Raw genomic sequence first — 123,321 nt, forward strand, 5'->3', positions numbered from 1 at the left:
TTTTAAATAGGAAAGACTTGAGATTTCCTTTTCCTAGGGAAAGAAGCTGGTAAGGTAGGAGAAGCTAAAGACACTAAAGAGATGGGATAATGAAGAGACAGATCAGCAGGGGTCAAGGGTACACATGGGAGAGTCAGCCCTGGGCAGGAAAAACACCCCTTCATCTGAGGATGATTCCAACAATGACAGCACCAATGGCTAGGGCTGGATGGCAACAGTGAACACAGCCACGTGGTCCCTGCAGTCATGGAGCTTTTAGTGTAGGAAAGAGGAGATGGATGGCAATGAGCACACTGAGTAGGTGGTGCTGGATTCAGAGGCATCTCTCTGTCCCTGCTGCTGCATTTATGACTGTGTCCTGCGTGAGGACATACTCTTGCCCATCAGGCTACCAGCAATTTTCTGGGGCAGGAGCCTATCCTCTCCTATTCCAGCTCTCTTGGGTAGGTGTGCCAGCACCCACAGGGACCCAGGATGGGATAGCTCCTCTTCCAGCTGTTCTTCCCTAACCTACTAAGATTCTACTGGGCCTTCCATGGACCTGCCCTGATTCTGTCACTCCAGAACACAAGAAATACTCGCTGTCTGCACAGTCTGCTGTTGTGGCTGGGGATCAACCCTGATTTAGATTTGGGTCTTCCTGATGCCTCTGCCATTTACTGGCTGTATTACCTTGAACAAGTTCTTTAACCTCCATGAGTCCTAGTTTCTCTGTCTGTGAAATGGGATTGATAACACCGACCAACCTTGCTTAGTTAATAGAGTTGTGGAAAGATTCCAGTGAGGTAGATGTGGAAGCCTGGACGTGCGTGTAAAGGGTGTACATGGCAGGGGATTAAGGTAGGCTTTTGATGATCTCCCTGGCTTAATTTGCAGTTCCTCGGAGGGTACCTCATGTACCATGGGGCATAGTCACTGGCACTCAGTATAAACCTGCAAAGACTGATTGACCTCTCCCACCCTAAAACGCTGTCTCCACCTGGAATTAACTGTTGCCCACCTGAAATTAACTGTTGACCTCCCTATGCTCCGGTGGCTATTGCAGTACCGGCTTGCTCTGTGAAGAGTGTATAACTGGATGGGCCCCGGGTGGCCCCAGCAGCCTGCCTTCCCTGCTAGTGAAGCCATGGGCTTGTGCATGACAGCCCTGTCCACTTGAAGGGGGAAGGGTCCATCGTAGGGAGCCAGTGCAGCTGGCAGGGTCCAGGCCTGTGGGCACCGCTGGGGACAAAGCCACTCTGAATGCCTCTCAATGAGTGCTTGTGTTCTGGGAATGGGGGCGGGGTGACATCCAGCCTCTTTCCCTCTCAGCCCCCCACAGGATGTCCCAGGCTGGACGCGGCAGAGGAGGTCCCCAACAAGGGAAGGTCCAGCCCTGCCCCTCCAGGGTTGGCCCATGTGTCTGGGCATTCGGAGGTGGCACCAGGATCAGGGCTTCTGGAGTCCAGCATACTGATTGGGCCCAGGCCGGGGGCGGGTCCAGGACACAGCCAGACTTCCCTGGCCGCAGTGCCCAACTGCCCGCGGTGCCCATGTTGGCTCGGACGGGAGGAACCACAGCGGAGCCGGGGACAGGGGGAGCAGGGCAGTGCTCTGCTGGGTGAGGGGCACCCAGCTCCAGAGGCTAGGTGGGCGTCGCTGGTGGGTGGACTCCTGGGCGCTGCGCGGAGCCGCGCCGGCTGGATTAGCGCGGGCGGGGCGCTTAGTCCCACCCCCAGAGGAGGCGGAAGAGGAGCCCCAGCCTGGCCGCGGGCTGGGCCCCGCCGCAGCTCCAGCTAGCCGGCTTGGTCCTGCGGTCCCTTCTCTGGGAGGCCCGACCCCGGCCGCGCCCAGCCCCCACCATGCCACCCGCGGGGCTCCGCCGGGCCGCGCCGCTCACTGCAATCGCTCTGTTGATGCTGGGGGCTCCCCTGGGTAAGGGGATGGGGAGTGATGCGGCCGGGGTGGGATGGGGTGGGATGGGGTGGGATGGGGGCGGAGGAAGGGGAGGGGCCGATCCGAGGGGCTTGGGGTCGAGGCTTATCCAAGGCTGCCACGGGAGACTTGGGTGTTGCTGGATCCTCAAGAAGCGGGAAGAGGGAGCGCCAGGATGCTGGACCATGGGAGGCTGACCCCGGGGTGCAGGGTCAGCTTCAGGCAGAGGCCTCTGGAGCTCCGGAGCTGAGACCCTCAGGTTGGAGACAAGGGGCAACCCTCAGTGTTCGGGAGCCAGCAGGCTGGGGACCACCGGGGCAGTGGGGCCGAGGGCGGCCGGGGATGAACTGGCCTGGTGGCCACTGGGCACCCCCAACCCCTGCCCGCAGCGCTGGCCGGCGAGGACTGCCTATGGTACTTGGACCGGAATGGCTCCTGGCATCCGGGGTTTAACTGCGAGTTCTTCACCTTCTGCTGCGGGACCTGCTACCATCGGTACTGCTGCAGGGACCTGACCTTGCTCATCACCGAGAGGCAGCAGAAGCACTGCCTGGCCTTCAGGTGGGTTCCTGCGTCCCCACTCTCACCCCCTCCTCCATCCTTTTCTCCAGAGGCCTCCCCTTCCTCCCTCCCAGACTCCTGCCTCCTCTCCATTTCGACCTCCACATTCTTAGCTGAATGGAGTCACCAGGACTCCAGCTTGGCGGCAGAGCTAGGTGCTTAGGTGCTGGTGCCTGGGAGTTCCAGAAAAGGCATGTTAGTTACCTTCATAGGCTTTGGCCGGGCCAGGGGTTTCCAGGTTCTTTCTGGAGCCCTCCCTTTGGTCCTGCTAGGTCCTGGGGAGGCAGGGTTCAGGGTTAACACCTGGACGACAGTGTGGCTTTGTGGAAGAAGCTCTGGCACAAAGGCGGAGACTTGGGTTTGATTCCCAGGTCCACTTCTTACTAGCTGTGTGATCTTGGGGAAGACACTTGCCTTCTATGGGTCATTGCTTGCCAAATTAGTGGTTGTCAAACTTTTTAAAATATATCATATATAAAATAGATACAGAGACTTCTGATTGAAGTGGGGTTTGGAAAAAATGGCTCTAGATTATTTATAAGGCTCCTTTCAGTGTTATGCTGTATGTCAAATCATTTAAGTTGTAGATATAAAAGCAATGGTTGGGGGCGCACTGCAAATCCCCGTATGCTTCACACTAGCCAGCCAGGCAGCATAGCCTTCTGGAAAGTGGAGGTCCTCTAAGATCTCCTTCACAGGGACTGGGCAGAGCCCCACAAGGAACCCCAAATCTCAGCATGCTGTGGCCCCCCTGCTGGCCAGGAGTTGGAGCCAGCATAATGAGGACTCCCTCCTGTGAGTGTTGGAAGGTGAGAGGACCTGTTCTTTGTCTAAAGTCCCAAGACCATAGCAGGCATCGCCTCAGCTGTGATCCTCTTTGTTGCTGTGGTTGCCACCACCATCTGCTGCTTCCTCTGTTCCTGTTGCTACCTGTACCGCCGGCGCCAGCAACTCCAGAGCCCATTTGAAGGTACACCCAGTACTGGGCAAGATGAGCCTCATATGGGCTGGGCTAAGTCCCATAATGGGCAGCGGAAAGTTCATGGATTGGGTAAATTCTGTAGTAGTACGTACTTCTGTATACACACACCTGCCAGCATGAAAACCCAGAAAAATGCTTGTAAACACCTGACTATTAGAATGTGCCCAGGGGTATATGGAACATCAGACTGTGTGTGCATTTCTGTGCATACACATGAAGATTCAAATGTATACAGGAGTGCAGTCTGTCAACAATAGTGGGTGAGTGGGTGTATGTGTGCACATGACTCTTAGTAAGTACATGGGGTCAGGTCTGTAGTGATGAACATTAATTGAGTGTGCTGCAGTGGATGGCAGAATATGTGCCTGAGTGTTGGCATGTGATGCACATATGCCACAACCTGATGGACATGGGGACGATGGTGCCATATGGGAGATCAGTGTGGGCGGAAAGGGCTAGGAGAAGACCCCCTTAGTGGCAGCTCTGCTGGATTACAGGATACCAGTCCGGAGCTGTCCTATCCTTGCCCAAGTGAGATATTCCCTGGGCTGTGCTCCCTGGTTCATAAGGTCTCTGAAACCTGCTGAGGGGAGCAAACTTGCTAAACACAGATTGACCAGCTGGGGCCACGTGCACAGCTCCCTGCTTAAATCTGCCAAGCAGGGTGTGGGAGGAAAAGATGGCCAGCCTGGAGCTTGCCAGAGGCCAGCACCATTTCCTGGGCAGGAGGAGGAGGCTTCCCATAGGAGATGGGTCTCTGAATGCTGATCCTTCTCCCCCACCTAGGCCAGGAGATTCCAATGACAGGCATCCCAGTGCAGCCAGTATACCCATACCCCCAGGACCCCAAAGCTGGCCCTGCACCCCCACAACCTGGCTTCATGTACCCACCTAGTGGTCCTGCTCCCCAATATCCACTCTACCCAGCTGGGCCCCCAGTCTACAACCCTGCAGGTAAGTAAGCAATCTGGGGCCCCTTGCTGCTGCCTTCCCCCACCCCTTGCCCTGCGACCCTCCTTGTGCCTCTCTCATTCTCAGATTGCCTCTCCCAGACTTTCTTCACCTCTAACCCGAAACCTCCAGGCCCACTCTTTCCTATGGGTCCTGTCTGCCCTGGGGGTAGGGGGGTTACTTTTCATCCACCTATGCCACCACTCACCCTCATCCTGTCTCTTTGGCTTTCAGCTCCTCCTCCCTATATGCCACCACAGCCCTCTTACCCGGGAGCCTGAGGAACCAGCCATGTCTCTGCTGCCCCTTCAGTGATGCCAACCTTGGGAGATGCCCTCATCCTGTACCTGCATCTGGTCCTGGGGGTGGGCAGGAGTCCTCTAGTCACCAGGCCCCAGACCAAGCCAAGCCCTGGGCGCTACTGGGGACAGAGCCTCAGGGAAGTGGAACAGGAGCTGAACTAGAACTATGAGGGGTTGGGGGGAGGGCTTGGGATTATTTTTACTGGGGGCAAGGGAGGGAGATGACGGCCTGGGTCACAGTGCCTGTTTTCAAATAGTCCCTCTGCTCCCAAGATCCCAGCCAGGAAGGCTGGGGCCCTACTGTTTGTCCCCTCTGGGCTGGGGTGGGGGCAGGGAGGAGGTTCCATCAGCAGCTGGCAGTAGCCCTCCTCTCTGGCTGCCCCACTGGCCAGATCTCTGGCCTGCTGGATTAAAGCTGTAAAGACGTAACTCATATCAGTCGCATCATTGGACCCATCCACACTTTCCAGGAACACCGCCTTCAGCTGGGCCCAGACTGTTGCCCACTCCATATACCAAAAGTAGGGGAGGGCCAGCACCAGCACTGGAGCACAGCACCATCCTCCCCCCCATCCACACGCAGACCAAGGCAGACTATTCCTGGGCTGCTTCCTAAAGACAATGAGGTAAATTTCGCCATGGCTCTGAAGAGATGCTCGTTTGCACTACAGATATTCCCTGCTAGGGATCAACAGCTCTACAGCAGCTGAGGCACTGCTAACTGTACAAAGGCAGTTCTCATTCAGGTACCCTTAGGTTCATTCTGGGCCCCACCACTTTCTGACCTTGGCCATGTCTCCCAAGGTTTCCAAGCCTCAGTGTCCCCATCTATAGAATGGGGATAGGACAGGCGCTGTAGTTCATGCCTGTAATCTCAGTACTTTGAGAGGCCGAGGCGGGCAGATCACCTGAAGTCAGGAGTTCAAGACTAACCTGGCCAGTAGGGTGAATCCCTGTCTCTGCTAATATTTAAAAAAAAAGCCGGGCGCGGTGGCTCAAGCCTGTAATCCCAGCACTTTGGGAGGCCGAGATGGGCGGATCACGAGGTCAGGAGATCGAGACCATCCTGGCTAACACAGTGAAACCCCGTCTCTACTAAAAAATACAAAAACTAGCCGGGCGAGGTGGCGGGCGCCTGTAGTCCCAGCTGCTCGGGAGGCTGAGGCAGGAGAATGGCGTAAACCCGGGAGGCGGAGCTTGCAGTGAGCTGAGATCCAGCCACTGCACTCCAGCCTGGGCGACAGAGCAAAACTCTGTCTCAAAAAAAAAAAAAAAAAAAAAATTAGCCAAGCATTGTGGCAGGCACCTGTAATCCCAGCTACTCGGGAGTCTGAGGCAGAAGAATCACTTGAACCTAGGAGGCGGAGGTTACAGTGAGCTGAAATTGTGCCACTGCACTCCAGCCTGGGCGACAGAACCAGGATCTGTCTCTAAATAAATAAATAAATAAATCGAATGGGTATAATACCCCATGGCTGTCAGGAGGGTGAAATATTATGTACATTAAACTGTTAGTCCTGTCCTTTCCTCCCTGATTAGAGGTCCTAGGACTAGGAGCCAGGTAGAGACACTGGGTGACCCAAGGACCTGGTGCAAGGTGCTTCTGTCAGCTGCTTGGATCCCAGTCCCCAGGCCCATGTCTGTGACCCCCGCTGAGCCACGCAGTGGGGGATGTGACCTTTTCTCCCTCTCCTCCCACAAATACTGCCTAGAAGAGCCTCCCACCTCTGGAGCTGCCTGGCTGTCTTCCATCTCCTTGTTCCCTGGGGTCATGGTCCTTGTGCTCTCAGGACTTGTCTGGTGACAGATCCAGGGAAGGAAGTTTTATTGTTTTTAATTCAAGTGGGAAAAGTGTAAGCTCAGCTTGGCAAAGCCCCACCAGTGAGGAGCCCCTCCCCTCCCCAAGCCCCTTATCCAAGTATCCTCTAAGCCCAGCCCTCCTTTTCTCCCCATGCACAGGTACTCCAGCCCCACAGCAGCCTCAGGCTCTGCTCTCCTGCCCTGCCCCCTCAGACCTCTGGGCTCCTGCAGCCCAGCTGGGTTCTGGGTAGGGCCATTGTGCTGACCATGCCCCCATGCAGGGTGCTGCCCCCTACTCTGTACCCTGCATGACCAGGCTGGGGCCCCCGACGTCTGAGTTTGGCCTGACTAGGGCCTGTGTTGCTGTGGTGCTAGGCTAGGCTGCTGGCCTAAGAGTGGCCAAGAGAGTGTGGCCCCCCTCAGCACCCTTCCCCCAGCACTTCTGGGGTGGCTTTCTGCCACCCACATAATCTTGAGGATTATCCCTTGTCATGCAGCCTGGAAGGCAAGAACTCCTGAGCCAGGGTTTTGGGGCCAGGGTCAGAAATTCCCCTGGCAGAGCCCTGCCCCTAGATTCACAGCTTTCCCCTTCCCAGTGAAATATCCATGGGGCCCATGTGTCTGCCCCTGGATCAGACCCAGACAGGGAGGGGCTGCTGATGCTGGTAGAGACAGGGCTGAGGCCACAGGTACAAATCCACTTTCTCTTTGAGGGTGGGGACAAGAGGTGGGGGCTGGAGCCCTGGAGTCCCTGGCTTCACAATTTAGGAAAGAGGGTCTCCAAGTCCTCTGAGGTTTGGAGTCCAGTCTCCTCTCTCCTGAAGCTGAGAGCTGGAAGAGATCGATATATTAAGGTTTTTGAGTTTCTCTGAGAAATGATGTGAAATGTATGCAAGGTGATGCCAGTCAGAATTAATTATCCTTGAATCAACAACCTGGTGTCAATGAAAAAATGCTTTGTAGTCTGGGATAGGAGGCAGGTTTACCCCAGCCATAACTGAGACTGGAAGAGTGGGGTTGCCCCATTTCCAGTCAATTCACTCCGCAAAACACTGAAGAGAATTCGAAGAAAAGGAGAAAACTGCAACAAAGTAGGACTGTCACGTGCTCTGAGCAGTGACGAGGTCTCTCACATATCCTAGAGTTCTTTAAATGGAGGCAATCAGCCCTGCATCTCTTCCCAAAGCACTGCAGTCTCCTCTGACCTCACCTCATCTGACTCATCATCTGGGAAACAAGGGGAGCCCAGCGGGGCCAGGGGAGTACAAAGCTGTAGTTGCCCCTCCAGATCACCTTGTTCCTCAACTAGCACCCCTGAAAGCCAATCAGGGACCCCATAAGGGCAGGCAGAAGTGAGGGTGGGAGGGGCAGTGTCCCTCAAGGATTGGGGGACCTCAGGACCTCTCTGGCTAAATCATGTTTAAAGTTTGGTAGAAAGGGCTTCCTAAGGTGACACCTTTTTAAGGTGTTGGAGCCTTAAGATTTAGAGGTAGGTTGTTTGGGTTCAGGTGAGCATCCAGTGCTTTCCTGCAGCACCGTCACAGCCTTATTTCAGTGAGGGAAGGAAGGAGAGCTGTTAATGAGAAGCAGTTCTATGGCCTGAAGACCTGGGCTCAAAACAAAACCAACAAACAAAAAAGACCTGAGCTCTGCCTTTTATTAGCTGTGTGATCATGGATATATTAGTTAACCTCTCTGGGCCAAACTCTATCTGCAAAATAGAATACTGGTATCCACCTCACAGAGTTGAAAGATCAGCTGAAGCAACCTAAAGCATCTAGCTAGTGCCCAGCACCCAGCAGGCACAGGGGGGTGCAGTGGGGCTGACAGTGGCGTCAGTCGAGTCCTGCCAGGCTGGGAGGGAATGGTGAATCCCGCAAGGGGCGGTCTGGAAGGCATAGGTGGAGAAGAGGGGCATTTTTAGACAAAAGCAAGACAAGTGCATTCTTAGGGCAGGAATCTTGCCAGGCTGGGCCTGCTCAGGAGGAAGCGGATCTCACAGGGGGATGGGAGGGGTCAGGTGCAGGGAAGGAGCTAGGGCAGGGACACATGGAAATACAATGGGCAGGGGGGAAAGGTTGGCAACAAAGGAGAGACACCTTGAGGGAGGGGAGAAGGGCCTCCCTCCTTCCCCCTAGGTGAACAGAAGGGCGGCACTTCAGGCAAGGAGTAAAGGAGGGAGGGGCAAGTAAGGGAAGGGCCCTAGAGGACTGGAGGAAAGAGGGAGGGAGAGGCAGGAGGGGCATAGGCAGGACGAGTGGGAGGTGCTGAGGGAAGGGTGCTGAGGGGGGCCACACTCTATTGGCCACTCTTAGGCCAGCAGCCTAGCCCAGCACCACAGCGACACAAGCCCTAGTCAGGCCAAACTCAGAAGTCAGGGGCCCCAGCCTGGCCATGCAGGGTGCAGAGTAGGGGGCAGCACATGGCAGTCCCGACTTGGTGGTCCAGAAGCTCATGGGTGACCTACATCCAGATCTCATGTTTCTTAAAGTGCCGTATGTGTGCTACAGTGCCCAGGCCTAGAGCCCCTTGCTCACCTGCAGGTTGAGCTTCTGTGAGGACAAGTGAGGCCAGCGCCTTGGCAGCTGCTGGTGCCTACCATCCCACCCACAGCCAGCACCAGGGCCTAGGTCCCAGTGTTGGCATCCCTTGGGGTGGCCCAGGGAAGGTGGAGGGAAATACACTTTTCCCATCTGGATAGGGCCAGGAGGCAAGAAGCTTGGGGTGCAACAGCTGGGCCCTGCGGGCCAGGAGAGCTGAGAGGTGAAGCCTCCCTTCCTTGTGGGTAGGAGCTAAGGAATGTGATTCCCCAGGAAGTGATGGAGGGTGGGGGGGCAGAGTGTACGATATGACAGTGGGGGCTGCAGGCAGAGACTGTGGAGGTCAGACCGTGGCTTCATCCAGGTTGCTAGATGAACCCAAAGGTAGGAGACTTGGGTTCAAATCCGGATTCATCAACTTGGACAAGTCATTTGCTGTCTTTGAACCTGTTTTTTTTGTCCCTGTACCGTACGGGCACCAGACAAGGATAGAGCCTTTCTGGATGTTCCCCCCTAAGTTTTAGGAAGCTGGATAGATGGGTGACTGCCAGTGCTGGTGGGGCAGGTGGGCAGCAGTGGGTGCATGGCCCAGCAGAAACGCAGCCTCTGGAGTTCGGGCCTCTTTTCCAAAGCTCACCAGGCTATCTACCCATCTTTTCCTCCTCCTCCCTTGAACTGCCTCCCTCCCCTGGTCCCTAGCACAGCTCCAGGGCGTCCCTGGAGCAGCTGGAGAATCTGGGTTGCGGTCCACCCCCAGGTGGCGCTGCGCTTCCGCACCAGGTTCAAGTGCACCAGAGGAATGATTACATCATCCAGGGCAGAAACAGCATCCCGCAGGAGCACTGCGGAGGGGCCGCTCACTTGTTGCTCGGGACAGTAGGGAGTGGTTTTTCTCTCTGGCTAAATCATGTTTGAAGTTTGGTAGAAAGGGCTTCCTAAGGTGACACCTTTTTAAGGTGTTGGAGCCTTAAGATTTGGAGGTAGGTTGTTTGGGTTCAGGTGAGCATCCAGTGCTTTCCTGCAGCACCGTCACAGCCTTATTTCAGTGAGGGAAGGAAGGAGAGCTGTTAATGAGAAGCGGTTCTATGGCCTGAAGACCTGGGCTCAAAACAAAACCAACAAACAAAAAAGACCTGAGCTCTGCCTTTTATTAGCTGTGTGATCATGGATATATTAGTTAACCTCTCTGGGCCAAACTCTATCTGCAAAATAGAATACTGGTATCCACCTCACAGAGTTGAAGGATCAGCTGAAGCAACCTAAAGCATCTAGCTAGTGCCCAGCACCCAGCAGGCCCGGGGGGTGCAGTGGGGCTGACAGTGGGGGCTGACAGTGGAAGCTCTAGCTGGCCTTAGCTCCAGCTCATACCCTTTAGGTCTAGGAGCCAGTGTGTGTCTGTCTCCTCTCCTCTGGGCCCAGTGATTGCTTAGGTGACTGGGGTGACAGGCAAGTGGGTGGAGGGAATGGGAAAGAGTGTGCCCTGGGATCTGAGGGCTTTACCCCAGGACTAGACTGCCCTCTGGTTTTGGGCAGACCTAGCACAGTGATCCTGCTTCCTAGCTGGGGTAGCCTACCCTCACCTCAACGATGGTGAAACTGCTGTGCCTCCTGCTGTTGAGGCAACCTGGAGGCAGAGAAACCTACAAGTGACACAGACCCAAGGTGGCAGTTCCACAGTGCCAAGGGGTGCCAGCACCTTCAAGAGAATGAAATTCAGAAAGATGCCTTTCATCTACACACGATGGTGGGCATGGCAGCATTGTCAGCATTCCTGCAGTTGGGGCAGGAAGCGGAATTGGTGAGTAGATGGGGAGGGCTGGGGAAGATGAGGCCCTTCTGAGCCCTAGGGTACACAGGTATGGGTGCTATTCTCCAAATAGTCACTCCACTTCTCTGCCTGCTGCCTTCCTGGGCCTGTGACTGCTGTGAGGACCTGGCCCTGAGCCTGTGGTTAGGCAGAGTCATGGAATGAGCATCCCTAAACATGCCTAATATAGCCATCCCAGCACCCTGCACTCCACTCTGCCCCAGCACCCCTGAGAACAGCTCTGGCTACTGACTCCAGGCAGCAGGACTGGTTCAGGAGCAGACCTAGTAGAGGCCTGGCCTTCTAGACCTGAACAACCAGGTCAGTGGAGAGTCCTCTGCTCAGAGTTCACATTTTCCTCCATGCTGCACTTTCTGAGGATGTGAATTTATTTCATGGCCAACTCAAATAGCATGGCAGGGAACCTCAGCTTCTAGAGTCCTCCAGGGAGCCCAGGGTTAGGATCAGGACTCACAGTTCAGGACAACAGGTGGGGCACAGCCATTCACAGCTAAAGGTTTGTATATATTATCAAAATCTTATGGAAAAACAGATACACAGCTATTTATACAGCAGCAGGTGGGTGTGAGGAAAATGTCTACTTTGGCATCAAACCTTCAAGTCCAGCTGCTGTCTGTCCCCCTCCTCCTGTCTGGAGTCTACTCCCACCAGGCACTGTCCATCCAGGCCACTGCCCCTGCCACATCCTCTGATTAGCCTGGACTTTGGGGTATCCTCAGCCCCTCCCCATGCTCCCCTTTGTGCCCCCGTGCCTCTCCATCTTTCTGCCATTGTCCCACACAGAATGCCACTGGCCCAGCAGCTTTGCCCCGTGGGCTCCTCAGAGGCCTGAATCCTGGCCCTAGAGGGCAGTGGGGCTGGGGTGGATGTGGTCCCTGTGGGACATCTTTCCTGGATCACAGGTCTTTTGCAGCTTGCCAGTTACATGGGCCCTGGACAGTGCCATCTTCTCAGCGATGTGCTAAAAGGACTCTTCTTGTCCGGAAACCTGAGCTCCAGGTATTAAAGCAAAATTTGGAGAGCCTCAGAGACAAGAAAAGGAAAGCGAGAAGAGATAAGGCATCCTTCCTTGAGCGTGACCCAGGCCTTGACTGTCCCATGGCAGAATAGGGACATCCACAGCAGGTCAGCCAGGGACGGGGTGGGCAGGGTCTGTGTAGCCCTGGGAGGTGAGGCCTGAGCAGTCATGGCATTGGCAGATGGTGCCTCGTAGCCTGGTCCTACTGAAGCAGTTTGGGCACTTCCACCTGTAGGGGCAAAGTAGAGACAGGTTAGAGAAGGGAGCTCGGCCACCTCACCTCCCTCCCTACTGGAAGGACACAGGAGACACTGCAATATGTTATGTCTGTGGAATGTGAATGAGGTGTTGACACTGAAGGAGCATTTTTCCTTGTCTGTAAAAATTGGATGTCATCGAGTGACCACTGGAATTACAATGGAAATTGTCCTTTATCTCATGATATCTTGTCCCAGATGATGTTGTGGGGGTTGGGTATCCAGCCAAATGGACAAACGATCATGGACTTTGTCACCCAGGCCAGACTTCCAGGGGAGGCAGAGCTTGGAGAAGTAGGGTGTCCAGGGATGGCTCCTCTGTCCATAGCACTGGCTAGGCAAAGGTAGACTCTCCTGAGAGGTGAGTCTCCCAGAGACCTTTCGGATGGACTGACCTGTAGGACTCGGCTTGTCCTGAGAGGAGGCTAAGTAAAACATGGATCATTTTTGTTTGGGGAAATGGAGAAGACTTAAAGGAAGGACCCGAGGCAAAACTACTCTGTAGAGGCCATTTCTCCATTTTAAGGAGAAACAGGCTTCACTGCAGGATGAAAGAGAAGCATGGAGTGAGGGGCTAAAGGAAGCTCCTTAAAGGAAGGGTAGAGTCTCAGCTCTAGGGAATGTACAAGTGTGACCTGCCTGCAGGCAGAAGGATGCATAAGATGACCTGAAGTTCCCTATGGGCCCTGGGAGTCTATTTCATCTGCAGCCGACAGGAGCTCCTCTGCATGCCTTCCCTTTTGCAGTCCTGCCCTCTCCTCCAGGCCCTAACCAGCCCCGCCCTGTTGGTTCACGCCAACAACTACTTAACTTCTTGAGCTGCTTGAGGTTGCTGGAGCGGATGGCGGCCAATAGCTGGTCACGGGAGTTCTTCTCCTGGGCAGGGAGGACTTTGTCTCCCATCTTCCTCTGGGTAGCTGGTGAGAGTGAATTCTTCAGGTTTTCCATGATAAGGGGTGGAGCCAAGGGAGGGGGAGGGGGAGGTGGGGCAGCTGGAGCACCCCCTTTTTTGGGTGAGTTCTTTGGAGAGGGCTTTGGAGATGGTTGAGGTGAAGGTTTTGGGGAGCCCTTGGCCAGAGCCCCGGCCTTGGGTACCTCCAGCAGATCCTTCTTCTCTCCCTTGGCTTCCTGTGCCTGCCTTTGCTCCTGCAGCCGCTTTTGTCTCTGCTTGTCCATGTTGCGGCTGAGCAGATTGGTGACGGTCATTCGGGGCCCGGCCAGCTCAAAATGGTAGCCCAGCTTGAGCAGGGTAGTATTCTCCTTCAGCAGCTTGGCGATCTCCATCTCTGTCTTGCCTCCACAGATGTGTCGCTGGTTGTGGAAGCGGAGCTCGGTCAGTGTGTTGTTCTGGAGGAGGGCCCGGAAGATGGCCAGGATGCCTTTGCCTGTGATGTGGTTGGAGTCCAGGTTGAGGCTGGTGATGGTCTTGTTGGCCTTGAGCATGATGGCAATGGCAAAGGCCACGTGGTCATCGGCTCGCGTGTTGGCCAAGGCAAACACCTTAACCACAGTGTTGAATTCCAGAGCCTCAGTAAACCGGACCAAGATCTCATTTGTGATGCAGTCTGAGTTGTTGACATTCACCTCAGTCATCTCAGGGTCATTGTTCTTCACTCTTTCCAGAGGCTCATCAAATATGCTGGGAGCTGCCTCCTCCTCCGCCTTGGCCGGCCCTTCAGAGGGCTTGGTGGGGCCACTGGGCATCTGTTTCTCGGGTGTTTTAGTCTTGCTGTCTTCCTTGGCTTCCTTTTCATGTAAGGGTTCATCCTTCTTGACTTTTTCATTCTCCTTTTTGGTGTCTGTGTTCCCAGTTCCTCTTTTTACCTTCTCATCCTCCTTTTTCATGTCTGTGTTCCCACCTGCTCTTTTCATCTTCTCACCCTCTTTTCTGGTGTCTGTGTTCCTACGTTCCCCTTTTACCTTCTCATCATCCTCTTTCTTGGCCACCTCCTTCATCTCTTCTCTCTTTTTATCCTTGTCCCTGCTCAAGCCTGTGTTCCTGTCACTCCCTTTCTTCTCCTCTTCCTTCTTGGTGGCCACTGCCCTCTCCTCTGCCCTTCCATCCTTCCCTGCCTCCTTCTTATCCACTGCAGCCCTGACCCGGCCCTTGTCAATGCCCCGGATGATCTTCTCTTCCTTGGGCTTCTCACCACTCTTGCCATCAGCTTCATCTCTGTCTCTAGAGAAGCTTTTCTTTAAACCACCCCTCTTTGGCTCCTTCCCCAGATCTGAGTCCCGTCTGGGGCCCAGGGCTTTTTTGCTGGCATCTCTGCCCCTTTCCTCTCCATTCTTGGCATCTGTCTTGGTCTCCACTTGCTTGCTTTCCTAAGAATTCAGAAAAGAAAAATAAACATGAAAAGCTGGCTACAGAGGGAGAGGAATGAGTATGGGGATGTGTGGGGGAGCGCTTACGTAACTGCCCTTGAGCCTCTGAAGGACAGTTGTGTTGTTTGGGAGAGTGGGGTGGATGTCTCCATTGAGGGCAGCAAAAGAGGGACTCAGGTTTAAGCTGCAGAAATGGAATGACATCAGACTCAAGGCCTCAGGGTCATGAGACAACCAAACACCTGCAAATGTTGTGGCAGTTCCTTTTATGGAGTATTCTCAGACCCAGAATTGCCCTTTCCTATCATGGGTGATTTAGAAGAACTGCTTCTAAGCAGTGCCATGCCAAGCACATTGGAACCTGAGGCAAAAGGTGAAATACTAATACTGATTCTGTCTTTAAAATTTTGCATTGCTGTTTATTGTGGACTTTTTGCATTAGTTTTATTTTTAAAAATATACATGAGGCCGGGCGCGGTGGCTCCAGTCTGTAATCCCAGCACTTTGGGAGGCCGAGATGGGCGGATCACGAGGTCAGGAGATCGAGACCATCCTGCCTAACACGGTGAAACCCCGTCTCTACTAAAAAATACAAAAAACTAGCCGGGCGAGGTGGCCGTCGCCTGTAGTCCCAGCTACTTGGGAGACTGAGGCAGGAGAATGGCGGGAACCCGGGAGGCGGAGCTTGTCGTGAGCCCAGGTCGCGCCACTGCACTCCAGCCTGGGCGACAGAGGGAGACTCTGTCTCAAAAAAAGAAAAATACATATATATATACATGAAGGCCGGGCGCTGTGGCTCATGCCTGTAATCCTAACACTATGGGAGGCTGAGGCAGGCGGATTACCTCAGGTCAGGAGTTCGGGAGTTTGGGACCAGCCTGGCCAACATGGAGAAACCCGTCTCTACTAAAATACAAAATTAGCCAGACATGGTTGTGCATGCCTATAATCCCAGCTACTCAGGAGGTTGAAGCAGGAGAATCACTTGAACCTGGGAGGTGGAGGTTGCGGTGAGCCGAGACTGCGCCATTGCACTCTAGCCTAAGCAACAAGAGCAAAACTCTGTCTCAAAAAAAAATATATATATATATATATATGTGTGTGTGTGTGTGTGTGTGTGTGTGGTGTGTGTATACACACACACACATACATGAAAACATCGGTTATCTTACTCACTGACTTTTTGGCATCCACTTGTATTCTGTGCCCAAAGTGAGTGCCTCCCATCCCCTCACCTTAGTCCTGGCCCCAGTTTTTAAGGAGTAGGTCAGTAGTTCTGAAATACAGGAATTTTATAAGCCAATACATTTCCAAAGGAAAAATAAAACTGGAGGGATCAACATATGCTAACATTTTATTTTACCAATTAAGGATATTTGTAATTTTTTTTTTTCTTAGAGATGGGGTCTCGTTATGTTGCCCAGGATGGACTCAAAATCCTATCCTCAAGCAGTCCTCCCACCTCAGCCTCCCAAAGTGCTGAGATTACAGGTGGGAGCCGCCATGCCCGTCCGGTATTTTAAAATTCTATCTACCATCATCGTCTCATCAAAATAAGAAGGAGCTAATTTTAAAGAAGGTAGGCATAACAGAGTAAAGAATATACCTTAACAACAAATATGTGTGTTTTTTAAAATTCACGGTATTGTCCTTATTTTTAGTAAAAACTTAGCTAAGGACAAGCACCTCTCTGTGGAGAGCCCTGGAATTCATTGGGTCAGCTGATCTCTGGAAGACTCTGCCAGATTCTGGATCTTGGATTCTATGACTCAATTTTGACCCCCGAGACACTGAGAAGTTTGTGAGAGAGGCCATGGGACCCTAGTCAGTTGAGCTGCGATGGGGGCTTGAGGTTTTTTTTTTTTGTTTTTTTTTTTGAGACAGAGTCTTGCTCTGTCACCCAGGCTGGAGTGTGATGGTGTGGTCTTGGCTCATGGCAACCTCTGCCTCCCAGGTTCAAGTGATTCTCCTGCCTCAGCCTCCTGAGTAGCTGGGATTACAGGCGCGCGCTACCACGCCCAACTAATTTTTGTATTTTTAGTAGAGACGGGGTTTCACCATGTTGGTCAGGCTGGTCTCTAACTCCTGACCTCCTGATCCACCCACCTTGGCCTCCCAAAGTGCTGGGATTACAGGCGTGAGCCACCGTGCCTGGCCAGGGGCTTGAGTTTTATACACAGCATAAGCCACCCACCCACACCTCCGTGGATCCCTGTTTCTTCCTCCATAAGGGTGCACCGAGCCTGAGCCCTGTTTTGAGAGCATTTGCTTCTCATCTTCATCAGAGAAGCAGAGGAAGTGGCAGGGTTAGACATTAGACTTAACTGTCCAACTGTGATGGAGACCCCAGAGCAACTGGGACTTAAAGGGAGGCTGTGATGTCCTCCCCTAAAGGTTTTTCAAGAGGAAGAGACTACGGTTTGAATATTTAAAAAGTTTTCTTTCAAGAGTGCCAGGTTGGGGTGTGGGGAGAAGGCAGGGAAGAAAGGAAAGCAGCTCTCTATCACACTCTCTGGCCCATGTTGCATTTCTTCAACCTCCACTCTTCGCCGAGGGAATGGAAAGAAAAGTGAGTCCTATGGAAACGGTTTGTACCTGCACCACAAACACATGCCATTGGGGACCAGCCCCTAGGTTTTTTTAGCAGTGAGAGTCCTTGGCTCCTCTGCTAGAATCACAATAAGCAGCCAAGGGGCACAGCGCCTAGTGAGACAGGGCCTTGGAATGTATCTGTTCTAGCCTTCTGCCCTGCAGGCCCCAAGGTCCGGCTGCGCTGGAGGCCCCACTGGGGCTGTGGTGATGGAGCAAGGGGCAGAGAGCTCCCCCTCACACTCACTCAGGCCCCCAGGGAACTGGGTTTGACCCTAAGATCAACTGGATTCTACCCCAGAGCAGAAGTGATGGTGACCTTACTGAACCTTGATTTGAAAGGGACCGAAGGAGAGGAGTATGCAAATAGAGTGGAAACGGAAACTCAATGGATCAGCCCTTTTAGGAAGCTCTTATAATGATCTGCCCATAGTTTGATCAGGGAATTCCATCTCCTATTCCCTGATCTCGTCAAGTTGAGAGCAGTTTCATCAGTGATTCTGTCCACTTTGGGAGCTTGGAGGTGAGAGCTGGAGGCACCAGCTTCTCTAGGCCCATGGTCTAGAGATCAGGCCCTAAGGCAGAGACTCCTGCCCTCCCCTCTTCCTTCCCTTCCCAAAATGTGCACACTTTGGAAGTTCTCAGAGCCCACTGTGCACTGCATAAACTTCCCTTTCCAGAGTTCCCACGCCACTTGTAGGCTTCACTCAGAGAGAAATTGGGGATCCATAGAGAACATGACTTAACTAACTTCACCTAGCAAGTTCAGGGAAAGCTGGGTTTCAGACCTGACTGTCTCACTAACAGCCACCAAGTCAGTGTAACCATCTCTGACCTTCCCCATCAGGGGCCAAAGCAGCTCCTCTCTGCCCACCCAGCATCCCTGGGGTGCCCAAGTGCCCAGCTACCACAGAGCTCACCCACTAGCCTCCTCTTTTCACACAGCCCCCTTCAGAGCTAGGACTCCCATTCAGACCCTTCCCTTTCGCCCCTAGCCAGGACTCAATTTAACCTTCTTTCTTTCCTTATTTTTTTATTCTTTTTTTTCTTTGAGACGGAGTTTCATTCTTGTTGCCCAGGCTGGAGTGCAATGGTGCAATCTCAGCTCATTGCAACCTCCACTTCCTGGGTTCAAGTGATTCTGCTGCCTCAGCCTCCTGAGTAGCTGGGATTACAGGCATGCGCCACCACGCCCAGCTAATTTTGTATTTTTAGTAGAGATGGGGTTTCTCCATGTTAATCAGGCTGGTCCTGAACTCCCAACCTCACGTGATCCGCCCGCCTCAGCCTCCCAAAGTGCTGGGATTACAGGAGTGAGCCACCATGCCCAGCCTCAATTTAACCTTCTTCCCTGACACCCCACATCCTGACTTCTCCCCTTTGTCCTAATCCAGGACTATTCCCCACTCCCTCCTAGTTACCTCCCCTACACTGGGGTCCTAGTTGGCAAGGATCTGCCAAGTGTCTGTTCTTGAGGAGGTGTGCCAACACTTTAAAAAGAACCTAATGAAAAACAGGCTGGGGGTGGGAGGGAAAGGGTTGATTAATCATCAGTTTCCTCCAAATAGCCAGGAATGAGAGGGGCTGGGGCTGGTTGCAGCTTGTGTAGCCCTGAGCACTCAGACGTTGCCTTAAAAGGAGAAGGAGCCCAGAGTCCTCCCAGGGCTGGGATTTCTGTTGAACTGAGCTCCTCAGAGCCGGCACATAGCAGAGCTGCTTCCTTTGTGCTAATCTGAAAGGGAGGCTAGAACAACTTCTTCTTGCTTCTAGAATTGATGGTGCATCCCGGTGACCTCGAGAGGTTATTTTTGCCTGTGTTTCTGTCTCTAGACCTTACTCAACTGCCTATCCCTTATAGCAGGAGTAGTTTAGGTTAGATATAACAAACAACTTCCATGCAGTAAAGGTCCACAGGCCTCTTGATGAGAAAACTAGGTAGCAACAGTTATTTTTTTCCCTTTGCGAAAAGCATTAGGGTTAGCGGAATCCCACGGGGTGGTTTGGGAGTCCTGGATGGAGGCAGGGGAATGGAAAGGATGACCTCTGAAAGCCTGTACTGACCTGTGACTCATTGAGGCACCTAGTGATCAGACTCAGAGGTAAGAAACGGTTCTTTGCCCCCATCTCCTCCAGGCCTTATGGCGACATGATGTTGCTCTGTGTCTGCCACGTGCGTTAGGATCCAAGTTTAATGCCCTTGATAGGTTCAGATGGGCAAAGCACAGCATTTTCTCCCTTACCTTGGCCCTTCTGATGCTGCTTCCTCTAGAAGTCTTATCTGATTAAACAGAGGAGAGAACATTTCACCACTTCCATTGGCAAAAGATGAGAGGAAGAGGATTGTTTGTCTATCCAGAAAGTTTAAAATGAGAACTTACTGAGGGCGAAGGCCAGAGCCTCTGTGTGCTGCATTCGGCAACCACAGCCCACTGATGCCTTGCTAGCCCACGCTGCTCCCCACTGAGGTCACCTCTTTCCTTCCTGTGACCCATCACCCGAGGAGAGGGCATCTCCCTCTCTGCAGAGTCATTTGGCCCCACGTGGCTGCAAGGGAGGAAGTCTGCAGACAGACTCTGGTGAGAACAGCTCCAACAGGAGGTTGGAAGATATGGGTCTGCCTGTGCTTGCAGAGGTCACTTTCCAGCCACTCGCCTAGGAGAGGGCAGAGCCAAAGAGGGCAGGACTGACTGGCAATGACCACACCCCTCACAGGTGATACCACTGCCATGAATTCAGAAGCGTTTGTTCCTTTCCCAAAGCAAGACCGAGGTGATGCCAATTCAGATGGTTTGATGCCACCCTTGCTACATCCCCTCAAGATGGTCAGTGATACCTATGCGGTCTTTTGATCAGGAGGCATCCGGAATGCCTCTACGAGCTCCAGGCTGAGGGTTGGATCTGTGGCGTCTCCCAACTCTGCTTCTAGGAGACTTTTTCTAGGCCTTGGCTAAAGTTCCCTAGGACATTAAAAGGTGCAGTTTGTGTGGATCTGGAGCTCATTAGAAGGCGGCATTTTTACCTTGGCCTAGGCTGTGGCCTACTGCTGGTTTCTCCTTGACCAAAGTTATATTTATCACGAAAGCCCCAGGGAAATATGTGACATCTCCCAGTCCCACTCCCATGCACAAACTCCTTACCACCTCTCCATCAGCATCCTGCATCAGTCCCCCTGACCCACCTCCACCATGTCTCAAAGCCCCCAAACATTCCCCTGCATTTCCCACAAAGCTGTCCCAGCAAGAGCTGGGGCTCTGGCCCCACTCCCTTCAGCCACCTGGGGACTTCCTGGTACCAGACACTACAGCTGCCAGTCTCATCTATCTTTACAAGGGAGGGCAGGGAAGAGCTGACCATGGGCTGGAGGGCCTGTCAAAGGTCCCCTGGGAGAGCAGATGCCTTACAGGGCTGGTGTGCTGGGCAGGGCAGGCAGCAGGGCCCAGGGCTGGAAGGGACCGGGGGAGTTCACCCCCTGCAGTCTCCTGCTGCATTCCATGTGGAGTGCCAAATCTTTTATTGTTTTCCACCAAAAAGAAAGATTCTAGAGTCTCCGGAAAGGAAGTTTAAGGAGAGGCAAGGCACGGTGGCTGACCCCTGTAATCCTGTCACTTTGGGAGGGTGAGGCAGGGGGATTGCTTGAGCCCACAAGTTCGGGACTAGCCTGGGCAACATAGTGAGTGAGACTCTGTCTCTATTGAAAATAAATAAATAAATAAATAAATAAATAAATAAATAGACAGGTTGAAGGGAGGTCCATTACCCTATGAGGAAAGTTGGGTTCCTGGCACCAGCTGTCCTGGGTAGGGGCCATAATGCCTGTTTCCCTGGGTGGTATATGGGGCAGGAGTCCTCTACTGAGGCTAGGGCTAGGTCATTAGACATGAAAGATTCAGATCTTGTAACAACTGATATTGCCCCTAGAAAGCTACAGGTTCCCTTTACGGCTGCCAGGAAAACTGGGGGCTGTTCTGGAAAAGTTCTGCCCATAGCGGTATATGAGCCCATTGGGTCTTTAGACAGTTGGCCCATGTGCAAATCCCAACTCTGCCCCCAACTAGCTCTATGACCTTGACTGAGTCACTTAGCACGTCTGAGCCTGTTGTCTCATATGCACAATGGGACTGATCCCCCTGGGGATCCTCACTGGGTTGTAAGTGGTAGAACCAGGCCTCAAACCTAGATCCTGATGACAAGAAAGCCTTGAATAGGAGATAGGCTGTAAAAATCTAGGTCCTTCTGACGAGCGATTAAGCCTTGAGGGCAAGCAGTACGGCCCCAACCTCCTCCTCTTTGAGCCCCTGCCCCCTTTGTTTAGTATCTTGGAATTGCTTAGCAGGGTGAAATTTGTTCTTACCCAGTAGCCAATGGAACTACATTGTGTGCTTTTCTATGGAAAATGAAATGACTATGTATTAAGCCCTGGAGACCTGCCTGGAGGGCTGCAAGGTGGGAAGGAATGAGGCTGCTTTGAGAAGCCTCCCCCAAACCCACCCCAGTCCTATGGTGACAGAGGCCAGGGTGGAGTGGGATAGGGACAGGCATTATCCCCACCAACAATAGCAACTAGCACTTGTAGGGAGCTATACTTGTGGCGCCCTGTGGGTACCAGGAGTCTGTCCTCTCGAGCCATTCCACCAAGAATCCTGCTGCGGGCCTTGCTCATACATCCATTCATGGCCCCATTCACCAAGAGGCTTCTGTCAACACTGTATGAGGGACACAGTGCTACATGAGAAACAGTCTTGCCCTCACAAATTAGGGGACATGACGAACCAGGGGACAAGTTCACATCAAAGTGTATACAGCAGAGGGTATTGAGGACATTCCCCCCCCCCCACAGAGCAGGCCTCCCCCTGCTGAAGAGTTACCGCTTCAGCCAACAGCATTCCTTCAGGCCAGCCACAGAATCACTGTAGCCTCCCCCAAAAGGCCAGCAGCCCCTTTCTTAGCCACTCTCAGACTGAAGTTCTTCAACTCCTGTTCTGGCAGTGGCTCGGGGACTAGGTCTCAGCATCTGCCAGCAACCCTCTTTTTTGGTTATCCCAGCTGTGACCCTTCCCAACCCATCCCATACCTGCTTCCGCAACTTCAAAGCCCCCACTCTGGGGAAACATTGGCTGTCTCCACAGGCCTTTACGGGATGAGTTCTGAGGGACCCTTCCATTCACTCTTCCTAGTTATAAGAGGCCTCTGGGGAAACTGTGACCCAGAAATGGGGTTGGAGAAGGGAGAAGAAAATGACAAGTGCGGATGGAGTGCAAGTAGAACCTCACCTCCTTAGGTTAACATCTCTGGAAACATACTTTTGGGAATGTTCAAGGGCTTATACAAAAAAACCCGCACAGACACTCAGCTTCTGCCCATACTGGAGCACAGTTAATCCCCTGCAAAACAGGGGCTCAACATAGAATTCCTAATTTGGGGTTGGGGGCTTTGGTGTATGATGGGGGGTGCTACAGGACAGCCTTCCTGTGTACTTTCCGAGACTACTGATAGCGCTGCAGAGCTGGAGCTCCCAGCCCCTGACCAAGGCAGGAGAGAGTAAGAACGCTCAGCAAGGGGGTTGACACAGCACAGGTGCTCTGGAAATGCTTGGTGATGACAGCAAAGTGCACCATCCCCAAATAACCCACATGGAAACTGTCAGAAATGGAAGGGAGTCAGGCTCTTCCAGCATGGCCCCAGCAGGGCTCCTCAACACCAGAGCCCACAGAGCTCTCAGCCATCCCCTGCTACCAACCTTAAGCCCTGTTGATAGACAGCATGCGGCCCAATCCGCACCCAATAAACCTGACAAGCAATGCTGGAGGCTTGTGCTCTCATTCCCCAGAAGAATGCTGGCCATGTGAGCACAGCCTCCCACATGCTCAGGGCTTCAGAAGGGTCATCAAGGGCACCCCCCAGGGGAACATGTGTACCTGGTAAAATGTGGGCTGAGAAGCCAAGGCCCATGCAGTCACGAAGCTAAGAAAAGCTGTGCTTCTGCAGGCATCCCAGACGCCCCTACTGCTCCATTCCCACCCTGCCTGACCTCTCGGTGGATTCTCACCGCACTCCAGGAGCCAACCCACTTGTGAGTGTGTGAAGAAACTCGTGGGGGTAGGGCACAGCCTGCAGCCCCCTGGCAAAATGTCTGCAGATGGTGGGGCCTCAGGTGTGAAAATGGCCCCCCCTTCCATCCAGTGAAGAAACTAGAGAAATTCTAACACTGGAGGAGCTCATTTCATTGCTTTGAGCCCATATTTCTTTCTTTCTTTTTCTTTTTTTGCGGGGAAGAGATGGAGTCTTATGTTGTAGGCTGGTCTCGAACTCCTGGCCTCAAGCACTCCTACCGCCTTGACCTCTCAAAGTGCCGGGATTACAGGTGTGAGCCTGGCCTTGAGCCCATAGTTCTGAAGGGCATGGTCCCCGCCCCTGGTTGCCAGTCCACCTGAGAAGTCAAGTTCCACAACCTGAGTTCAATCCTTTTCCCCAAATCCTTAGTCCAGGGAGTACCAAAGAGCTTCCTAACAGCTCACTTCTCCAGTGTAACAGTAGCTAACTGTGGTGAGTGCTGGCTGCCATGCTGCCCCAGGTGCCTCTCATCCAGTTATGCACTCATGCAGTCCTCAGATGACTCTACAACACATCCCCATTTTACAGAAGAAGAAAGTGAAGCCCAAGATTATGCAGCTATTACATGATAAAGCAAGGATTCAAGTTCAGGTTCTCAGGCTCTAGAGTCTGAACTTTCAACCTCTATATTATGCTCTTCGCATTAGTGGGGCTATGTGCTAAGCCGCTCTTTCACCTGAATGCCTGGTCCAGACACAGCCCTTCACCCCCAGCCACCCAACACTGAAATAAGAATGTTAATCACAACATCCACAGCCACCATTTAGTGTTTACAAGGTGCAAGATACCGTGCTAATAAGTGCTTTACTTAAGTCATCAATGTAATTGACTCCTCAGCACTGCCATCTGAAGTGGACAGAGCTTGGTGAGGCTCCAGTCTCAGCAAGAGGAGGCTTGAGGGACGAGACCTTTTGGGCTGCTGGGAGCCGGAGCCTTTCACATATGCCCACCTTCACCTTCTACCTTGAGGTCTTCCTTTCCCACTGTTTCCTATTTGCTTTTTTTTTTTTTTTTTTTTTTTTTGAGATGGAGTCTTGCTCTGTTGCCCAGGCTGGAGTGCAGTGGTGGGATCTCGGCTCACTGCAAGCTCTGCCTCCCGGGTTCACGCCATTCTCCTGCCTCAGCCTCCTGACTAGCTGGGACTACAGGCGCCCGCCGCCACGCCCAGCTAATTTTTTGTAATTTTAGTAGAGACGAGGTTTCACTGTGTTAGCCAGGATGGTCTCGATCTCCTGACCTCGTGATCCGCCCGCCTCAGCCTCACAAAGTTCTGGGATTACAGGCGTGAGCCACTGTGCCCAGCCGGTTTTTTTTTTTTTTTTTTTTTTTTGAGACAGGGTCTCACCCTGTCGCCTAGGTTGGAGTACAGTGGCGCAATCATGGTTCACTGCAGCCTCTGTCTCCCAGGCTCAAGCGATCCTCCCACTTCAGGCTCTGAGTAGCTGGGACTACAAGCGTGCATAACAACACTTGGCTAATTTTTGTTTTGTTTTTCAGAGATGCATTTCACCATGTTGCCCAGTCTGGTCTTGAACTCCTGTGCTCAAGAGATCCGCCTGCCTCAGCCTCCCAAAGTGCTGGGATTACAGGTGTGAGACACCATGCCCAGCCTATATGCTTTTTTCATTATGGTCTTAACAACCATCACATTACTGTGGTGCCTAAGAAATTAACTGCTGCAAATTCACTACCTCTGAACAGTGTGCTCAGGGGCAGTTACAGCTTCTGGAGTCCTGGGAGTCAGTGTTAATATGTTCCCCTTTTGCAGATGGTGTCATACTTTTTTTTTTTTTTTTTTTTTTTGAGACAGTCTTGCTGTGTCACCCAGGCTGGAGTGCAGTGGCACGATCTCAGCTCACTGTAACCTCCGCCTCCAGGGTTCAAGCGATCCTCCTGCCTCAGCCTCCCGAGTAGCTGGGATTACAGGTGCCCGCCACCTTGCATGGCTGATGGTGTCATTCTTAAACTATATCAGTAGTAAGTGGGAGGACTGGAGTTCACACTCACATCTCTTGGGTTCTAGCAGATATACTCTTAACTACTATGCTGTGCTCCCCACGGTCACAGTGATTCACTAAGGAATAAATGCCACACCCCTGGCAGGAGCTCCTGCAAAGCACACACCACAAACCCAGAGAGAGCCATCTGGGCGTGTGATCGTTTGGCCAGATGCACACAAGTGCTAAGCACTGGGCTTAGCTCTGGGGACACAGGGATGGATATAATCTCTGTAGAGAGATGGTAAATTGAATGTCACCCCCAAAGGTTCTCAAAGGGACATCCAGCATTCTCTTGGATTTCATGCCAGACTGAGAGGAGGGACCACCTGAAGGAAAGGGTCCCATGGCTTTTGCTAAGGCAGAGTTAGGGAGAAGGCAGCCTCAAAAGACTAAAACCCAAGGTCAGAAACCCACTGGGGGCTGGGTGCAGTGGCTCACGCCTGTAATCCCAGCACTTTGGGAGGCCAAGGTGGGCAGATCACTTGAGGTCAGGAGTTTGAGACCAGCCTGGCCAACACGGTGAAACCCCACCTCTACTAAAAATACAAAAATTAGCCGGGTGTGGTGGTGGGTGTCTGTAATCCCAGCTACTCAGGAGGCCGAGGCAGGAGAATCGCTTGAATCCGGGAGGTGGAAGTTGCAGTTAGCCAAGATCATGCCATTGCACTCCAGACTGGGCGACAGAGTGAGATCACCCTGTCTTGAAAAAAAACAAACCTATTGGGCTTCTAATTTTCACACCATCAGGAGTCAGGGTCTATGGCCCAGGGACCTCCACTGTATGCCACCTTACTCTGTCACTTCCCTGTGTTGCTTTTGCCAGTGCTTGGCAATGAGACTCAAATGAAAAGGCCTGTGCTTAACTTTGAGGCCAAAAAGGAAATAAATGGAAGTAAGAAAACTATGCCCCACACCATAATAAGGCTGGGAAGAGGCAACCCAAAGAATACATGAATGGCACTAACTACAGGGAGCTTGGGGCACAGAGCAGGGCCTGTGGAGGAGGCCTGGCTGAGCGCTAACAAGATCCACAGAAGCAAACAGTAAGCCTGAGAAAGGCTGCTTAATGTATGTGGAGCACAGAGCCGGAAGGTTGCACCTGGAAGGAGTGGAGGAAGGTTCCATGAAGGCAGAGACATTTGAGCTGGTTCCTGAAGAAGGAGTGGGAGTTTGGTAAATGGAAAGCAGAGTGTGTAGAGGAAGAGGCTTTCCTCTGCAGCCTCATCTACTTTCTTATTCCCAAGCCTCATCCTACAACGTTGTGCCTTCGCACAGGCATTGCTCCACCCCATTTTCACCCAGCCTCACTCTACTCATGGTCCAGGATCAACATCAGCATCAAGCACGGTGTGCTTTGGGAAGTGACCCCTGACCCCTGAGCCCTTCTCCTCCCCCTCCGCCACAGCTCCCTTCACTCCCTCCCTTGTCTTGGCCCCTATCACTCTGTTTCTTTGTCCATCTCCCCTGCAGGATCAGAGTCATGAAATATGGTTTATTACTGACTTGATGCCTAGCACACAGTATGATGCCTTGGCACATAGTAGATGCTGAGAGTTGCTGAATGAATGAATAAGAAAATGGTGTCAGCCAGGCGCTGTGGCTCACGCTTGTAATCCCAGCACTTTGGGAGGCCGAGGCGGGCGGATCACCTGAGGTCAGGAGTTTGAGACCAGCCTGGTCAACATGGTGAAACCCCATCTCTACTAAAACTAAAAATTAGCTGGGCATGGTGGTGGGCGCCTGTAGTCCCAGCTACTCGGGAGGCTGAGGCAGGAGAATGGCATGAACCCAGGAGGCGGAGCTTTCAGTGAGCTGAGATCCCACCACTGCACTCCAGCCTGGGCAAGAGAGTGAGACTCCGTTTCAAAAAAAAAAAAGGAAAAAGGAAAATGGTGTCCACCAAATAAAACCAAATACTAGTTTGGAATGATGAAGGTCAAGAAAGTTTGTAGAATAAGGAACTGGGCACAAATAAATGACTGATGAATAGAAACCACATGATTTGAGACTGTTGATGTTGGGGATCAGAGGAGTGCTCTCCCATGCTATTCACCACTGTCAGAGACCCATCCTGAGGCTGAAATGCCAGCGGGCTCAGTGTGGCCGGAGATATGAGAACCCTGGACCTCAGCTTTCTCAGCCTGGGCCAGGTTTCTTCCGCAGCCCCCAGAGTCATACTCCTGACCCCTCACCCTAGATCATTTAGGCCAGCAGGGGCTGGGTGAGCAGAGCTGGTGAAGACAGCCTGGTGCCAAGGCCCAGGGCAGGCCAAGACAGGGGTAAGATGAGTGGGCATTTGGTGTCAGGGGCCAGGGATGCAAGGCGAATGGATGCCTGTGACTCCATCCCATCTCTGGAAAGAGAACCCAGGGCTCTGCCTTTCAGCAAGACCCGCAGCAGAGCATTGCAAAGCAGCCCACATCCTTTCCCAAGGAGGCCAAGCCTGAGACAGCCTCCCTGAAGGGTCCAAGGTCACATGTGCACCTGTCTAGTTTGTGCCCTCTGCTAGTGGCTCTCCAGACTCTCTTTCCTCTCCCTCCGGGAGCTGGGTCCAGACCAGGGTGGTCCCACACCAGGTTTGACTGCAGGGCACATCCATATATATATTAAACTTCCGGCCAGGTACGGTGGCTCATGCCTGTAATCCCTGCACTTTGGGGAGGCCAATGGGGGCGGATCACCTGAGGTCAGGAGATTGAGACCAGCCTGACCAACATGGTGAAACCCCATCTCTGCTAAAAACACAAAAATTAGCCGGCGTGGTGGTAGGCGCTTGTAATCCCAGCTACTCGGGAGGCTGAGGCGGGAGAATCACTTGAACCCGGGAGGCGGAGGTTGCAGTGAGCTGAGATGGCTGTGTGCGTGACAGAGTGAGACTCCATCTCAGAAAAAATAAAAACAAAAACAAACTTCCCGGAGTCCACATTGAGAAGTACACCAGGGTCTTTGGCCACCTTCTAAGGCCTGCAACCTTGAGGATGTCCAGAGCTGTGAGGAAGGAGGTGGGAGCTGAGAGGCAGTGAGGCAAGGCAGGCCAGCTCCCGGAGCCTGCCCACCACTGACGTTCCTGAAAGGAATGTGATAAACAAGGAGAAGCCCAGCCCCACTGGGCCAGAGGTGGGAAGCTGGGACCAGGGCGGGGGAATGATAGCCATTTTATTCTCCATCTTCACTCTTTCTCCCAAAGGACTGAGCAGCTGGGAAGAAGTCGAGTTTGTTTTAGCAAACAAGAGACTTGTTAGCGTGAAGCTAAGACACAACTCCCAGATCTGTCCTCTGTTATCTACTTTCTTTAGTGGCTTTTCCTTGGACCACCACTCAAAAAGTGATGTTTCAGGCTGGGCACAGTGGCTTATGCATGTAATCCCAGCACTTTGGGAGGCCGAGGCAGGCGGATCACTTGAGGCTCGAGACCAGCCTGGGCAACATGGTGAAACCCCATCTCTACCAAAAATACAAAAAATTAGCCGGGCGCGGTGGTCAGTGCCTGTAATCTCAGCTACTCAGGAGGCTGAAGCAGGAGAATCACCTGAAGCCGGGAGGCAGAGGTTGCAGTGAGCTGAGATTGCATGACTGCACTCCAGCCTGAGTGACAGCCAGACTCTGTCTCAAGAGAAACAAAACAAAACAAAACAAAACAAAACAAAACAAAACCATGCTGTTTCAGGACAAGGCTTGTCTCCTTAATCCTCAATTCTCATCTAGATCATTGCCAGCCCTTTTGCTGCTGAGGAAGGTATGTGGGCAAGAGTGAGACTTAAGCCCTGCCAAATGGAGGCTGCTACTGTGAAATGGGGACACCTCCAACATTTGAATTCAGAGTTTCCTTCCTTTTTAAAGCTGAATAGTATTCCATTGTATGTATGTACCTTGATAATTTTACCATTTTATGTACATACACACCTTGTTTATCTATTCATCCATTGATAGACACGTGGGTTGTTTTTGGGATTGTGAATAATGTTGCTATGAACATGGGTGTACCCGTATCTGTGTAGGTCATTGCTTTCAACTCTTTGGGAGTGTAGATGGACCCAAAAGTGGAGCTGCTAGAATAAGACCCAAATTCTGACTTCTCTACACTACCCACCTTGACTGCTTCACCTCTTGTTCTATTCAGCACGTCAGTCACCATCTTGCCAGTATCCTCAACCCCGGTCACAAGCGCCAGCCAAAGCCCCAAGCCTACAGCCAAAGCACCGACCGCAGGTCTGTGTGGCTCCTCCTCCCAGGTGCTGGGCTGTCTGGGGAAAGTAGCTCACAGCCCATGTGGTGCCGTCCATTGTCTACAGCCCCTGTGAACCCTCATGCTCACAAATGGCGCCAATGCTGAGGACCGGCTTGAGAGTCAGAAGGCCAGGGTTCCACGCTTTGCTCTTGTGTCAACATGGACAGGTTAATTTGCCTTCCTCATCTGTAAAATGGGGATCACATCTGGTACGGGGTGGTAGTAAGGCTTCAGTGAGGTGAGTGGATAACACATTTACAATAGTGCCAAATGCACAGGAAGCTTTCAATAAAAGGTAACTGTCTTTATGGGTCTAACTCTCTCCTGGTTCTTCACAGCATCTATCCGAATTCTTCTCCCTTCTCTTAGTATCTCTTGTCCCACTCCACCCCTATTCTTGGCAAACAGTCTTCTCTCATTTCTTCCCAGGCAGAGAGAGGAAACAACCCATGGCAATTCTCCAACTTCCTGCCAGCTCTCCTACACACTCACCTCCAGGCTCAGCTGTCACGCTTCCCTCTCCTCCTGCCCAGGCTCACCCCTCCTCCCCACATTACACTCCCACGCCCTCTCCCACAGCCTTAGCCTCTCCCTCTTTCCTGGCCCCTTCCCACCACCCTTTAAACCTGCCCATCTCTCCCGGTTAATCAGATACTCTTTCTGCCCACGGTCCCTTCTAGCTGTAGCGTTAGCCTTCCCGTATACCCAAACTTCCCCAAAGAGATCTACTTTTTGATCCCTGTTCATTCCTCAATCCCACACACTCTTGCCTCACCCCCAACATTCCATGGAAATTAGTTTCATCCAAATCACTTCTGACCCTCCTGTTGCTAAGTCGCATTTATATTTTATTTCTTATGTTGCTCAAACTGCATGGGAAGCATCTGGCGCTGTTGGCCAGGCCCTCCCTTCAAAACGCTTCCCCACTGGTCTCCACCACAGTCTTCATGGCTTTCCTTCTAGCTTTCTGACAGCTCCTTTAGGCCTCCTTCAAGGTCCCTCTTCCTTGAGAAATGTGGGTGTTGGCAAGGTCTTGTTTGAGGCCTCCTTTGTTTTCACCTTTAGACCCTCTCCCTGGATTATCTCATCCATTCTGATGGCATCTGCTGCATTCTACGTACTGATGTCTCTCAAAGCTGGATCTCTGGGCCAGACACTACTGGGACGGTAGTACTGTCTAATGAATATCTTGGTTTATGTGCCCCAAAGTACCTTAAAGGAGGAATCTGTGGGGAGGCAACATGGACCGCTCTGTACTCACTCACCCTTCCCTACCAGTAGCCCAAGGGATTTTGGAGGAAGGCTGAGAAATCGACCCATTCTATACTCCCTCATTACCTGCACACAGATACTACAGCCTGAACACCACTCAAATCAATCCCTCTCCTCCATCCTCACTGATGTTCCCTTGGTCCAGGCCACTATCACCTCTCATGGGGTTATGGCAACAACCTTCTCCCTGACCTCCTCCAGGGCGATCCTTGCACTGCAGCCCCAGGGACCTTGCTGAAGGGCAGACCCATCCATGAAGCCTTTCAGTGGCTCTCCAGTAGCCTCAGCATGAAGTCCAGACTCACAGGCCCTTCATGACCTGGCCGCTGGCCTCCCTCTGTCAGTGCCTTCTCTTGGCCTTCCTCCCTACAGTCTCCATGCAGCTGCCCTCCTCTCTCAGGTGCTAGAAGGAGCCGGCCTCTGGGCCCTTGCAGTGATGGTCTCACCACTTGGAAAGCTCTACTTCCTCTTATCCTGATAAACTCTTACCCTGTATCTAGAGAAGTGTTAGCTTAGATCTTTAATTCTTCTGGATTTTACCCTGGAATATGATGCAAGGTGACAATTTTACTTTTTTTCCCAAACAGGTACCTAATGTCTGAACTTTTTTTTTTTTTTTTTTTGATACAAGGTCTCACTCTCTCCTCTGGGCTGGAGTGCAGTGGTGCGATCACGGCTCACTGCAGCCTTGACCTCCTCTGGCTTGTGGTCCTCCCACCTCAGCCCCCTAGGTAGCTGCTACTACAGGCATGCACCACCACACCCAGCGGATTTTTGTATTTTTTGTAGAGACAGGGTTTCGCCATGTTGCCCAGGCTGGTCTTAAACTTCTGTGCTCAAGCGATCCACACACCTTGGCCTCTCAGAGTGCTGGGATTACAGTGTGAGCCACCAGACCTGGCTTGAAATACTTTTATGATCAGAAAAATACCACAAAGGCACATCTATTCCAGCACTTTGGAAGATCAGGGTGAGGGGACTGCTGGAGCCCAGGAGTTCAAGACCATCCCGGGCAACATGGCGAAACTCCGTCTCTACAAAAAAATATAAACATTAGCCAGGCGTGGTGGCATGTGCCTGTAGTCCTAGCTACCTGGGAGGCTGAGGTGAGAGGATCCCCTGAGTTGAGGTTGCAGTGAGCTGTGATCATGCCACTGCACTCCAGCCTGAGCAGCAAGAGAGAGACCCTGTCTCAAAAAACAAAACGAAACAAAAACAAACAAAGACTGTTTTATGAAAAAGAAACAAAAAATTTTGTCTTTAAATAACTGGGTTCCACAGCAAAAAACAAAACAAAATTAAAAACCAAGAGGTATCAGGCTGTGGTGTGGGAAGGAGGGATGGATGGGGCCAGAGGTGGGAGGAGATTCCCTGTCACCGTACTCAGTCTTCAGCCCGGCTGTGCCGTGCCCTGGACCTGCCTCGCGGCATGGCCTTTGCCTAGCTCTGTTCCAGCAATTGCAAATCAGCCCCAATGATAAACATCAGTGCTGAGCAGAGGGCCAAAGGGTCTCAGGCACTGCCTTCAGCTCCAGCATAAACAGAAACGCCATGATTCCTTTTTACCTCCCAAGATGATCTCCAGGGGTCGGAGTGGTGCAATGGCAGCCAAGAAAAGGGCAGTGGTTTGTGAACCTGGGGAAAGAGGGCATTTTCTGATGCAGTCCTGCGGGAGACCAGGCTTTACAAGAGGAGCGAGTGCCACCATCTCAGGGCCTGCTCTGTCTTTGTAGGGAAGGGCAGCAAAGAAACCTTCTGGAAAAGACAAAGATAATGTGCAGAGGTGGATGGTTGGGCACTCGCACTGCAAGTGTCACCTGCCTTGAGTCTTTAAGGACCAGGGTTTCTAGTGAAAGGGATGGTAAATGGGGGAAGGTGGCCTGACCTCAAAAGCCTGCCAAGAGCTATCAAGAGGCACCAGAAAGGAAGGCAGGGTGAGCAGTGTCTGCATTTCACCTCGGCCTTTCCTCCTACCAGCAAGGCTTCTACATTGACTGCAAGTAGAGAAAGGCGTTTTGAGGTGAGGGCATGCATCACAGCCTGCAGTCGCAAGACTGCACAGGCAGCACCATTCCGGCTTCTGTTTGGGGGTCTTGAAGAACCCATCTCTAGGGGACTGAAGGTTCTTGTGGCAGATCTTCTCAGCCAATGAAGGGTCAACTCCATTGCTTTCAGCAGACCTAAATGCTTTGCCAACTGGTCTGGTGACTCATACTGGGAAGCTTGTAGCAAAACCCATTTTTGGAGAAACCAGGAAATCTCTTTGGGGAGATAAACAAGTCACTGCAGCACTCTGCTCTCTGGAGTGCCTGGCTAGTACTTTCTGCTTCTTCATTTTATCCCAGCACCAAGGAAAACCCAACCAAGTCTGGGAAATGTTGTAAAGATCTACACAAATGCAAGCTATTTGTCCCAGGCTTCTGGGTCCCACAGAGGTCCCGGAGGGTGGCAGAAGGAACATGCTGTTCTTTCGCTGCCTGGGGCTGTGAGCGGGAGGCCTGGCTTTTGTACAGCCCCCCTCCTGTTCCTTCTAAACAGAAAAGGGTATACTGGCTGAAGCAGGAGCAGCTTTATGATTTCTGACCTCTGCAGTCCTACAGGGCCCTAGGCTCAGAAGGACCCTACGCTTGGTTTAATTCTCTGCTGTCATCGTCTTGAAAGTCTTAGTAATTCTTGAACACATTTTCATTTTGCACTAGGTCCTACAAATTCTGTAGCCAGTCCTAGGCCTAATAGGTCAGGGGTCAGGGGTGGTGCAGCTCTCTGCCTTCCTGCCTTCTCCATCTTCAGGAATGGCACTCCCACCCCACAGACACTGGGACATCAACCTTGACTCTTCCTGTTCCCTTGCCACGTTCCCTTCATCCCACCTTCCTAATATAGCTCAGATTAGCTTCCTCACATCCCCTCACCATTGCTGTGGTTGGGGCCTCCATCATCTCTTGCCTCCTAACTGAACCCCCTGCCTCCTGTCTTCCTTCTCTTTGAGTACACTGTGTAGCCAGAAAGACCTTTCAAAATGTGATTCTGATCCATGGCTCCCCTGCTTTCAGGATGAAGTGCAGACTTCGTAGCATGGCAACAAAGCCCTCCATGACCTGGCCTGCGCCTGCCTCTGAGCGCCCTCCCCTTCATGCCTGCACTCTGGTTGCAGTCAGGAACAGCCACGCTGGGCTTTCTTGGGTCTTGCTGCCCTGCCCCATGCTGGACTCTCTTGGATCTTGCTGCCTATGCATGCTGCTCCTGCCACACAGGAGGTCCTCTCGCCTTCTTCTCTGCCTGGCTAACACTTCTTCTTTTGTTCCTCCTCCTTTTTTTAAACTTTATATATGGAAAAGCTCAATCGTACAACAAACTAGAGAGAACAGCACAATGAACCTCAAGGTACCCATTGCCCAGCTTTAGTGATTCTCCACATATGGCCAATCTTGTTTCAACTGATGCCCACGCATTTTTGTCACATCCTCAGATTATTTAAAAGCAAATTCCAGGTGTATCCTTTCATGCATACATAGTTCAGTGTGTACTCTATTTCTTTTTTAGGGACAGGATCTCTCTCTGTCATCCAGGCTGGAGTGTAGTGGTATGATCATAGCTCACTATAACCTCAAACTCCTGGGCTCAAGTGAATCTCCTGCCTCAGCTTCCCAAGTAGCTAGGACTACAGGCATGTGCCACTATGCCTGGCTAAATTTTATTTTTGTAGAGATGGGGTCTTGCTATGTTGCCAAGGCTGGTCTCAAACTCCTGGCCTCAAGCAATCCTTCTGCCTTGACCTCACATGTGCTGGGGTTACAGGTGTGAGACACCATGCCTGGCCTCAGTGAGTATCTCTAAAAGACAGAAACTTTTTTTTTTTTTTTGGTCAGAGTCTCAGTCCTTCACCCAGGCTGGACTGCAGTGGCACTCACTACAACCTCTGCCTCCTGGGTTCAAGCAATTTTCCTGCCTCAGACTCCCAAGTAACTGGGATTACAGGTGCCCACCACCACACCCAGCTGATTTTGTATTTTTAGTAGAGACGGGGTTTCACCATGTTGGCCAGGCTGATCCCAAACTCCTGACCTCAGGTGATCTGCCCGCCTTGGCCTCCCAAAGTGCTGGGATTACAGGCACAAGCAACACGCCTGGCCCCTTTTCTTCTGTTTTAACCTGACTGTGTGTCAGAAAGCCCTTCTGGTCCTGTTATTCCCAGGGGCTGTATAAAACAAGGTGACCCCTTCTCTTCTATGTGAGTGCTCTGTATGTATTTCAGATGTATTGGGTCCTCTCCCTGAGGTTGCTTTTCTGTGGGCTAGGAAAGTTCCTCTGTTAGACTAAGTCTGTCATTCCAGCCTGACTAGAATTTTCTAGATCCTGGTTCTGCTGTTTAAAAGCTCACTGTGACTCTCAGCTTCAGATAATCTGCCAATGTGGTACATATGCCTTCTAGATCTCCACTAACCAGGGCAGACTCCAGGGCAGAACTCTCTGGTAGCCTACTACAGGCCTCCAGGGAGCCACCAATCAGCATCCACCTGCACCACCCCCCAGTCCACATCTCTCCATCCTGGCCACTAAACCATCATGAACAGCCTTCTTCAATGTCTTCCCAAAGTCTCCAGAAGAGCCCAGGACTTCAAAGAGTAGAGGGAATATATTGGCTTCGATGCCATTTCCACCCACCACTGGCTTTTTTTTTTTTTTTTTGAGACTGAGTTTTGTTCCTGTCACCCAGGCAGCTGGGATGCAATGGCACAGTCTTGGCTCACTGCAACCTCAACCTCCTGGGTTCAAGTGATTCTCCTGCTTCAGCCTCCCGAGTAGCTGGGATTACAGGCACCCATCACCGCGCCCGGTTAATTTTTGTACTTTTAGCAAAGACAGGATTTCGTCATGTTGGCCAGGCTGGTCTTGAACTCCTGACCTCAGATGATCCGCCCACCTCGGCCTCCCACCCACCACTGACTCTTACTGGGGATTCTTACCCCAGTAAAATGACAAACTTTCTCCAGGCCTTGTGAATTGTTCTGGAAAGACATCATGCTACAGGGTCAATACAACTCCTAAATGCAGCTCCCTTTCAGCAGCTGAGGTCCTTGGAAACACCGGTTTTTCCTACGCCAAGGCCACAGAGACCAGAATTCCACTTGCTTGCTAAGGGAGTCAATCATAGTTGAGAAACAGCTGAGGATTAAGCTGAGTTTTTAAGCTCAAGGACAACTGGGAGGTGGGTCTGGATATTCTACTGGAAGGGAGAAAGAAAAGCCAAGACCTAGTGGGAAGAGAAGGAGCAAACAAGGATGTCAAGCCATTAAATCAAGGAGGCCAAGTGGCCTCTACACAGTGCAGGACCCAGTGAATATAGAATAGGAGGTGGGAGTTCGGGCGTGGTGGCTCACGCCTGTAATCTCAGCACTTTGGTAGGCCGAGGCAGGGGGCTTGCTTGAGCCCAGGAGTTTGAGACCAGCCTGGGCAACACAGTGAGACCCTGCTTCTAAAAATAAAAAATTTAAATTTTTTTTTTTTTTTTGAGACAGAGTGTCGCTCTGTCGCCCAGGCTGGAGTGCAGTGGCCAGATCTCAGCTCACTGCAAGCTCCGCCTCCCGGGTTCACGCCATTCTCCTGCCTCAGACTCCCGAGTAGCTGGGACTACAGGCGCCTGCCACCTCGCCCGGCTAGTTTTTTGTATTTTTTAGTAGAGACGGGGTTTCACCGTGTTAGCCAGGATGGTCTCGATCTCCTGACCTCGTGATCCGCCCGTCTCGGCCTCCCAAAGTGCTGGGATTACAGGCTTGAGCCACCGCGCCCGGCCGCCAAAATTTTTTTTAAAAAGTAAGAAAGAAAAGAAAAAAAGAAAGGAAATGATAAGATCTTGGACCAGGCTGAGCAGTGAGCACAGAGGAGTGGAGATGCATTCCACAGACATTTCTAGGGTACAGTTAATAACATTCAGTGAAGTGGACAATGACGAGAAGTGGAGGATGACTCCACGATTTCCAGTTTGGTTGCCTGGTTAGAGAGTGATGCTTATAACCATGGCAGGGAATATGGAGGGGAGATGAAGATGGCACTTGAGATGATCAGCTGTTTTGGCCATGACAAAATTTAAATGCCTAACAGTTTGGCATTAATAAAGATCTGGGCTGGGCACGGTGGCTCACGCCTGTAATCCCAGCACTTTGGGAGGCTGAGGCAGGCAGATCATGAGGTAAGGAGTTTGAGACCAGCCTGGCCAGCATGGTGAAACCCCATCTGTACTAAAAATACAAAAATTAGCTGCGCATGGTGGTGCGTGCCTGTAATCCCAGCTACACATGAGGCTGAGGCTGGAGAATTGCTTGACCCCAGGAAGTGGAGGTTGCAGTGAGCCAAGATTGTGCTACTGCACTCCAGCCTGGGAGACAGAGCGAGACTCCATCTCAAAAATAAATAAATAAATAAAAAATAAAACAAATAAAGATCGGGGCTCAGGAAGGAGATCTAGGCTTGACAGGTAGGTTTGGGAGTCATTGGTGTATACGTAGCAATGAAAACCAGAGTAAATATGGTGACTCTGAAAAGTGAGTTATCAGGAAGAGGAAAGGGACTTACACAATGGGAGCAAGAAAATCACCACATTATTTAATGAAACAAAATCCATGCCCTTTGAGATTGGCAAAACCACGATGAGATATACTTCACACCTACTGGGTGTCTATAATAAAAAAGACAGACAATAATAAGTGTGGACAAGGATGTGGAGAAATTGGAATCCTTGTATGTTGCTGGTAAGCTATAAATAGTGCAGCCACTTTGAAAAACAGTCTGGCAGTTCCTCAAAAAGTTAAACATAGAGTTGCCATATGACCCAGCAATCCCATGCCTCAATACAGACCCAAGAGAATTGAAAATATATGTCCATAAAAAACTTCTACACAAATGTTCACAGCAGCATTACTCATATTAGCCCCAAAATGGAAAGCACCCAAAGTCTATTAACTGAATAATGACTCAGCAAAATGTGGTACATCATTAAAATGGAATAATATTCAGCCATTAAAAGGAATAAAGTACCCTGCTCTATCATGGATGAACCTTGAAAATATGATAACTGAAAGAAGCCAGATCTGAAAAACCACATGTTATACGATTCCATGTACACAAAATGTCCAGAATAGGCAAATCTGTAGAGACAGAAAATAGATTAGTGGTTGCTAGTGGCTGGTGGGAGGAGAAATGAAGGATCACTGATGATAGGTGTGGGGTTTATTTTGGGACTGATGAAAATATTCTGGAATTAGATAGTGGTATTATACAACTTCGTGAATATACTGAATATATTTTCACACTGAATATACTGAATATAATATTGTTATATATAATGTAGTATATATAATACACTATATTCATTGAATATACTGAATACTGTTTTTTTCCTAAAAACACTGATATTTAAAAGGAGTGATTTTTTTTTTTTTTTTTTTTTGAGATGGAGTCTCACTCTGTCACCCAGGCTGGAGTGCAGTGGCATGATCTTAGCTCATGCAACCTCCATCTCCTGGGTTCAAGTAATTCTCCTGCCTCAGCCACACGAGTAGCTGGGATTACAGATGCGCACCCCCATGCCCGGCTAATGTTTGTATTTTTAGTAGAGACAGGGTTTCACCATGTTAGCCAGGCTGGTCTCAAACTCCTGACCTCAGGTGATCCACCCGCCTCAGCTTCCCAAAGTGCTGGGATTACAGGAGTGAGCCACCGCGCCTGGCCTGAGAGTGAATTTTATGGTATGTGAATTACGTCTCTATACAATTTTTTAAACTATTTACTTATTTTTATTTATTTATTTTTTGAGATGGTGTATTGCTGTGTGGTCCAGGCTGGAGTGCAGTGGCACAGTCTCCGTTCACTACAACCTCTGCCTCTTGGGTTCAAGCGATTCTCCTGCCTCAGGCTCCCGAGTAGCAGGGATTACAGGCACCCGCCACCATGCCTGGCTAATTTTTTGTATTTTTAGTAGAGACAGGGTAGCACCATGTTGGCCAGGCTGGTCTCAAACTCCTGACCTCAGGTGATCTGCCTGCCTTGGCCTCCCAAAATGCTGGGATTACAGGCGTGAGCCACCACGCCTAGCCTAATTTTTTTAGTTTAAATTTAAAACTTTAAAAGAGATCTTGTTTTTTTGTTTTTTGTTTTTTTTCCCTTGAGACAGTCTTATTCTGTTGTCTGGAGTGCAGTGGTGCAGTCACGGCTCACTGTAGCTTCGGCTTCCCAGGCTCAAGCAATCCTCCTGCCTCAGTCTCCCAAGTAGCTGGGGCTACAGGTGCCCACCACCACTCCAGGCAAATTTTTGTATTTTTTATAGAGATGGGATTTTGCCATGTTTCCCAGGCTGATCTTGAACTCCTGGGTTTAAGCAATTCTCCCATTTCCACCTCCCAAAGTTCTGGGATTATAGGCATGAGCCACTTTGCCTAGACAAGATCATGGTCTTAATTACATTAAAATTATAGAAGGGTTATATTAAACAAAATCTTATTTCACATGTTGTGCTTATCTTCTCTTGCTTTAACATCTAAAGGATAAAGACTAAGTAAATGAAAAATTAAAAACAAAAACAAACACCCAAACTATTTCTGAGCGAGGAACTGTTTGCAATTTACAGTGGTTGTAAAAGATAAATTGTAGACCAATGGAAAAAATGTGAGCTACATATGCAACTTTAAATGTTCCAGTAGCCACATTTTATTTATTTGTTTATTTATTTGAAACAGAGTTTCACTCTGTCACCCAGGCTGGAATGCGGTGGCACGATCTCAGCTCACTGCAACCTCTGCCTCCCGGGTTCAAGCAATTTTCCTGCCTCAGCCTCCTGAGTAGCTGGGATTACAAGTCAGCACCACCACACCCGGCTAATTTTTGTATTTTTAGTAGAGACGGGGTTTCACCATATTGGTCAGGCTGGTCTCTAAAACCTGAATTCAAATGATCTGCCTGCCTCGGCATCCCAAAGTGCTGGGATTACAGGCGTAAGCCACTGAGCCAGGCCAGGAGTGACTCTTGACAGCCCTTCCCCAGGGTCTCCCAGAGGGCAGCGCTGGAGCATGGCCAGTGCCCATCTCAGAGTGCAGCACAGTGACAGGAAAGCTGCTGTTGAAATGGCCACCAGGACTGAGCAGCGCCCATCCTGGAACTGGACACACAGTGGATGCTTCATAACTGCTGAACAAAGAGATGCATCTCCCATTCAGGTGGAGGCCCAAAAAGAAGTCTGGAAGGACAGATTATTTTTTCTATTAAGTTATGCACAGTTTGTCGCAACTTGAGGTCAAAAGAAAGCATTCAGAGCCAGCATGGTGGCTGTAATCCTAGCTGTAATCCTAGCTGCTCAGGAGGCTGAGGCAGGAGGATCCCTTGAGACCAGGAGTTTGAGATCAGCCTGGGCAACATAGTGAGACCCTGTCTATTTAAAAAAAAAAAAAAATTGTTTTTAATTAGCCAGTTGTAGCCACGTGTGATGGCTCATGCCTGTAATCCCAGCACTTTGAGAGGCCAAGGAGGGGGCAGATTGCTTGAGTTCAGGAGTTCAAGACTAGCCTGGGAAACATGGCAAAACCCCATCTCTACTAAAAATAAAAAATGTTAGCTGAATGTGGTGATGCACACCTGTAGTCCCAGCTACTCAGGAGGCTAAAGTGGGAGAATCTTAGGAGGCCCAGAAGTCGAGGTTGCCATGAGCTGTGATCGTGCCACTGTACTCTAGCCTGGGTGACTGGGAGTGCCATGCTGCCTCAACAAAAGAAAAGAAAGGAAAGGAAAGGAAGAAGAAAAAGAAAGGGAGGGAGGGAGAGAGGGAAGGAAGGAAGGGAGGGAGGGAGGAAGGAAGGAAGGAAGGAAGGAAGGAAGGAAGGAAGGAAGGAAGGAAGGAGAAAAAGAAAGGAAAGAAAGAAAGAAAGAGAAAGAAAGAAAGAAAGAAAGAAAGAAAGAAAGAAAGAAAGAAAGAAAGAAAGAGAGAAAGAAAGAAAGGAAAAAAAAATTAGCCGTAATTTTTAACAGTGGCATGTGCCTGCAGTCCCAGCTACTCAGGAGGCTGAGGTGGGAGGATGAACCCAGGAGTTCAAGGCTGCAGTGAATTATGACTGCGCCATGGCACTCTAGCGTGTGTGACAGAGCAAGACTCCATCTCTGGAAAAAACAAAAAACAAAAAACAGAGAGAGAGACAAAGAAAAGAGCTCAAGATCCTCTGGCCGGGTGTGGTGGCTCATACCTGTAATCCCAGCACTTGGGAGGCCGAGGTGGGCAGATCACTTAAGGTCAGGAGTTCAAGGCCAGCCATGGCCAACACAGTGAAACCCTGTCTCCGCTAAAAATACAAAAATTAGCCAGGCATGGTGGCACCCGCCTGTAAGCCCAGCTCGTGAGGCTGAGGCAGGAGAATCTCTTGAACCCAGGAGGCGGAGGTTGCAGTGAGCTGAGGTTGTGCCACTGTACTCCAGCCTGGGCTACAAGAGCAAAACTCCATCTCAAAAAAAAAAAAAAAAAAAAAATCTTCCTTGGCCACCAGCTGGTGGCCTCTCTAAGCCTCAGATTCTTCACCTGTCAAGTAGATTAAAATTTACCTCCCCTGTCTACCTTATAAGGCTGAAGCAAGGATCAAATGAGATAATGTATGTGGAAGCCCATAAATCTTCAGACCCAAGGCATTAGGCTCTGCTTTTATTGCACATGGATGAGCTGGGGCATATTGTGTGATGTTCCAAGACAGCAACTAAATACTTACCTATAAGCTTCTGGGAGTAAGACACTTTCCATTTTTCTCGGGAAAATTACTTTGTATGACCATTTGGTTATGGTTTGGTATTGCTGTGGAATGTTTTTAGGCTAGGGCCCTGTAGAAGCAGGAGGATGAACTAGTTGACCTTCTCTTCTTGACATCCTCCCAAGACCTGAAAATTTTCAAGGCTGGAGCCTTGAGGGGTGTGTGTGTGTGTGTGTGTGTGTGTGTGTGTGTGTGCACGCGCGCACGTGCGCACTTTATCTCTTTCTCTTTTTTATTTTTTAATTTTTTTGAGACAGGGTCTTTCTTTGTGCCCAGGCTGGGGTTCAGTGGTGTGATCATGGCTTACTGCAGCCTCGACCTCCCAGGCTCAAGCGATCCTCCCACCTCAGCCTCCCAAGTAGCTGCAACCACAGGCGGGCACCACCACACCTGGCTAATTTTTACATTCTTTTTGGAGAGATTGGGGGGTGGGGTCTCCCTATGTTGCCCAGGCTGGTCTCGAACTCCTGGGCTCAAGCAGTCCTCCCATCTCAGCCTCCCAAAGTGTTGGAATTACAAGTGTGAGCCACCACACCCAGCCAATTTTCCTTTTAGGTGGTAACATTTTTTTTTTCTTCCCCAAACAAAGGAAAACCAGGCATATCTGCTCTATCTATACTGCATACAAACTGACACATTTCCCCTCAGGGAGTCAAAGTGAGAGGGAGGTGGAGGTTTGCTCTGCTTGGCAGATAGTCCAACATCAGGAACTTGATCCTCTAAAAGAATAATATGTGTGGCCTCATGTTTCTCTGGGCTATGGAGTGTCTGTGCTGTGAACTGACCATAAGTCTCTGTTGCCAGTGCCCAGTGAGTCTTTTTTCTCTTTTGGGGGCTTTGTTTCACCCACCAACCCATAAGGCTCAGCTGGGGAAGCAGTGTGTTAACTGTTCTGTTTATCATCTTGTTTGGCTGACTCCATCTCTCTGGGGATGGGCGCCAAAGGCCAAGAGAAGGAGCCTGTGCTGAGGCTCCGGGGATCTGTTTAGGGCCTTGGAAAGTGTATTTATTGAGAGCCATGTAAATGTCCAAATATAGGCAAATGGTTCAACACAGCCATACAATAGACTCTGATGACATCCACTGAAAACAATGTTTAGGAAGAATTTTTAGTGACATGGGAAAAGCGATTATAATATGATAAGCAAAAATATAAATAAATAAGGTAGGGAACACAATTTAGTGAATATGTGGCTGTGCATTAAATGATCTCAACTACAAAAAGAAAATATATAATTATACACTCAAAAAAATTGAAGCTGGGAGCCGTAGCTCATACCTGTAATCCCAGCACTTGGGGAGGCTGAGGAGAGTGGACTGTTCGAGTCCAGGAGTTTGAGACTAGCCTGGACATCATGGCAAAACCCTGTCTCTACAAAAAATACAAAAAAAAAAAAAAAAAAAAGCTGGGAGTGGTGGAGTGTGGGAGCAGTAAGCTGAGATTGCATCACTGCACCCCAGCCTAAGCAATAGAGCGAGACCTTGTTTCAAAAACAAACAAGCAAGAAAATTGACAATGGCTGATATATTTAGCCAATAAGACAAAGAATTATTGGCTATTTTCCTTTTTTTTCCCATGTTTAGGATATTGTCTATAATGAGCCTTATTACATTATAAGCATATTTTTCTTCAAATAAAATAAATTTAGAAGTATCGTGTCTATGTTCTTTATATCACCCCCATATGCTTTTAAGGCAAAGATGACAGAGACCGGAAGTAAAACCAAAAGCCTCCCAACCTGAAAGAACTTTGACCATTGGAACACTTGAGTCTTTAGTACTCTGGGATCATTATTAGACATTTTCTTGGTGATTTAAAAATTATTATACTTCGTTGGGCATGGTGGCTCACCCCTGTAATCCCAGCACTTTGGGAGGCCAAGGTGGGAGGATCACGAGTCAGGATATTGAGACCATCCTGACCAACATGATGAAACCCTGTCTCTACTAAAAATACAAAAATTAGCTGGGTGTGGTGGTGCGTGCCTGTAACCCCAGCTACTCAGGAGGCTGAGACAGGAGAATCACTTGAACCCTGGAGGCGGAGATTGCAGTGAGCCAAGATCACGCCACTGCACTCCAGCCTGGTGACAGAGCTAGACTCCATCTCAAAAAAAAAAAAAGAAGAGAAGAAATTGCTATACTTTTCAGTGAAGTTGAGGACATGGGACAAATGGGACAAGTGGGTTATCACTAAGTAGCAAGTGGAAGAGATGCTGCCATTGGGGTAGGTGAGATGATCTACCTTGAGGAAACTCAGTGTAAACAAAATGGTGCAACGTCAACCCTTGACAACTGGAATTTCAGAAGAAAATTTAAGCCCTTACTGCCCTAAGGCATCCATTATATAGAGTTAATTTCTTTCCTATGAATTGAGAATGGGACCAGCTAGCATCTTTGGGAGTGCTGGGTTTGGAATGTGTCCTCCAAAATTCATGCATTGGAAACTCAATCCCCAGCGCAGTGGTGTTGGGAGGTGGGGCCTAGTGGGAGGGGTTTGGGTCATGGGGGCACTGCTTTCATGAATGGATTAATGCCATTATCATGGAAGTGGGTTTGTCATAAAAGGACAAGTTCAACTTCCTGGCTCTCTTTGGCCCTCACTTGTCCTTCTGCCTGCTGCCATGGATAGGACAATGCAGCAGTGAGGCCCTTGCCAGATACAGGCCCTTGATCTTGGACTTCCCAGCCTTCAAAACCATGAGCAAAATGTACTTCTGTTCATTATAAATCACACAGTCTGTAGTATTTTATTATAGCAGCACAAAATGGACTAAGACAGGGGGAACTGAGGATATAGTCTCTCAGTTCATTTTCTCCAGGGCTTAATTATCTTATAGAAGCCTGGCTGAGAAAAGCTGATCAGTTGCCTACAAGGACCTAACCCAGTTCTGCTCCTCCTTTGCTCCAGCCTCACAACTCGGGCTTCAGAAAGGCAAGTCTGTGTCTACCCTGCTGCACAACAGGTATATCCAGATACCTTCCAGGTTATCATAGCCACATACCCAAGCACTGGGCCTCCCAAAGGGGTGGGCTCCGTGAGTGCTCTGAAGAGGGCAGCTCCCTCTGCTGCTCCTATGTGTGTGATCCAAAGGGAAATCTGCTTGTAGCAAGTTCTCTAGGAGAGCTGTATTACTTTTTCTAGATCTAGAGGCAATGCTGCTGAACTTCTCCAGATAGATACTTTAGGGAAGAATCCAGATGATGGGAGCTAAAGGCCTTATCTGAGTGCATATAGAGCAAATTATTAGCAAAAATGTTATTTATTATTCTTATTATTATTACTGAGACAGAGTCTCCCTCTGTTGCCCAGGCTGGAGTGCAGTGGCGTGATCTCAGCTCACTGCTACCTGTACCTCCCAGGTTCAAACAATTCTCATGCCTCAACCTCCCAAATAGCTGGGACTACAGATGTGGGCCAGTATGCCTGGCTAAATTTTTTGTATTTTTAGTAGAGACGGGGTTTTGCCATGCTGTCGAAGCTTGTCTTGAACTCCTGACCTCAAGTGATCAGCCCACCTCGGCCTCCCAAAATGCTGGGATTACACGCATGAGCCACCACACCCGACCTGCAAAAATATTATTAATATTTTCTTTAAGGTCTATCTGTCGCCCTAGGGATCACAGGTGGAATTTATTTATTTATTTATTTATTTATTTTGAGACAGAGTCTGGCTAGTTGCCCAGGCTGGAGTGCAATGGCATGATCTTGGCTCACTGCACCCTCTGGGTTCAAGTGATTCTCCTGCCTCAGCCTCCCAAGTAACTGGGATTACAGGCATCCACCACCACGCCCAGCTAATTTTTGTATTTCTAGTAGATCAGGCTGGTCTCGAACTTCTGACCGCAGGTGATTCACCCGCCTTGGCGTCCCAAAGTGCTGGGATTACAGGCGTGAGCCACCATACCTGGGAAGTGAACTTAATATGTTAGTTTGTAATCTCAGATTACTATAGAGCTGGAAGACAGAATTGCAAGGAAATGAAGAAAAAAATGGAACAAGTTTAAACTGAAGGGGAAATATGGCAGTGATCTATCCCAACAATTCAGACCTCAGAGTGTAAATTTTAGACTGATTTAATTGGTTATTTTTAAGACCTGGATAAAAAAGGATCACTGCCAAATCTTCCTTTATTTGACAAGTTGGATACAAAATCATATTTTCAAATAGTCTCAGAAGGGTATAGATGAATTATAAATTTTGTAGATTCAATCAAGTGTGATAGAACTGCCTTTGCAAATTCCTCATCCTTCATTCATTCAACAGGCATCTATTAAGCCAGGTATTGTGTTCACTGCTGGGGACATGAAGATGAATAAGAGTCAGCTCTCATTCTTAAGAAGTTTGGGAAAAGCACAGAAACAGACAATGCTGAAATGATGTGTTACATGCCAATGGAACAGGAAGTGCCAGAACTTGCAGGTGGTGCTTTGTGAACACAGAGGTGGAGCACAACAACTCAGGCTGGAGGGGTCCGGAAAGCTTCTAGACAAAGTGTCAGCTAAGTTAAGCCTTGAAAGAGGAATGAGGGTTGGCTAGGCCTGGCATTCCAGTTGGAGGCGACAATATGTTCAAAGGCACAGAGGAAGCAAGATAAAGCCTGGCACTCTGGAGAACCAATGGTCAAGTATAACTGTAGGGTGAGAGTCAAGGTGAAGAGCATTCGTAGCTTGAGAAACAGGAAGGCACTGGATCATCAGTGGCCTTCTAAGCCAGGCTAAGAAGTGTGAATTTGATGATGGAAGCTACATTGAGCAGTTGAAGGCTTTTACAGAGGGAAGGTCAACTGTGGGGAGGATGGATTCCAATGGCATGAGAAGAGAGGCTGGGAGATGAGTTAGGAGGCTGTAACGTTCTTCTAGTTGATAAGTGATATGCGTGGGAGCAATAGAAGTTGAATTGCGAGGAGGGGCAGAGTCCAGAGAGATCACAGAGGCAGAAACAACAGGATCCTAACACCAGGAAAGTCTGGAGACACTGGGAGAGGAATTGGAGCAGGACAATAGCCCAGGGTTAGGACGTAGGTGTCTGATTAGATGGTACTTCTATTCACCAAAGTGCGGAACACAGGAGGAAAAGCAGGTGTAGGGGTCGGGTGGGGTGACAATGATTAATTTATTTGTAGACCAGCTGAATTTGAGACACTTGAGGAGTCCAAGAGGCAACTGAATGATCTAGAACTCAAAATAGAGATCTAGGCCAGAGATAGAAAGAGAGCATATGGGGATAGCTGAATCCATGGGGTTGGATGAAGGTAGCCATGAAGACTGCACAGGAAGGGCAGAGCCCTAAACAGTAATATTTAGGCAATAGAGTATGAGCTGCACACAGAGGAGATTAAGAAGGAACAGCTAAAGAGATGAAAGGAAAACAAGGAGAATGTGCTGTATTGGCACCGAGGGAAATGAGTGTTTTAAAGAATGACAGAGTGGTTAAATACCACAAAGTAAACAAATAGTTAAAGACTAAAAAGTGTGCTCAGATAAAGGCAACAAGGAGGTCTCCAGATACCTCATCTGTGCAGTGGTGGGTGGGGGCAGAGACGTCCAGGGTGATAGTGAGCATAGATGCCATTTCCTACCTCTTAGCTAAGAAGGAAAGGAGAGAATGTGGGAATTGGGGAGAAAGACCCAGTAAAAGGGAACGTTGAAGAGAGAGAGAGAGATGTTTAAAGGAGCAAAGGTCCCTGTGGAGGCAGGAGATAAGAGATTCTAAAAAGTGGGTTTGGGTAATAGTCTGGGACAGAAGAGGGATATCCTTTCCGTGGGATAAAAGAGAAAGGGAAAGCCAGGTTCGGTGGCTCACGCCTGTAATCCCAACACTTGGGGAGGCCAAGACAGATGGATCACTTGAGGGCAGGAGTTCAAGACCAGCCTGGCCAACTTGGCAAAACCTCACCTCTATTAAAAATACAAAAATTAGCTGGGCATGGGGGTGCATGCCTGTAATCCCAGCTACTCAGGAGGCTGAGGTATGAGAATCGCTTGACCTCGGGAAGCAGAGGAGGTTGCAGTGAGCTGAGATTGTGCCACTGCACTCCAGCCTGGGTGACGCAGTGAGACTCCGTCTCCAAAAAAAAAAAAAAAAAACAGGGAGAGAAAGGTGGGCAAAAGCTTGCATATATGTATGCTTGCAAGTTTTCAAGTGACAGAAGGGGAATTTGAAGACATTTTCATCTGATGGCTTCAAATGTCTCCATGAAATATAAGGCTAGATCATCTGTTGAGGGTGAAAAGAGACATGTGACAAGAGAGTTTGTAAAGAAAGCCTGACTGGGCACAGTGGGACACGCCTGTAATCCCAGCACTTTGGGAGGCTAAGGTGGGACGATCACTTGAGCTCAGGAGGCAAGGCTGCAGTGAGCCATAATCATGCCACTGCACTCCAACCTGGGTGACAGGGCAAGACCCTGTATCAAAAAAAAAAAAAAAAAAGAAAAAAGAAAAAAAAGCTAACTTTTAGGATAATGTCCCAGAGGAGTGAGAAGAAGGAGTGTAGATGTTTTCTGGGCAGCTTTGAGGGCTTGGCTGAGGTTATAGGGTTTTAATCCACAGAGGCACCAATACAGTGCTATTTGAGGCTGCTATTTTCTCTGGGTATGTTCAATAGCTTAGATGTACAATAGAACTGCTAAATGGTTACTTTCATCCAGGGTAGGGGTGATGGAAGGTTGGGGAGGACTAAGCATGAGAATTGAGGATAATGTTCAGAATAACCATAGTAACATATAAGCTAAAGAGGAAAATTACAAGTAAAACCTGAAAATTGAGTGGAAAAGCAGTCAGTCCATATTGGGAGTAGGTAAGACTAGGAATGAGAAGAAGCCATGAGGTGGGATATGCCTCTAAGTCATCATCTTTGGAAGAGATGAGTCCTGAGGTAGAGGAATCTGACCTGGGCTTTAGTGAAGTGTCCAAATCTCAATAGAGAGGGTCAGGAGGACAGGAGGCAGAACATGCTGAAAAGGATATACAGCACCTAGTTGCTCTCAGAGATGGACTCCATTAAAAATGATGGCTGGGAGGGGTGGTTCAGGCCTGTAATCCCAGCACTTTGGGAGGTTGAGGCTGGTGGATTGTTTGAGCCCAGGAGTTCAAGACCAGCCTGGGCAACATGGCAAAACCCTGTCTCTACCCAAAATAAAAAAATTAGCCAGGTATGGTGGTGCATACCTGTAGTCGGGAGGCTGAAGTGGGAGGACCACTTGAGCCCAGGAGGCAGAGGTTGCAGTGAGCCAAGATTGCACCACTGCACTCTGGCCTGGACGAAAAGACCTTGTCTCAAAAAGAAAAAACAAAAAGAAAGAAATGATGTTGATGACTATCACTTAACTTAGTGCCTACTGTTTGCAAAGCACTATGTTAGACCTTCTTCAAACTTTTGTATCTTTTCCTCATGGAGACCTTCAAATTAGGTGGTATCATCCTTATTGACAGAAGAAGAAATTAAAGTTCACTATGCATTCTCCATGACCCAGAAATTCCACTCTCAGTTACATACCCAACAGAAATGAAGTCAAAAGTGCACTAAAAATGTCTGAAAAAGTTCATAACAGCATTGTTTATAATAGCTCCAAACTGGAAACAACCCAATGTCCATTAACAGTGAAATGAATAAATAAATTGTGGTATATTCACATAGGAAAATGCTGCATAGCAATGAAGGTTTAAAAATGCTACTGATCCAGCCGGGTGCGGTGGCTCGCTCCTGTAGTCCCAGCACTTTGGGAGGCCAAGGTGGGTGGATCACGAGGTCAGGAGATTGAGACCATCCTGGCTAGCGTGGTGAAACCCCGTCTCTACTAAAAAAAAAATGCAGGGAAATTGGCCAGGCATGGTGGCGGGTGCCTGTGATTCCAGCTACTCGGGAGGCTGAGGCAGGAGAATGGCGTGAACCTGGGAGGTGGAGCTAGCAGTGAGCTGAGATCGTGCCACTGCACTCCAGCCTGGGCAACAGAGCAAGACTCAGTCTCAATAAAAAAAAAAAAAAAAAAATGCTACAGATGGTGTGGTGGCTCAGGCCTGTAATTCCAGCACTTTGGGAGGCCAAGGTGGGCGGATCATCTGAGGTCAGGAGTTCAAGACCAGCCTGGCCAACCTGGTGAAACCCCATCTCTACTAAAAATACAAAAATTAGCCGGGCGTGGTGGTGGGCACCTGTAATCACAGCTACTTTGGGGGCTGAGGCAGGAGAATTGCTTGAACCCGGGAGGCAGAGGTTGCAGTGAGCCAAGATTGTGCCATTGCATACCAGCCTGGGCAACAGGAGTGAAACTCTGTCTCAAAAAAATAAAAATTTAAAAAAAAAATGCTGGCCGGGCGCGGTGGCTCAAGCCTGTAATCCCAGCACTTTGGGAGGCCGAGACGGGCGGATCACGAGGTCAGGAGATCGAGACCATCCTGGCTAACACAATGAAACCCCGTCTCTACTAAAAATACAAAAAAATTAGCCGGGCGAGGTGGCGGGCGCCTGTAGTCCCAGCTACTCGGGAGTCTGAGGCAGGAGAATGGCGTAAACCCGGGAGGCGGAGCTTGCAGTGAACCGAGATAGCGCCACTGCACTCCAGCCTGGGCGACAGAGCGAGACTCCGTCTCAAAAAAAAAAAAAAATGCTACAGACAACAACATGGTTGCATGTCACAAACATGCAAAAAGTTGAGTGAAAGAAGCCAGACACAAAAAAATACACGCTGCATGACGCTCTCTCTCTCACTATATATATATATATATAATATATATATATATTTTATATATATATATAAAAGCAAGACTAACCTAGGGGATTAGAAATCAGGATGGGGCTATCTTTGGAGAGGAAGTTTGGGTGGGGACAGTACTGTGGTGCTGACAACATTCAATTTCTTGTTCATTTGTGATAATTCATGAAACTCTATACTTATGTTTTGTGCACATTTCTGTAAATCTTTTATATTCCAATAAAATATAAAACATTATTGTCAACTAAAATGAAATATAGACAAGGCATTAAAGAATAAAATAAAATAAAGTGAAGCTTAGAAATACTAAATGCTTGTCTGAGGCCACCCAGCTGATAAACAGTCAATTTGGGAATTAGCCCCAGGTCCCCCTGGTTTGGCTTGCAAGTCCAGCGCATGTCCCACCACACCAGCTGTCAGTCATATGCTGCGAAGGGACCAGTGTGCTCCCTCCTTCTCCTTAGGCATGGGTGGCTTTAGGGACAGAAGATCGATGCACTGGAGGTGAAAATCTACTGGATTTTCAAGCAGCTCTGGCAGCTGGCTGTTGTCTGTTGACTATTCTCATGCCAGATTTCATATCCGGAAGTACTTTCATGTTTTCTCTGCCCTTATCCAGGGAGCACTGAGCATTTTTCTTGTGACCTGAGGCTTGACCTCTGACTATTGTCAGTCTCCTTGGTTTCTCCTCCCTTCAGATCAACTTATGGCCGCCAGTGCTGTCCTTCCAGAGCAGCACGTTGCATGTATGAGGCAAATCTCATCTTCCCATCACCACACTTATCAACCTGGCTGCATCTTGGTCCATCTCTGCTGCCTTCTCTCCTAATACAAGACATGACCACCTGCTGCTGACTCGTGACCCCTCAACTGAACTCCACCCCTTTTTGCCCCCTTTCCTGGTGTTATAAAAGTCTCCCTGTCTACTGAATTATCCCCATCAGCCATACTAGAATATTCCCTGTCTTTCAAAAATATCCTCCCTGATTTCACATTTATCTTCAGCTGCCACCCTACTATTCTGCTTCCCATTAGAACAAAACTGAGGAAAAAAGAGACTTGTCTAGATGCTCCATCTCCAATCCTTATCCATATTCTCTCTTTTTAGTCCACTATTCACCACAGTGAAATCATTCTTGCCAAGGTTCCAATGGCTTCCATCTTACCAGTTACTGGGATTGATTATCTGTCTCACCTTATTAAACCTCTCAGCAAGAATGGATACGGTGGAGTACACGCTCTCCTTCTGGACGTCCTTTCTCACCTGATTTGGTGAAACCACTCTGAATGTCCTCCTACCTCTCAGTCCCTTCACTGGCTCCTTCTCCTCTGCCAACACCTAAATGTGGGTATCACAAAGGGCTGGGGCCTCGGCCCTCTGCTCTCCTCCACTCACATTTATTCCCTAAGTGATCTCTTCCAGGCTCAGGGCTTTCAGTATCATCCACAGACTGATGACTCCCACATTTAATCTCCTGTCCCCTCTTCCCACTGAGCCCCAGACTTACACAACCCCTGTCAACCCAACATTTCCCCTTGGGGGGGGTCTACTAAGCACAACAAACTTAACTTGTTCAAATCAGAATTCTTCACCTCCCAAAACCACTCCTTCCCTGCTGGTTCCCATGGCAGTAAAGGACATCAAATTCGGCCGGTCGTGGTGGTTCACGCCTGTGATACCAGCATTTCGGGGTTTTTAAAATGTTATTATTTTTTCCGACAGTCTCGCTCTGTCACCCAGGCTGGAGTGCAGTGGCATGATCTCAGCTCACTGCAACCTCCACCTCCTGGGTTCAAGCGATTCTCCTGCCTCAGCCTCCTGAGTACCTGGGATTACAGGTGCCCGCTACCACGCCCAGATAATTTTTGTATTTTTAGTAGAGACAGGGTTTCACCATGTTGGCCAGGATGGTCTCGAACTCCTGACCTCAGGCGATCTGCCCGCCTCGGCCTCCCAAAGTCCTGGGATTGGCCAGGTGCGGTGGCTCATGCCTGTAATCCCAGCACTTTGGGAGGCTGAGGTGGGCAGATCACCTGAGGTTGGGAGTTCAAGACCAGCCTGGCCAACATGGCGAAACCCTGTCTTTACTAAAAATACAAAACTTATCCGGGCGTGGTGGTGGGCGCCTGTAATCCCAGTTACTCAGGAGGCTTAGGCAGGATAATCACTTGAACCCAGAAGGCGGAGGTTGCAGTGAGCCAAGATCATGCCATTGCACTCCAGACCTTGTCTCAAAAAAAAAAAAAGGACATCAAATTCACCAAATAGCGTAGGCAGTACTGATCACCCCAACTCTTCTCTTTCCCCCAAAGCATCAGCCAGTTTCCATTTCTCATCAAACCATCTTTGAGCTCTCACCTGAGCAACAGAAACACCCTTCTAACTGCTCATTTCTGCACTCTTGCCCTCCTATAGTCTATCTGAAAGCTGGCAGAATGAGCCGTTTAAAGGCATAAGTTAGATCACATGTCTCCCCTACTCAAAGCACTCCAATGACTTCTCATGTGTTTAGAATAAAAAGTCAAACTCTGCTACCCTAAAAGCCCCACGTGATCGGAACCCTGCTTACTTCCAAGGCCTCGTCTCCTCCAGCCTCCTTCCCCACTCCTCTTGCTCTAGTTATGGGGCCTGGCTTTTCCTCTGATACCCTAACCCTGCTCCCACTCCAGGGCGTGTGTCTTTGATGTTCCCTCTGCTTGGAAGGCTTTTCCCCACACCTTCCCAAGGCTAGCTCCTTCGGTCCATTTAGAATCTGATCAAATGGGCCAGGTGCAGTGGCTCACACCTGTAATCCCAACACTTTGGGAGGCTGAAGCAGGTGGATCACCTGAGGTCAAGAGTTCGAGACCAGCCTGGCCAACATGGTGAAACCCCGTGTCTACTAAAAAATACAAAAAAAAAAAAAAATTAGCTGGGAGTGGCGGCAGGCACCTGTAATCGCAGCGACTCAGGAGGCTGAGGCAGGAGAATTGCTTGAATCTGGGAGGCAGAGGTTGCAGTGAGCCAAGATCGCACCACTGCATTCCAGACTGGGCAACAGAGTGAGACTCCGTCTCAAAAAAAAAAAAAAGAATCTGCTCAAATGTCACCTCTTTTGGTGGTGAAGAACCTGACTATTTTGTCAGAAGTGGTCCCCCACTGATATAGTTGGTCATAAACTCTTCCCTTAAATGGCATTACTCTTTTTAGAAGATATATGTTATATGTTATATGTACACATGCTATATATGATCTGCATATGGAAATACATATATTGTCTGTCTCACCCATTAGAATGTAACCTTGGCCAGGTAGGGTGGCTCATGCCTGTATCCCAGCATTTTGGGAGGCCAAGACAGGAGGATCACTTGAACCCAGGAGTTCAAGACTAGCCTTGGCAACACAGGGAGACCCCAGTATCTACAAATAATTTAAAAATTATCTGGACGTGACGGCACACACCTGTAGTCCTAACTACTTGGGAGGCTGAGGCAAGAGGATCCCTTGAGCTCAGGAGGTGGAAGCTGCAGTGAGCTGAGATTGCACCATTGCACTCCAGCCTGGGCAACAGAGTAAGACTGTGTCTCAAAACAAACAAACAACAAACAAAAACAAAAACAAAACAGTGGTTCATGCCCGTAATCTCAGCACTTTGGGAGATCAAGGTGGGCAGATCATCTGAGCCCAGGAGTTCAACACCAGCCTGGGCGACATGGTGAAACCCTGTCTCTACTAAAAATACAAAAAAATTATCTGGACATGGTGGTGCACAACTGTAGTCCCAGCTACTCGGGAGGCTGAGGCAAGAGGATCGCTGGAGCCCAGGAGATAGAAGCTGCTGTGAGCCAAGATCATGCCACTGCACTCCATGCTGGGGAACAGAGTGACACCCTGTCTCAAAAACAAACAAACAGAATGTAACCTCTATGAGGGCAAGAACCTTGTTTATCTTGTTCACTACTCTATCCTGGTGTTTAGAAAGTACATAATAGGAACTCATTAAAGAGCTGGTGAAATAATGATTTAATGGAGTCCTCCTCCCTCCTTGTAAACATAAAGCATGATTCATGAATTCTGTGTATAAAAAGAATGAAGAGAATGGGAACGGGAGGGGCAGATAGGAGTGAAGGGAAGGGAGGAAACTAATGTTCATGGGCCTTTACTACTAGGTTTCCAAGCCAGCACTCTGCTTAGTGCTTTATGTGGATTATTTTGCTGAAACCTCATCCTACGAAAAACCATTGTAATTTCCTTTTTTTTTTTTTTTTTTTTTTTTTGAGACAGAGTTTTGCTCTTGTCCCCCAGGCTGGAGTGCAGTGGCGCCATCTAATCTCACCACAGCCTCTCCTTCCCGGGTTCAAGAGATTCTCCTGCCTCAGCCTCCCAAGTAGCTGGGATTACAGGTGCGTGCCACCACGCCTGGCTAATTTTGTATTTTTAGTAGAGATGGGGTTTCTCCATGGCGGTCAGGCTGATCTTGAACTCCCAACCTCAGGTGATCCGGCTGCCTCGGCCTCCCAAAGTGCTGGGATTACAGGCATGAGACACCGCGCCCGACCGTAATTTCCGTTTTATAGGGGAGGAAACTCAGGCTCCAAGAGGTGAAGTCGCTTGTTTGGGTCATACAGCCAGCAACCAGCAGAGCAGGATCTGCACCCAGGTCTAGCTGGCCCGAAGAGAGTATTCTAACCACTAGACTCATATATTCTGCACTCACAGCTTAGCTGGGAATTTCTGCCTGAGGATGCAGCACCTTTCACTTGACAGGCTCGGGGGCAGGGGTCCTGCCAGCCCTGCTGGCTTGATCTGGAAGGAAGGCCGAGTGAAGTAACAATCGGAAGGAGCCTGAGGGCCGTCCAGGAGAGGGTGGTGGAGGGGTGTGGGAACAGGAGGTGCTTCTATTCCTAGCTGTTTGTAAACAGCATCCCGACAACGCGGCTTGTCCTTTCTGCAGTGGGCCCCAGGGACAGCTGAAACCAAGTTCTCCCAAAGCAGCCTTGGCTTTTCTCAGCTTGTGCTGGGGTGGAAGCCTGCAGACAAGGAGAATCCACCTCGAAAGCTTCTCCTAATCTCCTTTCACTCTGCCTTTTTCCAACCCAGAAACTCAGTTTGGGCCCCTGAGCCTGGGATATCAAATAAATTCGGCAGAGGCTCATAGAAATCAGGTGGCTGGGGCCAGGCAGCGAGTAATTACATAAGCTCTGTCTCCCTGCTTTCCTTCCTCCCCTTCCCCTCTCTCTTTGTCATTCCTTCACTCTCATTGGTTTTTTTTTTTTTTTAACTTTATGAGAGATAAAATAATGTCGATTTAGCAGATACATGGGTACAAACTCTGAAGAGTGAGGAATGAAGGTCTCTCATGATGTGCCAAACACTTTCAATGCCTCATCCTATTTAATCTTCACTATAACCCTTCAAGGGTGATTGTATCATGCCCACTTGACAGGTAAAGTAATTGGGCCTCAAGAAGCTATGTTAATGAGATAGCATTGATAAAGCCTTTGGCACCAGAAGGCACTCAATCAAGTTAATGTTCTATCTTCCTTGGGTAACGTATTCCAGGTCACTGGATCAGTAAGGGGCAGGAGCAGAATTCAAACCTGGACCTATCTGATTCCAGACACCCATGGACTTTCTGTCTCACCATACCACCCAAACACTAACAAGCCGTTGGGGGAACTGATGAACCGAATGGAGACCACTGCTCTTTTGCTGGTTATACAAAAGTGGTCCAATAAATAAGGAAGGGCTTGATCTGGAAAGGCCTGCATTCTATGGCTCAGGATATTCCTGTTTATCCAACTTGGCAGGCATGTAAATATCAGTGTCGCCTCTCCTGTCCCCCATGCATGGTGCTGTGTATTGTTCCTCTGTTCCTGCTCTGTGTGTGTGTGTGTGTGTGTGTGTGTTTATACACATGTGTATAGACTGCCTATCTCTCGGTGAGATTCATGCAGGCTCTGCACGCTGTGGGACCAGCTGTAGATATGCTGACACGGTCTGACAAGGATACTCTAAAGTCTCCTGGAGGGGAGAAAGAGAGACTGAAGGAGGATAGACAGATAAGACCAGGGCTTTGACCTCACGTTCTTGTCCCAGCCTGGGGACCATGAAGCTCCCGGAATCCCTGAAGCCAACAGCCTTCTCTGATGCTAGGAGCAACCTCCACTTGGTTAGTGGGACGCAGACCCCACCTCTTAACCATCTATATCCTGCTCTCACTGGTGAGTCATCTTATTTTACAAGTGCTCCTTGGTCCTGTCTATCTGTCCTGCCTCCCTCTTGCAGTTTCCATCCACCCGAGCTCTTTTTTTTTTTTTTTTTTTTTTTTTTTTTTTTTTTTTTTGACACAGAGTCTTGCTCTGTTGCTAGGCTGGAGTACAGTGGCACGATCTCGGCTCACTGCAACCTCCACCTCCTGGGTTCAAGGGATTCTTCTGCCTCAGCCTCTTGAGTAGCTGGGACTACAGGCATGTGCCAACACATCCAGCTAATTTTTGTATTTTTAGTAGAGACGGGGTTTTACCATGTTGGCCAGGCTGGTCTCGATCACTTGATCTCTTGATCTGCCCGCCTCGGCCTCCCAAAGCACTGGGATTACAGACGTGAGCCATCGCACCCAGCCCAGCCAAGCTCTTATACCTACTGTCCCAGTAAGGAGAAGGCAGGCACCCAGAGGGCAGCACTGAGGGGGAGAGCAGGCACTAATGCCTCACTTGCTCAAAATTCTTTTTTTTTTGAGATGGACTTTTTTTTTTGACCCTGTCAGCCAGGCTGGAGAGCAGTGGCTCAATCTCAGCTCACTGCAACCTCTGCCTCCTGGGTTCAAGTGATTCTCCTGCCTCAGCCTCCTGCCTCAACCTCCCAAGTAGCTGGACTACAGGCATGCGCCACCACGCTTGGCATTTTTTTTTTTTTTTTTTGAGATAGAGTTTTGCTCTTGTTGCCCAGGCTGGAGTGCAATGGTGCGATCTCGGCTCACTGTAACCTCTGCCTCCCGAGTTCAAGCAATTCTCTTACCTCAGCCTCCTGAGTAGCTGGGATTACAGACATGCGCCGCCATGCCTGGCTAATTTTGTATTTTTAGTAGAATAGGTTCTCCATGTTGGTCAGGCTGGTCTTGAACTCCCGGCCTCAGGTGATCTGCTTGATTCAGTCTCCCAAAGTGCTGGGATTACAGGTGTGAGCCACCATGCCCGGCCATTTTTTTTTGTATTATTAGTAGAGATGGGGTTTCACCATGTTGGCTAGGCTGGTAAAATTTTTTTTTTTTTAATTTAATTTTTAACTTTTTAGAGATGGGGTCTTGCTATGTTGCCCAGGCTGGTCTCGAGCTCCAAAGCTCAAGTGATCCTCCTGTCTCAGCCTCTCAAAGTGCTAAGATTACAGGCATTAGCTACCACACCTGCCCTCAAAATTCTTTAAATATTATACACATACAGAAGAAAACGTATGAGTAAGAACAATATTTAAAACAAACACCTGTGGATTGTACCACCTAGTTTAAGAAACAATCAGTTGCTTTTTCAAACTCTGGATGGAGGCAGTTTCAAGTTTCAGGGAGAGATTTTAACAGAGTCTAGCCCTCTCCGGTGCCTGCTTTTCCCTCCCTGGGTCAACAGGCCCCCATCACCTCTTCTGCCCTCTCCACCCTAGCCTCCAGGGCTATTTTGGGTGTGTACCAGTTGGGGTTAATCTCCTTAAGCGTTGAGCCGTGCTGCTCAGTGCACTCCTGATAAGTCCCAGCCCTCTGCAAAGGGCATTCTGAGGTTTAGGCCACCGGCCTCGGCCTTCCCAGCCCTGTAGAGAGATATCCTGGACATTGAACTGTGAACTAGAACCGACGGGGGAGGGGGCTGCAGAGGCTGTGCAGGCAGTGGGAGGGGAAGGTCAGGCCCAGCAGCCGCTATTAGTGGGGTGCTTCGGGTTTGCTTCTCAAGTTTACCTCTAGGGAGAGCTCTCCTCCACCCCCGCCAGCTCAGCTGCCCCTGCCCCTGGCTGGGTACAGGTGCTAATCCCCAGCCCCTGGTAACACCAGGGAGAAGGGAGGGGGAGGCAGGCTGGAGATTTTCTTTCCCACTTGGGAAGGAAAGAGGACACACAAGTTGACCGGTTGGGATCCGGTTCCTGAAACCTGAGGCAAGGACAAGAGGTTCACTGAACCGCAGGCTATACGCTTGCCCAGGGGCTTTGTCTTCTACCTGGGCTGAAGGAGAGTTCCCGGATGATCAGGTGGAGCTACACTGGCTGACAGGTCTGGCCCTTTAAAGGGAGGGAGAGAAGCTAGGGTCAATTCTTCCAAGTCCCACCTCTACCCTCCCCAATCCCCTGCTAACATTCACTCAAAACAGAGGCTGAAGGCTTGCTGTGTGCTGGGCCCTGAATTTGCATTTTGCCCTCCAAGTCACACAAGATACAAAAGTGATGTCCCAAGGGCTTTGGTACAGACTGGTATTGGAATGCTCAGACCAGGTGCCTGACTGGAAGACTACCTGAAGGAAGTGGTGCCTGAGATAGGCAGGACAAACAGGAGTTGACCTGGAAGAGGCATGGGTGGAATATTCATGAAAAAGATAGTTAAACAATCAGGAGGATCAGGGATCTCTGGAGTATCCCATCCCATGGAGGGAGCCCCTGGAAGGAGAAGCAGGCCAAGGGCCCTCCCGCAGCCTAGACTCACTTTGTGCAATAGCCAGAGTATGCATCTTGGGGCTCCCCTTCTAGGGAAAAGACAGACCTTAAGACTGTCTTAAGGCCGACCTCCCACTATTGGTTTCTTTCTTTCTTTTCTTTCTTCCTTCCTTCCTTCCTTTCTTTCTTTCTTTCTTTCTTTCTTTCTTTCTTTCTTTCTTTCTTTCTTTCTTTCTTTCTTTCTTCCTTCCTTCCTTCCTTCCTTCCTTCCTTCCTTCCTTCCTTCCTTCCTTCCTTCCTTCCTTCCTTTCTTTCTTTCTTTTAATTTTATTACGAAAATTTTCGAACATACATACAAAAGTAGAAAGAATAATATAATGAACACCCATGTAGACCCATCACCCGGCTTCAACAATTGTCAACTGGTGGCCAATCTTGTTCTATCTATACCCCCATCCAGATTATTTTAAGGCTAATTCCCAAAGCCAATAAATTTTTCCCATAAATATTTATGTATTTATGTCTAAAAGAGAAGAATCCTTTACAAAGTATATCTGCAACACCATTATCACACTTAAAAGAAATTAACAGAAATTAACAGAAATTCCTTAACAGCATCCAGTATCTAGTCAGGATTTACTTTCCCTAATCCACACTTAGTTTTAATAATTATGTTCCTACTTGTGGGGGTGGGGAGGTGAACATTTGACAGAAGACTATTATTTCAGCCAATATAAGAATTTGTGGTCTCCACTCTGTAACACTGATGGTTCTATACGTGTGTGTTTCGAACAGATTCTAAGTAGATTACATTTTTTTCAGGGCAGGGACTGACATTACTGTCTTTTTTGCACCTTAGTATGGCAGAGAGGAAGAAGCACCGATCTCAACTAATTAGCTGTGTGACTTTGGGAAGGTTATTCAACCTCTCTAAGAAAAAATAGGAATAAAAATACCCATCTCCCAAGAACTGTGAGGTTTAAAGAAAAGGTGAACATGCTCGGCATGTAGAAGGTTCTTAGTGAATGCTCATCTTGCTTTACTCTGTTTCAACCACCTTTCAGTTCTTCACATGGAGTGAAGGCCACCATCAGTGAGGGCTGCAGCCAGGCCATCAGCCTGGAGTCCACCTGCCCCCAGCTCTGTGCTGTGTCTGTAGTGTTGGTGGTCCCCACTCTGAGCACCCAGGGGTTGCTTGTTTACTTGGGCCACTCATTAAACTGACAGGTGAGGCTTGCGCAGTCCTCAGGAGACTGAGGGAAGAGAGGAGCTGGGCAGGAGTAGAGATTTGCTTTTGGCCCACTTCACCAGTTTCTGGGTTCCTTGACTCAAATGAAATAATAATTTCGTAGCTGGCCTTTATTGAGTGTGTATGACACGCCAAGCTCTGTGCTAAGTGCTCTACCGCAGTACACCTTTTAGTATTCACAACCCTGTGAGATGGGTACTACTATCCGTACTTTGTAGGTGATGAAACTGAGACTTAAATTAGGTAACTTGTGACTTACACAGAGACACTGTTACTCAAACCAGGATTTTCTAATACTTAAATCCAAGTTCTTGGCCACACACTCACTATTTTGCTAATGGTGCTAAAGAAGCCACCTTCTAGGGTTCATTCTCACCCAGATTTATAGAGATGACTTCTGCCCAGGCTCAGCATGCACCCTAAACTCCAGCCAGCCATTATGCCAATGTACATCCTTGGACAGGGTGAGAAAGAGTGAGGGGATCAGAACAGCCTACACCCACAAGGGAAAACCGGACCTAAAGGCATCTCCTTACATCAAGGATGTGCACACAAACACACACTTCTATTCCTTGACTCAGGCTCTGTCCGCAGAGCCAAGTGTGGGCCTGGCAGGGGTGAGGGAGGTGAGGCAGGGTAGGAGACGCTTGTCATGGTATTAACTGACTGAAGAAAAAGTCTATGATCGTGAAATTTCCAGGAACATGAGAATCCTTCACACTCCTGCTTGTGATTAGACTGCTTTGTTTGACTTCAGCCTCGGGAGTACCTTTCTGAGCACCGGAAGCTATGGATACATGGTAGTCATGGGCCCAGAGCCTGTGACTGGGAGTAGGGAAGAGCAGAGCCAATGATTTCCAGGGGTGCCAAAGCCTCTGGCTGCATTTCATTTCTTTCTGTATGATTCCTCATAGCTGTGTTGAGGTATGGGGCCCTCACAGTAAGTGCTACCACTTTTTCTGTAAATGTTTTGGTTTTATTCATCATTATCATAGCTGCACCCGGGGCAACCACTGTGTATACAGGACAATAAATTCCTGAGCCTCCTGGCTTCTCTCCCTCCTCCCTCCTTCTCCCTCTTCTTGGCCAAGGCTTAAACATAGGTGGTGGAGGAGGGGCGGCAGGGACAGAGACAGAGTTCCAGCTCCTCTTTGCCTCACCCCCTTCCCTCCTCCTCCCTTCTTTCCCATTGCTACACTAAAGGAGTCAGGGCTGTGTCCACCAATATGCTCTGTGACTAGCAGTCAACACAATTTCATACCCAGCCACACATGCCACACGCATTTTAGATGATAATGTTCCCATTCTCAGTTCCTCTGTGAGAATGTGCGTGTCATTTGAAGCTCTCTGCCTCAGTTTCCATAGAAGTAAAACAAAAAGCAAGAATTGAGACTGATCTTTTTCTTGCAAGAATTCACATGTAACGGATAATGTACAAGAGATGTGGCTGAGTAAGAGAATTAGAACAAAGACTTGAACAATTTTCCTATGCAACACTCTTTCCCATGGACAAAGGGATCCCACAAAGTCATACTCCATTGGAGGGTAGTTTGTCCAAGGAAAACTCACATATAAATGCAAAAGTGACCAAAAAAAAAAAAAATTCCTCCAGCCAACTCAGGAAAACAGAAAGCAAGTTGTGCTTAAGCCCATCGTAGGTGTGAGCAGATGCTTCCAAAACCATCACCCCTTTTCCTTCCTCTATGAATATCTTCATCCCCCAGCAAAGTGGCCTCTTTAGCTGGTAAAAGAGTTAATTACCAAAAAGAGAGCATGCTCCCTCCAGAGGCTTCTCTGGAGAGTGCAAAAACAAAACAAAACCAAAAACCAACTAACCACAACAAAAAACATCTTCCCTGGGAATAAATTTGAAGCTATCAGGTCTTTAAGCCACATTTCCCAGGCACAGACTCCTTCCTGGTCCCTGTCTCCCTTTGCTTTGGGAAACTCATTTACTCCCAAGCCTCCTGAAATGATCCATGTGCCGTGAGATGCCCATAGGGGTGGGGACTTGAAAATGAGTTTTTCTCCCACAAAAAAAAGGCTTAGCTTTGTCTTTTTGGGTGGCTGACAGGAGACATAAAGTATCACTCTATCTTTTTACGCCTCCTCACAATAGGATGGAATGAGTGGAGAAAAACAAAGGTATTGTGGGACCAGGATGGAGTCAACTTGACAATGGACTCTTCAAGGACACCTTCCAGCTCCCATTCTACTAGTAGCTCTATTTGATTTTGTGGGATGTTGTGTTCCTCCAACATATCCAACTTCTGCTTATGAAACAGAAATTAGGAGTAAGAGATTTGTACTGCTAGTTCAGTGGATAATAATCAGTTCTGAAGCATTAAAATCCTTTGCCAACAAGAACATTTCTTCTAAGGAAGGAAGCATCCTAATCATGAAGCCAGGGTCTCCAGCCCTCCCCTGTCTCCCTCCTCCCCTCCAGGGCTGTGCTCACTCACATCCATGGACATCTCCCTCTGCATAAGTTTCTTGGTCTCCTTTTCACAGAAGTTGAGCATGGCCTCCCGGTTGTACACACCCGTGGACTGTTTCTCTGTCTGGTTTCTCTGCCGCAGCCCCACGGGAACACTCCCATCAGGGTCCACCACGTCCAGCTCCTTCTCCAACTCCTCCATCTCCTCGGGAGACAGGGTCTCCAGCAGGCTGTCGATGTCGGGGTCTTCACTCACCTGCCGGCGATATTTGGCTACCCTAGACATCTTGGCAAAATGGGCTGTGGCTGCCAGGGGCTATCAGAGTCCTGGTGGGCAGGGAAGGGAGGGGATGAGCTGATCTGGATGCAGGGAGTGGGCTGAGGAGCAAACCCCCGCTGGTTGAGGACGGCAGCTCCTTGGCCCTTCTGTGCTACAGGTGCTAAAGTATTCACTGGAAGCAGCAGCCTCCCTGCAGCCCAGGGCTAGTGGACCCCGGCTGGACTAATCAGCGGCCAATAAGACCCAACAACTGCCGGGCCCAGAGAGGAGAAGCCAATCCCTAAGCTGGGGGCGGTCCTACCTCGCTGTCAGAGCTGTTTGAAACTTGAGGACATTCCAGGGAATCTTGGAGCGCTGCGTGACCAAATTTAGTACAGAGCAGTTTAGCCTTTTAAAGACAAGGGGCCATGCAATGAGAAAAAGATACAAAAATGCGTAGGCTGGCAGAAGCAGATCACAGCCATGGAGAGCCAGACAAGCAGGGATGAGGCCATGAGGGCCGGTGAACTGCTGGACCCAGACACGTTCAAGAGCGTATTTTACTACTCCATCACCGTGTGGACATATCGCTGTGGTCAATGTGTGCTTCATGGACTTCCTTCTACAGTATTTGGTAATGTGCTGGGGGACTCCCAGGTGTATACAGCTCCAGGAAAGGCTAGATTCAAGATGAGGAGCTGTTACTCCTAACCCCCTGCCTACCCATTTTCTTTCTACCCAGGTTCTGCCAAGGAGGACCTGAAGGCTGAGCATCAGAGGCTCCAGGCTCCTTTGGCCACTTCTTAAGAGAGAGACAGAAAGACAAAGTTAGAGATAGAGATAGCTAGGCAGGAGGGAGAGAGAGAGAGAGAGAGAGAGAGAGAGAGAGAGAGAGAGAGAGAGAGAATAAATCCTCACTGTGTACCAAAACTGAAAACTGGCAGGTTGTTTGGGAAAGAGAGGAGGATCTGCAGAAGTTGGGAAACTCTTAAAGGGCTGTCACTTTCCATGAAGTTCCAAGGCTCTTGAGAAGAGGGTTCAAACCTCCCCCTGTTGTCATCTGTTTCTTCCTCTGCTGGGCATCTGCAGACAGACCTCCTTTGGGAGCACAGAGGCAGGTCACCACCCACGTATAAATCCAGAGCACAATTTAGTATGTCTTCAGGGAAGCAGAATTCTGGGCCATCGGGAGAGATACGATTGCAACAGGTCTGGCATGTTTCATAGAAGGGCTTTCCACTGCTCATCCATCACGCTGCCCTGCACAAGTCACAGAGACATTCAATCCCCTGCCCCCCTCCCTCCTGCCACAAAATCCCTTCTAGAAGCTCTGGTGTAACCCATCAGGGTAGATGCTTCGATCTTTCCTGGCGTCTTTCCATCCTAAGCCAGAGAGAGACAGTCACTTGATCAGCATTTGCTGAGGCCAGGGATCGTCTGGGACTAAAACTTGGCTGTGCCATTTAATGTCCACTAGTCCAACTTTAGGTTAAGGCTGAAGAAGGGAATGGTGCCCACTGCAGGGACTGAAGGACAGAGGGAAGGCAGGCAGACTTGATGGGAAAAGTGGAAGAAGACTTTAGGGAAACCTGGGGGTTGTCACTTTAAGAGTCAATAGCCAGTTTATTGGTCAGTCCATAAGTATATATTTATTGAGTGATTTATTGAGTGCCTATTATTCAGGCATTGCTCTAAGAGCAAGAGATATAACTAAAGATACAAAATAAGGCCAGGTGCAGTGGCTCATGCCTGTAATCCCAGCACATTGGGAGGCCAAGGTAGGAGGATTGCTTGAGTCCAGGAGTTCAAGAACAGGCTGGGCAACATAATGAGACCCCCATCTCTCAAAAAAAAAAAAAAATTAGCCTGATGTGGTGGTGAGCATCTGTTGTCCCAGCTACTCAGGGGGCTGAGGTGGGAGGATTGCCTGAGGCCAGAAGGTTGAGGCTGCAGTGAGCTGTGATCATGCTACTGTACCCCAGCCTGGACAACAGAGCAAAAACAAGAAAGAAAAGAAAGAAAAGAAAGAAAAGGAAGAAAAGAAAGAAAAGAAAGAAAAGGAAGAAAAGAAAGGAAGAAAGGAAGAAAGAAAGAAGGAAAGAAGGAAAGAAAGAAAGAAGGAAAGAAGGAAAGAAAGAAGGAAGGAAAGAAAGAAGGAAGGAAAGAAAGAAGGAAGGAAAGAAAGAAGGAAGGAAAGAAAGAAGGAAAGAAAGACAGAAGGAAAGAAAGAAAGAAAGGAAAGAAAGGAAAGAAGGAAGGAAGGAGAGAGGGAAGGAGGGAGGGTGGGAGGGTGGGAGGCAAGCACAGGGGCTATGGGAAAACACAACAAGAGGAGACTGGATAGAAGTATAATTTAACAGTGAAGAGCTCGGGCCTTTGAAGCCAATAGACCAGCATTTGGTCCTCATATTGCTACTTACAGGCCATGTGACTTGGGCAAGCTACCTTCTTTTCTGAGACTTGAGTTCATCATCTGTAAAATAAGGACAACTGTTATACCAACCTTGTATAATTGTTGTGAATATTAAATTAGGTCCTACACATGAAAACATTCATTGATATACCTAGTACATCGTAAACACCATATTTACTAGTAATTATTATAATTATTTATTTATTTATTTTGAAATGGAGTTTCACTGTTATTGCCCAGGATGGAGTACAATGGCGCGATCTTGGCTCACTGCAATCTCTGCCTCCCAGGTTCAAACAATTCTCCTGGCTCAGCCTCTCAAGTAGCTAGGATTACAGGCATGCGCCACCACACCCAGCTAATTTTTGTATTTTTAGTAGAGATGGGGTTTCACCATGTTAGTCAGGCTGGTATCGAACTCCCAACCTCAGGTGATCTGCCGGCCTCGGCCTCCCAAAGTGCTGGGATTACAGGCATGAGCCACCACACCTGACTATAATTATTTATTTACTCTTATCCTGGGTTCTTTTCTTTCCATCCCACCTTTTCTCTCATCTTTTTCTTTCTCTCAACAGTAAACACCCTCTAAACACACACACACACACACACACACACACACACACACACACACACTTTCTCACCTGGTTCTCATTCATTCATTCATTCATTCAAACATTTATTCAGATACTACTATTTATATATAGCATCCTGCCAGGCACTATAACATTGTCATTACAACATTGTTATTCTCTTAAACATGTAAAATTCAATGGAGTAAAGAAAAAAAAAAAAACTACACTGTAAGGCAAAGTGAAGCAAGCTAGAGAGGTACAAGGAGTCTTGTAGAGAGGTACAACTGTTAAAAACCCAGTGGAAGACACACTGATTTTACGGGGAGGAGTCAGGGTGGTCATCTCAGAGGGCATAACAAAGGGTTTGAGCCGTGCTGGAGTGGGCTTTTAGTTAGGTACGTTGAGTGGACATGGCACTCCCTATGCCCACCCCCTCCCCCGGTGCCCCCTTTGGGTCAGCTGGCCTTCACCCTCAGTGTTGCCCAGAAAAAAGCATCATCTTCTGGGGTCCCTGGCTCTGGGACCTCAGCCAACCTCTAGTCTCCCAGTCAGCTGAAAGCAATTCTCTTTCTAGTTTCCAAGAACTCTTTCTCAGGCTTTTTGCCAAAAATATTCACTGCTCCCTGAGGAGGAGTCAGGGCCTAAAAGCAAATCATTACCTTCAGCCCCAGGGTTAGCCCTGTACCATCTGGTTTCAGTGGTTTTCTTTTTTGGGCCCAGTGGTCTCTGGTCCAGGAAGACACTCAAAAAAATAAATCCATAGCTTTCAAATGTAAAGGGCAGGACTCATGCCTCCTAACCAAAGGTTTCTACACATTAACCCCAGTATCTTCTCTGTGTCAGGCCTCCCAATTCCAAATCGCTGGTTCCTCTGACATGACTCAGTCAGAAGCTTTTTACTCCCTGGAGCCCCAAGGGCTCCCTGAGACTGCTCACAGACTCCAAAAGTCTTCCCTTGAGAGGCATCACGGCTGGAGCTGGAGGATTTGGGAACCCAGAGGCCAGGGAGTACAGCCACCTCCAGCCCCTACAATGAGAGGCCACTGCCCGAACCAATCTGTAGGGAGCACTGGTCATTCCAGCTCAGAATCCAATTCCACCTCAAACAAATCCATCCCGGATATCAGGGGACCCTGGCGTGGTCTATTCCCCAGAGGAAAACAAGCACTGTTGTGGCTAGAGGGATGGGGAGAGAAAAGAAGGAAAAGAGACTCAAAGCTTCAGTCAAAATACGTGGTGCAGGGTAGGGGGGAAGAATGAGGATCCAGAACCAATTTAATCAATGCTTAGGTGGCTCTCAGTTGGGCTGAATGACCCCAGGAAAGTCACATTTTCAGGAATATAGGGTGGCAGTATAGTATAGCAGATAAGACTACAGGCTCTTGGGTCAAATGACAGGGGCTCAGATCTGAGATGTGTGACCTTAAGTAAGTTATTTAACCTCTCTGAGCCTTAGGCAATGGAAAATGACGAAATTAAGAGCATCTACAAGCTGGGTGTAGTGGTGTGTGCCTGTAGTCTCAACTAGGGGTGCTGAGGCGGAAGGATTGCTTAAGCCCAGGAGTTTGAGTCCAGCCTAGGGAAAATAGTGAGACTCATCTCTTAAACAAAAACAAAAACAAAAACAAAAAAACCTGGATGGGGCATGATGGCTTATGCTTGTGATCCCCACATTTTGGGAGGCTGAGGAGATAGGAGGAATGTTTGAGGCCAGGAGTTCAAGACGAGCCCAGGCAACAGAGAGAGACCCCATCCCTTAAAAAAAAAAAAAACCTTGTCCAGGCACAGTGGCTCACGTCTGTAATCCCAATACTTTGGGAGGCCGAGGTGGGCTGATCACTTGAGGCCAGGAATTTGAAACCAGCCTGGCCAATATGGCAAAACCCCGTCTCTTTTGTAAAGATACAAAAATTAGGCCGGGCGCGGTGGCTCAAGCCTGTAATCCCAGCACTTTGGGAAGCTGAGACGGGCGGATCACGAGGTCAGGAGATCAAGACCATCCTGGCTAACATGGTGAAACCCCGTCTCTACTAAAAAAAATACAAAAAACTAGCCGGGCGTGGTGGCGGGCACCTGTAGTCCCAGCTACTCAGGAGGCTGAGGCAGGAGAATGGTGTAAACCTGGGAGGCGGAGCTTACAGTGAGCTGAGATCTGGCCACTGCACTCCAGCCTGGGCGACAGAGCGTGACTCCATCTCAAAAAAACCAAAAAAACAAAAATTAGCTGGGCTTGGTGGCACACACCTGTAATTCCAGCTACTCGGGAGGCTGAGGCACAAGAATCACCTGAACCTGGGAGGCAAAGGTTGCAGTGAACCAAGATCATGCCACTGCATTCCAGCCTGTGACACAGCAAGACTGTCTCAAAAAAATAATAATAACAAGAATAAAATAATCTAAAAATTAAAAAAACCCTAATTCACAGAGTTATGGAATTATTAAACATATTAAATAAGATAATGCACACAAAGTACTTAACAGCATCAGACATATTTTAAGCACTCACTAATGCTTGCTATATAAATTATATAGCTATATGTATGTGTATATACACACAAAGATCAATAGATATGCTGACATAGAATGACTATGGCAGGGTCCTGAAAGAGATCACGAAAGACAGAAGTTTTCACACTGGTTCTTTCCTTTTGGGAGATGCTGACAGTTTCCCTAGAAGGCAGCAGACTTTGCCTCTGGGAGCAAGCCACTGGTCTGGCCCAACACTCTTGAGACGAGCAGAAACGGGCAGAGGAGAGCTCGAGACAGAACACAGGCCAGACTAATGTCTTCCTGAGAGGAAAGCAGTGGGAGGAAAAAGGGGGCAGCAAAGAAACAAGAGATTGCCTCCTTCACCTCCACCAATGTTACTTAGGCTAAAACCCCTCTGTCTACCAAATCAGCCCTGGTCACAAACTAAAACCCCAAACCCAACAGGAGGCTTACTTATCCATGCCAATCTGAATTTCTCCATAACATGGACCAGGTGGGACTGTGGGTTTGGTATCATGTACATGACCTACGACTTGGTGGATGGAGTGCCTTAGACCACGGCAGCCTCTGGCTCAAGGGAGCTCAATCTACTGAGTACCTGGACCACATGGGGCTCTAGCAGCAGTCCTATCTTGAGCCCAGAACAGTAACTTTCAATAGAATATACACTGGTATGTTGAATCAGAAGTTCAAACTCCCCTCACCTTTATGGTGAGTTTTCTGTCAAGGACTTCCACTGCTTTCTTCTATTATGCCTTTGTATCATTGACCATTCCATCAGTGAGGGCCACCACAGTCCCTCAGAATTATTTAAGACTCACTAGGGGGAGATTAGAGTAGCAATCCTTCTAATCCTTTCAAAAGGTTTCTTTTGAACCCTTTTCAAAAGGTTTCTTCACTTAGCACCCTGGAACCAAATGGAAGTGATTATTTTTGAGATGTGACATCTTCCTCCTGGGCCTTGCCTAGCCAAAAATGTTGTTATCTGTTGCAATTAGAAGACAGCAGAGTGAGAAGTCTCTTTGCTCAAAGTTTCTTTGGCCACTGGAGCAGGGCTTCCCAGAGCAGTAAACGCCTTTAGGATAGGGACTGTTGGAATTAAATGAGCTGGAGAACTACAATCTGGAAACTGGACTTCAGCTTTGCAAACTGGGAAACTCATTATCACTGTGATAGTTAATTTGATGTGTTAACTTGAGTGGGCCATAGGTGCCCAAATTAAATGTTGTTCTGGGTGTGTCCATGAGGATGTTTCCAGATGAGAATAGCATTTGAATTGGTAGACTCAGCAATGTAGATTGACCTCCTCAGTGTGGTTGGGCATTGAAAAGGCAGAGGAAAGAATTTGCCCCTTTTCCTGCCTCACTCTTGAGCTGGGATATCTCATTTCACCTTCTCCTGCCCTCAAACTGAGATTTACATCATCAGCTCCCCTGGTTCTCAGGCCTTTGGACTTGGACCGAACTGCATCACTGACTTTCCTCCATCTCCACCTTGCAGACACAGATTATTCGACTTCTCAACCTCCATAATCATGTGAGCTAACTACTCATAATAAATAAATAAGTAGGCTGGGTGCAGTGGCTCACGCCTGTAATCCCAGCACTTTGGGAGGCCGAGGCAGGCGGATCATGAGGTCAGGAGTTCGAGACCAGCCTGGCCAATATGGTGAAACCGTCTCTACTAAAAATACAAAAATTAGCCAGGCGTGGTGGTGCGCACCTGTAGTCCCAGCTACTCAGAAGGCTGAAGCAGAAGAATCACTTGAACCTGGGAGGTGGAGGTTGCAGTGAGCCAAAATCGCGTCACTGCACTCCAGCCTGGGCAACAGAGTGAGACTCCAACTCAAAAATAAATAAATAAATAATTATATATATTGGCATATATATACACACATACATATATATATAGAGAGAGAGACAAAGAAACAGAACCAGAAGTGTATATATATATTTGCACACAATAGGATATATATATGTGTGTGTATATATATCCTCTTGGTTCTGTTTCTCTGGAGAACCCTGACTATTCCTGGTGATTTAGTCAAAATAACTGACCTCATAAGAGGCAGATACATAAGCCAGTATTAACTACCAAGTGGAGAAGAATAGTTATAAACACAGGCCAGGGAATTCTCTCCTATATCGAAATCTATTCAGAAGCCAAATAAAAAGAAGATTGCATAATAAATACGGAATAAGAACAAAGGGAGGTAGCTAGAGCTAAGGGATATTTTATCTGTGTCCTGATGAGACCAGAAAAAATATCCTTGCCCCATGAGAGTACAAACCTCTAGTTACTAAAATATTTATACCCACCAGGTCTTCAGTGCTGACTATACATCAGATTCTTGCCCTCTGAATTCCTCCATGTCCCCTCTCCCATATTCTCTCTTCAGCCTGTACAATTAAAGAGTTAACCATTCTTAATTACAGTCACATTCCGAGCACGTCTTCTCCAACTTACACACCCAAATCAGATGACTAGTATGAACCATTCTCACATGCAAGACACATTTATTGATAATCTTTAGTTCCATGGAAGGTTCGATTCATCTGCTTACTTTATTTCCAAGCTTTTGGAGGGACCCTCACTCCTCTTTGCAGTCTTCCTTTATTTATTCATTTATTTATTTGAGATGGAGTCTCACTCTGTCGCTCAGGCACAATCTCGGCTCACTGCAACCTCCACCTCCCAGGTTCAAGCAATTCTCCCGCCTCCTGAGTAGCTGGGATTACAGGCACCACGCAGGGCTAAATTTTGTATTTTTAGTAGAAACTTTGTTTCAACATGGTAGTCAGGCTGGTCTCAAACTCCTGACCTCGTGATCTGCCCGCCTCAGCCTCCCAAAGTGCTGGGATTACAGGCATGTGCCACTGCGCCCAGCCTCTTCCATTATTTATGACATTGACTTTTCTGTAAAATAAATATACACATATTTTAAAATCAATTACAAACGTACAGAATGGAGAGGAGCACTTTAACAGCCATCACATGATTGGGATTTTGTTGACAGTAAACTAAAAGCTTTTTTTTTGATAGTGTCTCACTCTGTCACTAGAGTGCAGTGGCATGATCACAGCTCCCTACGGGCTAGACCTCCTAGGCTCAAGCCATCTTCCCGCCTCGGTTTCCTGAATAGCTAGGGCTACAAGTGCGTGCCACTATGCCTGGCCTGGTCCCCATAAGTCCCCTCTTCTCCGAGCCAAACATCTTCACACCTTCCGGTGATCATTAGTGGAGAGGCCTGTGAGAGGTCAATGTCCCTGAAATCGAGGGCTCCAAATTGGTCATGGCTTTCTTCAGATGGCCCAAACAGCTTGTTTCATTTCACAAACATTTATTGAGCATCTACTACATTCCAGGCACTGTGGTTATTATAAATCACTGAGACATTGTTTGCCCTAAAGGAGCTACGTGTATTTAATAACAGCTTCACAATATGTGACGAATAAGATAGCACTAATCCACATTTGACAGCAAAAGTACCAAAAAAGAAAGAAAGAAAAAGAAGAGAGAGAAAGAAAAGAAAAGAGGTGAAAGAGGGCGGATGCGGTGGTGTAATCCTAGCACTCTGGGAGGCCGAGGTGGGCGGATCACGAGGTCAGCAGTTCGATCCAGCCTGATCAACATGGCGAAACCCCGTTTCTACTAAAAATATACAAAATTTAGCGGGACCTGGGGGCGCGCGCCTGTAATCCCAGCTACTCAGGAGGTTGAGGCAGGAGAATCGCTTGAACCCGGGAGGCGGAGGTTGCAGTGAGCGGATATCGCGCCGCTGCACTCCAGCCTGGGCGATAGAGCCAGACTCCGTCTCAAAAAGAAAAAGAAAAAGAAAGAAAAAGAAAAGGAAAAAGAAAAAGGAAGAAAGGAAAGAAGGAAGGGAGGGAGGGAGGCAGGGAGGGAGGCAAGGCGCGAAGGAGAGAAGAAAAGGAAAGGGAAGGGAAGGGAAGGCGGAAGGGAAGGCGGAAGGGAAGGGAAGGGAAGGAAAGAAGCGTATTTAGGAAGTATCGCGTTGATGTCAGGCCACGGAACCTCTGGTGACCGGGTAGTGTAACTCCGTCATTGGTAGCTCCCCGCCCACACAGCCGGGACCCGCGGCCTTCGAGGACATGGACTGTGCCAGTCTTGCCCCGTCGCGGCCAATGCCCCAACCACACGCAGTCCACAGGAGTCCTGGGTCCCATTGGCTGCAGCGGGAAACGGTGAACCAATCCTCATAGGCCTTAACGCCCTCCTCTCGGGGTCACTTCCGCCTCTGGGGTCAGGCTCCGCCCAGCTTGCCCGGCATCACTCGCGGCGTTGGAGTCAACATGGAGGAGTACGCGCGAGAGCCTTGGTGAGCCTCACCGCTGTCTTTGCATTTCTCTTGCCCGCCTGCCCACTGCCCTCCTTCTCCCCTGTCCATGCTCCCAAGGTGCAAGCCAGACTCAACCGCAGCCTTGTCGACTTGGGCCTGGTAACTGTGGGCAGTGCAGTCTTTCACGGCCAGTCGGCTTAGCCCTGTACCCACTACCTTCCCGGCCTCGTGAGCCTCGCTCTCCCAACCCAGCACCCGTGTGATCCTGTGGTGGATGGTAGAGAGGTCCAGACTTGAGTTTGATAGAACCTCGGAACCTCCTCCCAACGCAGGGCATAATCGACCTTATGCGGGGCCAGTTATAATCCCCTCTGTTCGCCGAGGTGACCTTGGGCGCGTCCCTCCGTCTCGCCTTGCTCAGTTCCTGCGTTGAGGAACTGAAGAACAAGCATTTGAGGGAGTGTCATTCTTGAGGTTTTACTTGTATCATGATAGGTGTCCGCAGAGCAAAGCATTTTAAGTGAATGGAACATAGATTTTAGCCAAGGGGTCTGGATAAGCTGCTTTAGACAGTGGGGGCATGTTTTTTCTCCTTGGAATCCTTTCTTGTGGGTAGAGGGGGACAAAAATTACCTGGGAAATAGGAAGAGGTAATAGCATGTGTTCTCCGAAAAGCCATGGACAGAAATTCATTCTTTCATCCAGCGTTTATTGAATGTGAATAAACCAGACACATAGATAATTATAAAACGATGTAATTGCTGTCAGAAGTCTCAGGTTGCGAGAGTTTAAAGTTTCTGGGGTCATAAGTAAAAAATCAAATCTTGATATTTCGATTAATCATTTGTTTTATTGTGTGAGAGCAGCAACCAAGATGTCCTCAATTTGTGAAAGTGCCCAGGACCTTGAGTTATTACTCTGTTATCCTAGCCTTGAATTATTACTCTGCTTTCCTAGCCTTGTTGCCTGTTTCGTGTTCCCTTCTCTCCTAAATGGCATACAAAATGTAAGTTTTAGGGTCTCCTGGCTCTTCAAACTTATCTTCTTCAAAGCAGTTATCCTCCATTCTGGATTGTGCTCAGATATGTAGGACTCAGCACACTGTAAATAGCTGTTTGATGTAGTATAATGACACAGGTTAGCAGAGGATTAAAATATTTAACTATGTTGAGTTAGAGATCTTAGAAAAATAAGGCCAGGCGTGGTGGATTACACCTGTAATCCCAGCACTTTGGAAGGCCGAGGTGGATCACGAGGTCAGGAGTTTGAGACCAGCCTGGCCTATATGGTGAAACCCCGTCTGTACTAAAAATACAATTATTTGCCGGGCGTCGTGGCACACACCTGTAGTCCCAGCTACTCGGGAGGCTGAGGCAGGAGAATCGCTTGAACCCGGGAGACAGGTTTCAGTGAGCCAAGATCGCGCTATTGCACTGCAGCCTGGGTGATAGAGTGAGACTCCATCTCAAAAAAAAAAAAAAATTCTTAGAAAAATACTGGGTTTTCATTTAGTAAATCATTAGGTAACCCCTTAACATTCAGTACGTATGTCCTGAAACAATATAATCAGTTACCTGGTTAGCTTTGTAGTCAAAACTGCTTTGATTTTTTGACTGCCCTGTTTGGTCATAGCACTTCCTCAAGTCATTTTATAGGCCAAATATTTATTGGTTGCAGTGGGTCCTGCAATATAATCTGTTCCATTATAATCCTTACTGTATTAGCAAAGATTTTATGGTTTGTGAATGAGAAATGTGGTCTTTTTTTTCCCCCTCTGTTCTTAGCCCATGGCGAATTGTGGATGACTGTGGTGGGGCCTTTACGATGGGTACCATTGGTGGTGGTATCTTTCAGGCAATCAAAGGTTTTCGCAATTCTCCAGTGGTAAGTGGGTGAATGGTCTTATTTTATCATCACTTGAAGTGTGGGTTTGATATTACTGGTGGTCCCATCAGTGGCTTAGAAATGTACTTCTAGGCCAGGCGCGGTGGCTCAAGCCTGTAATCCCAGCACTTTGGGAGGCCGAGACGGGTGGATCACGAGGTCAGGAGATCGAGACCATCCTGGCTAACACAGTGAAACCCCGTCTCTACTAAAAAATACAAAAAAACTAGCCGGGCGAGGTGGCGGGCGCCTGTAGTCCCAGCTACTCGGGAGGCTGAGGCAGGAGAATGGCCTGAACCCGGGAGGCGGAGCTTGCAGTGAGCTGAGATCCGGCCACTGCACTCCAGCAAGGGGGACAGAGTGAGACTCCGTCTCAAAAAAAAAAAAAAAAAAAAAGAAATGTACTTCTAATATATTTTTTGTTGCTTCTTTTTTTTTGTTATAGGGAGTAAACCACAGACTACGAGGGAGTTTGACAGCTATTAAAACCAGGGCTCCACAGTTAGGAGGTGAGCAGAATTTTCATTTTAAGTGAACTGTTTTTTTCTGTTTATTTGAAGATGGAGCTATTTTTATTTTTAGATTATAACAATTAATGATTTTAGTTTGGTCTAACAGTTTGTCACAAACATATATCCCTATAGTTTCTTCTTGATTTTTAGTTTGTTTGAAAAATTAACCTGAATTATGATAGCCATTTGAAAATCTTGTCTCCATCCTTCAGATACTCTGTGATTTTTTTTCACCCTTCTCCAGAGGAAAGTGTGTTTAAAGCTCAGGTTTGAGGCTGGGCATGGGTCGTAATCCCAGCACTTTGGGAGGCCAAGGTAGGCAGATCACCGAGGTCGGGAGTTCGAGACCAGCTTGACCAACATGGAGAAACCCCATCTCTACTAAAAATACAAAATTAGCTGGGCATGGTGGCGCATACCTGTAATCCCAGCTACTCAGGAGACTGAGGCAGGAGAATCACTTGAACCCGGGAGGCAGAGGATGCAGTGAGCCAAGATCACGCCATTGCACTCCAGCCTGGGCAACAAGAGCGAAACCGTCTCAAAAAAAAAGCTCCATCCTGGCTAACACGGTGAAACCCTGTCTCTACTAAAAAATACAAAAAATTAGCCGGGCGAGGTGGCGGGCGCCTGTAGTCCCAGCTACTCCGGAGGCTGAGGCAGGAGAATGGCGTAAACCTAGGAGGCGGAGCTTGCAGTGAGCCGAGATCCGGCCACTGTACTCCAGCCTGGGCGACAGAGCGAGACTCCGTCTCAAAAAAAAAACCAAAAAACAAAAAAACCTCAGGTTTGTGAGTCAGGAACGATAGCTTCTGAGGTAACATAAAGCTGAAGAGAATTTGATCTGAAGGATTGGGGTTTCATGCAGGAGAAAACCAATCAAGCTGACTGGGCTGTTCTCCAAGGTTAGTTTTGGGACATTGTGCAGAGGTCATTGCAAAATTTGAAAAGATTCTATTCATTGTACTTTGTAAACTTGGTTATTCAGAAGCTGGGAAAAGGGAGGTGACAAAAAATGTTCGTAGATTATATTCACTTACAAAGGTATAGTCAGGGCTGGGTGCAATGGCTCATGCCAGTAATCCCAGCACTTTGGGAGGCTGAGTTGATCTGATAGCTTGAGCTCAAGAGTTGGAGACCAGCCTGGGCAGCATGGCTGCCCATTTCCCCAGAAAAATGCAAAAATTAGCCAGGCGTTGCAGCATGTGCCTGTGGTCCCAGCTACTAGGGAGGCTGACAGGGACAGATCAGTTGAACCTGGGAGGTTGAGGCTGCAGTGAGATTGCGCCACTGCACTGCAGCCTGGGTGACAGAGTGAGACCCTGTCTCAAACAGCAACAAAAACAAACAGACAACACAAGGGTATAGTTAGATTGGAGAGACCGTATATAAGACATGAAAAAGACTTAATACTTCAGGCGTTCCTTAGAAGTTTTGGGTATCAAAATAATCTTCTCTTTGCTTTTCTTAACTCTCACAGTAATGAAGAAGTTAGTACTATTATTATCTCCCATTTTCCAGATGAGGAAATTTAGGCCTTGAGGGTTGAGGTAATGTTGTATCTTTTTCCTTTTTTTCCTCTGTAATAATTATCTACCCTGGAAAGTAATTAGTAACTAATTTCTGTTTTGGTGTTGGTGGTTATTGTGTTGTTCAAGAATGATAAGTGGTATTAAAGTTCACACCAAACCCTGAATCTCTAGTATATGCAGAAGCCATATAGGTTTTTGCTTGTTTTTTGAGAGGCTGCTTCTATCACCTTATGCATTTTCAGTAAGTTAAAATACCATCAGATAATTGTCACTGCCAAAAGAAACCTGTGAAGACATAACAACTAAATTGTTGCTGGGCGCGGTGGCTCACGCCTGTAATCCCAGCACTTTGGGAGGCCGAGGCGGGCGAATCACAAGGTCAGAAGATCTGAGACCATCCTGGCTAACGTGGTGAAACCCTGTCTCTACTAAAAATACAAAAAAATTATCCAGGCGTGGTCGCGGGCACCTGTAGTCGGGAAGCTGCGGCAGGAGAATGGCGTGAACCTGGGAGGCGAAGCTTGCAGTGAGCCCAGATCCCGCCACTGTACTCCAGCTGGGGTGACAGTGAGACTCTGTTTCAAAAAATAAATAAATAAAACTAAATGTAATGTGGTACTGTGGAACAGAAAAAGGACGTTAACAAACTAAGGAAATCTGAATTAAGTATGGACTTGAGTTAATAGTAATGAGTCAACCAGGCACAGTGGCTCACACCTGTAATCCCAGTACTTTGGGAGGCTGAGGCAGTGGATTACCTAAGGTTGGGAGTTCGAGACCATCCTGGCCAACATGGTGAAACCTCATCTCTACTAAAAATACAAAAATTAGCCGGTTGTGGTGGCAGGCACCTGTGGGTTATTAGTTGTGACAAATGCTCCATGCTAATGTTGATGTTGGTAATAGGGAAAACTGGAAAAGTTTGTGTTTTCTTACAAAGCAGGTGAAATAGAGGAAGGGTGAGTGGTGGTGTGAGTGAATTGGAATTATCCATTTCAAATCCTTGAGGTTAGCTATTGAGAAGTTTTTATGGTATTTTAAAAATACTACAATGGTTTTTTTATTAATTTGGTGAGCATTTACTAAGGCATTCAGATCAAGGTGCAGGGACAGGCAGTATGGGAAAATCATAGTTGTGTTCTGAAAGGTATTATATTTTCTTTTTTTTTTTTTTTTTTAGATGGGGGTCACTCAGGCTGGAGTGCAGTGGCACAATCTTGGCTCACTGCAACCTCTGCCTCCCAGGTTCAAGTGATTCTCCCGCCTCAACTTCCAGAGTAGCTGGAATTATAGGCACGCGCCACCACAACCTGGATAATTTTTGTATTTTTAGTAGAAACGAGGTTTCACCATATTGGTTAGGCAGGTCGCAAACTCCCTATCTCAGGTGATCCGCCTATCTCAGCCTCCCAAAGTGCTGAGATTACAGGCATGAGCCACCACTCCTGGCCTTAGGTCTTATATTTTCTTTCTTTTTTTGAAACGGAGTTTCACTCTTGTTGCCCAGGCTAGGGTGCAGTGACGCGATCTCGGCTCACGTCAACTTCCGCCTCTCTGGTTCAAGCAATTCTCCATCCTCAGCCTCCCAAGCAACTGAGATTATAGGTGCACGCGGCCACTCCTGGCTAAGTTTCTTGTATTTTAGTAGAGATGGGGTTTCACTGTGTTGCCCAGGCTGGTCTCGAACTCCTGAGCTCGGGCAGTCCACCCGCCTGGGCCTCCCAAAGTGCTAGGATTACAGACATGAGCCATCCTGCCTGGCCTAGGTCTTACATTTTCATAGAGAAAGTAAGATAGGATTTCGACATGTCCCTGTTATTCTTTGAGCACTTTCTTTCATTTTTGGAATAAGACATTTAGGCTCATCTTGTACTTTTCATGCCCTAGCTGTGGGCAGGGCAGCTTTTCCTGTCGTAGCCATTTCTCCAAAGAGCCCTGGTTCCTTTTAGTTGCGAATGGTATTTAGGGCCAGGAGTGGTGGTTCACACCTATAATCCCAGCACTTTGGGAGGCCAAAGCAGGAGGATGGCTTGAGCCCAGGAGTTCAACACCCTTGACAACTTAGAGAGAATGCCTCTCTACAAAAAAAATTTTGTTAAAGAAAGGAAAAATCAAGAATGGTATACAATCTATATTTCTGTATATCTCTACATATTGAAAATCACAAGTTTACTTTGATATCTTGTATTTCTAATTCAGCCCCACAGGATTCATTATTTTCTTCCTTTTCATATGTATACCTGCCTTCTTAACCTGCTTGGGCTATGGTACCCCACAACAGGCTGCCCTTTGTCAGGGTATACTCTCACACTCCATGCTAGGCTGCCTTCCTTGAGAATCTCTCTCTTGCTTGGGCTCTAAAACCTTGTTCTAGGCTGTCCAGGTGTGTACACATTCGCCTCATCTGGCTCTGGATCCTCACACCAGACTACCCTTTCTGGATCTTCTCCTCATCCTGCTTAGACTCAAACTCTCCATTCTCATCAGTAGCCAAAACTTATTCTGGCAATGATTTTCAGGGGAAGGCTCTCCTGAGATTTTAGGCTCTCGTGAGGAAATGGGAGGGTCTTGCCAGAAAATTTTAGTGAGGTAATTCTAATACACCTAGACATCATAGCTGTCTCCCAGGGCATAGAACTACTGAGAAGAAATAACTGGTTTATTTTTACATAGGATGTGATATCTAATATTGGACTAAAAATGAGGACGCTTATGCTGTACTCCACTGGTACTATCCACTAGATTTAATTGATAATGTGAGAATTGGAAAAAGATCCTGGAGATGCTCTGGTTCAGACATTTGGTGGAACTCCATTTATTGCTCTTGTTAACACAAGTTACCTCCTACCCTAAGATTTCAAAGGGTAAAGATTAAAGTGACTGCTTTGTGCAGCTTTTCTTCTTTCTTTCTTTTCTTTTTTTGGCTAATCAAGTGGAGCAGTGAAAATGGAGACAACAAAGAAAGGGCCAGCCACTTTTTTCTTTAATCCTATTAAATATAATAACTTTATATGATGCAAGTCTTACGTATTCATTTTAGAAGACTTGGAAAATATAGAAAAACACAAAGGAATGAAATCATGTCACGTCATCCAGAAATGCTGACAATTAAAACCTTAGTGTTGTCTTTTTAGATTTTGTTTGTACTTGTATATGTATGTATGTGTGTGGGTCTTTGTTTATTTTGCGATACTGTTTTTGTATTTAGATAGAGTTTAAGTGCAAAGTAATCTGCTGATTTAAGGTTGTTTTAAATTCATATCTGAGGAATAAAGGATAGAAAGGCAATTTCCATCCCTTTGATGTTCCATAATTCTAGCTATTTATATCATTCATTTGCCCCTTCAGCATGTATTGGCTTAAACCTGTAATACATTCCAGAATAGCTGGATTTCTTTTGTTTTCCCATCGATAATTTTCATAGAGTAGATGCTCGATGACATATAATGAAGAAAGGCCAAAAATAGAGGTAAGTGAAGCTATGAAAGAAAAGGAGAAGGAAAGAGGAAGCAGAGTAGTTTGATTTTGTTTATTGCTACTTAAACCAGAGAGATAGGTTGTTCTGGAAAGGTGATTTGCTTGTTTTTACACATACGCAACCTGACTCTTTTAGGTATATTTTCTAATATACCTAGACATCATAGCTGTCTCCCAGGGCATAGAACTTGGCTTATTTCTTTTTTGTTTGTTTGAGATGGAGTGTCGCTCTTGTTGCCCAAGCTGGAGTGCAGTGGCATGATCTTGGCTCACTGCAACCTCTGCCTCCCGGGTTCAAGCGATTCTCCTGCCTCAGCCTCCCCAGTAGCTGGGATTACAGGTGCCCGCCACCACACCCGGCTAATTTTTATATTTTTAGTAGAGACGGGGTTTTGCCATGTTAGCCAGGCTGGTCTTGAACTCCTGGCCTAAGATGATCCACCCACTTCAGCTTCCCAAAGTGCTGGAATTACAGATGTGAGCCATGGCGCCTGGCTGGCTTATTTCTTTTAGGCTTTGGGCCATTGCTAATTTTCCAGCTGATACAATACAATCCAGCTTTATTCAAAAGATAAGTATTCTGACTCTTGTTCAGTGTTCATTCAAACTTGTGTTTGCATGTATTGGACTATAAGAGTTTTGAGAATATAGTGAGTGTTGTTTTTGACTTCATACTTTAAATGGAAGATGAAATTTAAATTAGTATTTGCTTGTTTCTTTTTACAATACAATAGGTAGCTTTGCAGTTTGGGGAGGCCTGTTTTCCATGATTGACTGTAGCATGGTTCAAGTCAGAGGAAAGGAAGATCCCTGGAACTCCATCACAAGTGGTGCCTTAACGGGAGCCATACTGGCAGCAAGAAGTAAGTAGTCATTATAGAAGTCACACTTTTTGGAAAACCTCATCTGCCTTAATTGAATGACATCTGTAATATATAAAACTGATTATTGACCAGGCACATTGGCTCATGACTGTAATTCCATCGCTTTGGGAGGCTGAGGCAGGTAGATTGCATGAGCCCAAGAGCTTGAGATCAGCCTGGGCAATATAGGAAGACCTGGTCTCTACAAAAAAAAAATGTAATTAGCTGGGTGTGTTGGTGCATGCCTATAGTCCCAGCTACTCATGAGGCTGAGGCAGGAGGATCCCTTGAGCCACCACACTCTATCCTGGGCAACAGAGCGAGACCCTGCTTCAAAAATAATAATAATTATAAAAAACGAGCATTGCTTAATTTGGCATAGCATAAATATACAGTATATGGTGATTTGAAAAAAAAAGTAAGGGGATCTCTTTATTTGGAATATTTAAGAATGAGAGAGCATGGAATTCTAACCCATATATTACAGTGGTTGAGAGCACTTCAGGTCCCAGTTCTGCCATTAATTAGCTGTATGACTGGTCAGTTTACCAAACTTTATGCTATAATTTCTTCACCAGTAATCTGGAGTTAGTTAATAATTATACCTGCCATATAGAATTGTTATGAATAAGGAAGTTAGAACCATCTTCTGGATCCTCAGGACAGAGAGCAAACCAGAATTCCTTTGAGCTTAGTGGTTTAGACCAAGGGGTTTGCGAACTATTTCTGTAAAAGGCCAGATAGTGAATATTTTAGGCTTTGCGGGTTATGTGGTCTTTGTCATAGCTACCTAACTCTGCTGTCATAGCATGAAAGCAGCCATGGATAATACATAAACGAAACAGTTTGGCTGTGTTTCAGTAAAACTTTATTTTTTTTCTTGAGACGGAGTCTCACTTTCACCCAGGCTGGAGTTCAGTGGCACAACCTTGGCTCACTGCAACATCCGCCTCCCGGGTTCAGGCAATTCTCCTGCCTCAGCCTCCTGAGAAGCTGGGACTACAGGTGCCCACCACCACTTCCGGCTAATTTTTGTATTTTTAGTAGAGACGGGGTTTCACCATGTTGGCCAGGCTAGTCTCAAACTCCTGACCTCATGATCTGCCCGCCTTGGCCTCCCAAAGTGCTGGGATTACAGGCATGAGCCACCACACCCGGCCTTTCAGTAAAACTTTATTTACAAAAACAGGCAGCGGGTGGCCTGTGGGCGGCCGTAGTTTACTGATTTTGGGTCTTAGGCAGTAAGAGTTTGGGAATTGGAGGAGCCTGTAGCCATATGGACAGTTCTCTTCTTTACTATCTCTTACAGTAAACTAGATTTCTGTAAAAAATAATCTCTTTGTTATTAATGTCTTCAGATGGACCAGTGGCCATGGTTGGGTCAGCTGCAATGGGTGGCATTCTCCTAGCTTTAATTGAAGGAGCTGGTATCTTGTTGACAAGATTTGCCTCTGCACAGTTTCCCAATGGTGAGTCTTCTTTTTGCTTAAAACTATAGCTCAGACGTTTTGGAATGGTTTTCTGATGTTAAGAAAGAACATACTTTGCCTGCTAAAATGTGTGGTATGTATTAATATGCTGTGGTTCATGAGGACTGTGATAATAGGTAAAAAATGAACATGTTACATTTAGTCACAATAACAAAAATTTTTTGTATAAATTTGCTGTTGATCTTTCTTTATAGTACTTAGGGTTTATCAGTGCTCATGTATTGCAATAAATGTCTGATCATTTTAAAGGGACTTGAAGAATGGATCTGCAGATGTGTAGCAATGATGATGGTCAATTGACAATTTAGTATTGTATAGCTACATGCCAGACACTGTTTTACGTAGTGAACAGGACAGTCCCTGCCCTCAAGGACTTACATTCTGGTAGGGGGAGACAGACTAACACATTAACAGATAAATTAGCTTATTTTAGATAGTGTTGCTTGTTTTGAAGAAGAGAGTAGTGAAAAGTGACTTATATTTGGGAAGGTCACTTTAAGGTTAACAGGAGAAAATTTAGAATCTTAGAAAATTTGTTAGCCTGGCTAATTTTATATTCGTTTAATTCGTTGTCTGTTTTTCTTCCTATCTGATGCATAGGGTAATAATTAAATTGTGGGCTGAATGATCATTACATGGTTATAGAATGTGCTCTCAGCTGATTAGCCAGGCATAATGGCTCACACCTGTAGTCCTAGCTACACAGGAGGCACGAGAATCAGTTGAACCTGGGAGATGGAGGTTGCAGTGAGCCGAGATCACACCACTGCACTCTAACCTGGTCGACGGCGCGAGACTCTGTCTCAAAATGAAACAAAACAAAAAACTTCTGTCAAGATGGTCCATTCCTGTAGATGGTCCATTCGTGTAGTTCAGCTACTCAGGAGGCTACTCACTTGAACCCAGGAGTTCAAGGCCAGCCTGGGCAACACAGCAAGACCCCATCTCTTAAAAAAATTTTCAGTGTCTAAATGAAAATATCCCTTGACAGTGGAAGGATGCAGAAAGATATTGTGAGGTGGCCAGGCACAGTGGCTCACACCTGTAATCCTAGCATTTTGGGAGGCTGAGGCAGGCAGATCACTTGAGGTCAGGAGTTTGAGAGCAGCCTGACCAACATGGTGAAACCGCATCTCTACTAAAAATACAAAAATTAGCCGGGCGTGGTGGCACACGCCTGTAATCCCAGCTCCTCGGGAGGCTGAGGCACAAGAATCACTTGAACCTGGGAGGCGGAGGTTGCAGTGAGCTAAGATCACGCCATTGTACTCTAGCCTGGGTAACAGAGCAAGACTTCATCTCAAAAAAAAAATATATATATATATGTGTATATATACATGTATGTATGTATATATACACACGTATATATACATGTGTGTGTGTATATATATATATAGAGAGAGAGAGAGAGAATAATAGTGGTGAAAATTTGACCTGGCATTTGGGAAAGAAACATGCAGAATAGTGAGACATGTTGAAAATTATTTTTGGAGCTTGGAAAACATTCAGCATGAAGTTAGGAATAGATCATACATCCCAATTTGCTTTGATTTCCCTGAGGCACCTAGCAAGAGATTCAGTATCTTTTTGGCACAATTTTCAAGTGCACTGCTTGGTAAATGCCAATGAGGTAATCTGGATGACCCTGCAGACCCTCTCACCTTCTGTTTGTTTTTCATTCCTTACTTCTGAGTTAACACTCTGTTGGGATGGTCACTTTCCAATTTTGTTTTGACCGCCTCAGTGTGAAAGACTTCACATAAAACATCAAAAAAGTTCCATATTTGTAGAAATTCAGAAATGTATATAGCAAAAACTTAAATAGTTACATTGTCTCATAGAAATTAGCCTTGAGTACTTTGTTTTAGGCTTTTTTCCTGGGAGGGAATCTCCTTTTTATTTTATTTATTTATTTTAATTTTTTTTGAAACAGAGTCTCTGTGACCCAGGCTGGAGTGCAGTGATGCAATCTTGGCTCACTGCAGCCTTAACCTCCTGGGCTCAGGCGATCCTCCCACCTCAGCCTCTTGAGCAGCTGGGACTATAGGTGTGCACCGCCACACCCAGCTAATTTTTATATTTTTTGTAGAGATGAGGTCTCTGCCCCTGATCCTGAACCCCTGGGCTCAAGTGATCCTCCCGCCTCAGCCTCCCAAAGTTCTGGGATTAGAGGGGTGAGCCACCGTGCCCAGCTGGAATCTCCTTTTGAGTAATTAAAACTCAGCATTTATATAGAAGCAGCCTAAAAGAGGTGAATTTATTTTTAGACAGGAGATGTGTTTCTGAAAAGCTGTGTAGGGGGGAATCTTTGAAGAGTTAATTATATTTTTCCAGTGAACTTACATGAAAATGTTTGTTTTTTGTTTTTTGGATTTTTTTTTGAGACAGAGTCTCGCTGTGTCGCCTAGGCTGGATTGCAGTGGCGCAATCTCAGCTTACTGCAACCTCCGCCTCGGGGGCGCAAGTGATTCTTCTGCCTCAGCCTCCTCAGTAGCTGGGACTACAGGTGCGCGCCATCATGCCTGGCTAATTTTTTTTTGTATTTTTAGTAGAGACACGGTTTCACCATATTGGCCAGGCTGATCTCGAACTCCTGACCTCGTGATCCGCCCGCCTTGGCCTCCCAAAGTGCCAGGAATGTGAGCCATCACGCCCAGCGAAAAGTTTTTAAAACAGTGGGAAAAGAGTAGATAGAACTGTATTTAAATGGCAACAGTGATTTTCTTTGGCTTATCTTTTTTTGTTGTTTTTGTTTTTGGTTTTTTTGTTTTTAGAAGAGTCTTGCTCTCTCGCCCAGGCTGGTGTGCAGTGGCGCAGTCTTGGCTCACTGCAACCCCCGCTTCCCGGGTTCAAGTGATCCTCCTGCCTCAGCTCCTGAGTAGTGGGGATCACAGGCACCCACCACCATGCCCCGCTAATTTTCATATTTTCAGTAGAGATGGGGTTTCTCCATGTTGCCCAGGCTGGTCTCAAACTCCTGACCTCAGGTGATCCGCCCACCTCAGCCTCCCATAGTGCTGAGATTACAGGTGAGAGCCACCGTGCCCGGCTCTGGCTTATCTTTTTTACCCAGTTTCTTCTTAAGTTTTCTGTAATTAACAGATAATTGCATTTATAATGAAGTAAAAATATATGAGTGAAACACTTTGAAAGCTTCAGAGAATTCTACCACTGCCCTCTTTCTCTCTTCCAGATATTTTTTAGTCTATTTCAGTTTTTCTTAAAGGAGAAAAGATTGATTCATCCCCTAAAAGTCTTTTTTTTTTAAAGCACTTTGTTTTTCTTAGTTCACAGGCTCTCCTATCCCTTGAAAATGAAAACTGCAAGACTTTGTTCAACAGCAAGCTATGTGGTGTCTTCCCATTTCAGAACTCATTCCCTACTTAATTGGTTACATAAATTGGATTACCAAGTTCTCTTAAAACATGACTAAGATACTTATACTTTGTGAAAATAATTTTAAATAGCTACTGAAAAATATGACAAGAAGTGGGAGAAACTCTTCTAATCTTGATATATGGCAGCTTGTTACAGCAATTGCTTTAAAAACTTGAAGTTTGCTTCTTGCTATAATTAATCTGTCTGACTTTGCTAGCATAGTGTTTGAGAACTGTTCATTCTGGAGCATAGCAAGCCAGTCTGTCATATGTTATACTAAATTCGAAGGTTCTCCAGTACTCTTATGGGAATTAGTTAGATCTATAAAGAAATTAGGGTTATAGCTGTAATTTAGCATATTATTTTTTTGTTGATTGATTTACTCTCTATAGAGACTCATTCCTTTTAATTATATAATATTCAGGTGATTTTTAAATCCTTTTTATTTCTCACTTGCAGGTCCTCAATTTGCAGAAGACCCCTCCCAGTTGTCTTCAACTCAGTTACCTTCCTCACCTTTTGGAGACTATCGACAATATCAGTAGGACTTCTTTCCTAGGATTTCTTTAACAGAACGAGTTGTAGTTCGAGAAGGATTTCAGAAGATCAAGTTGTACAGTCTGTTTTTAAAACCATAGGTGGGACAGCTATGGCCAATAGGCTATAAAGAGACATTTAGCACTTTTTTCTATTTAAAGGAACAAGGCGGGAGGGGTGCTAAAAGATAATACATTTATTTATTCACACTTGAATTACATTTGTGATCAAAATAAATGTTTAAATCGCTAAAGGAAAATACAATAAGTGCTTGAAAGATGAAGGACCAAAGGGCCAAAAAACAGTAAAATATGATCATCATCTCCTTGGGGACTTCTCTGCCTGGTTTTGTGTGTTCTGCTATTCAGACAATAAAAAGCTGGTGGAACTTACTCTTTCTTTTAAGATAAGTTGTAGACTTCGACGTTTCATGCTCATGTACTTCAAATAATGCATGTTTTGTAGTTAGTCCCTTATCACTTGAAGTGACTTATGAGAATTATGCAGAGCCAACATGGATCATTTCACAGTGAGATGCTTTATGGATTGAAGGATATGGTAAAATATTTATACTTTACTTTGAAAGTAAAATATACTATGTCTTGGTTTTGAGGATATTGGATACAAAACTCTCTTCCTTTAGGGCTGCTGAGTCTTGATTCCTGATCATCAGAAATTTCACCAGAAACAACTTGCTTCCAATATACCCAATTCTATATGAAGAATTCATGGAGAGTGTACTGGCACTGGAAGAGTTTAGTGTTTCATGTATGCTTGAAAATAAAATATGTACTGTGTTGAATGTGTTCCAAGTCCTCTGAAGCTGATCTTCATAAAGGATGTATTTTGGGGTCTGGTTGGGCCTAGAAAATGGATGAGGACTTCAGAACAGATCATTTTCTTGATAATATTGGAAGTGACATGTGGCCTTATAGGAGGCATGATGTTAGTTAATTCCACATTTGCCTACATCTGTGGGAAATGGAGAACGAAGCCATGTGGGTACTGTAAATACACGTTTATCTTTTGGCCCAGTGCCATACATATGGTAGGCATTTAATTACTGATTGTGTTTGGATAATTTGGGAATTTTTTACTGTGGTAAAATATACATAAAATAATACTTATTAACTGTTTGTAAGTGTATAATTCAGTGGCATTGAAATACAGTCACAAGGTTGTATAACAGCCATCACTATGTATACCCAAAATGTTCTCATTATCATAAACATAAACTGTGTTTTATTTTTAGAGATAGGGTCTTACTCTGTCACCCAGGCTGGAATGCAGTGGCGCAGTCATAGCTTACTGCAGCCTTGAACTCCTGGCCTCGAACCATCCTTCTGCCTCAGCCTCCCACACACCATGCTGGGATTACAGGCATGAGCCACCATGTCCAGCCTTCACCAACATAAACTCTGTACCTGTTGAATAATAACTTCCCATTCTTTCCTCACTGCAACCGCTAGTAACCACAATTCTGCTTTCTGTCTGTGAATTTGCTTTTCTGGGTACTTTATATAAGTGAAATCATAAAATACTTGTTTTTGTGTGTCCGTCTTAATGCACTTAGCATGTTTTAAGGTCCATCCATGTTGTAGTATGTAGCAAAATTAATTTTTATGGCTGAATAATACTCCATAGTGTGCATATACCACATTTTATTTGATGATCAGTTAGGTTTTTTCTACCTTTTGGCTATTATGATTTATGGTGCTATGAACATTGGTGTGCAGCTATCTGTTTTCAACTCATTTTTGGTTCTTTTGGATATACACAAAAGAGTGGGATTACTGAGTCATGTGGTAGTTCTAGGTTTAACTTTTTTTTTTTTTTTTTTGTAAACAGAGTCTGACTGGGTGCAGTGGCTTACATCTGTAATCCCAGCACTGGGAGGCCGAGGCAGGCAGATCACAAGGTCAGGAGTTCGAGACCAGCCTGGCCAATATGGTGAAACCCCGTCTCAACTAAAAATACAAAAATTAGCCAGGCATGGTGGCGGGTGCCTGTAGTCCTAGCTACTTGGGAGCCTGAGGCAGGAGAATCGCTGGAACCTGTGAGGTGGAGGTTGCAGTGAACAGAGATTGCGCCACTGCACTCCAGCCTGGGTGACAGAGTGAAACTCCGTTTCAAAAAAAAAAACAAACCAAAAAAGACATAGAGTCTTGTTCTGTTGCCCAGGCTGGAGTACAGTGGCATAATCATAGGTCACTGCAGCCTTGACCACCTAGACTCAAGGGATCCTCCCGCCTCAGCCTCCCAAGCAGCCACTTACTACAAGTGTGCACCCCAGCTCTGGCTAAGTTTACATTTTATAGAGATAACGTCTCACTATGTTGTCCAGGCTAGTCTCCAGCTCCTGGCCTCAAGTGATCTTCCTGCTTTAGCCTCCCAAAATGCTGGGGTTATGAGTATGAGCCACCATCCCCAGCCGAATTGTTTAATAAATATTCTAAAACTAAATTTGGTATACTAGAGTAGAGCTCAAGATAAAAAGTAAAAAAACTAAATTGTTTTAATTACTAAAATAAATAACTGGAGAAACAAGCAGATTAGGAAGGAGGTTTTCCCTAGGTCTTTACTAGAATAGTGAAATTAGTTTCTCACTTTTAAGGTTGAAATGCCCATCAGAAATACCCCATCTGTTTTTCTTTGTATCTGACACCTTGTGCCAAATTGGCATACAATAGTGGATTACTTTTCTTTCTTTTTTTTTTTTCGAGACAGAGTCTTGCACTGTTGCCCAGGCTGGAGTGTAGTGGCGTGATTCCAGCTCACTGCAACCTCTGCCTCCCAGGTTCAAGCGATTCTGCCTCAGCCTCCCAAGTAGCTGGGATTACAGGTGCCCAGCACCATGTCCAGCTAATTTTTTTGTATTTTTAATACCAACCGGGTTTCACCATGTTGGCCAGGCTGGTCTCGAACTCTTGATCTCGTGATTCACCCGCCTCGGCCTCCCAAAGTGCTGGGATTACAGGCGTGAGCCACTGTGCCCAGCACTTTCTTCTTTAAATAGAGACAGGGTTTTGCCACATTGCCCTGGCTGGTCTTGAACTCCTGGACTCAAACAATCCTCCCACCTTGACCTCCCAAAGTGCTGGCATTACAGGCATGAGCCACTGTGCCTGGTCGAAATAGTGGATTTCTGAATCAGGATTTGGAAGACATGGGTACAGCTGCACCTGCTGTTGAAAGTGCATCTGTTTTCACATAGGAAATGTCTGCAAATTATGAAAGCATGGTCATAGCTCCACCCTGTGGCATGTTACTTTTAGTTAAAATTCATTGTCCAAATTCTATTCACGCCAGGCCCAGTGGCTCATGCCTGTAATCCCAGCACTTTGGGAGGCTGAGGTGGGTGGATCACTTGAGGCTGAGACTTGAGGTTTCACCATGTTGGTCAGGCTGATCTTGAACGCCTAACCTCAGGTGATCTGCCCGCCTCAGCCTCTCAAAGTGCTGGGATTATAGGCATGAGCCACTGCATCTGGCCTCTAATAATAATAGTAATAATAATAAGATAATCAATTCAATCTGCTAGATCATGGGTGAGACCTTGTCTCTACTAAAATTCAAAAAATTTAGCTGGGCATGGTGGCATATATTTGTAACCCCAGCTGCTCAAAGGGGCTGAGGCAGCAGGATTCCTTGATCCTGAGAAATGGAGGGAGCAGTAAGCCGAGATCACACCACTGCACTCCAGCACACCACTGCACTCCAGCCTGGGCAACAGAGCAAGACCCTGTCTCAAAAACAAGAAAATTGACAATGGCTAACATCTTTAGCTAATAAGACAAATAATTATTGGATATTTTCCTTCCTTTTCCCCATGTTTTACATATTCTAGTCCTTTTCAGTGCATAAAGCTAGGAAATACGTAGTATATAATCCATGCACAGAAACTTCTGTTTATTTCTGTATGTGTCCTTATGTTATAAAACAAAAACTAAGTCCCTCCAACTCCAATCTAGCACCACGGGATTCATTCTAGCTGTCTCTCTTAGTTGTAATAGCAAGAAACCTGGCTTCTCATTATAATAATTTACTCATTTGTTCAATCCTGGTTACATATATTTTGGAGTTAGTAAACCATAGCTCTGAGAAATGGATTTGCCAGCTATAATAGTGTTTGTACACAGTTGTTTTCAGTCTTCAGTATCTATTCAAAACATGTTCCAAAGCTATTTGGATAGATACTGTGTTTTATAACACAAGGACACAAGGGTGCATGGCTCACGCCTGTAATCCTAGCACTTTGGGAGGCTGAGATGGGTGGATCACTTGAGGCCAGGAGTTAGATAGGCACCAGCCTGGCCAACATGGTGAAACCCCGTCTTTACAAAAAATACAAAAATTAGCCAGGCATGGTGGCGCACGCCTGTAGTCCCAGCTACTCTGAAGGTTGAGTCACAGGAATTGCTTGAACCCTGGAGGTGTAGATTGCAGTGAGCCAAGATCGTGCCACTGCAATCCAGCCTGGACAACAGAGCAAGACCCTGTCTCAAAAATAAAGGAAAAAAAAAAGGGCCAGGTGCAGTCGTTCACACACCTGTAATCCCAGCACTTTGGGAGGTCAAGGCAGTTGGATCACCTGAGGTCAGGAGTTCGAGACCAGCCTGGCCAATGTGGCAAAACCCCATCTCTACTAAAAATACAAAAATTAGCCAGGCGTGGTGGCATGCACCTGTAATCCCAGCTACTTGGGAGGTTGAGGCAGGAGAATGGCTTGAACCTAGGAGGTGGAGGTTGCAGTGAGCCCAGATCGTGCAACTGCACTCCATCTTGGGTGACAGAGCAAGATTCCATCTCAACAACAACAAAAGTATGATCTGTTAATTACTGGGAGAGGTGTGTAACGTTTCTTACTCTTGGTGAATTTGTCCGTTTTCTCTTGTATTCTGTTAATTTTTTTATTTTTTGATACAGGGTCTTGCTCTGTTGCCCAGGCTGGAGTGCAGTGGCATGATCTCGGCTCACTGCAGCCTTGACGTCCTAGGCTCAAGTGATCCTCCCACCTCGGCCTTCCAAGTAACTGGGACTACATGTGTTGACCACCGTGCCCAGCTAATTTTTGTATTTTTCTTAGAGACAGGGTTTCACCATGTTGGCCAGACTGGTCTCAAAATCCTGAGTTTAAGCAGTCCACCTGCCTTGGCCTCTCAAAGTGCTGGGATTACCAGCATGAGCCATTGTGCTCAGCCAATTTCTATTTTGTTTGTTTTGATACTGTATTATTAGATAGATAATACTCTAACATGTGAGTTAGAACACTAACAAGCAATTTATACCTAGGTATTTGTGAACTCCTTACCATCCCAGGTTTCTGCCTCCTCAACTTGAAGTAATACCATCCTGTCTTCTTATTTCTTTTCCTTGAGTGTTTTGTTTTGTTTTGTTTTGTTTTTTAGGTAAAGTCTTACTCTGTCGCCTAGGCTGGAGTACAGTGGCACAATCTCAGCTCACTGCAACCTTCGCCTCCAGGTTCATGTGATTCTCCTGCCTCAGCCTCCTGAGTAGCTGGGATAACAGACATGTGCCGCCACACCGGGCTAATTTTTATATTTTTAATAAACATGGGGTTTCACCATGTTGGCCAGGCTGGTCTCAAAGTCCTGATCTGGCTACCTCAGCTTCCCGAAGTGCTGGGATTACAGGTGTGAGCCGCTGTGCGTGGCCGAGTTTTTTGTTGTTTTTTTAAATTTTAAACTACGTATCTCCCCATTTATTGGTTTGTGAGTTATATACTGTCTTCAATTTATATTAAGTGGTTTCCTTTAAAACTTTAATGCAGATACTTAAGATCTCACATTTATTCCTACTCTCCATCTAATAATACAAGGAGCTTAGAATGCCTTAACTTCCTGCAGCCAATTAAGCCGACTGAGTTCCTTTCCTCATGGGGGCCCAGTGTGCAATGGCTGCAAACAGCAGCTTCCCTGGTAGTGATGCAGCCTGTTTGTTGTATGGGTTGCTCTAAAGGATCTTGGAGACAGTCCTTTCAGATGGATGTTCATGTTTCTGACCTTGCACTACCCCAGTGTAGGCTCCAAACAGGCATGTGAGGTGCCATTGGAAAGCCCCAAGGTACTGTGACCAGGGTTCACATTGGCCAAGTTATGTCCATCCGCACCAAGCTGCAGAACAAGGAGCATGTGATTGAGGCCCTGTGCAGGGCCAAGTTCAAGCTCCCCAGCTGCCAGAAGATCCACATCTCAAAGAAGTGGGGCTTCACCAAGTTCAATGCCAATGAATTTGAAGACATGGTGGCTGGGAAGCGGCTCATCCCAGATGGGTCAGGTACGTTCCCAATCATGGCGCTCTGGACAAGTGGCAGGCCCTGCACTCATGAGGGCTTCCACTGTGCTGCCCCCTCTTAATATTCACCAATAAATTCTACTTCCTGTCCACCTAAAAAAAAAAAAAAAATGCTTTCACTTCAATTACCCCTCTTTCTTACATACTTTAGGTCTGTTATTTTAGTTTTATCCTGATTCCCTCAAAAAACATTATTAGTATATTATTAGTGTTGTTTCTATACAGTTGTTTAAATTTATCTACTTTTTTTGCTGACTGTTCCTTTTTGCATCTCATTCCTTCCTTCAGTGATTCCTTTCCTTCTTGAAATAATTCCTGGCCTGGCGCAGTGGCTCACACCTGTAATCCCAGCACTTTGGGAGGCCGAGGGGGTGGGGGGGGCGGATCACCTGAGGTCAGGAGTTTGAGACCAGCCTGGCCAACATGGTGAAACCCCGTCTCTACTTAAAATACAAAAATTAGCTGGGCGTGGTGGCAGGAGCCTGTAATCCCAGCTACTCGGGAGGCTAAGGTAGAATTGCTTGAACTCAGGAGGCAGAGGTTGCAGTGAGCCGAGATCGTGCCACTGCACTCCAGCCTGGGGGACAAGAACTAGACTTCATCTCAAAAAAAAAAAATTCCTTTAGAATTTCTTTAGGAGTCTATGGATGGTAAATACTCTAAATTTTTATCTAAAAATCTGTGTTTTCCCTTTTTAATAGTTCATTTTTAATTTTATTTGTTATTTTTATAAAGACAGGGTCTCCCTATGTTGCCCAGGCTGGTCTGGAAATCCTTGGCTAAAGAGATCTTCCTGCTTCAGCCTCCTAAAGTGCTGGGATTACAGGCTTGAGCCACTGCATGTGACCAAATAATAGTTTAGTTGGGTATACAATTCCAATTTGACAGTTGGCTTTTTTTTTCTCAGTATTTTGAAGATAATGTCTCTGGCTTGTATGTTATTAATGAGAGATCTGCCCTTGGTCCAATTTCTTATTCTGAGACGGAGGTTTGCTCTTGTTGCTCAGGCTGGAGTGTAATGGTGTGATCTTGGCTCACCACAACCTCCGCCTCCCTGGTTCAAGTGATTCTCCTGCCTCGGCCTCCAGAGTACCTGGGATTATAGGCATGTGCCACCATGGCCGGCTAATTTTATATTTTTAGTAGAGACAGGGTTTCTCCATGTTGGTCAAGCTGGTCTTGAACTCCCAGCCTCAGGTGATCCACCCACTTCGGCCTCCCAAAGTGCTGGGATTATAGGTGTGAACCACCACGCCTGGCCCCTTGGTCCAATTTCTAATTGCCATTCTTTTGTAGATAATCTGTCTCTTTTCTTTCACTGCTGTAAGATCTTTATGTCTTGGTTTTCTTCAATTTAACTAAAACATGTCTATAGATAGCTTTATTTTTATTTTTGCTTATAATTTATTGTAACTTTTTATTTTTATTTATTTATTTTTTTTTTTTTTGAGACAGGGTCTCACTCTGTCACCCAGGCTGGAGTACAGTGGCGCAATGTTGGCTCACTGCAACCTCTGCCTCCCAGGCTCAAGCAATTCTCCTGCCTCAGCCTCCCAAGTAGCTGAGATTACAGATGTGTGCCACTACTGCCCGGCCAATTTTTCGTATTTTTAGTAGAGATGGGGTTTCACCATGTTGGCTAGGCTGGTTTTGAACTCCTGAGTTCAAATGATTCACCAGCCTCAGCCTCCCAAAGTGCTGGGATTACAGGCGTAACCCACTGCGCTCGGCCCTGTAACTTTTAAATCTATAGATTTATGCCTTTCTATAGAATGGAAAATTTGTGGCTATTATTTTGAAATGTCCATCATATGTTACATTGTAATCATTTACAAATAAAATGCATTGGGGGAGAGGTGGGTTGTGCCCACAGTGTCCCCTTTCTACAATCCTGAATTCTCTGAATTCCTGAATCTCTCTGCTGTAAGTTATTACAGTACCTTCTACAGGCCAGTTCTGAGGCAAACTAGACACTGTAGGAGCCATGCAGGGAAGCAGAAGTGGAAATGAGGTTCCTGGTATTCCTAGGAAGAAGTAAGGCTATACGGGGAAATAATATAATTCCTAAAATCTTTTTTTTTTTTTTTTTTTTTGATACAGGGTCTTGCTCTGTTGCCCCAGCTGGAGTGCAATGGTATGATCACGGCTCACTGCAGCCTTGACCTCCCAGGCCAAAGCAATACCCCTACATCATCTGAGTAGCCAGGACCACAGGTGTGCATCACCACACCCAGCTAATTTTTAAAAATATTTTTGTAGAGAGGGGATCTCCCTCTGTTGCCTAGCCTCGTCTTGAACTCCTGGGCTCAAGCAGTCCTCCCGCCTCAGCCTCCCAAAGTGTTGGGATTACAGACGTGAGCCACCACACCTGGCCTAAAATCTTTTACCCTTTAGCCAAGGATGACATCCTCTTCCTCTGTCAATATTTAACTAGAAGGATCAGGCTAGGCATCTCTTTGTTGTGCTCCCCGGCCTCCTTTTCTTCCCATATCAAGCACAGCACGTGGAAGTGTCATGACCTGTTTTCTTGTGCGTGTGCTAAAATGTGAGTTAGGCTATGAACACCACAGGGAGAGGAATTGTGCCAGACTTATTCCAACTGTACCCCAGGCACTTAGCTGAACAACTGGGGTCTAGTAGATACTCAGCAAAAGTGCATTGCATCAAAGACTGAATAATTTCAAGATAGGAGTATTCAATGTCTAATATGTACCAAGCATATCTACCATAAGCATTATTTCATGAAATAAAATAATTTCAACTCTATAAAACTAGGAAGCACAGAATAGAATACTATTTCCCTTAATGAAAAACACTACATTGTTCTTTTTAAAAATCTCATTTCCTAGCTGAACAGTAAAAACGTCATCACTGATTAGCTCCTGTTCATAGAAGACCCACTGCAACCCACTGGTACAGAAGAGAAACAAAGTATTCAGTGGAGATGTCCCTAGCACAATAAGCGGTACAATACAGTAAGGGAAATAGAAGTGACATGGGATGGACAGCCAGGTCTAAAATTGCGCGGTGCTGATTGCTGTCCCTTAACCCAACAGTAGAAAGATAGGCGTGCCTGGAGTTGCTGGGGGGCAAGCCTCGATCCAGTGTGAATTCCGTGGACTTGTGCAGGGTTTTACTGTTTGCCAAGTGTGTTAGACACGTTACCTGGTAGAGTTCTCACATTACTTCGTGAGATACACAGATATTATGACTCTATTTTACTGATGCAGAAAGAGGCTAGGGAAGAGTCATGTTTCTTGTGCGACTTGCCCAAGGTGATACACAGTCCTAAGAACCGGCCTACCGCAGGGTGTGTGATCTCGAACTCAGACCTTCCCAGCCGGGGCTCAGTCCTCGCCGCTGCCTAGAAGATGAGGCAGCAGGAAGGGTCAGCAGAGAAGGGTGCCCCACCGGGACGACTGGAACACCTCAGTAGGATACAGGTGGGCAAATGTGGGCCACACGATCCCACCGGCCTCTTTCGTCCTAAGCGCCGAGGCACTGGTGCAGCTAGAAGAGTGGGCGGTAGAGTGCAGGGAGGGGATGCGATCGGGCGCAGATTTCGGGGGCGGGGCCCGCGCGGCGGGGGTGGGCCCGCGGCGCTCGGGGCGGGGCTCCCCTCGGGTTCGTGGCCCGGCGGGTGAGCAACGGCGCTGCGGACCATGGCTAGCGGAGAGCCTTCCCCCGGCGGCGGCGCGGCCCGGCGACCGCTGCACTCGGCGCAGGCGGTGGACGTGGCCTCGGCCTCCAACTTCCGGGCCTTTGAGCTGCTGCACTTGCACCTGGACCTGCGGGCTGAGTTTGGGCCTCCAGGGCCCGGCGTAGGGAGCCGGGGGCTGAGCGGCACCGCGGTCCTGGACCTGCGCTGCCTGGAGCCCGAGGGCGCCGTCGAGCTGCGGCTGGACTCGCACCCGTGCCTGGAGGTGACGGCAGCGGCCCTGCGGCGGGAGCGGCCCGGCTCGGAGGAGCCGCCCGCGGAGCCCGTGAGCTTCTACACGCAGCCCTTCTCGCACTACGGCCAGGCCCTGTGCGTGTCCTTCCCGCAGCCCTGCAGCGCCGCCGAGCGCCTCCAGGTGCTGCTCACCTACCGCGTCGGGGAGGGACCCGGGGTGAGTGAGCCCCGGACTGCGCCCGCGGCTGCCTGCCCGCCCTTCCGGCCCCGAGCCGCCCTACGCCCGCACCTACCCCACCCGGGAGGAGGGACCGGGAGGGCCCTTCCAGCGCGTCCCTGGAGGGGCCGAGCTCCCTGCGCGCCGCCTCTCGGCCTCCTCCCCTTGCTTCCTGTTTTCCTCCCGGGTTGCCTGGTTTCCTTCTTCTGAACTTGCTCCGGTCATTTAGCGGTGCACCCTTCGCCTTTTCCATCCTTCCGCGTCTCCTCCCTGGCCTTGGTGGCTTGTCTACATTGCGCCGCGTTCCCGCTCATCGCACACTGCCGTTTCTGACATCTTCCGTGGCTTCCTGGATGACCTATTCATGCATTTCACTTAGTGCTGTCTTGGACTTTTGGACCGAGGTCCCTGATTGTCAGCCACCTTATCTCTGCTTTATGGTGGCTCGGGAATTAGCCAGATGCTGATCTAGGTCTTTGTTCTGTGTGGTCTTCTAGTTCCACGGTTAAAGCTTATATCTTTGTTTTTGTTTCCTCCTGTGAAGTCCTGGATTTGATTAACAAAAGAATTTGAGTAAAAGTGAGAACCGGAATTAGGGTGCTATAAGTAATAATTTGGCCTTCTCACTGTTAGTTAGCTCTTTAATTTTTTTCGGAGTTGGGGGCAAATACTGGAAATAAGAGATGGAGTTAGGTGGCTTATGTCTGTAAGAGTCAGAAAATCCTTAGGCTGTGGCTGCCAGTTATCTCTCAGGTAGAGTGAGTTGCAAGTTTCACAGTAAACAGCTTGCTTACAGTTTAATTTTTCTTTTATTTATGTATTTGAGGCAGAGTCTCACTCTGTCGTCCAGGCTGGAGTGCAGTGGCAAGATCTCGGCTCACTGCAACCTCTGCCTCCTGGGCAGAGGTTCAAGCCATTCTCGGACCTCAGCTTCTCTGGTAGCTGGGACTGCAGGCGTGCGCCACCACACCCGGCGAATTTTTGTATTGTTTAGTAGAGACAAAATTTCACCATGTTGGTCAGGCTGATCTCGAACTCCTGAGAACTCCTGACCTCGAGACCCGCGCCGGGCCCACAGCTTGGTTTTGTACGTTAGGGAGACATGATACATCAATCAGTATATGTAAGAAGTACATTGGTTCGGTCTGAAAAGGCGGGACAACTTGAAGCAAAGGCAGGAAGACTGGAAGCAGGAAGGAGCTTCCGGGTCACAGATAGGTGATACACAAATGGTTACCTTCTTTTGAGTTTCTGATGAGCCTTTCCAAAGGAAGCAAATCAGATATGCATCCATCTCAGTGAGCAGAGGAGTGGCTTTGAATAGAATGGGAGGCAGGTGTGCCCTAAGCGGTTCCCAGCTGGAGTTTTCCTTAGTGATTTTGGGGCCCCAGAGATTTTCCTTTCACAGGCAGATAACACCACCGCACTCCATCCTGAGCAACAGAGTGCAACCCTGTTTTAACAAAAAAAAAGCAAAGATGATGAGTAAGCAATTTTGGTGGAGGTGGGGATTATGGCTAATATTTAATAAGATGAACCAGGCACTAGTCTTAAGTGTGGGACATATGTTAAATGAGTTGTCTTTCCATAAGTGGCTAATATGGTACATGGTGGGTGAGCTGTGTTAACTTTTACTGCTAACTTTTGTATTTATTTATTTATTTTTTGAGACAGGGTCAAAAAGCTCCCTACATTGTTCTTTTTCAAAATCTCATTTCCAGGCTGGGTGCCGTAGCTTACATCTGTAATCCCAGCACTTTGGGAGGCCAGGGCTGGCAGGTCACCTGAGGTCAGGAGTTTGAGACCAGCCTGGCCAACATGGTGAAACCCCATCTCCACTAAAAATACAAAAATTAGCTGGGTGTGGTGGCTCACACTTGTAATCCCAGCTACTTGGGAGGCTGAGGCAGGATAATTGCTTGAATCTGGGACACGGAGGGTTGCAGTGAGCCAAGATCATGCCATTGCATTCCAGCCTGGATGACAGAGCAAGACTACATCTTAAAAAAAAAAAAAAAAAATCTCATTTCCTAGCTGATCAGTAAAAACATCACTGATTGATGGCGTTCAATGATCAGTCAATTGATCAATCATCATTGACTGGTAGAGTGGCACCATCTCAGCCCGCTGCAGCCTTGACTTCCCTGGCTCAAGTGATCCTCCCACCTTAGCCTCCTGAGTACCTGGGACCAACCACAGACCTGCCACCTCCACACCTGGCTAATTTTTGTTATTTTTTATAGAGATGGGGTTTCGCCATGTTGCCCAGGCTGGTCTTGAACTCCTGGGTTCAAGTCATCTGCCCGCTTTGGCGTCCCAAAGTGCTGGGACTACAAGTGTGAGCCAACATACCTGGCCTAATTTTTTTTTAATAGACTTTATATTTTAAAACATTAACAGAAGAATTAAGCAGCTAGTTCCCATATACAGTCCAGTACTCCCTACATACTCATATACACACAGATTCCCCTCTTGCTACCATTTTACATTAGTATGACACATTTGTTACAGTTAACCAATGCTGATATATTATTTTTTGTTTGTTTGTTTGTTTGTTTGTTTGTTTTTGAGACGGAGTCTCGCTCTGTCGCCCAGGCTGGAGTGCAGTGGCCGGATCTCAGCTCACTGCAAGCTCCGCCTCCTGGGTTCACGCCATTCTCCTGCCTCAGCCTCCCGAGTAGCTGGGACTACAGGCGCCCGCCACCTCGCCCGGCTAGTTTTTTGTATTTTTTTTAGTAGAGACGGGGTTTCACCGTGTTAGCCAGGATGGTCTCGATCTCCTGACCTCGTGATCCGCCCGTCTCGGCCTCCCAAAGTGCTGGGATTACAGGCTTGAGCCACCGCGCCCGGCCCCAATGCTGATATATTATTAACCAAGACTAAATCATTTTACATTAGTATAATAATATATTTGTTATAATTAATAAACCAGTACTGATACTGGAGTCCATAGGTTTTTCAGAGTCCCTTAGTTTTTACTTTGTATCTTTTTCCGTTCCAGGAAGCCATCCAGAATTCCATGTTATATTTAGCTGTCATGTATCCTCTTGGGACTCTGACAGTTTGTTTTTTGAGACAGGGTCTTGCTCTGTCACCCAGGCTGTAGTGCAGTGAGCGACACAATCATGGCTCACTGCGGCCTTGATCCCCCTGGTTCAAGTGATCCTCCTGCTTCAGCCTCCCCACCAAGTAGCTGGGACTACAGGTGCATACAACTGCACCCAGCTAATTTTTTGAATTTATTATTTGTAGAGATGAGGTCTCACTGTGTTGTCCAGGCTGGTCTCAAACGCTTGGGCTCAAACAATCCTCTCACCTTGGCCTCCCAAAGAAAGTGCTAGAATTACAGGCATGAGCCACTGCTCCCAGCCAGTTTTTAATTTTTTAATTTTTATTTTTTCTATGGAGACAGAGTCCCCCTGTGTTGCCCAGGCTGATCTCAAACTCCTGGCCTCAAGCGATCCTCCTGTCTTGACCTCCCAAAGTGCTGGCATTACAGGTGTGAGCCACTGAACCCAGCCAACCTTGACAGTTTTGAGGAGTGTTGGCCAGGTATAGTGTAGGATACCCCTGTATTGAAACTTATCTGATGTTTTCTCATGATTAGACTGGGATTATGAGTTTTGAGGGGCAATTCACAGAGGTAAAGTGCCTTTTTTTTTTTCTTGAAATGGAGTTTCGCTCCTGTTGCCCAGGCTGGAGTACATTGGCGTGATCTCGGCTCACTGCAACCTCCGCCTCCCTGGTTCAAGAGATTCTCCTCCCTCAGCCTCTGAAGTAGCTGGGACTACAGGCACGTGCCACCACGCCAGGCTAATTTTTGTATTTTTAGTAGAGACAGGGTTTCCCTATGTTGGCCAGGCTCGTCTTGAACTCCTGACCTCAGGTGATCTACCCGCGTCGGCCTCCTAAAGTGCTGGGATTAACAGGTGTGAGCCACCGCGCCCAGCCAAAGTGCCATTTTCATTGGGTATTGAGGGCACATAGTATCCACGTGATTTATAACTGTCAGCGTTGATCTCGGTCCCCTGGCTGAAGCAGTGTTTATCAGCTTTCTCCACTCTCTCTCATCCCTTTCTATACTGCACTGTACCTGTTATAAGGACACTAATTAATTTTTTCACACACAAAAACTCAAAGAAAAACCCAGCATCCCAATGTAGCTTCCTTATGCCTCTTAAAATAGGTCTCAGACACCGCTGTGTTCAGAGCCCTTCATTAGACTTGCCCAGGCCTGCCTCTCCCACTCTGCATCTGGAGCCTGCATCTGTTTATGCCTCTGCTCATGTTGCTGCTTGTCTCCTTGTCAATGTCTCCTCCCTGCCTTTCCAGCCATCTCAATCCTGCTTGTCTTTGAAGGTCCAGCCAGAAACTTTTCTTTCTTCCTCTGTGAAATCATCCTGGAATAATCAAATCCATTTCTAAATTCTAAATGGTATTTGTTACTGACATATACTCCACCCTGCTCTGCTTCCAGGTAAATGAAAGCCTGTTTGCTGTAGGCAAAAACTGGGTTTTGTTATAATCATTCAGATTTGCCTTTTTTTTTTTTTTTTTCTGAGGCAGAGTCTCGCTCTGTCACCCAGGCTGGAGTGCATTGGCATGATCTCAGCTCACTGCAACCTCTGCCTCCCGGGTTCAAGCAATTCTCCTGCCTCAGCCTCCTGAGTAGCTGGAATTACAGGTGCATGCCATCACGCCCAGCTAATTTTTGTATTTTTAATAGCAACAGGGTTTTACCATGTTAGCCAGGTTGGTCATGAACCCCTGACCTCAAGTGAGCCACCTGCATCGGACTCCCAAAGTGCTGGGATTACAGGAGTGAGCCACTGCACCCAACCCAGATTTGCCCTTTGTTTAAGAGCTAACAGAATGCAGATAAAGAATCATATAACCAGTGCCTATGATATAGAATACATTTCTTCTGAAAAGGTAAGTTTTAGGAATAGAAAACAAATATTAAACCAGGCACAGTGGCTCATGCCTGTAATCCCAGCACTTTGAGAGACTGAGGTGGGCAGATCACCTGAGGTCAGGAACTCAAGACCAGCCTGACCAACATGATGAAACCCCGTCTCTATTAAAAATACAAAATTAGCCGGGTGTGGCGGCACATGCCTGTAATCCCAGCTACTTGGGAGGCTGAGGCAGGAGACTCACTTGAAACCCGGGCGGCGGAGATTGCAGTGAGCCAAGATCGCACCATTGCACTCCAGCCTGGGCGACAAGAGTGAAACTCTGTCTCAAAAAAAAAAAAAAAAAAAAGAAAGAAAAAAGAAAACATATATTAGGCTGAGCATGATGGCTTATTCCTGTAATCCCAGCACTTTGGGAGACTGAGGTGGGCGGGTTGCTTGAGGCCAGGAGTTGGAGACCAGCCTGGCCAACATGGTGAAACCCTATCTCTACAATACAAAAATTAGCTGAGCTTGGTGGTGCACACGCCTGTGGTCCCAGCTACTTGGGAGGCTGAGGCATGAGAATCACTTGAACCTGTGAGGTGGAGGTTGCAGTGAGCCAAGATTGCACCACTATACTCCAGCCTGGGCGACAGAGCAATACTCTGTCTCAAAAAAGAAATGAGAATACGTATTAATCACTGACTCCCAGTTGAGTTCTGCTTTTCTGAGTCTTATCACAAGTCAAAATGCAGTTGCTTCAGTAGTTTTTTGTTTGATGAGAAACTACTGTAGAGAGAAGGACACAGACAGGGTACAGATGAAAGGGTCAGAGGCTAGGTCCAGGGTCCCTGAGATGACGCATGGGATGCCGTGAGGAAAGGACCCTTTCTGGTGGCTCTGCCATGTGAAGTGGGTGTCATACTTTGGCTTGGATTCCAGGATGAACTAAATACACAAGAGGAGAGAGCTTTCTAGTTCGAACCAGACTGGCTGGCAGAAAGGTTTTAAGGATTACCTAAAATTCTCTCATTCCAGCCAGCTCACTTCTCTGGCCAGACTGAGCTCGTGTGGGAGAGATGTCAGTTCTGAAATGTTCTTCTTTTCGCTTAGGTTTGCTGGTTGGCTCCTGAGCAGACAGCAGGAAAGAGGAAGCCCTTTGTGTACACCCAGGGCCAGGCTGTCCTAAACCGGGCCTTCTTCCCTTGCTTCGACACGCCTGCTGTTAAATACAAATATTCAGCTCTTATTGAGGTAAGGAGACTAAGATTAGGTGCACCTGCCCTTGGGATTAAGAAATAATTTCAGATCTATCAAACAGGTCACATTTCAGTGGTAAATTATTATATCCATTCAGTAGTACTTCTGAAAAATTGCTTACTTTTAAATTCTTCCACCCACTGAAGTTGTATGTAGCCTTCCTCTAAATCCCATCAGTTGAGCACAGATTTAGTTTCTTGAAACCTTTGTGTTCTCCAAGATAGACTCCGGGCCATTATCATCACACACAGGTGGCTGGTCATGCTTTATTCGAACTAATCAAAAGGAGACTCTCTCCAGGTAAAATCTCCTAAGCTTTCTCTGTTGTCAGGTCCCAGATGGCTTCACAGCTGTGATGAGTGCTAGCACCTGGGAGAAGAGAGGTCCAAATAAGTTCTTCTTCCAGATGTGTCAGCCCATCCCCTCCTATCTGATAGCTTTGGCCATCGGAGATCTGGTTTCGGCTGAAGTTGGACCCAGGTAGGAGACAAAGACCCCACAGGCAAGGTTGGATTGGCCTCAGAGGCAAGGAGGACTCTGACCAGTGGACCTGCTGGGGTGGTTCTTGGGGAGTCTTGGATCCTCTGTCTGAATCCAGAGCCTTTCTGCAGCTCATGCAGCATGAGCACAGCTGGAGGAAGTGCTCGTTTTCTCCCCACCTTTCCCACTCCCTCTTTCCAGTTCTAATCCTGCTGCCTGGAATAACATCATCAGCCCTGCTAGCAGTAGTGTTGTCCTGGGCTGCCTTACAGAGGGATGTTGGAATTTAGGCTGCAATTTTGGGAAACTGATTTTTTTTTTTTTTGAGATGGAGTCTCGCTGTGTTGCCCAGGCTGGACTGGAGTGCAATGGCATGATCTCGGCTCACTGCAACCTCTGCCTCCTGGGTTCAAGCGATTCTCCTGCCTCAGCCTCACAAGTAACTGGGACTGCAGGCATGCCCCACCATGCTCAGCTAATTTTTGTATTTTCAGTAGAGACGGGGTTTCACCATGTTGGCCAGGCTGCTTTCAAACTCCTGACCTCGGGTGATTCACCTGCCTCGGCCTCCCAAAGTGCTGGGATTACAGGCATGAGCCATCATGCCCGGCCTGGGAAATGGATCTTTATTAATATCTTTAAGTTTTAATGCCCTTCTAGCAGCTATGTCTACTTTCCTATCTTCGTACCAAATCTTCCCCATTTTCTTTTGCGCTTAGTTACTGGAAATACACAACTTTGGTATCATTATTTCCTTCTAAGAGGGAAGTGGACTCTTCGTGTCTGCAGCGGATGCGTGAGTCTAAGCCTGCGGTGGCAGCAATGCCTCCGTGAGGTTAGATGGATCTTGTGAAGATAAAAAGTGATTTTGTAAGGTTTCCTGAGAAAAGAGGTTTGACCAGGAGTCTAGGTTTTTCCTGGCTCTCATATTACCTGCCACTATAGCTTGGTCCCAATGTGGGAGCATCAAAGGCTGGACAGTGAAACGGTGACCTTTTCCTGGTGCTGTTGCTGTTCTTTATCTCTAGCCCTGCTCCCAGTTCCTAGAGGCAGTGGTGTCCTTGACAAGATTAGTTACAAGCCTCAGACTTCATAATTGGGCTCAGTGGCACTGCTGGTATCATGAGTCTTAGTTTCTGGTTATCAGATGGAATAATAGATGGGATTCCACTGGCATCTGCTCCCAGTGCACACACTCAAAACAATACCAGTCTGGAAAGACAAAGTGCCCTCCTCTTACGAAGGGCTGTCTTCCTAATAGGCAGGGTAGGAAATAACCAAAAGGATGTCATCTTTGCAACAGACAAGCAAGTAGATAAGTAAAGGAATGTCGTTTCCAAGAATACCCTTACTAAGGTTCTATTTGTGAGAGTATGAACTATTAATGGGAAATGAGAGAACAATAGATTCTAAAGATACTGAATGATAATGATTTATTTTTATACTGCCTATAATAAAATGACAACATGGTATATTGAACTAGGTGACAGGATCCACTTAACTGGTGGTAATGACTTATTCCTTCCCTGATTAGATGGACAGTCCTTGCCTCCTGGGTCACATTGTAGGGTCTTGTGGGGGGTTTATTTATTGTTTTTGAGACGGAGTCTTGCTCTGTTGCTGAGGCTGGAGCGCAGTGGTGCGATCTTGGCTCCCCACAACCTCCGCTTCCCAGGTTCAAGCGATTCTCCAGCCTCAGCCTCCCGAGTAGCTGGGCCTACAGGTGCGTGCCACCATTTCTGGCTAGTTTTTATATTTTTAGTAGAGATGGGGCTTCAGTATATTGGCCAGACTGGTCTTGAACTCCTGACCTCGTGATCCACCCACCTCAGCCTCCCAACGTTCTGAGATTACAGGCGTGAGCCACCACACCCGGCCGTGGGGGTTTATCAAATGGGAGGGTTTTCTGGCAAGGTATGTCACCTATCCCAGTCCCTGTTACTGCAAGAGGAAAATCCTGGGCAGAGGGGAATTATGGATATATCCCAGTAGGTCCTTTTATTTATAATCTCTTCTAATCCTTACACAGACTCCATGAGGATGATACTCTCTACATTTTAAAAATAAGCAAACCAAGGCTGTGGTGAGTGGCTTGTGCAGGACCACTAGTTGGCAAAACTGGAATTAAAATGCAGGTATTTCCATTGCAAATCCAGTGCTCTTTGCACTATACTACGGGTGATGAGATTGCAGCTTGACTGAGAGCGTCCTCATTTATTTTGACAGAAATGTGTGTCCTGGTGGAGGTATCTTGGATGACTGTCTTAAACCTTCTAGTTGTAGCAAGCTGAAGTCCACTGGGCTGAAGGACTATGGTAATTTTGATATTCAAGGTGGTGGTAGAACAGTTCACAAAGTAATTCCTTGAAGACACTGACTGCCGTCCCATGGTCTTTTTCTGTCTGGTGTCCTGTCACATCATCTTTGGCAACTTTTGTCTCCTAACACCCAGGGTTGAGGGTGGCTGCAGGGTTTCTTGTGCTGTGCCCTGCCCTTCTTGTTTTCCCCTCTCTCCCTTCCTCTCTCTTTCTCTCTTGCTTTCTTTTCTTGTCTCGCTCTCTTGTCCAGGCTGGAATGCAGTGGCACAAGAGCCCACTGAACCTCAGGCTACCAGGCTCAAGCAATCCTCCCACTTCAGTCTCCAGAGTAGCTGGAACCACAGCTACTCTGTCACCATGCCCAGCTAATTTTGTTTATTTTTTGCAGAAGCAGAGTCTTGCTATGTTGTCTAGGCTGATCTTGATCTCCTGTGCTCAAGAGATCCTCCCAGCTCGGCCTCCCAAAGTGTTGGGATTGTAGGCATGAGCCACCGCACCAACCTTCAGGGTTTCTTGACCTCTACTCAGAGAGCCTTCTTCACTCTGTCAGCCACCCATATTCACAGCCATGCTCTGAAATCTAGAGCCTAGACATCGTCATTGTCATGAACTGTACCATATCTGAACTTTTAAGCCACTTGTCCTCATTCATCCTGACTCTGCTAACCTTCCAGCTCTCTGACAGCCTCCCTCCCACTGTATTCCACCACATCTCCTCCTTGAGCTCATGGCAGCCTCCCTTCCGGCAAGCCACTCATTTCTCCTGGGCAGTCAAGACCCTCCTGACTGGGCTTCCCTCCCTGGCCCAAGTGTGTGGTTGGTTACCTCTTACCAACACCCCAAACCTCCTTGCCCACTATTCCGCTGCTGTAATGTCCCAGTCCCTTGTTATACAATTCCTTTTCTCTACTTCTATGAGTGGGTATTTGGGAGATATAGAAAATAGTGAAACTACACAGTAATACCACTATAACTTTCTTTTTTTTTTTTGAGATGGAGTCTCGATCTGTCACCCAGGCTGGAGTGCAGTGGCGCGATCTCAGCTCACTGCAACCTCTGCCTCCCGGGTTCACGCCATTCTCCTGCCTCAGCCTTCTCAGTAGCTGGGACTACAGGCGCCCGCCACCACACCCAGCTAATTTTTTTGTATTTTTAGTAGAGACAGAGTTTCATCGTGTTAGCCAGGATGGGCTTGATCTCCTGACCTCGTGATCCGCCCGCCTCAGCCTCCCAAAGTGCTGGGATTATAGGCATGAGCCACCATACCCGGCTACCACTATAACTTTCTCAATTCTTTGTGAAAAGTTGGAATTAAAGGAAAGTCGAAATAGTCATTTGTGAGGTTTTCCAGAGAAACGTAACAGATGTACAGTCTTCAACAGCAGGTGTGCTTTCAAGGTTGTTCAATAGTCATTTTGTTTATCTTTCCATCTCACTCCCTTTACACTGTTCTAAGACTATACTCTTCAAATTTACTGTCCAATCCCATCCCCTCACTTAAGCAAAAGGTCTTGTCTCCTGTTTTACTGAGAATATTAAATTCATCAGATAAGATTATGTCAGCTTCCTGTCCTCCACTTAAAAAGTTATCTTCATCTGCTTCTATCCTTCCAGACTGCGATGAGGGTCCTTCCTTCTGTTTAAAGCCAAATCTCTTCCCTCACATGTCCTCTGGGACTTTGCCTCATCATTTATGTCTCTGTCTTCAGATCTGCAGCCTCCCCCTCTAGACAAGCACCAGTTTCTTTTAGATCTATAGCAAAGCAAAAAACAAACTCAAGGCTGGGCATGGTGGTTCACGCTTGTAATCCCACCTCTTTGGGAGGCCAAGGTGGGTGGATCACCTGAGGTCAGGAGTTCGAGACTAGCCTGGCCAACGTGGTGAAACCCCATCTCTCCTAAAAACACAAAAATCATCCGGACATGGTGGTGCATGCCTATAACCCCCGCTACTCAGGAGGCTGAGGCAGGAGAATCACTTGAGCATGGGAGGTGGAGGTTGAGCCGAGATTGCACTACTGCACTCCAGCCTGGGCGACAAAGTGAGACTCCACCTCAAAAAAAAAGCCAAAAACAAACAAACAAACAAACTCGGCTGGGTGCAGTGGCTCATGGCTGTAATCCCAGCACTTTGGGAGGCTGAGGCAGGTGGATCATGAGGTCAGGAGATCTAGACCATCCTGGTTAACATGGTGAAGCCCTGTCTCTACTAAAACTACAAAAACAAAAATTAGCCAGGTGTGGTGGCGGGCGCCTGTAGTCCCAGCTACTCAGGAGGCTGAAGTGGGAGAATGGTGTGAACCCAGGAGGAGGAGCTTGCAGTGAGCCTGGGTCGCGCTACTACACTCCAGCCTGGGTGAAAGAGCAAGACTCCGTCTCAACAAACAACCAACCAACTAAAAAAACCCTTAACTCCATATTCTTTTCTGGCACAACACACTGTCCTTCCCTCTGTAGCCAGGTGACTTGAGTAGCATGTATACTCACTGGCTGCACTTCTTGAAACCCCCCCACCCCACTATCATTTATTGCTACAATCTACAATGGAATCCAGCCCCCCACCCTTGCCATGCCGTTGAAACTCTGTAGTAAGAGAGGTTATTTGCCTCAATACAGGTAACACATGTGATGCTTTTAGCCCTCGCCTTCATGTTCTGCTGTTTTTCCTTCAGGCCCCATTGACCCTCCTCTAGCTTCTGTGCCACCACCCATGCTGGTCGTCGGGCCTCCTGGTTAGTCCTTTCTCATCTCCTTCCCTGACCCTTTGCCCAGCTCCTTGTGTGTCGGTGTTGCCCAAGGCTCTGTCCTTGACCTGTTCTTTTCTCCTACATGCTTTCCATGGAGAAACTCACTCATTCTTGTAGTTTAACATATTTTCTGTGTCCTGCAGCCAGAATGATCTCTTAAAACTCAATCTGATAATGTCACTTGTTGCCTTAAAATGCTCCCATGGCTCTGAAGGTCCAGTTCTGTAACAGGGTATCTGAGGCTCTTTGTGACCCCGACCCTCTTGGGCCTCTCATGTCCCGTCTCCTGCCACTGCCTCCCCCATTGCAGTCTGATCCTGTCCTCGAGTAATCCCAGACCCTCGGTGCTTCCTCACATGCATATGCAGCGTTCCATGGCTAGGTCTTTGCTTTTGATATTTGGGAAGTACCTAATACTGGTTTTCCAATATCTTTTCTTCCTGTTAGAATAGTTCCTATCCTTCAGCAAAGGCAGAGAGGAAGTTTTCCCTCATCCTGGCCTGGACCCATCCCACTTTGCCATCAGTCTTTTTTTTTTTAAACAGAGTCTTAACTCTGTTGCCCAGGTTGGAGTGCCATGGTGCGATCTTGGCTCTCTGCAACCTCCGCCGCCTGGGTTCAAGCGATTCTCCTGCTTCAGCCTCTCAAGTAGCTGGGATTACAGGCACGCATCACCATGCCCTGCTAATTATTTTTTGTATTTTTTTTTAATAGAAACAGGGTTTCACCATGTTGGCCAGGCTGGTCTTGAACTCTTGACCTCGGCCTCCCAAAGTACGGTGATTACAGACGTGAGCTACCAGCCCAGCTAGTCTCTCATTCATATGTCCGTATGGAAAAGCAGTTCTACAGTGCAGCTGGGGGCTCTTGGTCAAGCAGAGCCTTTGGCTGCAGGAGCCGAGTCCATTGCATCTTTCCATTAGACTGGATCTTCTTGTTTTGTTTTTGTTTCCTCCAAGCCACCTTTGTTTCCCTATCTTTTTATTATGTAAATTTCAAATATCTAGAAAATTGAAAGGATGATGCATTGAACACCTATAGAACCATCTACTTTGTTATACTAGTTATATGAGTGGATTTGTTTTTGTTTTTGCTAGACTGTTTAAAAGCAAGTAAATCTGTGTGCCTCTCTGAAGAATAAAGGCATTCTCCCTTATAACCACAATCCCATTATTGTACCTAAGGCAGTTAACAAATTTCTATTAACATTAGTAGGTTTGGATCGGACACAGTGGCTCATGCCTATAATCCCAGCACTTTGAGAGGCTGAGGCAGGTGAATCATTTGAACCCAGGAGTTCGAGACCAACCAGGGCAACATAGCGAAATCCTGCCTGTACAAAAAATAAAAAAATTAGCCAGGCATAATGGCATGTACCTATAGTCCTAGCTACTGGCGTTGGGGAGCTGAGGTGGAAGGATCACTTGAGCCCCAGGAGGCGGAGGTTGGATCACATCACTGTACTCCAGCCTGGGCAACAGAACAAGAACCTGTCTTTAAAAAAAAAAAAAGGTTTGTCTCTTAAGGTTTTATTCAATTCCAGATTCTATTATTAGAACCCTTTCTTCTTCTTCTTTTTTTTTTTTTTTTTTTTTTGAGGTGGAGTCTCCCTCTGTCGCCCAGGCTGGAGTGCAGTGGCGCCATCTGGGCTCACTGCAAGCCCCGCCTCCCGGGTTCACGCCATTCTCCTGCCTCAGCCTCCCGAGTAGCTGGGACTACAGGCGCCCGCCACCACACCTGGCTAATTTTTTGTACTTTTAGTAGAGATGGGGTTTCACCGTGTTAGCCAGGATGGTCTCAATCTCCTGACCTCATGATCCAGCCGCCTCGACCTCCCAACGTGCTGGGATTACAGGCATGAGCCACCGCACCCAGCCTTAGAACCCTTTCTTATCCCTCCTATAAGTAGAGAGAAGAAAACTAACATTTACTGTATAAACCGCTGTTTGAAGGGCTTTTGTGTGTTGTCTTATTTAATCTTCACTCATTTTACCGATGAGGAAACTGAGGCTCAGAAAGGTTAAATCACTTTTGCAAGATTGCATTCAGTAGTGAAACCATAACCGTGTAGCACGGTTCCACCTCCATGCAGCTGTCTGGGGTCCTTGTTTCTCAGGTGTGGGGAGCGGTCTCTTGGATCTGTGTGGTGATCTGATCTTGCACCCCGTCACTGTGGCTGACTGCACTGTCACATTCTCTTGTCTGAGGCCAATTTTCTACAGGTGCTTTCAGGATCGGGTCACTGGGATGGTCTCTAAGCACCATTCTGCTTTCTCTGCTCTCTTGTCTTTAGGAGCCGGGTGTGGGCTGAGCCCTGCTTGATTGATGCTGCCAAGGAGGAGTACAACGGGGTGATAGAAGAATTTTTGGCAACAGGCGAGAAGCTTTTTGGACCTTATGTTTGGGGAAGGTGTGATAATCACATTGACTCTAGTGTCTCCTGTTAAACTGAGTCCCTGGTTTCCATTCTCCCTCTCCGTGTGGCTTCTCCACCTCCTGCCTCCCAGAGCAAAGTTTCCCTGATCCTAGAAGTGAAGGAGAGGAGGAAAAGAGGAGGACATGAGCCAGGCTCCTCACTGTTGCTGAGGAGAGGACCTAGGAGACGAGGTTCTTTCTTTTTTTTTTTTTTTTTTTTTGAGATGGAGTCTTCTTGCTCCGTCGCCCAGGCTGGAGTGCAGTGGCATGATCTCATCTCATTGCAACCTCTACCTCACCTCCCAGGTTCAAGCGATTCTCCTGCCTCAGCCTCCAGAGTAGCTGGGATTACAGACGCCCCCCACCACGCCCAGCTAATCTTTGTATTTTTAGTAGAGACAGGGTTTCACCCTGTTGGCCAAGCTGGTCTCGAACTCCTGACCTCAGGTGATCTGTCTACCTTGGCTCCCAAACTGCTGGGATTACAGGTATGAGCCACCAGGCCCAGCCGAGAAGAGGTTCTTGAGGTGATGAAAATGTGACCTGCAGTTGCCAAGTTTGAGATGGGGCAGCACCGTCAAGATCATTTGTTGACCTGTGTTTTCCCATTGCTGCAAGTTTCCCCACACTCTGTTTTTAACTTTGACATCTTCACACTTAGGCTCCTTAGATAAAAGGGTGCACGTTGGTCTTTATGACCCCAAGTTGGCCTCCAGGGGACTCCATGTGATGGAGCTGATAATATACTTACCACCTCCACACCTGCTTGGAAGGAGAGAGGGAAACAAATGCCTGGAGAGTGAACTCCAGGAGAGCAGACACCACCTGGATGAGGGAAGTCCCGGCAAGGCAGGGGAGCCACCTGGGAGAAGCACTGAGGACCCTGGGCTTTATTTTCCACACTGGGCCCGAAATCATACTCTGCCTGTTTAGCGACTGCATATCTTAGGGCTTGGAAATAGGCTGGAAAGGGAAGCGAGGTAGGGTCTGCTCCAGGAAGCCAGGGCCTCTCGGTGACCTCCCTGCTTCTCGGCAGGTACGACTTGCTCTTCATGCCACCGTCCTTTCCATTTGGAGGAATGGAGAACCCTTGTCTGACCTTTGTCACACCCTGCCTGCTAGCTGGGGACCGCTCCTTGGCAGATGTCATCATCCATGAGATCTCCCACAGTTGGTTTGGGAACCTGGTCACCAACGCCAACTGGGGTGAATTCTGGCTCAATGAAGGTTTCACCATGTACGCCCAGAGGAGGATCTCCACCATCCTCTTTGGTAAAGTGTCCACCCCTCTCCTAAGGACTCTGCCTCCCATTCTTAACCTGTGGGGCCAGTGTGATCTCCTTATGGGGTTTCAGAATACAAACCACATACATGGTTTAACAACTGACTTTTTCCTTCTTTCTTTTTTTTTTGAAGCAGAGTCTTACTCTATCGCCTAGGCTGGAGTGCAGTGGCCCGATCTCGGCTCACTGCAAGCTCCGCCTTCCAGGTTCATGCCATTCTCCTGCCTCAGCCTCCTGAGTAGCTGGGACTACAGGCGCCCGCCACCATGCCCGGCTAATTTTTTTTATATTTTTAGTAGAGACGGGGTTTCACCATGTTAGCTAGGATGGTCTCGATCTCCTGACCTCATGATCCGCCCGCCTTGGCCTCCCAAAGTACTGGGATTACAGGCATGAGCCACCGCGCCAGGCCGACAACTGACTTTTTTTTAAAAAACATTTCCCCAGGTCATTAAGTGTTTTTTTTTTTTTTTTTCTTGAGACACAGTTTCACTCTTGTTGCCCAGGCTGGAGTGCAATGGCATGATCTTGGCTCACTGCAACATCCGCCTCCTGGGTTCAGCGATTCTCCTGCCTCAGCCTCCTGAGTAGCTGGGATTACAGGCACGTGCCACCATACCTGGCTAATTTTGTATTTTTAGTAGAGACGGGGTTTCTCCATTTAGGTCAGGCTGGTCTCGAACTCCCGACCTCAGGTGATCCACCTGCCTTGGCCTCCCAAATTGCTGGGATTACAGGCATGAGCCACCGTGCCCGGCTCATTAGATTTTCTTCTATAGCTGCATATATGGATGTTTTTTAATTTACTGTTTGTTTCTAATTTTCTGTTGAAATATGTTGACAAACTTCCTTACATATAAATGTCTATTCATATCAGATGATTTCAATAAGGATAAATTCTTAGAAACACAATTTCTGGGTCTGAACTTTTTTTTTTTTTTTTTGAGACAGAGTCTTGTTCTTTTGCCCAGGCTGGAGCGCAGTGTTGCACTCAGCTCATTGCAACCTCCGCCTCCGTGGTTCAAGCAATTCTTCTCCCTCAGCTCCCCCACATCCCACCCCCTGTAGCTGGGATTACAGGCATGCACCACCACGCCTAGATAATTTTAATGTTTTTTGTTTTTTTTTTTTTTGAGACGGAGTCTCGCTGTGTCTCCCAGGCTGGAGTGCAGTGGCCGGATCTCGGCTCACTACAAGCGCTGCCTCCCGGGTTTACACCATCCTCCTGCCTCAGCCTCCCGAGTAGCTGGGACTACAGGCGCCCGCCACCTCGCCCGGCTAGTTTTTTGTATTTTTTAGTAGAGACGGGGTTTCACGGTGTTAGCCAGGATGGTCTCGATCTCCTGACCTTGTGATCCGCCCGTCTCGGCCTCCCAAAGTGCTGGGATTACAGGCTTGAGCCACCGCGCCTGGCCACATTTTTATGTTTTTAGTAGAGACGGGATTTCGGCATATCGGCCAGACTGGTCTTGAACTCCTGGCCTCAAGTGACCTGCCTGCCTAAGCCTCCCAAAGTGCTGAGACAACAGGTGTGAGCCACCGCGCCCGGCCCTGAACATTTTAAATTACAGAGTCTTTTTTAGTACATATTGTCCATTATCTTCCAGAAAGTTTGTACAAATCTATACTTTCATTCAGAATATAGATAGCAAGAGCCTATTTGTGAATATCTGAATCAGCCATTAGGAATCCTGCAAGCAAATATTTTTATCCCATTGTACAGTTGAAGAAACAGACTGAGAGAGGCTGAGTCACTTACTCAGAGTCAAAACATCTAGGAAAGGGCAGAGCTGGCTGGTTCCAAAACCCTGTCCCCCTCCCCTCCACTATTCCCTCAGTCATTGTTTGTAATGCAGAAGGAGACTTAGAGATCCTTAAAATTTTGGGGTTGATAATTTCTTTTGTCTGACAGAAACAGTCAGATGAAAATAATTCTAAGTTTTCACAGAAGATCAAACCATTACCAAGCACGGTGGCTCACGCCTGAGGCGGGTGGATCACCTGAGGTCAGGAGTTTGAGACCAGCCTGACCAATATGGTGAAACTCCGTCTCTACTAAAAATAAAAAAAGTAGCCAGGCATCGTGGTGTGTGCCTGTAGTCCCAGCTGCTTGGGAAACTGAGATAGGAGAATTGCTTGAATCCAGGAGGCGGAGGTTGCAGTGAGCTGAGATCGTGCCACTGCACTCCAACCTGGGCAACAGAGCAAGACTCTGTCTCAAAAAAAAAGAAGATCAAATCATTTTCTAAAAATAAGGCCGGGGGCCGGGCGTGGTGGCTCACACTTGTAATCCCAGCACTTTAATCCCAGCACTTTGGGAGGCCAAGGCAGACAGATCACCTGAGGTCAGGAGTTTGAGACCAGCCTGGCCAATGTGGCGAAGCCCCCTCTCTACTAAAAATACAAACATTAGTGGGCGTGATGGTGCACATCTGTAATCCCGGCTACTCGGGAGGCTGATGCAGGAGAATGGCTTGAACCTGGGAGGAGGCGGAGGTTGCAGTGAGCCGAGATCGTGCCATTGCACTCCAGCCTGGGCGACAGAGCGAGGCTGTACCTCAAACAATTAAAATAATAAATAAAATAAGATAAAATAAAAATATAGTACTTTGATAAGGAAAGGTAACTGTCAGAAAGGTGTGATTCTCCCAGTCCTCATTTAAGAGAGAGACTAACAGCCTGAGTTAACCAAGTCCTTTGTAGCCCACAGCAACAGGGAGCTAGGTACTGAATCAGGCTCTTTGTAACTGTCCCTATTTGCCCTGGGTCCCCAGGAGGGGAATGTTATTAAGCTTCAGGTATCTGTTGCTGTTCTTCTTGAGGCCACAAAGAGGCAGCACAGTGTCTTTGTCAGGAAAATACAGTTGGATGTGGTGACAGACTTTTTCCTGGGGGCTTATGTTTGATTCTGCACCAGGCGCTGCGTACACCTGCTTGGAGGCTGCAACGGGGCGAGCTCTGCTGCGTCAGCACATGGACATCACTGGAGAGGAAAACCCACTCAACAAGCTCCGCGTGAAGATTGAACCAGGTCCAGGAGGCTCCTCTGTCTGACACCCACTCCCCTCAACTGAGCTTGGAGCCCCAAGTTAATGCAAACTTCATGTTGATCAGTGCACACTTAGAATACTTTATTCGGAGGGAGAGGCACTCCAGAGCTCTTTCTGGCCAATTCTCTGGCCACTAGGCTAACTGAACCCAAGCCACTGCAGCCAGATAGGAGTTCTGTCCAGTCTGTACAGTTTGTGATGACTTCACCATTGCTTTGCATTTGCACAAGTCTGTATTATTTTACCAGGCTCTTTCCCATTCCTTCATGATCATCAGGGCAGATCTGTGGATTCTGTAGAGTAAAAGCATTAGCCTTATTTTACAGAGGATGGGACTGAGTGCCAGACAAGTTAAGTGTCTTCTCCAGGTCATATACCTAATCAGTGCATGACTGCAACTGAGATCCTCAGTTGGGTCCTCTCTCCAAATTCAGAGCTTTTTACTTCCTAACATTTTCCTTCATTCCATGTGTGACTAATCTGAAACCTTTTTATGCAGTCGAAGCTCATGTTCCTTGATGCTGTTAAGTGTGCAAATGAATTTCTTGGAGACTGGTAATTTAGTTTTAGCCTGGAACAGCTGTGAAAACAGCACATTGGCTGGGCATGGTGGCTCATGCCTGTAATCCCAGGTTGAGGCGGGTGGATCATGAGGTCAAGAGTTCAAGACCAGCCTAGCCAATATGGAGAAACGCTGTCTCTACTGAAAATACAAAATTTAGCTGGGCGTGGTGGTGCATGCCTGTAATCCCAGCTACTGGGGAGGCTGAGGCAGGAGAATCGCTCGACCCTGGGAGGCAAAGGTTGCGGTGAGCCGAGATTGTACCACTGTACTCCAGCCTGGGTGATAGAGCAAGACTCTGTCTCAAAAAAAGAAAAAGAAAAAAAAAAAACACTGATCTGGGAGGGGAGGTTGAGTATTTAGGTGACCAATAGGGATGGAAAAGACACAGCCTGGTGCTCAGTGGGAAGAGCTGATGGAACCTACCCACACAAAGTATATCCTGGGACTAAGGAAATGTGTCCGCTCCTCTGGAAGGCTGGTTTCTTTGTCTTCATATTAGATCCACAGTAAATGACCCTCTGAGATCTCCTTGGAAGCACCTTGAGAGAGGCCAAGATCTGGAGAGAGCCCAGGATCTGGACTCCTTGGCCTTGCTGTCCCTGGGGAAGCTGAATTCTGATCTCTTCCATTGCTAGTCTTTTGACTCTAGAGCTAGAGAAGAACGTTACGGGTGACAGGCTACAAAAGCTTAAATCTTGTCTGCTTTCTCCTCTGCCAGGTGTTGACCCGGACGACACCTATAACGAGACCCCCTACGAGAAAGGTTTCTGCTTTGTGTCATACCTGGCCCACTTGGTGGGTGATCAGGATCAGTTTGACAATTTTCTCAAGGTATAGTCACATGAGGGGAGAAGGAAGAGGAGCGGATAAAGCCACTGGGCCTGAGCAAGGGTAGAGGCAGGGGGCGAAAGAGGTAAGGGGTTGGAGGAGGACCCAAGACACAGAAGGACTCCACTCCCCACGGGGCCAGAGAGGGTCTGAAGAGCCTTCCCTCCTCACAGGCCTATGTGCATGAATTCAAATTCCAAAGCATCTTAGCCGATGACTTTCTGGACTTCTACTTGGAATATTTCCCTGAGCTTAAGAAGAAGAGAGTGGATATCATTCCAGGTAAACAGAGGAACTGGCCTACAGGCTTCTAAAAAAATAGTAGAGAATGATACCTCATTTACACTCGGAAAGATGGTGGTGGGTGGGAAAACACTGGGTCAGAGTCAGCTAGGTAGGGGCATTTTGAGCAAACCCAGAATCCTGGGATTTATTCCAGACAAATGACTTCTTTTGACTCCTCTCTGCCTCATTTTCTCCCAGTCTGTTTCCTTACTCTCTCCTCTCCTCTTGTTTTCCTCACACCTGGACACACATAGTCAGACCCTTAACTTGCCCAGAGAGCTGCCACTGCTGCTGCTGCTGCTGCGCCGTTGCTCTGAGCTAAAACTCACAGGGCAGGAGCGAAGGCAGCACCCCCTCCTACGGCCTTCTGAGTGAAGGCAATCCCAGTAGCTGTCCTAATTTCTTTCTTTCCTTTTTTTTTTTTTTGAGACGGAGTTTCACTCTTGTTGCCCAGGCTGGAGTGCAATGGCACGATCTCGGCTCACTGCAACCTCTGCCTCCCGGGTTCAAGCGATTCTCCTGCCTCAGCCTCCCGAGTAGCTGGGATTACAGGCATGCGCCACCACGCCAGGCTAATTTTGTATTTTTAGTAGAGACAGAGTTTCTCCATGTTGGTCAGGCTGGTCTCAAACTCCTGACCTCAGGTGATCTGCCTGCCTCAGCCTCCCAAAGTGCTGGGATTACAGGCATGAGCCACTGCGCCCAGCCCCCAATTTCTGCCTGGGAGGTACTGCTTCCAAAGAAAAAAGGAAAAATGTTCTGTCATGGATGACACAGTCCATTAGACATACCCCCACTTTTTGCTGTGGCCTGAACCCCCCTGAGTCACTCTGTTGTTGGTTTGATGAAGTCTGCATCCTCTGACAGTAGGATTGGTCAGGCCTTTAGCAGCACCTACTGTTCGGTTGGAGGCTTGCATTTTAATGTCATGGGACTCTGGAGCTAATGGTAGTTAATAATTCTAGAGTACTTACTATGCATCAGGTGGTACGCTAAGCTTTTAACGTTTATTTGCTCATGTAATCCTCATAACCGTCACTGAGGCAGGGCCTATCACCCCCACTTTATAGATAAAACTGAGGTGCAGAGGTGAAGTAACATGCCCGAGGCCTCCCAGCTAGTTAATGGCAGAGCAGGGGTAGGAACCGAGGCAGCCTGGTCCTAGAGCCCCAGTGCTTAAGTACAGTGTGGTTCTGGTGATCAGTAGGAGAATGTACACGTGAATAGAGCATCCACCAACTTGGCTCTGACAACACAGTGCTAATTTGGAGTGAAAAGCACTTTCGGCCGGGCGCGGTGGCTCAAGCCTGTAATCCCAGCACTTTGGGAGGCCGAGACGGGCGGATCACAAGGTCAGGAGATCGAGACCATCCTGGCTAACACGGCGAAACCCCGTCTCTACTAAAAACACAAAAAATTAGCCGGGCGATAGGCCGGGCACGGTGGCTCAAGCCTGTAATCCCAGCACTTTGGGAGGCCGAGACGGGCGGATCACGAGGTCAGGAGATCGAGACCATCCTGGCTGACACGGTGAAACCCCGTCTCTACTAAAAAATACAAAAAACTAGCTGGGCGAGGTGGCGGGCGCCTGTAGTCCCAGCTACTCGGGAGGCTGAGGCAGGAGAATGGGGGGAACCGGGAGGCGGAGCTTGCAGTGAGCTGAGATCCGGCCACTGCACTCCAGCCTGGGCGACAGAGCGAGACTCCGTCTCAAAAAAAAAAAAAAAAAAGCACTTTCACGGTCGAAATGGCACAGTCTCTAGATATCATTATAACTAGGACTCTGCTGGAGCAAGTGGTTACATGGGAAAGTAATGTTAAATGCTGGGGAAAGAGTTTGGGATGGAGTGAGGAGAAACTTGAGGTCTCTGGGAGTTGCTTGAGTTGCTTGAACCAACTGACAGTAACCTGGCCAGAGAATTCTGATAGTATCTTCTCTCCTTCTTCCAAACAGGTTTTGAGTTTGATCGATGGCTGAATACCCCTGGCTGGCCCCCTTACCTCCCTGATCTCTCCCCCGGGGACTCACTCATGAAGCCTGCTGAAGAGCTAGCCCAGCTGTGGGCAGCCGAGGAGCTGGACGTGAAGGCCATTGAAGCCGTGGCCATCTCTCCCTGGAAGACCTACCAGCTGGTCTACTTCCTGGATAAGATCCTCCAGAAATCCCCTCTCCCTCCTGGTAAGAAAAAATGGTGAACTAGGGCTCCTTGTGTGCAGAGCTTTATGTCAGGGGCTAGAGAGAGACTCACAAAAAGTAGTGATGCCTGCCTCTAGGGGACTGCCACGTACAATAGGGAGGCTGACCCTCCACAAGGAATGTGCCGTCGGAAGGTTATGGGTTCTACCTACAAGCACCATAAGGACAAAGTCACAAAGCCTGGCAGTGCTCAAGTCCGAAGCTTCTGCAGGTGACTCTTGTAAAGCCTTTGTGTCTATTAAGTCATTTAATTCTCACAGCTCCTCTGGGAAGTAGGTGGTGTGATTTATTTATTTATTTTTTTTTTTTTTTTTGAGACGGAGTCTCGCTCTGTCACCCAGGCTGGAGTGCAGTGGCCGGATCTCAGCTCACTGCAAGCTCCGCCTCCCGGGTTTAGCCATTCTCCTGGCTCAGCCTCCCGAGTAGCTGGGACTGGTGGTGTGATTTAAATACCCAGGTGACAGAGAATGAACTTGAGGTACAAACAGGTCACACAGAACCCAGTCATCCAAAGCTCTCAACCACTAATGCTTTGTGGCTGCTCAGTCAAAATAATGTTCACCAAGAGGTTAAAAAATAAGTTAGAGCCAAGATGACTTAAAAGTCAGGTGAGTAGCAGGAATACAAATGGAACAGGATATTGGGGGAATATGTCTGCTTTAATCTTGCTCTGTCGACCAGGCTGGAGTGCAGTGGTGCTATTGGCTCACGGCAACCTCCGCCTTCTGAGTTCAAGCGATTCTTGATTCTAGCACCTTGGCCTCCAAGTAGCTGGGATTACAGGCGTGCACCACCGCACGCCTGTAATTTTTTTGGGTATTTTTAGTAGAGACAGGGTTTCGCCGTGTTGACCGGGCTGGTCTCACACTCCTGACCTCAAGTGATCTGGCCACTTCAGCCTCCCAAAGTTCTAGGGTTACAGGCGTGAGCCACCGTGCCTAGCCACAAATCATTTCTTTCTCTTCTCCAGGGAATGTGAAAACACTTGGAGAGACATACCCAAGTATCTCAAATGCCCGGAATGCAGAGCTCCGGCTACGATGGGGCCAAATCGTCCTTAAGAACGACCACCAGGAAGATTTCTGGAAAGTGAAGGAGTTCCTGCATAACCAGGTGGGTGGCCTCTGCCTCGCTCTTCCCGAAAGCACACCGGGACCCACTCGGCCATACGTGAAGTAATCGTGTGGACAGGGCTCATCGAGGACTCATCTGAGGCCCAGAGGGAGGGGCAAATGACCTGAGGACCCTACCACTCAGCCTCTTTACTAGTGTGGCTTTGAAGGCATGGCCCTAGGGACAAGAGGAAGCCTGCAGGCCTGTGGAGCTTTCTGCAGTTCAGCTGGTGAGACCCCAGGAAAAAAAGCTGGCCAGAGCCAACCCAGAGGCGGGAAAGAGGGTGATCGCATCATGCGGGAAACGCCAAGAGGGAAAGGGGCCAGAGGTCGAGCGAGAAGAGCAAAGGCTTGGAGGATAGGTCCCTGCTGCCCTGTGACTTGGGCATGGTTGGGACAGCAGCCAGACCCTCTGTCACCATGTGGAAGTTGCCCTGTTGGGGAAGGGCCCCAGGCTCTCAGGATGAACTGAATGTCATCAGATTCCGGAGCAGGGAGGGGCTGGACTGGAGACGAAGCAGTGCTCTGCAGAAAGTCAGGGCTGCGTGCCTGTTTGGGGATGTTCTGAGCCCTCTGACGGCTTCCTCAAGGCTCTGGATTTTAGGAACTTGTGATGTCGCTGGCTTTTATTTGTGTGAATTTGACCTGTGGGTTTTCCTTTGTTTGACTGCAGTTGGACCGTATGCGACTGTGAGCTTTATGTGCTGCAGCCGTTGCTATCTGCTATTCACTTGATGGCTCACCACCTACCCCTTTCCAAAAGTCTGGAGTCCCACTGTGTCAACCCAACTCATTTGTTTTGTTGAGTGTAGACATCCCCAAGTTAGCATGGATTGGGATGCATATTGAGATCCATCTCCATGGATCTTTGGCCCCCAAGAAGATGCCAGAATTTGAGCACTTCTGATAAGAAACTCCTCATTCCACTGTGGTACCCACATCCCTTTTAGCACCTAGCCATGGCTGCTATTAGGCTGGTACTGGGGGCAGGAGGGCTGGACAGACCCACCGGGCAAGCTTCTTAGGCATGTGTATGTGTGTTTCTTGCAGGGGAAGCAGAAGTATACACTTCCGCTGTACCACGCAATGATGGGTGGCAGTGAGGTGGCCCAGACCCTCGCCAAGGAGACCTTTGCGTCCACCGCCTCCCAGCTTCACAGCAATGTTGTCAACTATGTCCAGCAGATCGTGGCACCCAAGGGCAGTTAGAGGCTCGTGTGCATGGCCCCTGCCTCTTCAGGCTCTGCAGGCTTTCAGAATAATTGTTTGTTCCCAAATTCCTGTTCTCTGATCAACTTCCTGGAGTTTATATTCCCTCAGGATAATCTGTTCTCTAGGCTTAGGTATCTGTGACTCTTGGGCCTGTGCTCTGGTGGGAACTTCTCTAGTCCACTGAGCCCTGAGACAGAGAACCTGCCCACAGCTCTCCCCGCTACAGGCTGCGGGCTCTGCAGGGCAGCGGGCCTTCTCCGCCTCTCCACCTCTCCGCCTCTCCGCCTCTCCGCCTAAGTCTCTGGGAAGAAGTGGAGAGGACTGATTCTCTTCTTTTCTTTTTTTTTCTTTTCTTTTTTCTCGCTGATTTTATGCAAAGGGCTGGCATTCTGATTGTTCTTTTTTCAGGTTTAATCCTTATTTTAATAAAGTTTTCAAGCAAAAATTGTTATGGATTGAGTGACTATTACATTTCTTCCACCAGGGGTCCCCACTGTGTTTGTTCAGGAAAGGTCACTGGGGGAAGCCCAGAGAATGACAGTGTTTCCCTGTCCTCAGCAAACAGCCAGGGTGAAGGAGGTGGGTGTCCCACCCATGCATATGAAAAAATATATGGCAAAATGGCACAGCTGGTACAGGAAAATGAAAAAGGAATAGCATTCCAGTTCTCCGTGAAGCAGCTGAATTCTCTCCCTGCAGCAGCATTCCTATTATCATTTCCATCACTAAGAAAAAAACAAAAGTGGGCTGGGCACAGTGGCTCATGCCTGTAATCCCAGCACTTTGGGAGGCTGAGGTGAGAGGATCACTTGAGCCCAGGAGTTTGAGACCAGCCTGCCCAACATAGTGGGATCTCATCTCTACCAAAAAAAAAAAAAAAAAAGGTCGGGCGTGATGGTTCACGCCTGTAATCTCAACACTTTGGGAGGCCAAGGCAGGCAGATCACTTGAGGTCAGAAGTTCAAGACCAGCGTGGCCAACATGGTGAAGCCCCATCTCTACTGCAAAAATTATATATGTACAAAAATTAGCCATGCATGGTGGCGCACACCTGTAGTTCCAGTTACTTGGGAGGTTGAGGCAGGAGAATCACTTGAACCTGGGAGGTGGAGGTTGCAGTGAGCTGAGATCATGCCGCTGCACTCCAGCCTGGGTGACAGCAAGACTTCTATAAAAAAAAAAAAAAAAACACAAAGATAGCTGGGCGTGGTGGTGCATGCCTGTGGTTTCAGCTACTCAGGAGGCTGAGGCAGAAGGATCACTTAAGCCCAAGAGGTCAAGGCCACAGTGAGTCTTGACTGTGCCACTGAACTCCAGCCTGAGTGACAGAGTGAGACCCTGTCTCAAAAATAAAAATAAAAAACTGTCTTACGACTTTTTCTCTACCCTTCTCCCCATCAAGGCTTCACTGGGCCTCACCTGTCTTTGCTCCTGGATGACTATTTGAATGGTGTGGTAATCAGTAGTCTTTTAGAACTTAGCATTAAATTCTGATTTCCTGGCCTCAACATGGGGACCTAAACAGTTAGCAATCTGGGTTTGGGAGTGGGATGAGGGGAGGGTTGGAAGAAATATTTAGTGTGTTTCAGTTGCCTTTCTTTAAATACAGGGCACCCCTGAACCAGCCTCTGTTCGCAGCTCTGCTCTGTCCTTGGCTTTAGGTTATCAAACAGGCTTTCTCCCTCCCCTGCACAAGGGTCGGGAATGAGTCCATTTGCTTTCACTCAGCAAGAGCAAGGGACTAGTGACCAAGTGGTAGACTGGAGAGGCCTCTGCCCCATGCATGGCACACTCAACTTCACCATCAGAGAGGGCGATGTGGGTCACAGGAGAGGGATCTGGAGGCCCAGGATCGGAAGAGACACTCTAGGCACTGGCATTTTGACAGCAAACTCCTGTGGCTCTTTCAGGACTGTTCCTGGCAATATGTTATTGACAAGGACTATTTTAGGGCTATCCAGTTGCCTCCCCCTCTCCCCAACCTGGTGTCTAGCTTATCAGTAGCTATCTTTCCTTGCTCTTTACAAAAATCTATAGCACCCACAGGCCCAGTAATCATGAAAGGTCACT

The 123,321-nt window shown here is 47.9% G+C and overlaps 4 protein-coding genes, 5 long non-coding RNA genes and 1 other non-coding gene across 30 annotated transcripts; 6 read left to right on the forward strand and 4 right to left on the reverse strand.

The window, feature by feature from the left end:
* The first annotated feature begins 1,523 nt into the window (after positions 1-1,523).
* SHISA4 (shisa family member 4) lies at positions 1,524-5,143 on the forward strand. Of its 4 annotated transcripts, none has more exons than XR_013417583.1 (5): positions 1,524-2,173; positions 2,304-2,475; positions 3,174-3,445; positions 4,244-4,411; positions 4,643-5,143. XR_013417583.1 is itself a non-coding variant. In XM_028852021.2 (5 exons), the coding sequence occupies exons 1-5, from the start codon at positions 1,933-1,935 to the stop codon at positions 4,687-4,689; spliced, it is 762 nt and encodes a 253-aa protein (XP_028707854.2). In that variant the 5' UTR covers positions 1,524-1,932; the 3' UTR covers positions 4,690-5,143. The 4 variants fall into 4 exon arrangements, 2 of the variants coding, with proteins under 2 accessions (XP_028707854.2, XP_014975759.2); XM_028852021.2 differs by having other exon boundaries at positions 3,312-3,445; XM_015120273.3 differs by having other exon boundaries at positions 1,524-1,914; positions 3,312-3,445.
* Positions 5,144-10,184: 5,041 nt separating this feature from the next.
* On the reverse strand, positions 10,185-62,962 carry LMOD1 (leiomodin 1). Its single transcript, XM_078002662.1, has 3 exons — positions 62,496-62,962; positions 12,960-14,478; positions 10,185-12,125 (listed from the first exon to the last, which is right to left on the reverse strand). Exons 1-3 carry the CDS (start codon positions 62,754-62,756, stop codon positions 11,881-11,883), a joined length of 2,025 nt encoding a protein of 674 aa, XP_077858788.1. The 5' UTR covers positions 62,757-62,962; the 3' UTR covers positions 10,185-11,880.
* On the forward strand, positions 24,170-28,558 carry LOC144341047 (uncharacterized). Its single transcript, XR_013417612.1, has 2 exons — positions 24,170-24,878; positions 26,770-28,558. It is a non-coding gene; the product is annotated as an uncharacterized LOC144341047 (long non-coding RNA).
* Positions 36,174-53,253, reverse strand: LOC144341028 (uncharacterized). The gene is made up of 3 exons (XR_013417605.1): positions 52,603-53,253; positions 38,406-38,737; positions 36,174-36,816 (listed from the first exon to the last, which is right to left on the reverse strand). It is a non-coding gene; the product is annotated as an uncharacterized LOC144341028 (long non-coding RNA).
* LOC144341035 (uncharacterized) lies at positions 41,623-47,483 on the forward strand. Its single transcript, XR_013417608.1, has 2 exons — positions 41,623-41,884; positions 46,546-47,483. It is a non-coding gene; the product is annotated as an uncharacterized LOC144341035 (long non-coding RNA).
* Positions 62,963-72,493: 9,531 nt separating the features above from the next.
* On the forward strand, positions 72,494-86,949 carry TIMM17A (translocase of inner mitochondrial membrane 17A). The gene is made up of 6 exons (NM_001195660.1): positions 72,494-72,543; positions 74,289-74,388; positions 74,834-74,897; positions 80,644-80,772; positions 82,131-82,241; positions 86,100-86,949. Exons 1-6 carry the CDS (start codon positions 72,518-72,520, stop codon positions 86,183-86,185), a joined length of 516 nt encoding a protein of 171 aa, NP_001182589.1. The 5' UTR covers positions 72,494-72,517; the 3' UTR covers positions 86,186-86,949.
* A 268-nt stretch (positions 86,950-87,217) lies between these two features.
* On the reverse strand, positions 87,218-91,326 carry LOC144341048 (uncharacterized). The gene is made up of 3 exons (XR_013417614.1): positions 90,862-91,326; positions 89,919-90,555; positions 87,218-87,444 (listed from the first exon to the last, which is right to left on the reverse strand). It is a non-coding gene; the product is annotated as an uncharacterized LOC144341048 (long non-coding RNA).
* Positions 91,327-91,585: 259 nt separating this feature from the next.
* On the forward strand, positions 91,586-121,696 carry RNPEP (arginyl aminopeptidase). 18 transcript variants are annotated; one of them, XM_078002712.1, is made up of 13 exons: positions 92,037-92,474; positions 102,613-102,753; positions 103,091-103,239; positions 105,269-105,374; positions 105,466-105,554; positions 110,598-110,714; positions 111,756-111,991; positions 114,920-115,033; positions 116,336-116,448; positions 116,619-116,727; positions 118,685-118,909; positions 119,898-120,040; positions 121,090-121,696. In XM_078002712.1, exons 7-13 carry the CDS (start codon positions 111,772-111,774, stop codon positions 121,246-121,248), a joined length of 1,083 nt encoding a protein of 360 aa, XP_077858838.1. In that variant the 5' UTR covers positions 92,037-92,474; positions 102,613-102,753; positions 103,091-103,239; positions 105,269-105,374; positions 105,466-105,554; positions 110,598-110,714; positions 111,756-111,771; the 3' UTR covers positions 121,249-121,696. The 18 variants fall into 18 exon arrangements, with proteins under 18 accessions (XP_077858802.1, XP_014975741.2, XP_077858822.1 ...); XM_078002690.1 differs by lacking the exon at positions 92,037-92,474 and adding an exon at positions 96,106-96,601; XM_078002676.1 differs by lacking the exon at positions 105,466-105,554 and having other exon boundaries at positions 91,586-92,474; positions 105,269-105,322.
* Positions 92,039-92,172, forward strand: LOC114675049 (small nucleolar RNA SNORA70). Its single transcript, XR_003726147.1, has one exon. It is a non-coding gene; the product is annotated as a small nucleolar RNA SNORA70 (small nucleolar RNA).
* Positions 96,110-98,623, reverse strand: LOC144341040 (uncharacterized). The gene is made up of 2 exons (XR_013417609.1): positions 98,495-98,623; positions 96,110-97,536 (listed from the first exon to the last, which is right to left on the reverse strand). It is a non-coding gene; the product is annotated as an uncharacterized LOC144341040 (long non-coding RNA).
* Positions 121,697-123,321: the final 1,625 nt, after the last annotated feature.

The sequence above is a fragment of the Macaca mulatta genome, chromosome 1 (genome assembly GCF_049350105.2).
Source record: "Macaca mulatta isolate MMU2019108-1 chromosome 1, T2T-MMU8v2.0, whole genome shotgun sequence".
Taxonomy (NCBI): Eukaryota; Metazoa; Chordata; class Mammalia; order Primates; family Cercopithecidae; genus Macaca; species Macaca mulatta.

Excerpts from the sequence above, each read along its gene's own strand:
- RNPEP (XM_078002665.1), top strand. The coding sequence starts at position 96,155 with ATGGCTAGCGGAGAGCCTTCCCCCGGCGGCGGCGCGGCCCGGCGACCG. Across the intron at positions 116,728-118,684 it reads GAGAGTGGATATCATTCCAG|GTTTTGAGTTTGATCGATGG; the intron begins GTAAACAGAGGA and ends TCTTCCAAACAG. Across the intron at positions 120,041-121,089 it reads AGGAGTTCCTGCATAACCAG|GGGAAGCAGAAGTATACACT; the intron begins GTGGGTGGCCTC and ends TGTTTCTTGCAG.
- SHISA4 (XM_028852021.2), top strand. The coding sequence starts at position 1,933 with ATGCGGCCGGGGTGGGATGGGGTGGGATGGGGTGGGATGGGGGCGGAG. Across the intron at positions 2,174-2,303 it reads TCCGGAGCTGAGACCCTCAG|CGCTGGCCGGCGAGGACTGC; the intron begins GTTGGAGACAAG and ends CCCTGCCCGCAG. Across the intron at positions 4,412-4,642 it reads CCCAGTCTACAACCCTGCAG|CTCCTCCTCCCTATATGCCA; the intron begins GTAAGTAAGCAA and ends TTTGGCTTTCAG.
- TIMM17A (NM_001195660.1), top strand. The coding sequence starts at position 72,518 with ATGGAGGAGTACGCGCGAGAGCCTTG. Across the intron at positions 72,544-74,288 it reads GAGTACGCGCGAGAGCCTTG|CCCATGGCGAATTGTGGATG; the intron begins GTGAGCCTCACC and ends CTCTGTTCTTAG. Across the intron at positions 80,773-82,130 it reads AGCCATACTGGCAGCAAGAA|ATGGACCAGTGGCCATGGTT; the intron begins GTAAGTAGTCAT and ends TAATGTCTTCAG.
- LMOD1 (XM_078002662.1), bottom strand. The coding sequence starts at position 62,756 with ATGTCTAGGGTAGCCAAATATCGCCGGCAGGTGAGTGAAGACCCCGAC. Across the intron at positions 14,479-62,495 it reads AGAGGGAGATGTCCATGGAT|GAAAGCAAGCAAGTGGAGAC; the intron begins GTGAGTGAGCAC and ends CTGAATTCTTAG. Across the intron at positions 12,126-12,959 it reads CAAGCAGCTCAAGAAGTTAA|GTGGAAGTGCCCAAACTGCT; the intron begins GTAGTTGTTGGC and ends TTGCCCCTACAG.